The sequence below is a fragment of the Phasianus colchicus genome, chromosome 2 (genome assembly GCF_987193195.1).
Source record: "Phasianus colchicus chromosome 2, bPhaCol1.hap1.1, whole genome shotgun sequence".
NCBI classification, from domain to species: domain Eukaryota; kingdom Metazoa; phylum Chordata; class Aves; order Galliformes; family Phasianidae; genus Phasianus; species Phasianus colchicus.
Window position 1 is genome coordinate 49,629,983 of NC_143437.1, and position 144,179 is coordinate 49,774,161.

General features: G+C 36.8%; 2 long non-coding RNA genes across 3 annotated transcripts; both read right to left on the reverse strand.

The window, feature by feature from the left end:
* Positions 1–26,754: 26,754 nt before the first annotated feature.
* Positions 26,755–46,784, reverse strand: LOC149919014 (uncharacterized). The gene is made up of 4 exons (XR_016464721.1): positions 46,700–46,784; positions 45,586–45,684; positions 27,703–27,828; positions 26,755–26,824 (listed from the first exon to the last, which is right to left on the reverse strand). It is a non-coding gene; the product is annotated as an uncharacterized LOC149919014 (long non-coding RNA).
* Positions 46,785–50,791: 4,007 nt separating this feature from the next.
* On the reverse strand, positions 50,792–113,518 carry LOC116242993 (uncharacterized). Of its 2 annotated transcripts, XR_016464310.1 has the most exons (5): positions 113,459–113,518; positions 62,958–63,103; positions 57,349–57,414; positions 56,997–57,152; positions 50,792–51,079 (listed from the first exon to the last, which is right to left on the reverse strand). It is a non-coding gene; the product is annotated as an uncharacterized LOC116242993 (long non-coding RNA). The 2 variants fall into 2 exon arrangements; XR_004169857.2 differs by lacking the exons at positions 56,997–57,152; positions 57,349–57,414.
* Positions 113,519–144,179: the final 30,661 nt, after the last annotated feature.

Here is a 144,179-nt window from a genome sequence, read left to right on the forward strand (position 1 = left end):
TGTTGGGAACAAAGGTTCTAATAAGGATGATACAACCATAATGAACTGAGCTTAAAACTATTTGAATAAAGAAGTAGTTTGGTGGAAACTTTCAAAAAAAAAAAAAAAAAAAAGGGAATGCACATGACATGTGTAGCTGACTTGAAGAAAAGGGACTGTTACAGAGTCATCAATATCAAACTTGGAAAACTGGCAGCCTTTTCTGCATGTTACTCTACTAAGGAAAATAAACTGCCATTTGAAATTCTCCTTAGAGGATTAGGATGTGTACAGGGACTGACAGCAAGCTTTAGCATTCTATTACATGTATTTGTATTATGTCATTTTTTCTTCAGGGCATCAGGTACAGACAGCTGTTAAATCATAGTTCTGTTCTGCACAGGTGGTATTTTGTATTTGATATTTGATGAATTGTTTTGGACTGTGAAAATGTATGAGACATTTAGAATTTGGATTAACTTCTCATGGGAGCTCCAGTGCTCAGTACTTCCTCAATATGCTGTCCAGGTCTAGAAGAATATGGTATTTTGTAATATTGAAATAGTCTTCTAACATGTTTTCAAAGATCAAGTAATAGTTTCCTCTTTTTGAGCCAAGAATTTTGCTCTGAAAGAAAAGCTTAGTTTTGCTTACCAAATTTTAGATTATACTTTTGCCTGCTTGTCTGCAAATAAAATTTGCTATGAATTGTCTTAAAATAAACAACTTTACGCTGACAACTCATCTTTCCCTGTTTCTCAGGTATTAATTATTAATATCTGCCCCGTCCCTGATCACCTCGTAATTCTGTCCCTGGTCTGCTACTATTCTTCTCCTAATATGTCTCAAATTCCTAATATTTTCTCCTCTTTATCATCCTACTACACTCCCAGTATGTAAATAGCTCACTAACTCACCAAACTCTATACTTAATGCTAAGTGATCTTGTGCTAGAATTAGGGGCTGTATAGACAATCTGTATATGAAGAAAAAATCTTGCAGGAAAGACTGCAAGTTGTGTGTAAATGAAATATACCCAGGAAGCTGAAATGCTGTTTGATGAAGCATAGAATGGAAGTAGACTTGCTCAGGTCTGGATGGTAAGACTTATAGAGGCCAAATGCAAATTATAATTAAAGTTACGAAGTTACCGCATTTTACACATTATCCAGTTACACTGAATCAAAATATATTTAATGTCTTCCTTTATTTATTGTTTGATGTGATTTATTGAGATACACTGTATCTCAATATAACACATGAATGTCTCACATGCCATATGTTTGTTTTTTCTTGTGTATCTGTTTTGGAAGATACTGTTCACATTTTGTTTGTATTTACACTGTTGCACTTATTTTGGTGTTTATTTATGGGCTTGTCTATTAATAACTGAAGCCACCTACTGGAATTTTGTTGCTTTTCTTTAATGTATATTTTAATTTTATGAAGTACTTTAAAAATATTTTTCCTTTATTGAAGTGACAAATCTATTTCCTTCATAGTCTCAATAGAAAAAAATATTAAATTTGGTCAAGAATTTGAAGCAGGATTTGCTAACATGCCAATGGCTGTAATAATCTACACTAATGTCTTGACTTTCTGTGCCTATAAAAGATCTCTGAAGCAGCTGACAAGAAGAGGTGAGTGTAGTGTTGTAAAGTGAGCACTGCTCATCCAGATCTCTCATTATTTTCACACTAAGCAAGGAAATATTTTTTTCCAAGGAACCATCCAAGAGGAAAGCTTGGATGAAACTGCTCAGGCCTAAGGACATCTGCAAAATCAGGACCATGATTTGAAATTGTGGCCTTAGAACACGTTGAAAACAGCCTACCTGAAATGCATGTTTATTGGTTTACATATAGATGTGAAACATCTAAGAAAAAATGGCTAGATACATTTTATTTATTTGGTTGTATTATATTTCTATTTTGTAGAGCGTAACTTCATGGAATAAGAAAAGAAGACATAAGGTGATCCCAAATCTCTTCAAGTCAGATGGAATATTTCCAATGAATTTATTAATCCCAAAAAAAGGCTTTAAAATACCACATGATTTTTAATATCTATGTGTTTACACTCTCTTTACATGTTTAAGTAAATAAAAAAAAATTATAGACATCTAGAAATCATCATATGCTGTTGTTGTCTGTCTATAAATATTTACCATGTGTTTGCTACATTTAACTATATGCAATGCTTAATTACTTAAACAGAAAATATAGTCAGACTTCCCTATTCACCTCTGCTTTATTTGCCAAGTGAATAATATGTCTACTGACAAAACTGGAAAGCCTTCTTTCAAAGTGATTTATGCTCAGCCTATTATCTTTATAAAGAGGAGCTCTGGAATCCAATTAAAAGTTTTGAAACAGAATTTGTTTGTCAGGATCTTTTTTCAAATATAGATTGTCACAATAATTGCTCGTGGCATACATGACTTTGAGTAGAGATGATAGTAGTGATGGGATAACATTGACATTCTCTGAGGAAGTGAATTAAATTTCAAGACTAAGCATGAAACTCCCCTTTCAAATTGGGTTCTTTTAATGTGACTCATATATCAAAAGCTTAACCTTCAATTCAGCAGCTGTATATAGTGGTTTTCTTCCATGCCAGAGCATTGCCTTACCAGAAAATAAAGTTTGTTATGAATTGAAAGAAATTATAACTTAATGTAATGTGTACACAAATATAACATAATGTGTAATGTTAGCTGTTAGTGTTGTTTAAGAATAAACTTGTGCTGAAATTTTAGCTGTTCAAAATAGTCCAGGAATGTCTGAATATCTGCAATATACCCCATGTACTTAGGTGTACCTTTCAGTAGTGTTTTCCTATTTCATAAGAGTGAAATTACTGATGTACTCTATCAACATTACACTTCCACTTGTTACATTTATGTTTTATTGAAAAAGTACTATCTTTTCTCAGAGCATGTTTTTTTTTCCTTTTTTGCTTGTTTTACTGTTTTCTGAAATCTAGTTTCAAGGTCAACAAATTGTATTTCCAGCAATTGTTAGGTAAGTCGAAGTCTCCCATGGGCACAAGGGAACATGAGTGAATTCTGACAGCTGCACACAGAATGGTTCATCTGTCTCTTCATTGTGGTTGGGTGTTCTTCTATGTCATTCTTGTTGGTCTTCCCCCTGATTTTTACCCATAGGGACTCAACCTTATAATTGCCAGCTCCTAGTTCTACAAAATCAAAATGCTTCTTAATGTAGAGAGCTACCTCACTGCCCCTCATTTCTTGCTTATCCCTTCCAAAGAACTTACAGCCCTCCACTGCAGCTCTCCTGTCAAGAAAGTGATTCTACCATGCTTTCATGATGGCAACTAAGTCATGGTTTTCCTGCTGCACAATGGCGTCTTGTTCTAGTGCTCAGTCACCCGCACCATAAATAAGTTTACCCAATGTTCAGATTGAAACTTCTGGGTTCAGTTTTACTCCCACTGACACTAGTCCCACCAGTGGACACCACTAAAATGGGCTTGGCTCTGTTCTCTTTACATTCACTTTTCAGGAATTTATATGTATTGATCAGATCTGTCTTGAGTCTTCCCAAGGTTGAATAGTTTCATCTCTTTAAGCCCTTACTTACAGCAGAGATGCTTCAGTCACCTTTGCAGCCCTTTGTTGGACTGTCTCCAGTAGTTCTGTACTTATCTTGTAATGAGCACACTGCTCCTGATGTGGCCTCGCAGGGCTGAGCAGAGCCATGCCAAGATAGGCTAATCTTTGGTCCTTACAAGAGCTACATTCAAAGTACTTTAGCAATTGTTCTAACCTAAGAAATAAGCTTTAACATTACATGTTCTTTCTTGAAACAATTAAAATAATTCTGCATAATTATATAATTTAAAATAATGACACCCGTTTTCCAAAGCGTTTTAAGCAAAATAACAGTGTTTATTTATTATCTGAATGCTAAAATTCCACTCAAAGCAATTATATTTCCTATCTGTATTTTTTAACAATATTGAAGAGAATAATTTTATTTTATTTTTTCTAAAGATTTAGGTCATAGGTGTGTTAGTAGTTAAGTAGTTGACGAGACCATTCATTTGAACATAAAAACTATTACAGAAGATCCAGATATTTTGCACCAAAGGCTTAGGCCATCACAGGGACTTGAGTAGCTCCTTGGAGAAATGGTTAGTACTCTAGACCCTCAATCCACGGTTTGGAATGTCTAATTTCAAATGTCAGTGGAATTTAAGGATTTTTTATGCTGCCCTCTAGAGGAATCTCAAGACACTGCAGAAATGGGCTGACAGGAACCCATAGCACAATGCAAAGCTTTTTAGGTAGACAATCCGTACCTAGTGGACCTTATGCAAATTTAGCACTGTAAGTGGCTGATTGACTGCTAGTGTGTCTAGCCATTTGTCACAGCACTTTTTCTGGCTAAATCTTTTTAAAAGATGGCTTATCATTAAAATGTCGGTTGTCATTAAAATCCACCTGGAACCGTTTGAAAAGCAGACAGAAGACTGACAATAGACAAATGTCATTAAGGAGATGAAAGATAGGAAGAATATATGTATGATTCTGGTTTCCAAAATGACATTACCTCCCATTATTACAAATATTGACACAAATATTACTCAAAGGAGAGGGAAAAAAGTACACTCTGTTCTGAAAAACATAGTTTTTCAGGGGAATAAAAAAGGAAAATTGCCTTCTGTTTATATCTGACTTCCATGAAGCTTGGTTTTTCTGAACACTCATTAACTCCTGTACTGAATAACCTTGAAACACATGAAAAATCATTTCTGTCAAATTGCTTAAAAATTCTTGACAACCAGTGAGCAGTGCTTTCACTGAACTGCGTGAACAATAATACAACTGTCTCCTCATTCATCTGCTGTTTCCTGTTTTTTGTGTGTGTGTTTTTTTTTTGTTGTTTTTTTTTTTTTTCTCAGAACTGGACTGCAAACTTTGTCCAGAACTGGTGTCTCTAATTTACTATAATAAAATAAAAAATAGAGGAAAATCTTCTGCTTTCCTGTATCAACTGGGAAAAGGAGTCTGACAAACAGAATAAATCAGGAGTAGTGTTATAGAAAAGTGGAAACTCAAACAAGCAGTGTTAAGGCAAAAGTGAAAAACAAAAATGAACAGGCAATCCTGTTTAGAAATAACAAGTATTTCAAACTCATGTTCATAATGAATCCTCTAAATATATATCACTCCTTCCCTCCCTCAGGCAGATTGTCTTCGTCCATGGAATAAGGAACAGAAATACTCATGTAACAAACATTCAGTCTTTATCTCTTTTTCTGACTCAAGAAGGACATATATTTCAAAATCAGAACTTTAAAGCAAGCCCACATTTTGCTCTGAAAGCTAGTCTTTAACCTCACTTTAGAAAGGCATTCTTCTTCCTGTAACCAAAGACATACTGGAACTGAGCCATTATGTTTCCTTTTTCATCCACTAAATACAAATAGAATAAGATAGATTTCATTGCCCTCAGCATGCCCTCATAACACTTCCAGCTTTGCATAAGGACTGTGATTATAATCAGATCTCATTCTTCAGGGCTTCAGATGATCAGCTGTAAGAGTCAGGGCCATAATTTGACTTGTAAATTCTCTTCTTCCTTTACATATTCATCTTTTCTTTTGAAGCAATTGACTGCAGCTGGCTATTGAGTGAGGGGTACCCTTATTTCAAGGTGGTACAGTGCTTGAAGGTGCTTAACTGGTGTGTTTGATTAAGGACTGGAAATCATTCTGACAACATGATTTAGGATCAGGAAGGAATTATCCAAAGAAACAAGACCTCCAAAAGGAACTATTTATTCAAGTCTGATCAAATAGACTTTTTTGACAGATGAGAATTGGACAAATGGAGACATAACTGATATGATGTTAAGGCAGTTGTGGAGAAAGTGGGGATTTCTGGGTTAGCTTTGAACTCTTCTCCTGTTCTTCTGTTTTTATTTTAAGTAACTTTGAAAAAAGCAAAAATATTTGCTTTGGTAAACAATGAGATTGTTGAACTGCTTACATCTCTCAAGCACTGTATGATGAGACTACCTATCATAGGTTATTACACTGTGCTTTGTGAGATCTACGCACTCTTTTATCAGATTAAGTATACCAATACACTCCTCCTCCAGTGTTCTGAAATGCTGAAACTATTCCGGGGCTGCAGTTATGATCTCTCTTTTAAAGCATATATACAGATAGACTTTTGAGTCAAGGACAAATTAATCACATAACAAAGGGCATTTTAATAATGCAATATACAATTCTGAGTGAGTGGTAACATACTTCTTACTATTTGTCCCACATGTCCAACACTGCAATTTCAAAAACACGTAACAGCTCGATTTTTTTATGAGATTGTAGCAATCAGAAAGAACTAAAATTGAAAAGAAAAAAATAGAAAAAGAGAAGGGAAAAGAAATTCCTATAATTTAATTATCAGATTTCCACAAAGAGAGAGTCTTAGAAAGGATATACTAGAGCAGAAATCTTAAAATCACTGATTTAGCAGTGATTTTTTTCATCATTATTTAACAAATCTTTATCAGTGTATCTAAAGCCTAAGAGGAAGAGAAGGCAGTTGTACTTAACGTTGGAACTTAGGTATGAGAAGTAAAAAAGCCTCTAGACTTCCTAAAGGGAAGTTGAGAATATCCAGAAATGACGGTGAACATTTTTGGTCCTGTTAGAAAGTCACAAATGGATGTTGAAAATGGAGCAGCATTCAGAGTTAAAATGAAGTCAGGAAATAGGAAAGAACAAGTTCTGTAGAAATGCTGTGAGACAGTAGGTGAGGAGTGACATACGGCTTCATGGAGGAGCCCCACAACTAGTTGAAAACAGTAAATGTGGAGATGAAAGTGATGCATGCACAGAAGTTATGCCCACGCTTAGAGCTTGAACTTGTATGTTCTAATCCTGTAAGGTGTCTAGATCTCTTTGAAGATGTGGTTGTCTGCCAGTGTTATTTACCTCAGATCACTTGGATAAGGAAGAACGAATTCTCGACCGATTTCAAGTACAACAAAATAAAAATCCTTAAGCAACAGAAATGTTAGAATCCTAATTAAAGGTGACATTAGACAGATTGGTCCTTTTCTTATTGTTAGATAAAAAGCTCCAGTGGAATCTGTGGAAGGCAGAGACAGCTGTTCCAAGATAAGAAAACATAGAAAATCTCTGCAGATAATTAGGTTGAAAGGGTATTGTTGGTGATTCATAAGAACATCAATAGAAATCAAACTAAATAAGACTTTTCCACCAAAAGAATGTTTGGAATACCAGAATACTAACTACAGTATTCAGAGAAGTTTATAATGTCAGCAGTTAATGGCATGCAAAAACAATGATAAGTTTAGATGGAATAAAGAATGCAAAATGTATGTTTAATACAAGCAGGCTTATTGAGGACCTTTATTTATTTATTTTCCATGGGATTTCTTACTGAACTATTCTCAGAGTAGTTTTATTGTACTGACAACACTGACAATAGTAACTTATAGTTATTTCAAAATTTTAAAATGGCTGTTCTGTTCTAAAAGGTAATTTTATTACACTATGTGCCTTCTAGTCCAGAGTTGTGGTCCTTTTATGCAAGCAGTTGCATCTTTTTAGCTTTCCAAAATCTATCTCTATTATATTCATCTTTTTTTCCATTATTTTTAACTCTTGGTATGCCTCCTAAATCTTCAGATAAAAGTCTCAAGGAAAGCTTAATTTACTGGTCATACCCACAGCAGACAATTACCTCAAGAGCATCCACTGAATCCCACATAGAGCTTGCATACCAAGAAACTGAGACATTGGATGACCACAGTAGATTAATTTTGTTGTACTGATTTAATAACACTGGAAAATACTTCAGAGTTTTAAAAGCTTGTTATTCATATTGGTTATCTAAATGTGCTATATGTTAACACATCCTTCAGAAATTCCTCAGATTCTGTCTGCTTGTACTGACATGCAAACTTGGGTCCATGCCTCAGATTTTTCTACTGTAAAAGTTAAATGAGGAAAATATTCCATGCTTAGCAATGGCTTAAGTAAGCAAAGTCTTCAGAGAGATGTATTTAGGAATGATACTCTGGATTTACTGTCCTATGCTCATAAATAAAGATACTGGTGTGAGAAATGTCAATCTGTTTCTGAGGTGTAAACCTTGTTTTCACACTGCAGCCTCTACGGCTCTGAATTCTAGTGAGGTCTTCTGGTACATTTTACAAACTGTGTTTTCATCCTTTTACAGCAGACTTAGCTCCCTCATGATCTAGTCTTCAAGAAAATATTACAGTTTATAGAAAGAGATTTGGAGATTACTTTCCCTATGGTTTTTCTTATAAAATTTGCTAGGAATATGTTCAGGTAAATAAACAGTGCTCTGGGCTTTCTGTGTTTCCTCCTCAGTGGGTGAGTGCATCTGGCTGCTAGATGGGAGGGAGAACATTCAAACCTGTCTTGGGACAGGGAACTTCTCTAGCTTCATGCATATTTTGCAGGTTCAATGGAAAAAATCAGGACTGCCTTGCTCCAAGATCTAATCTGGTGCTTGTGACCTGATTTTAAGTACATGGCTCTTCCCTTGTTTCTTTTCCGCATAATGTTACACCGCACATTCTAACTGTGAAGCCTCCTATCCCAAAAAGGAACAAAAAATATACTCTCTACACTTTTAATTTTGGAAGTATAGTCTTTAAAATTCACTAAATTAGGCATTGCTCCTACTACGTATGTTGCTGCAATGCAACATATTTGGGTGATGTTATTACACTTACGTGATTTATTTCTTTCTTTTAGAAAATGTTTCACATCTTTTCCATGAACTATTAATCTGAGGCTGCACATTTTAGATTAATTGGTCAGCTTGTTTTCCAAGTGTTTTAACTTAGTTCCTAACATCCTCTAACTTGGATTCGTTATCTCATTTTTCAGAATTCAGAAATTCTTGTCAAAATGGAATACCAGAGTAACAAGCTACTAATAGAATTCACAAAATGCCTCTAAGAAAACATTATTTCAGAAGTCAGAAGTATAATGTTTATTTACTTGAAGACTTGTAAATAACAAATATTGCATTTAGCAAGCAAATCAATAAACACCATTTCTTTTGAGCTAATCCCTAAATAAAAAATCACAGCCAAAACCAATCTTAATCTCATAATGCACTGGAGCACACTGCCCTGAAAGCACTGTTTGCAATTCCTCCAGATAAAGAGTAGGTAAGAGGAATGTGTGTTTTTACTGGTGCTTATGAAATACTATTATCAGGAACTAGCAAAATATATCTTATTGCACACATAAAATTATTATGATTTGATAATATAAGGTTAACCATTAAAATCCAGCTAGTCTTAGTGACCTTTATATCTTGTTCCAAGTAAAATACTTAGCAGTAATAATTCAAGTATAAGCAACACCCTCCATTACTTAAATACAGTACATATGGCACTGCTTAGGAAGTCAATAGCTATTTCTTCAGCAGATGTGTTATTGCATCGCCTGATGGCCATGAATGTCAGTAAACAACAGGAAGAGATGTAAAATGTGCCGTTCATCTTACTAACCTTCAGCTAGGAAATGGCAAAATGGAAACTTTCATTTATTTTCTTATTGTCTGAATGTCTGGTTATGCTAATTCAGTGCTTGGTACTTTAGGTACAACCTAGAAACTATTTATTTTCAGTATTGTTTTGACAATCACATGAGCTCTAAAAATTTCCTTAAAATGAGTGAAGGCTTACTCAAATGGCTGCCTGCAGTAGTCTCCCAGGGAGTGCCTGGGATCCTATATTACCCAAGTAAACAGCTTATGATGAGCTCCAAGCTCCCACACTGCCTACACAGTGTTTCCCATCTTGTCTTGTCTGCAATTGGAGATTCTGGTGAATGAAAAGCTGGACATGAGCCAGCAGTATGTGTCTGTAACCTGGAAGGCCAACAGTATCTCAGGTTGCATCAAAAGAGGGATGGCCAGCAAGGAGAGAAGGGTGATTGTTCCCTTCTGCTCTACCCTCATGAGGCCCCATCCAGGCCTCAGACCCCTAGCACAAAAAAGATGTGGAGCTGTTGGAGCAGCCCCAGAGGAGGGTCATCAAGATGATCAAAGCACCTCTCCTAAGAAGAAGGGCTGAAAATAGAAGGATTTACAAGACCTCATTTTGGCATTCCAGTACTTGCAGAGGGTTTATAACTGAGAGGGAGATTGACTTTTAACACAGTCTGATAGTGATAAAACAAGGGGAAATGGCTTTAAACTAACAGAGGGGAGATTTAGGTTAGATGTTAGGAGGAAATTTTTTACTCAGAGGTTGGTGAGGCACTGGCACAGGCTGTGCAGAGAAGCTGTGAATGCCCCATCCCTGGAAGTGTTCGATGGCAGGTGAAATTAGACCCGTGGCAGTCCAGATCCAGTGGTTGGTAACATTGCCCATAGTAGGGGTATGGGTAAGAGGTAATCTTTAAACATTTTAATCTTTAAACATCCAACTCAAAACATTTTATGATTCTATGAATCTACGAAATGTTTCAGTTTCTTTTGTCGCCATGGAAAATGAAATACAGAAGGCAACCAGCATCAGACTCATTCTTATAGACAGTATTGATGCAGAAGCTCTAGTCCTGATCAGAATGAACTGAACTAATCCCTGAGGTCTTAGGAGATATGAGAGCTGTGAGCTGCCTATGTTACCCTTGACTGCTTGCCTTACTGCACCATGTAGAAGCTTCAGTCATTAATTGTGTCTGCTTAAGCAGCTGCAAGCCAGACTTCCATCTCTAGCAGAACTCCCCAGGAACAGTGGCTGTTCAGAGGAAAGTCTCCAAAAAATATCTCACCCTCATTTGGTGACTTTGGAACGTTCTCTCCTACACGTGATGTTTCTATGAAACTGTTCTTGGTGCACATCACCCCTCATGCTGGAGAGCTGGGTTGAGATAGATTCCTCCAACCAGACCCAGGAGGGATAGACTCTCCTCGATTAGCGAAGGAGAAGCCTTCTAAACACCCTCTTCCTCCTCAGCTCTTGGATGGCCATAACTTCTGAGATTTTTTTCTGCTTGCCTTTCTCCTGTTGCCCAGGAACAGACTTACAGACAAGGACAGGTTGCTAAGCTATATCATCAGATGCAAACAGGACTGCGTGCCCTTAGAAGACAGTCTTTCCTCACAGCTCACAAGCATGTAATAAGAGCAGTCTGATCAGAACCTGTGAAGTTTAATACTGTCCTGGTTTTATACCAATCTATTTTCGTGTAGTCAAGAGACATGCCATACAGAAAAAGCAAAAAATGCTCTGTGAACTCCAGCCTTGATTTTGCAGCTGCTACTAACAAGCATAATGATGTGTGCTCACATTAAAATAAGAAAGTATTTTTGGGTGAAAATCATGCACAGTTGTTTCATAGATGGCAAGACATCCACTGGCATGAAAATTAACAATGGCACAAATTTTTCCAAACAAGCTCAATATAAATCTCCCTTTAAATTATAGTGAAAGCTTTACAATGTACAATATTCTGGATAAGAGAAACAGCCTGGGAGAAGACAGGCTTATCCCTGCCTCTAGTTTTTCAGTTCCAGTGTGCTCTGAAGCAGGTCTTGATGTTTTAACCAGGATTAATGTTATCCTGATAAAACTGGTGGGAGTTTTCCCACTGATTTCAGACACAATGAAAAAAAAAGAGAAATTCCAGACTCTCAGGCATATGCTTCTTTATAGAAGGGAAAATAGCATGGAGATGTAAAATGACAACAACAAAGCAATCACTATGAATATGCCAAAGGGATGGATGTGTGAAGTTACTGATTTGCATTCCCCATAAGACATGGAATAATCCAAAATTAGCAAATCACTTCTACTCTTCTAGTCCTGATGCAGAAAGACTCATCACATTCACTATAGAGTAAATCTCTGGAATAAATGGAGTGCAAGGAAAAGTCTTATTAGGCTGAAATATTTTATGGCAGAATATAGCTTCAGTATAGTGATTATCATTTAGTGCTGATTACTTTAATTTCAATCAATATCTTTCAGGCATTTCCGAGAAGGAAAGAGTGGAAAGAATCTCCATCTTAAAATATTTGCTGACATGTTTTTTTGTTTGTTTTCTTATTTATTGAAATTGCTTTGGTTTATTTATAGGGTTTCTTTTCGCTTGTTTGTTTATTTTGTTGTTGTTGTTGTCTGAACACAATACCACTCTGGGCAGAAATTGAAGTTACACAGCAAAACTTATGCTTTGAATTAAATGACCTGTGCAGATTTAATGACTTAATGGAATTAGGATAAACATAAGATATCTCTTAAAACCTGTAGTTTAGATTAATGGCTTTGAACAGTTCTATGTTGCTGTACAATATGAATAAGCAAAAACCTTTCCAATGAGGGCACTGTTTTCACCACAGTTCTTCTGACAATGACTAGATGAAGAACTCAGGAGGTCAGGAATGAATGCTGATGCATAGAAGTAGCACATCTAATGGCTTTCACACACTAGAGTGTAAATAAACAAGCATAATTTTTAAAGGAAAACATAAAGTGGGATGAAGTGGAAGCTGAACAATAGCAAATGTAGCTTCTCATTTACTTTTAATGTGAAGCATGAGTTGAAAGCTTACATGGGATCATGAGGTTTAATAAATCCAATTGCAAGACCTTGCACTTGGATTGTGACAAAGTCCACTGTTAGTACAAGCTGGAGGATGTAGGGATGGAGCGCAGCCCTGCCAAAAGGACATGGGGTTACTGGTGCATGGGAAGCTGGACATGAGCCAGCAATGTGCCCTTGCAGCCCAGAAAGCCAACTGTATCCTGGGCTGCATCAAAAGGAGCATGGCCAGCAGGGTGAGGGAGGTGATCCTGCCCCTCTGCTCTGGTGCTGGTGAGACCTCACCTGGAGTACTGTATCCAAATATGGAGTCCTCAGTACAGGAGAGACATAGACCTGTTGGAGGGCATCCAGAAGAGGGCCACAAAATGATCCAAGGAATAGAACACCTCTTCGAGGACAGGCTGAGGGAGCTGGATTGTTCAGCATGAAGAAGAGAAGGCTCCGGAGAGATCTGAGAGTGGCCTTTCAGAATCTAAAGGGAGCTAGAAAGAGGAAGGGGACAGATTCTTTAGCAGAGTCTATTGTGATAGCAGAAGGGAAAATGTTTTCAAAATTAAAGAAGAGAGATTAAATAGGACACAAGAAAATTTTACCATTTTACAATAAGGCACAGGAATGGGTTGCCTGGAGGTGACAGATGCACCATCCTTGGACATACTCAAGGTCAGGCTGGAAAGGACTCTAAGCAACGTGATCTAGTTGTAGGTGTCCCTGTTCATTGCAGAGGATTTGGACTAGATGACTTTTAAAGGTCCCTTCCAACTCAAATGATTCTATGATTATCACAAAGATTACTGTCACAAATTTTTATTTAGTTCCATTATATTGTTTTCCTAATGTGGATCTCAAAGTAATCTGCAGACATTAATTAAGCAAACCTTACATATGACAATTTGTCTGTTACAATATGCTACAAGGACAGGTTTATCAGGTCACCATAAGCCCTTCAAATGTATGACTGTAACCTTGCCACTAGACAGCAGTATTGCTTATTCCTCTAGTATATTTCTGTCTACATTCTGTGTTCTCCAAGTCTTTCTTTTCACAAAGTAACTTAACTTGGCTCCCTGATCATTATATCACTTCATGTTGTCTGTTTAATTTATATAAAAGGCAGATGAAGAGGCAGACAGTGACCAAAGTCACCTGGTTTTATTTTTTTTGTAGATCATCTTTTATGTAGTACCTCCTAATTATTTAATTATATTTAATTATTACACTATTACACTAAGACCTGGATGAATCTCAAGGCTTTCGAAACTCAGATACATCCCTGAATCAACACAGCGCCAGGAGAGCAAATCACCATGCCTTCAAACACTCAGATACTCAGATCACTTTACAGATTACTGCTGTTTTGGGCATAGCTTTATCTGTTCTTTTGCTATATCTTTTTTTTTTTTTTTTTTTAATGTTGAGATTCCATCTCTATGAAAACAACTATATAGAGACTTTTCTAAAATACAGTTCCAAAATATCAACAAATTTACACAAATTGAGGGCGCAGATTTACAAATTAATGTTAATATTGCAGAAAAATGTCACATGGATCAGGTCCCCACATCACTCAATCACATAATCCAAAAAACTTCAGCAAATACTGCTTTTAAGTTAAGTAGCAATGACTTGACTGTATTTTTTTCATTTGGACTGAGCATATGACTCACAGCAATCAACTTGACAAACAACATCACGTTTTCTAGGCATGAATAATTAGTGATTAAGTTTTGATTATAGATTTGTCTATCACCTGTGATTCAAAGTGTGGTTTATATCTGAGATTTTGTCACATGGTACATCTCACATATACGTAAGAGTGTGTTAAGTAATTTGTTATTCATGCTGTGTGGTAGCTATTTTACTTACACTATATTATTTTTGTTCTACAAAACTCTTTATCTTTAAAAAAGATTAAAATTCAGTACACAAATATTAATGTGAACTGAGGTTTAACCAAATATTTGTGACATTTTCATTTATAATAAATACTCTCCTGATCAAAAATTGTGAGTCATGTTGTCACCAAGATAGTCATTAAATTTACTAGAAAAAATGTTTTTCTTTTTTCACAGACATTCACAAGCAGTTTCTCTCTATTTTTTTAAACTGATTTTTGGTTCAAAAAAAAATTTTTAAGAACTTTTTTTTTTTTACAGAACATGTAATTCTTACTTCAAGATTATTTTAAAATGTAAGAGTAAATTTTCTTTTTTTTTCCCATATAAAGCACAGTATCTTCTATTTTTTACTCATCACTGTTTTCAGGACATACCATTGAAATCTGAATATTTCTCTACTATCACTTGAAATTAGCTTTTCTCAGTTATTAGTTCACAGTTTTAATGAGGTGATAATGCTTCTTTGTATAATTCAAGAACCAGCTGCATTCTTCTTGTCCTTGTTGCAGTAGTTTGATGTTAATTCAGTCATTTCTTTTGATGTGAGAAGAGCTTTATTTGAAATTTGCTAATTTATTGTACATTACTTGTCTGTTGTGACATAGCGAATTTGGATGACTGCTACTTCAAAATGAATGCAGTACACTCTCACATCTTTTGTCCCATCTAAATTTCCTCTTACCAAATCTCATTTAAATGATCATAGTGATTTATCTTCCATTACACACACACATACTTACAGAGAGAGAGAGCAAGGGAGATTAACTATTTGTTTTCTTTCTTTCTCTCAGTCTTAGGAAATTCCAAACTATTAAAGGCAGAAGCCAGGAAGGTATGCAAACAAAATTCATAATAACTGTAATTTTGATTAAATGAAAGAATCATGTGTAGCAGAGATAGAAGAATTAAAATACAAGGCGTAAAGGAGAATAATAATGCTTCCTCTTGTCAGGGTAATCAAGCATATTGTCTCCTGAAGGGATACAAAATGGAGTTAATAACATACAGTGGGTTTTCCCTTAGTTTTATGTCTTTTCTAACAGCCTATTTTACCTCCTTGTCTCAAAGTGAGTTAGGTTGTAATCCGCTGGTAATTCAGTGTCCAGCTGACAGTGTCTCTGAAATGAAGAACTTTTCAGTGTAATGAAAAGTAGTAAATCAGATATCTAGTGAGGAGATAACATAATAAATTCTTTGTACTTCACTCTTGTCTGATACATGTGTTTGAGTATGGTTTAGAGGTGGGATTTCTGAAAGCTCTGCTCTATTATTAACTATTATTTTCCAGACTGTGGTTCGAATTGATTTTATGAATTGGCCAGAAGAAGAATAAAGGGACATGTCTGAACTGTGAGGTTTGAAGGAATATGAAAATTTACCAAGACTTCTTGAATTTAAATTCTTTTCTCTTTCTTTTCCTTTTCCTTTTCCTTTTCCTTTTCCTTTTCCTTTTCCTTTTCCTTTTCCTTTTCCTTTTCTTTTACTTGTATTTCTCTTCCTTCCAGCTTCTTAAAAAATAAAAAGAAAAAGAAAATGACACACATCATGAAAAAATGAACAGCATTTAAAAAAAAAAAATCTTAAATTTTATTTTTAATGTTAAATTTAAATTATTTAGAAAAGTGAATATTTGTAAATATTAATATTTTTTTAGTGTTCAGTTACAAAAATTACTTTCACATTATGTTGAAATGTTAATTTTTGTAGATTAGAAAAATGCAAATGAACTTATCTACAGTACATTCTGCCTTTTGAGTGTAGCTGGATTAGAAAAGGAGGCATAAATTTGGGATTATGTTTTACATATCCTGGTTTTCAGCATGTGATCATATCTGAGTGTTAGGGGTATTAGGTTTAATGTTCAATGATTGTGAGAAGAGTTCATGTGGGTTGAGTCTTGTCCATGTATACAGGTTATTGGGTCTACCTCAGGCCCATGCACTATCTGAGAGTGATACTGTACATAGCCCAAAAATGTGACAGTTTGGATAAGCAGCAAGCAATGCTTGAGTTTGCTCTCTGTCCCTGTTTAATTCAGAAGTACTCACAGAAACAGAGAGCATTTCTAAAATGAGATTCATCTCAAGATCTATGAGAAGGTGATAGATAAAGAATTCTCATTTCAGGTAGCACAAAATACAGTGGTGAATGCATGTATTAGTGATTTGTAGGGCAGTGCCAAAGCATGCTTCCATTTAAAAAATCAGCATCTTTGGCAGCTAAGCTATGTGTCTGCAATGTGTCTGCACACCCAAGTACCCATGGCTAGCAGTGTTGTGTACTTCAGACATCTGAGCTTTGTTTCATTTGCAACAACACTGTTTCATTTGCAGCAGCACCGTTTCCGCATACAAACTGGGTAGGGCCTTTAAGTAGAATTTGAACCTTTTATCATTTGGGACTGAGTACATACTGAAGATCTGTTTACTCAAGAGGTCAAAATAGATGTGAGTTTGTTTGTTATTTTTGTTGTTGTTGTTGTTTGTTTGTTTAGGTGCCACTAATAAGATAATTTTAACATATTTTGATAATTTGTTTTAGGATTTAAGTAGCTCAGAAAAAATGTTTTAATTTACTTTTTTTTTTTTTTTTTTTTTTTGAGGTTATTACGATCATATCTTATCTCTCTTTCAATATTGGTTTTTTTTGTTTTTTTTTGTTTTTTACCTAACACATTTTTTTCCCCCAAATTACCAACCAGCATGTGCCTCTGAGACACATCTTTACAATCAGAAAGGTTTCATTCTCTTACCACGGCAATTATGTTGATTATTTCTATGTGTAGACAGACTCAGTCATGCTAATGCATTTAATTACTTCTGTCGCATTAAAATGGTTGGGAGGGATTTGCCTAGGCACTGGTTGTGCCATTTGTCACAGCTGCCTGTAGGATATGAATTATTGGACAGTCTGATTAGTATGATGATTAATGCCTAGAAGAATACTCTGCCAGGCGCCAGAAAGCCTTTGTATTTTATTTATTTATTTATTAAAATATTCAGAGAAAATTGAAAATGCTAGCATACTTGCTTTAGAAAACAATTCAAGTGCTCTCCAAGATGTCTTGAAAACAGGTGGGCACTCAACAGGAGAGCTATCCATTTGTCAGAAACTGTGTACCTTAGAATGGTAAAAAAGCTGCTAAAGGAACTGTAGAATAGATTTAATCATACTTTGACCTAAAAACTGGATAGAAGAGAGATTTTCAAAGAGAGAAGTAAAAAATTAATAGAGTTAAATGAAAGATTGCACTGTAGGATGAAGATCTTGATGATGTCAAGAGTAGCATTGGATGATTCTGTTGGAGAGATTGTTGGAAGAACTACTGCATCTGGTTTTAGTTACAGGAGCACCAGATCACACCTATCCTCTTCTGGGATAACTCTCCAAGAGAAGGCAGTGCCAAATCCAGTTGTAATGTAGGTAGAATGCAAGAGGAATCCAGTTCCAAACTGTCTTTGGGAAAATATGCACAGAAACTAAAAAGGAACAGTCTAGAGTCTACACGAGAAACAATTCAGAAAGCTTAAAATAATTCAGAAAGCAAACCATGATTATTGAAATGAGAATTCAAGCATAGAGGAAAGTCTGGAGCAAATAATTAGTCTAGAGAAAGAAAAAGGAAAAAAAAAAAAAAAAGAAGAAGAAGAAGAGAGAGGGTGGCTGAATTTTGTGTCTGTGAAGTTTTTTACTTGTGACACTTTCCACAAAAATGTATGCAAAATTTAACAGAAATAACATTATTTGAAATTGTATTTTGGAAGACTAAAAGATATCAGGCTTCTTGTGTCACTCTTACAACATTAAAATTTAATAGAGTTGACTCACCCCATCTAGAGTACTGATATTAAAGATGAATAAATAAATAAAAATGAATGTCAGGAAGAAGAATCATGACAGCCTAGAAGAATACGGCTGATAAACTGACAATTTAGAAGAAAAAAAAGTGCCCAGAATGCTCTAGAAAGCGTAATCTCTCCATCTGCCAAATTATACAGGCAAAAATAAGAGCCATTAAAAATTTGTCTCACACACCCATCTAGCTGGAGCAGAGACAGGTAGTGCTGTATTCTTCATGTGTTTTGGGATACAGAACTGCAAAGACCAGTTGGCTTTTCTGGGGAGCTGAGGCACAAGAAAGCATGCAATGTGAAGAGCAGGCTCTGACCAGCACTTTGGCTGCTGCCTTCCAAGATGGGTGAGGACAGTCCCACCTAAACTGGGCTCATCCATGCCCTCCATCCTGTTGAAGCTCAGGATTCATGTTGCAAAAGGGAAAAGGCTAAAGAAGTTTCATGAAAATTTGCTGGAGAACTCTGTCTTTCAACAGCAGGTAGGAATGTATGGAGATGTGCATTTTACATGTAGAGTAATATTTCTGATGATAACTCAAGGAAATCCAAAATAAACATGCTATCTGACAGTACCAACTGTTTTACTTGGCTGATGCTCCCATTTTTGTCTCTAAGTGACTCTTACGGACATACTTTATGGAGGACCAGCTATACAGAACAGACTGCCAGGTGATGAAGCATGAATATCCACAGCATAATGGAACCCTCATTTTCTGCATGTAGGCGGACCCTTCCCATCCTACTTTCACTGCTTTTCTTACCTTTTCATCTCTGGGAAGCAGGTATACAAAGAGCGAGGTCTGAATCTGGTTTTTAATTTATTTTAGTTGCGCTGCCTGTCTGTCAAGATTTTGATTTGCCTGTAAAGAAAGAAACTGTGTATTCCAGTACAAGGATAGCTATTTATTTAGCAAAGTACCTCACTGGGATGAAATACTGTCTCCTGCAGATGGAGTGCTGTCACAGATGCAACGCCAGAATCTGACTGACAGAAGATCTGCCAGTCTGTGTAGTAGGCGTGGCGAGGAGACGGTGTGTGACGGGGTCAGGTTCCCTATGCTCAGGGCTTGCCAGGTGCTGTCCCATAATAGGACAGCGTGTATGCAAGGGGTGTAGACAAAGCGGGACGAGAATATTTAAGTGCCTGCTACATTTTAATAAACGCCATTTTGCTTCACCTATACTTGGGGTCTGTGTGAGCATTTGGCCCCGACCTGGTATGGGGTCGGTTTCGCTGGCAAAGCAGCATCTTATGGGGTGGAAAACGAATGTTGCAGAGAGAGCGGCAACAAGTGGTGACCCCGACGTGATCTGCCCTGTGAGTAGTAGCTGCCCGGCGTGCCCGTAAGGCGGTGGAACCTGTGAGGTGGCGGCAGGTCGCCTACGGAAGACACACTGCGGTGGAACCTGTGAGGTGGCGGCAGGTCGCGTGTGTAACTAAAATTAAGGTATTTTTACATTTCTGTAAAAGTTATTGCGGTAAGACCGTTCCTTCTAAGAAGGAGATCGCGGCCGTGTTATCGCGGCTAGAAAAGGAGGGTGAGCTGGACTCCCCTCAACAGGTGCTCGATTCAAATAAGTGGGACTCACTTACTTCAGCGCTGTGCCAGCGCGCCATGTCCGACCAAAAAGCCTCAGAGCTTAAAACGTGGGGCTTGATACTTGGGGCTCTCAAAGCGGCAAAGGCAGAAGGAGGGTTCGGGGAGGATCGGAGCGTGACGGGGGCTGCCGGGAGCGGGTCTTTGCTTTCTCATAGATCCAGCGAGGCAAAGATGGCTGCGACGGCGGAGAGCGGAGGCGGAGAGATGGAGAAGAAGGAGTCGCCGAGTCAGTCCTGTGAGCCAACAGCCCCGCCCTCGCCTTACCCTGCTCCGTCTTTATGCCCTTCTTTGGACAAAACGTCTCAGCCAGAACCGCCCCTTGAAGAACGCGATAGGGCGGTGGGCGGAGCGGGGCGGGGGAGCCCGCGCCGGGGGGGGAGTCCGCGCCGGCGGGGGAGCCTGGTTACTGACTGGGCTAAAGTTAAAGAGAAAGCGAAAGAAAAGGGCCTAGCGAATCCAGCTGCGTTTATAGTTAACCCTACAAACACGGGCGCTTTCTCTATCGCATTGGGTTATTGCGGAATCCGATTGGCCCTCTACATGGCCTACAGGGGCGGCACAGATGATAGCGGGAGTGGGAGGAACAACGCCCACCCGGAGGTCCGCCCAGATGGTTGAGATTATCGTAATCAGCAGGGATGGTTCCCTGGAAAGGCCTGTTCTGCTTACCCCGTTAGTGGCGCAGGTGCCGGGAACCCTCTTGGGGAGGAACTTTCTGCGGAGTGTGGCAGCAGGCATAACAATTTATAGTGGGGGCCACGATCTGCCAATTGTCGGCGCAGTATGCGATCCCACTGCGCTGGAGACAGGAAGTGCGACCTGTCTGGGTGGATCAGTGGTCCTTACCGACAGAATAGCTTGTAGCGCTTCACGCATTAGTACAGCAAGAGCTTCGCTTAGGTCATATAGAACCCTCTCTTAGTCAATAGAACACTCCTGTATTTGTGATAAAGAAGCGGTCAGGATCCTATCGCTTGCTGCACGACTTGCGCGCAGTTAACGCTCAGTTAGTGCCTTTTGGTGTAGTTCAGCAGGGTGCGCCCGTACTATCCGCCGTGCCTGCAGGCTGGGGGGTTGTTGTTATCGATTTGAAGGATTGCTTTTTCTCCATACCCCTGGCTGAGCAAGACAGGGAGGCTTTTGCCTTTACGGTTCCTGTCCGTAATAACCAAGGCCCGGCTCGTCGGTATCACTGGCGAGTGCTCCCACAAGGGATGGCGTGCTCTCCCACGATCTGTCAGATAGTGATTGACAGAGTTCTGAGTCCGGTCCGACAGTCCCCTAGGCAGTTCCTCCTGCTGCACTATATGGATGATCTGCTGCTATCATCCCCGACCCCATCGGGGCTCCAGTCATTAGAAGCCCAAGTGGTGACGCTCCTGACATCAGCCGGCTTCACTATTTCTGCTGAAAAGATCCAGAGAGGATCGGGGGTCCAGTTTTTAGGATATCGGCTGGGAGACAAAACTGTCCACCCAGTCGGGGTTGACATCAAACCCCGGATACGCACGCTATGGGATGTGCAGAAGCTAGTAGGAGCCCTACAATGGATTCGAGGGGCACTGGGGATCCCTCCTCGCCTCATGCAGCCATTTTATGAGCAGCTTAAGGGCTCGGATCCGAACGAGGCGCGTTCCATCACGCCCGAAATGGCAGAGGCATGGAAGGAAATAACAGAATTCTGTTGTCATTCGGCTCTGTCTCGATATGATCCTGGAAGGGAGCTGGAAGTGGCTGCCTGTAAATGCGAGAGTGGGGCGGCTGCTGTTATAGGCCATGACTTGGGAGCCAAACCGCAACCATTGTGGTGGCATTTTTCCGTTCAGCCCACGCGTGCGTACTCCTCCTGGCTGGAAATATTGGCTAGGCTTCTTCGTAAGTGCCGTCATACAGCTGTCAGAACCTTCGGACAAGAACCTTCTATTATCTATCTCCCTACATCATTTCGTGATTCTTTACCGCTCCCAGAGCCCATCTTGCTTGCTTTGGAAGGGACGTCAGCTTCCCTCACATTTGCGGACTCGCCCCCTATTTTCGAACTGGCGAGACCATTGCAGCTGTCGTTACGGTGCAGGGTGCAAGACTCGCCCGTGGAAGGGCCTACCCTGTTTACCGATGCATCATCATCAACGGGGCAAGGGGCAGTAGTGTGGGAAACAAATGGTCGCTGGGATTCCATAATCTTCACAGATCCGGGCGCTAGCGTTCAGATGCTCGAGGTCAGGGCTGTTGCGATGGCGATTGTTTATTGGCCCTCCCTTCCCTGTAACATAGTCACAGATTCTGCTTTTGCAGCTAAGCTCGCTTTGAAAATGGGCCAAGAAGGCATCCCTAGTACGGAAGCAGCGCTTATCTTAGAAGATGCTTTGTGCACCCGAGTAGAGCCTATAGCAATTTTACATGTAAGAAGTCATTCGGATGTACCAGGATTCTTTTCAGAGGGCAACGCAGCCGCAGATGTGGCTGCAGGGTCCCGTGTCCTGACGATCCGGAAGGCCAGAGACCTCCACTCCACGCTTCACATAGGCGCCCGGGCACTCGCTCGAGCCTGTGGTATTTCCATTACAGCTGCAAGGGATGTGGTGCAGGCCTGCCCTCACTGTAATTCAGCTCCTGCTATTGGGGCGGGGGTCAACCCCCGCGGCTTAGGGCTGCTGCAAATATGGCAGACGGACTTTACGTGGGAGCCGCGAATGTCACCTTGGTCGTGGTTGGCAGTTACTGTTGACACAGCCTCCACGATGATCGTGGCTACCCAACACGGAAAAGCTAATTCTACCTCGGCCCAGGCCCACTGGGCTGTGGCTATTGCGGTCCTCGGCTTGCCAGTGCAAATTAAAACGGACAACGGCTCATGTTTTACATCACGGTCTACCAAGAATTGGTTAGAGGCCTGGGGAATTCAGCATACTACGGGTATTCCGGGAAACTCACAAGGACAGGCCATTGTTGAAAAGGCCAACCGCCTCCTCAAAGAAAAGATCTATGTTCTTGGGGAGGGGGAGGGATATAACGACAGAATCCCAATAGCAAGACAAGGAGAGATACTGGCCAAAGCTCAGTTTGCCTTAAATCACTATGAAAGAGGGGATGCCAGCAGGGCACCAATAGAAAAGCACTGGCGACCCAGAATTCTAGAGGAAGGCCCTCTAGTCAAAATAAGAACGGAGGCAGGAATATGGGAGCCAGGATGGAGGATTCTAGTGTGGGGTAGAGGGTATGCTGCTGTAAAACATGTCAATACGGGAAGTGTCATGTGGATCCCGGCGAGAAAGGTCAAACCAGATCTGATGAAAGTGAACAGTAACGAGGGACTCTGAGTTTTGCAGGTATGGCTCCTGTGAACGCCGAAGAAGGAGACAGCCCAGGAACCCCAAAAGAAGGCCGGGAGAAGCATGGAGGAAACTCAACCGTTGCTGCCAACGAGAAAACGCGTTTCTAACAGGCAAATGCTATGTTTAGTGTGTGTGGTGGTTATTGCTTTATCACAGGGAGCGAGGGAATTCACCTTTTGTCACTGTCAGGGAATTTATGGGTTACTTAGGTAAATAAGACGAGCCAAAACGACTTTTGCTTTAGCTTGCAATCGGCAACCTCACTCTTTTGCACTTGCCTAATGGGCATCCCTCAATACACGTTAGAAGCCTTTGCGAGGTACACTACAAACCATTCCAGCTGCCGTAACAACACCAATCTAGCTAGCCAAACGGCATGTTTGATAAAATCTCTGAACGACCCTGGGGTTGCTGCAGCACAGAGTTTGGCTCAGATAGAACGCCTAGCATGTTGGTCAGTTAAGCAGGCGAATTTAACAACATTAGTATTGAATGCGATGCTAGAGGACACAAACAGCATTCGGCATGCGGTGCTGCAAAACAAAGCAGCCATCTACTTCTTGCTCCTGGCACAGGGGCATGAATGTGAAGACCTAGAAGGAATGTGTTGCTTCAATCTTAGCGACCACAGCGTATCCATCCATAAAGCGCTGAAAGCCCTGCGAGACCATACGGAGAGGATCCAGGTGGACGACGACCCCATCGGAGACTGGTTCAAGAAGACGTTTGGCAACTTCGGGAGTTGGATTGCGAAGATCGTTAAGGGCATAGTATTAGCACTCTTAGTAATTGTGTGTATTGCCGCTATTCTGCCGTGTGTGATTATGTGCTTTCAGAATTGCTTGCTAAGGATTATGTAGCAGCTTATGGACCAATGCATAGAGTATAGAGTATCACAGGTATCGGGAACAATTGTAGCGTTTGCGTTCGCGCTGTTACGGGATATTACTGAGCATAGGGAGGGGGAGATGTAGTAGGCGTGGCGAGGAGACGGTGTGTGACGGGGTCAGGTTCCCTATGCTCAGGGCTTGCCAGGTGCTGTCCCATAATAGGACAGCGTGTATGCAAGGGGTGTAGACAAAGCGGGACGAGAATATTTAAGTGCCTGCTACATTTTAATAAACGCCATTTTGCTTCACCTATACTTGGGGTCTGTGTGAGCATTTGGCCCCGACCTGGTATGGGGTCGGTTTCGCTGGCAAAGCAGCATCTTATGGGGTGGAAAACGAATGTTGCAGAGAGAGCGGCAACAGTCTGTAGGCCTAGAGGCACCTACAAGGTGCTGAGAGACTGCCATCCATAGAAAAAAGAGCAAACTGAAAGAGAACGTAATGTATATAAGAGGATGTTTTATCCTCCAAAGCTAAGTGAAGGACAAGTCCCAGCTCCGACTGTTGCAGAGTCTATATAGAAGCACTGAAGTTGTGAAGCTTACCTGATGTACAAGAGCTATCAGGAGCAGAGAATGAGGCAGAAGTCTTTCACCATCTGCTACCTGCAACAGCTACTCCTACAGTACATTCTGATTGCTCAGGGCCCCATCCAATGTGGCCTTAAACACCTCCAGGGATGGGACATCCACAGGTTTTCATCAACCAGAACTCCTAAGACCTTCTCAGTATGGCTGCATTCAAGGAGTTTTCCCAGTCTGTACACATTCATTAAAATAACAGCATAAATATTTTACTACTAGGTTAATTCATCTTTACTTTCAAACAACAGTTTCAGTCTCTTTTCTTTTAAGAGAAAGTTTTAAAAGAGTGAGGCGTGTCTAACAGCAGATGAAAACAGAAATATTCTTCCATTTGTCTCTATGTTTCACTATCTAGATTCAGAGCATTGAAACCAAGCAAAAAAAAAAGTTTATCGTGTCATTTTTTAGAGGTGTCAAAAAAGATGTGAAAAGCAAGCTGTCAAAAGCAGTAGAAATCTGCTGGTTGGAAATATTTCTCTTTCTTTTCCGTGGAAATACTTAAAAAACTGAGCAAGAATCTAGACTTACTAAATGAGGGAGGAGGGAGGAACTAAAGATATTTGGGGATATGGACAAAAGCAGAAGGAAACATCTCTATTGTGTCATTCTAATTCTTCATCCAATTTTATTCCTTAACAGGGAAGATTTCAAAGATTTGCTCCTAAACTCAGAGCCATAGGTATGATTACACTGAGCTAGTTTGTGTAGCTTCTGGACCATGAACAACAGAGACGTGCATAGAAATACCTTCTTTAGTACCAAACCCACAGCTACATAGCTAAAGGTATTTTTCTGGGGAAGTACATGTACTCACTAGTCTAGAAATGCTACCCATGGTGAGATGCTATTACTTTGTTCTTCATGCCCTTTACATATCACTGAAGGAAGTCACAGAATCACAGAATCACAGAATCACAGAATTGCCAGGGTTGGAAGGGACCTCAAGGATCATGAATCTCCAACCGCCCTGCCACATGCAGGGCCACCAACCATCCCTAATGCTAGACCAGGCTGCCCAGGGCACCATCCAATCCGGCCTTGAACACCTCCAGGGACAGGGCATCCACAACCTCTCTGGGCAGCCTGTTCCAGTACCTCACCACTCTCTCTGTAAAGAATTTCCCTCTGACGTCCAACCTAAATCCCCCTTCCCTCAACCTAAAACCATTTCCCCTTGTCCTGCTGTCACTCACCCTTTCAAAGAGTTGATTCCCCTCCTCTTTGTAGGCTCCCTTTAGGTACTGAAAGGCTGCAATGAGGTCACCCCACAGCCTTCTTTTCTCCAGGCTGAACAAGCCCAGCTCCTTCAGCCTGTCCTCATAGGGGAGGTGCTCCAGTCCCCTGATCATCTTTGTGGCCCTCCTCTGGACCCTCTCCAACAGCTCCCTGTCTTTCTTGTACTGGGGGCTCCAGACTTGGACGCGGTATTCCAGATGGGGCCTCACAAGAGCAGAGTAGATGATTGTCAAAAGACAAAATTCTGCACATGAACTTGATAAAATCTGCAATCAGAGCTCAGAAGCTCTTATTCTTATTGAGTTGTACCACATTTTCTGCAATCCAAATCAAATTCCTCTCATAAGATGTAGGTGTTGACAACATAAGGAATTGGACTACACTTCCACAGTGTTACAGAGACAAGAACCTTAATGTGTTGGCCTTTAACTTATTTATATTACCTGAAGAATTTGGAGAAAAAAACCCCATATATCTACTTGAAGAAAAGCTGTCCAGTACAAACAAATCAAAATACTTCTTATTTTTCCCCACTGGGAACAAACTCTCATTATCTTAAATGTTTTCCTCGCTGAAGAATTTCCGGATGTCACTAACTGTAGAAAACAACATAACATTGTCTTCTGACTTCTAAATAATCCTTTTTATCCCTCTAAGTTACACAATTCAAATTTCTGCCAATTCATTAAGTAACTATTGCAGAAAAAGAAAAAATAAAGAAAAAAAAAAAAGGTCTTGTGACAGACTACAAATAAAAGAATTCCAAGACCAGTTCTACTGAAAAAGTTTATTCTTCAGACAGGAACAACCATGGCATAATTTAGCCCCAGGAGTCTAGATCCTGTCAAACATTAGAAAACAAAACAAGAAATAGCTTTTACAATAATTTTCACCAAATGTTTTATGGAAATATTTCAAAATTAGAAACATTTTGAAAATCTCTTTCTCTAAATTATCTGAAGTACTTTAATTTTATAGGGTGAGAATGAAATGACAGTTACTGCTCATTCCATGCTTCTGATAGTACCCAGCTGTTCCACAACAGCAGGGAATATGACTTATGGCATCTGATTGTGACCAAGTGATTTTTTGCAAATTGAAATCTTTTTCACCAGAAAAGAAAATAGAGGTGGTAGCTGGGCTCCTGGAGTGAATATTGGCACATGCTGACATGCTTTATCACTTAATTTTTTTTCTGCCAATTTTCAAAGGCTTCCAGCTATAGTTCATGTTGCTTTTTTTAATTTTTCAGTCTTCAAATTGCAGCAACTACTTGAAATATGGATCACAAGAAGACTATTCTGTTCATTCTATACCTCTGAAGAAAAATAAATGTGCTCTGGAAAAGAAGACTTTGCTTTAAGTATAATCTTCACATTTTGTGTCTAAGAGCAAAGTAACACCAGCACTATTTTTTCTTCATTTGGAATTTGTCAAGGTCTTTCCTTTAGTTATGTTATTTCCTAAATATTTTGCTCTGCAATAATATCTCAATTACAGAGAAGAAAAAAGAAAATATAAAAGAAAAAGCTGTTCTGATAAGAAAACTTCACTGCAATGTTTGCCAGCAAATCAGAAGTTTTCTCTGGAACTGACAAACACAGGAACATCCAACTTCTGATGTAACTTCAAATGTTTGAATCTTCCCAGAAAGACCATTTACATATAGTGTACAACTGATCAATAAGACATTATGATCTCATCGATGGATCCACTCACATGGACATGTGGGTCCATTCAGGAGTACAGAAGATGCTACTAAGTGTAGAAGGCTCCAGAGGAACCATCAAGGATGAACTTCATAGAACTACTCCATGACTGTGTTGTCAGCCTTGACAACTGCAGCTGTCAAGAGAATAAAAGTTATATGTTGAAAATAGATGCTATTATTTCTAAAAAATCTATTCTTGTAAAAAGTTTGCATATTCATTAATCCAGAATTTTTCATAATCACAAATGTTTGCTGCTCTTTATCTCTCTCAGAATATCTCTTGACTCTAGGGCAATTTAATGCTGTGTAGAGCATTTACTTGTTTTCGTGTATGAAAAAGTTACCTATAAAACAAAAAGATCATTTCCATTTAATACAGAGAGCTCTTTTTCTTCACCAAATAATGTAGATTACTGTTGCAACAGAAACAAACAGGGGAATGACAAGGCACTAACTTCATTGTTAGTCATTTCTGTAGGAGACTGGATTTATACCAAGCAGAACCGAGAACAGAAACATTTGATATTTTTGAAGTTCAATCCATCTGCTCACAAAGACAAAAAAAACATGTGGTAAAAACAATTATCTTAACTAATAATTCATTCTCAGAATCAAAAAGCCTGTTTCTCACAGTGATCGAGGCAGCCTGCCATGCAGAGAAAATAAATACTTGAACACACAAATAACTGAAAACTAAGTATGAAAAACAATATGTGAGGAGTTATCTTTCCTATGGAGAATGTAGAGTTTTTCTTATTCATTTCTCACAAAGAAACTTTACTCCACTAGGAGAAACAGTACCTGTAGAAAGAGACTTTCTTTAAGATATGTCCTTTCTTATGAATGAATTAACAAAAAAAAAAAAAAAAAGCTGAATATAATGTATCCAAGAGCTTCAAAACCCTGGATGAAGCATACTTACCTGACTCTTCCCCAAGTACCTCTAAACTTTTAAATAGAAGAGACAAAATGTTTCTTCTTAGGGCAGCTCGAATATGTGAGTTCCTTCCTTACTAAAATATTATTCCTTAATAATTAAAATATTCCTTATTCCTTATAGAATCATAGAATCGCTCAGGTTGGAACAGACCTTAAAGATCATTGAGTCAAACCATGACCTAACCATACTACCCTAAGGAACTTTTAGACTATATTTGAAGTAAAAGTAAGAATCAGAAAGGAAGTGATATAGAAAATTCTGGGATAAATGTGATACAAATATCACAAGTTTCAGACTGCTGTGCTCAGAACTAACAATTCTACAGATACTAATGAAAAGAGAGATTATTTATTTGGTAGACTTCTTCAAAATGAAGTAACAAAAATATCTGGACAATAACATCAAGTGATCATTATTTTATTAATAGTATTAGCATGTAAATACTTAGTTACAGCTAGAAGAGGATAACCACTGACATCCATACTTCTTCTGTTCTATCAACAGATATGAAAAAGGAGCAAGAATTGCCCAAGTCATATATATAATTCAATTCTATAAGCAACTTAAGACTTTTAAACAGTTGAATACTTAATGTTGTCTCAGTATTTCTGGACTGGTCTCAGCTGGGACATGTTTTTTCCTTCATAGTGTCTGTTATGTTTTGGTTTTGGAAGAAAAACATTGTTGACAACATGCCGATGTTTAGCTGTTGCTGAGCAATAGAGCCAAGGACGCTTCAACTTCTTGTACTGTCCTGTCAGTGAGAGGGGCTGAGGAGGCACAAAGAGCTGTGAGGAGACAGAATCAGGACAGATGACCTAAACTAGCCAAAGGAATATTACATATCATATGGCATCATGTGAAAAAACAAAAATGGGGGAAGTTGGCTTGTGAACTAGCTGCTGCTCAGGGATTGTCTAAATGTTGTTTGGCAGGTGATGAGCAATTACTTGTGCATCATTTGTTTTGTAAATATATATTATATTATTGTCATTACTTCATGTTCTCTTCCCTTTTTTAAAAAAAAAATCTCAACCCACAAGTTCCACATTATTGTTGTTTTTTTGATTTTCTCCCTCATCCCACTGGGAAGGAGGAGTGAGTGAATGTCTGCAAGATGCTTAGCTGCCTGCTGGGTTAAGCTACAACATTTTCCCAATACTCACAATCTGCTTTTTTTTAATCCCTTTTATTAAGCTGTAAATTCTTTGTACTGAAGATAATCTTCGCAATTTTACTTATTTATTTGTGTTTTTTGTTTATTATGTTGTTGAATCTGTCAACAGCAAAAATCCAGAATTCCAGCTCTTAAAATGCAATGATGGTGATGATGATTACACACACAGCAATAGCCATCTCAACTGAGACTAAATCTAGGGCAAAACAATTCTGTGTATTTTGTCAGGAATCAATTATAAAGAAAATCAATGTCTAGACATAGTTCCGTAATCATTTCCTTCTCTAAAAGCATTGAACATTTGCTTTTGGAATAGCATATTGATTGGTATCTCTATCCTTGTATTGGTTTTGCACAGCAATAAAGTCATCTCACATGTAGGCAACATGTGTTGTCCTTCTCAAATACAAAAACCAATGAAAAAAAGTGAATGAAGGATTATTATTTATTTTTTTCCTTCTGACATTCAAATTAACTAAGATCATCTATTTAAGAAAAGCTAAACTGTACAGTTTGCTATAATAGTAGATCACTTTGGATGGATTAGCACTGTGTCTCAGTGAGATATCAGTTGTCTTTACATCTGGCCAACTTTTTTTAAAATATTTTTTACAGGTTATTTTATAAGATCATGTGTTGCTTTTTCCCCCTCATTAAAACTCAACTCAGTTCCATTTCTTTGCTACTTAATCCATCACCAAAGTTGATATTTTTCTATTTACCATCAGCAACAAGTTGAGAGCTATCTGAGTGTAACTGAGCACCGTTTTATTTGATGAAGACTATGTTTTTTGCAATTTTCACTGTAATTTTCACTTTGCTTTCTAGTCTTCATTTTGGATTTAGAACATCCTACTTATTTTCTGTCTGGGTAACCACAAATGAACAGCCTTTTAAAGAACTTTATTTCTAATATATTTATATTTAGTGCATTAAAATGTACTTGTCAGAGAAATTTGATAGCACGTAAAATATCAGAAATTATGCGCAGAATTTCTGTTGCTGTTTTGCTAGTCAGTTTCCTTCTGTAAGATTTCTAATTCTTTATGGCTTTAAAAAAAAATAACCTGTAATTTAGAAATTCCTATTTGAAATCTACCTGCTTTTTTTTGCTGAAGGAGTTAACATACACTGTAAACCTGAGACGAGAATCCTTCACGGAGCACAGGTAATAACTGTCACCTTGGAGAAGCCAGGGCTACAGATGGCCAAGTCCATAAGTAGTCTAACTTCTTTAGAACTAAGAATTACCTTTTATTTTGTGTGTAGCTACATGCAGCAGAGTGCACATAAACTAGCAGCAGTGCAAGTTTGTGCTCAGACATATCACTAGGCTACACATTCCTCATAGCATAAAGGGTGATCAAAAAACATATCTACAGATGTTTAATATGCCTCCTCTCTTGCCTTTCATGTCCAATCCACCTGCATTCATTTTTCCTTAAAACTTCTCATATATGTAGGTGACAACACAATGAGCATAGCAGAGGAAAATCAGGACTAACAGTGTCAACAAACTTTGGAGATGAGAACAGAATGAGAAAGAGAAGTGAGGAAAGGGATATCCCCTTTCCCATACCCCCACCCCCTTTTTTTTCTCAGTCATAAGCATCAGAACTATTTCTGTCTTTTTATACTGAATTAATGTAAATCAAGTACACTACTATACAGAACTAGACGGAAGTGGCATAACTATAGGCATTCTTCTTGACCATTAGAATTATTTTTTAATAATGAAAAGTAATAAAAACTGAAGCCTTTGTTTACTTTCTGTGCACAAGGCTAATATAAATTATATGTCTCAGTCTGCATTATAGCTATTTAAACAGAACGATCTGAGTTGCATAGAGTGTCAAAGGTCTGAACGTGATACATTTCATAACTGTGTTCAGTGAGCAGAGCAAGATGAAAATGTCGCTTGAATTCAGCAAGTTCAATAATTGCCCAAGTCTCCAATTTTATGCAGTGCATTTTGATAGTTGAAATTACCAGGAAAAGTAAACACACTCATACCTGAAAGAGACATCTGGAGAGCAATGATTTTAAAGGGAAAATTATCAATCGTAAAAGTAGCACAGATCTTTTTTTATTTACAATTTTGAATTATCAGAATGAACTACATAATGATTCCTTTCATATAATCTTGATGCGGAAATCACAGGAATTAGTTCTGAATAGCACTGACTGCAGTTATAACATAGGTTTGCTTTGAAACTAAGCTTTGTAATTCCATAGCTGGATAACCGTTCGTAGGGTTTCACTGCTGTTCTTTTTGCTTTTCCAAGTATTTGGAGAATACTTGCTTCTATCCATGCAGGGAAAATGGCAACAACATTTCCTACCCTTTTACATTTTTCTTTTTAAGACTACATAATGCCAACATTTCAGTATTTAAAAATACTTTAAAATAGCTTGCTGCTTTCAGTGTTAATGAATGTGTACGTCAAGAGATTCATGTATTCTTTCTGCATATTGTTCAGATCAACTCTGTTGGAGGTTTATGTAGTTCAAATGAAAAAAGAACAAGACTTTAGAAAGATCACTGGTTCTGGTCACAGTTATTCAGAATGATTCCTGGGGAAAGTCGTGCACAGGGTTATTTATGATTTTGACTATTATCTAATCTGGTATTTTCGCCTTAGGAATAAGGAATTGTGCAGTGTGAGTCAGTCTGATGACATGTTGTTACACTGAGTTTTGCTGAGTAAATATATTTTTGGTCAGCACGGTGCAGGAAAAACTGTGACTGATATTTCTACAGATATAGAAAAGTAGCAACTGTATCTCTCTTGGTTTCCAAGCTCAACATTATGTCAGACATTATGTTTGATTCTTAATAGTCTTGCACATTTTTATAAATTTTCTACTTTATTCTGAATCAGTAATATTTTTCAGCCAGTTTAACGAAGTACAAGTAACCCCCACAGGGCTGTTGGAAATCAGGCTCTTTTTATGCACAGTGTGCAGTTCATCTTACAGATTTCAAGAGAAAGACATTCTATCTCATTAAATCCAAGAAAACTGTGAGTAATCATGAAAATATAGGCAAAAAATATTTCTTATTATGGAGCAATGGAAGAAACTAACATGAAACAGAGAAGTTAAAGGTAGCACAATGGAATAAAAATAGCTTTGAGAATAGGTCTATTATATACATTCTTTTCTGAAAGTTTTACTCACACCTTGCAAAAGTTCTCTCTTTGATTTTCTGGTCATTGGTAATTTAAGTTGTTGATGTTTGCCTCTTTGAGCTACTAACAGGTATAGTCAGAGTTTTTAGTTCTAGCAGCAGTTTTCACATTTGACAAGTATTCTCAAAAGATAGTATACAGTTCCAGCTCTTTTGCATTCAGTCTCTGTGCACAATTACATTAATTTTAAGAATAGAGGCAGCATAAGCATTATGGTAGTTAATATTTTTCTTTTTTCTTTCTTTCTTTTTTTTTTTTTTTTCTTAGATTAGATTTCATAAAATGGCTTGCATTGGAAGGGACCTAATAAATCATGTCCTATGTAAACTTCTAACCCCAATATGTTGTAGCTGCTGTGACTTACAAGTAGTCTGTAGTTCTAGGTTTAAGACAACTTGTTTCAGTTTTAATGGATGAGTCAGCTAGGAAATTCTTTAATCTTTAGGCCTTTTTGACATCATTGTAATTTCTAATTTCATGAGTATTAAGCCTAAACACATATTAAATCTACAACCAGCTTTAGAAAACAACTGAGCTGCCTTCTATGTAATTAGATTAATTTTATTCTCATTTAATCCATCTCCCCTCTTATTTTACCTCTGAATTCATGTCTATTTCTCTGCGACTTGCTTGAGATAGAATGGAACTATCCCTTGTGGTAGAGAAGATAAGCATGCTACTCCATGTTTCAACACAAAATATTTTCTTATTTGCTTCCTTCATTTAAAAATGTAAAAGATTAAGTATTCCATAGTGTTGAAGGATATCCCTCTGAGACACTCACAACAAAAAAAGATCTCCTAGAATTCAATAAATAAAAGACGTTTAAGTCAACTAAGGTTATCACTGGTAACCACAGAAGAAGTCGTGGATGGCAGACTTTTGCCGAGCCAGACTCAGGTGTGTGTGGGAAACCGTAAGGATATAAGCTTCTAAATACAGTATGATTCAGTTTTCTGTTTCTGCTGCCTACTCCATCTCATTCATTTTTTTCTCTATAACATTCTGTTGCAAGAGATTCCTCTCATCCTGATGCTCCGTCAGTGCCTGTTTTCAGGCAGGAGAAGAGATGCATTCATCTCTAAATTGCCTACAGCCTTCTAGTGTTCCTATCAGAGTAAGCTTGAAGAGCTATAAGCCACTGTGTCTCCTTCCTTAACACCATCACTCAGTATATAGTGATTTTTTAAAAATACATTATTATTGGTATCTCCAGTAAAAACTCCTCACGTGAAACTCAGCTCCTCAGTCTGAAACTATCTAACTTATCTGAGAATATATGAAGACTAATCCAAATATCTCACATTTTTCAGCTGTTTTTAAGTTGTTGATTTTTTCTTTTGTTTTTTTGTTGTTTTTTTTTTTACTCTAGGAAAATAGATATATCCACCATCTAAAAACCTGTCATTTCAGAATGTCCAGAACCTGCAGGCTGTTTTCTCATGTCACTACTAAAGTTCTGCTCTTTCTCCATTTTCATGTAGGTGCTTCAATTCCTGTGCAGAAATATGAATTCCTTGCTTTTACTTTCAGAAACCTAATATATTTTTCTCTTCTCTTTGGTTCCTTTCTGATTCCTCAGTTCACTCCTTTTCCTCTTTTAACTGAATATTCATTGGAAGCAGATATCTGAATTCTAAAGGACGGGACTTAAAAGTCTGTTTAACAATGCAGATTTCTATTCAGCACCAGTGAAATACTTTCTTTTTAGTAACAAAGGGCTGCAGAATGGTACTGGAGATTTTTTTCACTGGTGGAAGTAAACTGGGATCTAACTCCCACAACTTTTCTTTCTTGAAGGAATAGTTAAGTCAAATTTAGGGAGGAGCTACCATCAGGCAGGGAGGTTTGAGGTATTTAAAACAAGCCCATACTTCAATTATTGCACTGAAAGTACAACTTCACAACAGGACAAATTAATGCCATTTGCAGCACAACACTTTGAAGATTCTTTTTTAAAAGACTTAAAAAATAATAGGCTGTGAACATCTAAATTGCTAGTGCCACAGTTTTAAGTGACTCAGAGAAAAGAAACACATATTAATGATTTTGACATTACTTGGGATATCACTGTTTTGAGTCCTAACGCCTAGCTGCATTAGTGAAGACAATAAGACACTTTTTCCTGACAGGACAGACTTTGATTCGGACACTATTCTTCCAGCAGTATGGGTGATAAAATGTCTTACAATAGTTTTTCTTTCATTTTAGGTAGGGTTTAAGGTTGTGTAGTTTTGTTGTTGTTTTTTGTTTTTTGGAATTTTGTTGTTGTTGTTGTTTTTAATGTGAATAGCCAGGGATGAGAAATGTCTTCTGGAGATATATAGTGAAAAACTACAAAGAATACATCTTAAGAAGCATTTCAAATTCATTCAGAGACCTGGCATTAAAATGTACCAAATGGAAATGTCATGTCAGGTACATATCTTCATTAAATAGACTTAAATAGACCATGGAGGCTGATATACAGAGGTGTCTCAATAATCCTTCTGATCTCACAGCAAACAGTAAAATTCCAGTGACAAAGAAGAAAAAGATTATATTACATTTTCTCTTTTAAGTTTCTAAATACTAGAAAATCAGTGCTTTCCTTAGTTCATGAAAATTCTGAGATGGAACCTTATCTCAACAAGTTTTTTGTTTCACAGCATTCTTGACAGGATAGATACCTCTCAATATTTTTCTATAAGAGAAATAACCTTCTCTGTTCTGAACAATGCCATTCACGGAATAAACAATCTGTACTGTAAGTTTGAACTGAGTTATGTGGAACAGTTTGGGGATTACCTGTCTGTTTTACTTATCCTTTCAATGTGTTAATTCTCTCAAGACTTACTTGCCTCTACCCTCCTTGTTGCTTCATCATCTTGTACATCACAGATGTAAAGTCAGAAGAAGAAAGTTATTCAGGTTGTTCTTTGAAGGTACTTCAAGCAGGGCTCAGAAGGCTCCTCTGACAGAACTACAGCAGCCAGGAAGCCTGGTACAGTGTCTCAGGAGCTACTGCAATTCAAAGATATCTCAGTTATGACTGAGAGATGCAATATGACCACATAGTCTAGCAGATCGGAAACACCTTTTTCATTCTGTTCCTCCACAAGCGGCCAATTTTAAATCTTCAGAGTTTCACTCACATACAGCTATGATGCTGTGAGTCTGTGACTCTCTTAGAAGCTACCGTAACATGGCACTTCTTTACCAGTAGTAGAAATTCTGCCTTGATGTTTTTGTACTTCAATAATATTAATCTTATAAACTACGTTTATTTTTTATGTCAGCGTTATTCATATAGTGGAAGTGATATGTGCTCCTTGCCAAACTTTCATCCACCAGGAAACAGAGTACATGCTGGGAAACAATTCACAAAAGAATGTGATTGTCTCAATGCCAATGAAGCAATGAAAGAGAATTAAAGACATCTTTGAACCTGTTGTGCGCCTGAAGGAGTAAGAACAGAACAGGAAAAGACAGTTGGATTGCTTTTGTTTAAAGCAACACATTTAAGTTAGGATTTACAGTTGCATGGGAATTCTGATCCATTGGACAAAGAGAAGTCAAGCTGAAAAATAAATATCTTGTATGGAATCAAAATAAATCTTTGAAAAATGACAGGTGGTAGAAAAGAACAGAAAAACTAAGGGAGCAATATGCAACATTTGTACATGAATTTTCTTAAAGACATGTTTTAGAGCATACCTTGTTCTATGCTACTTTTTTAGTGTTAACTGAGAAATAAAAATTCAAAGCAAGTGTTGATATAGTGTTTTATCATTCTTTATAATCTTGATTATTAATTAAAATAAAAACATATTCTTACTCTTATGTTGACTGATATCTTAAAATCTTATTAATTTATAAGTCTTCTTTCAGTTAGATCTTTATTTTCAGGTTTTAAAAATATTTTCAGGCTTTGTCATAGAATCATAGAATCACCAAGGTTGGAAAAGACCTAAAAGATCATCCAGTCCAACTGTTCACCTATTACCAATAGCTCCCACTAAACCATGTCCCTCAACACCACATCCAGTCTTTCCTTGAACACCCCCAGGGTCGGTGACTCCACCACCTCCCTGGGCAGTCCATTCCAGTGCCTGACCACCCTTTCTGAAAAGTAATACTTCCTAAAATCCTATTATCCACACATCAATTGATACTGGAGATCTTTTAAGTCCTGCTTATTATGTGTTTTGGTTTTATGACTATGGAGAACAAGTAAGCATTCATTATTTTTCATAGTGCTACTTTAAAGCGCACAAATCTCTCCAATCCAGACACACTGAAGTTAATAAAAGGCTTTCTGTTATCTCGAGTGAGAATTGGTCTGAGCCCTTACAAAGGAAATGAAATTGGCTGAATTCATGCTGAGATGGACTCCCCTTGCTACAGGACCTTCTGGTGCAATGCTAATCTCAGTGGTGTTGCAGGTTTGTGAGAAGTGCTGTGCTGTCAAGGCTCATGGCTACAGTTTAGGATCTCTCACTGATTGTCTGGGGTTCCTTTCAACTTATGTAGTCACGTACTTTGGCCAAGCCTTGTCTAACACTGGAAAAGAATTACTTCTTACCCCAGGGCTGGTCCCAGTTCCCCCCTGCTTTCACAGAATCACAGAATCGTAGGGGTTGGAAGGGACCTCCAGAGATCATCGAGTCCAACCCCCCTGCCAAAGCAGGATCCCTACACCAGGCTTTGCTTATATAAATCTGTTTCTCAATTGGTATTAGACAGGAACAATGATTTTCATGGTATCATAGGAATTGCTTCTCAGAAATTATAGTTTCTACATTATAAGTATCCGTTTATGTAATATTTTTTTCTACTTTACTAATGTCTGTAATATAACATATTTCTCTTTTATGTGAGGAATTCAGGATGTGACTAATCTCAGATTGCTGTTAACCTTAATTTTTTATTTTTATCTTTCAAAAGACAACAATGGTCGAATGTTTGAGCTACATTTCAAATTTGATTGTTTATAAAGCATCTGTTTTATTAAAGTTGTGTGCTTAGAGAATGACAGCACAAAAGCTAATATTTCTTTCCTCTCTTATTTCCCCAGTGGAAGGAATACGTTTTTCCATTTCAATTAGTTTCCCATCTCCCTTCTGCAATATGATCAAAATGTTTCACGCTGGCCAGATTATTAGCGACAACTAGATGACATACAAAGAGAAGTATCTAAAATTTGATTTAGCAAACTAACTGAGTCCTAAACACAGAACACACTGACTTTCAATAGACCAGATCAAATCCATTTAGAATATTATGGGAAAACTTGTTCCACTATTTTTTAAATTACTATTGACAGGATATTTAAAACTCTATTTTTTTCCTCGCTTCTTAACACCTTTCCTAGCTAAGTCTTCCCATTGCCTATTGTCAAACTTGTTGTAACAAACAGTAGGCTAGTAAAAGTTCCCATTCTCATTAGCCAAGTCCAATTATTTTCCTAACTAGTGGGCTTCAATCTCTTGGTCACATAGAAATATGCACCTTTACTTTCTGTACAACTTCTCTGAGTAGCTGTCCTGGCAGTTCCAGCAAGAACTTCTACAGATGCTTGACACTGAAGGTAAATCTGGGCTAAGACAGGGACAGAATTGTTCAGAGACAACAGCTGCAGCCTTACAAAATGTTAAATTATGTGCTACTTGCTGGAGAATGGATCTTTGGATTCCAGTTCTGAGTGTTTTTATCTAGTAAAAATAACTGGTTAAGATATGTACTATAATATCACAGTTCAGATTTACTGGGTAATGGAACAGAAAATTAGGTTATGATGAAATTAAGGCAACTGCACAGCAGAAATATAAGTACTGAGTAATTGAGGCTACACTTTTTCTATGATGCTGTATATGGTAGGAATAGATCACAGCTGTAGGGTTGAATTGTACCTGAGATAGAGACTAAAAGAGAAATACAGCCCTGTCGTGGTTGCTGATGTAAGAAAAACAACTGGCACTAAACTGTCATTTTCTCTGTTCTGCAGTACCAGAATCCAAAGAGGTCCTAGGTGCTACACGTAGCCTAAGAGGCTACAAAAGATCTTTGCACAAATTTGCACATCCCCAAACTCTTTGAATTAAATAAAATAAATGCAAAGCTGATGAACAGAACTGTTGAACATTCCAATTTTTCAAGATGGAAAACAGTTGATTTCCAACTGCTACGTCCTTCTAGACAGTTAAGTGATACACTAGCAATGTCTTCTGCTGGTTCTTACAGTGACATCAAACAAGAAAGACTCCAATGAGACAATAAACCATTTCTGATTTAACTGCAGAAAGAACTACAAAGTATTCGGTATACCAAGCTTTCCTACACATTGTTCTAGGTTCTATACAACACATGCTGTCGGAGATCAGCATGCGTTGATCTCACATCCCCTCGAGTATTAAGCCCAATGCAACTTTGAGAGACACATTCAGAAACATCTATTACTCCATTCAGCTGGAGTTTCGGATAAAATTATAAATAGGCGGATCTTCCACACTCAGCTACCAAAGGCATTAGAAAGAAAACTGATCTATTCTCTCTCTGGGATTAGGTGTACAAATCATTATGCTTTGAACAGTTTTCCTGGTGAAGAAAGAGTTGACAAAGGATCCCTTTTTTCTTTGGCGCCACCGAACTGTGCGATTGCACTTTGGTCCTCAGTGCCTAGAATCTTGCCTCAGAGGGAAATCAAATCAGAGATGCAAAGGAGTAAGCAGATTACTGGTCTGACTTTATGATGTTTACTGAAGATTATAAAAAGATTATATAAGGCATACCCTCATTTTCTTCAATTTTGTCTTGACCCAGTAAATCATTTTATGTACGGTTGCCTTGGATTCTCACCAAAGAACAACTCTTTTAAATGGAAATCTTTAGTTTGTACTTCACATAGACATCTTCCTTTGAGAGTAAGAAATGACTATCATAAAAGTACACTTTTACTTACAAAGAAAAAACGTAGCAAGGATTTCACTCCAATTTCTTATGTAATTATCATTTTTAAAATCACATTAAATTCATTATTCTTTTGAAAGAGTTCTCTGAATGCTTATGCTAATTCATTTGATAGAAACCATTTATCTTTATCTACTTATTCTTAGAATTCTGATTCTGAGTCAAAACCAAACTAAATGAAATTTGAATGAAAATGAAGTTGTATCAAAAAAAAAAAAAAAAAAAAAAAAAGGAATTTTCCTGGCAATTTCAAAGCATGTTTTCAATTTTTATTTTTAAATATCTCCATTACAATTAAATATAAAAAAAATTAAATAAGTTTACATTTAAATAAAATATATTTTCTTGAAAGACAAGACAGATTGTAAAGAAGGTGAAAGTTGTGAAAATATTAATGTGAAAAGTATGTTGAAAATGATTTTTTTTCTTATTAGAAGTTCTGGCTTTAACAAAGTGCTATTTTCTGATGAAATGAATGTTTTCCCCTGAAAAGATCCTGCTAGGTCTAATTTCTTCTGAAATTACTTCTGCTATATAAATCTGTGGGCCAACTTCAATTAAATTAACTTTTTATTGTCTCCCACAAATCAGGATATGGATGATATTACCATTGTCTCTGTGGAGACAAGTTTCAGACATTGTAGCTATTTTATTTAAAAAATAGTAATTAATTTCATTATGAAATTTACCAAAATTCAATTAAATAATTATTATCCTGAGCTATCAAATAAAAAGTTGTGCATAAACTATAATTTTAAAAAAAAACAAAAACAAAACAAAACTCTGTTTTGTTCATAAGATTGGAGAAAAAATATGATGTTAAACTATGCATTTGGAAAGAATCCAGAACCATAATAATAAAGTTATTGACCAAGCACAGAAGACATTCATGGGACATAAACCAGCAAAATTGAAAGTTAGAATAGTTCAAATAGAATTTCTATATTTAAGTCAAGCAGTAAAATGTAGTTTATGTTTGGATTATCAGCTTTTTAAGCACACAGCTTACTGTAGAATTAAACTCCATATTTTTTACAGATACTAAGTAATCAGAACATAAAAATCTATGTATATACATATGTATATAATTGATTATTAAAAAAAAACACAAAACAAGGCAGAATATGAGTTTGGACTTAAGTTTACTAATTGCCAGAATTATTATACATTATATATATATAAAATAATATATTATTATTATGGAACAATTTCATTGCAGTTATGAAACTACCAATTGTCCTCTGTGCTTTAACTAGGAGCAACTACTATTGCAGTGATCTCTTCATATCTTGGCATGTGAAGACCAGAAATGAGTGAGTTGCAGCCGAGGGGATGTGTTTTAATTCTGACATCTGAACAAGCACACAGTTCACTGCACAATCTCTGAAGAACAAACTAAAATCAATCGTATCTCTTCTTGGCACAAGATTTTAGCCAGGCTGGATGATAGGACTAGCATGAGCTATTATGACTGCCACAGATGTGCCTTCTAATAATGAACTGGTCCAGATGTGCATAAAAAGCAGCAACATACAGCTATCACCTATGTGCAATCACCACAAATCTATGAGAGCTGCTCTGAAGCTAATGCCACATATTTTATTACACTGGCCCACAATGTCAGAGGCAAACATTGGTGACATGGCAGTAGAGGTTGAACCTTCCTGCCAATATTCTATTACATTTTGCTGCTGTGTGACAGATGGCAGCAGAGGAGCAATCTGACAGATGGCATCTGACATGGAAGCACATATGAATCATAGAATCGCAAGGCTGGAAAGGACCTACAAGATCATCTAGTCCAACCGTCCTCGGATTACCATTGCTACCACTATTTCTAATGCAGGGCATTGGCCCTCTTGGCCACCTAGGCACACTGTCAACTCATGTTCAGCCGAGCATCAACCAAAAGCAAAGATGCCAGTAGATTCTTCTATGTAGAAAAAATGACACCTATTGACATTCATTGACACTGCTTGATGCATGTTGATGGAAACCAAACAGCAGATATGAGTACAGTGACGTGGTGGGCAGTGTGTTTCAGCAGTGGCAAAGAGCAGCAGTGGGTCACTTCTGCTGGTGCAGGTTTTTGCAAGTACAGCTTGCAGGCTTTTTGTCATTGCCAGCAAAAATGCACAGGTGATGATGGTGATTATGTTGAAAAAGTGTTCTGTAGCTGAGAATTTGCTCTATCAAATAATCTTATTGTGCTCTTTGTATCTACCGTAACTTCCATGGAAATAAAGAGGAGGCATTACTTTCAGTATAAACTATGCATTTACTCCTTCTTCAGCAAAACTTCTTTTAAAGATTGATTTTGCTCCTCTGTCTATTCATCATTTTAGGAGCTCCCTTGGAATCATATTGATTCCACCTTCATTTCTTATTAAAGCAAAAAGGGGAAAAAATAAAAGGAGGAGAGGAGCTCTGAAAACAGTAGTACAAATTTATTTTATTATGTGAATGGCAGAAACTGCAAGGAGTAGATGCATTTGAAGAAAGCTGGTTGAGAGTTGAATTGAGGCAAGCTGGCATGAGTGGTGTGCTCAGCAACACATGGAAGGACTGAAAAGAGTTAGCAGGCATCTCTGTCAGCAAAACTTTGTGTCCTGATTAAGAAGAATCTCAGATTTTCAGATTTCCCTTTTTAAATCAAAACATTTAGCATTTTTCTTTAGCACGCAGTCATGGGAGACATGATGGTCCCCTGCAACCTTCACACCACATTCTGATTCTTTTGCCCAAGCCTTTATGCACTTTCTAGTTTTATCTAGTTTTATATGTGCTATTTTGAGGACTTCAGTTCCAGGAGTCATGTAATAATATCTGAGCATTCATCTTGATTCTGAGCAAAACAATTAGAAGACGTGACTAGGACACATATAGGGGCCTCTGCAATTTTTACATCTGGAGATTATTAAAATGTAGGGTGTTCTTGCTTACTGCTTAGCAAAAGCTACTCATATGTTGCCAGTTCAGATTTTATTTTCCTGTTACAGTAGTGGTTCTGTGGCAAGAACATAAAGAAACGTCAACATTTATTTTTACATGCCCTCTCCAGATTACTGCAATTTTCTCTGCTAGACAAAACACATGGTCCTATTGAAGACTGAACTGGCTGTTGCTCTACATATAGTTGTGATAAGCTAGAAAGACTTCCTCTAAACATTGATCATGTATATTGCCTTCAGGTATTTAATTATGAAAAATATTTTTTCAGTCTGAAAAACTGAGTGGGGTGTAAGGATTTAAATGTCTCTCTGTCTGTCTCCAAGGAGAGATAGATTAAGTCTATCAACTAAGATACTTGGAATACTCCTTCCTTTAGCTGTAGATGAAACATAGCAAATTTGAAAATGGTATGAGAACTGCTCCAGCATCCACGTTCTCAAAAGACAGCTGAAGATCTTGATGAAAAGATGGGCAGAGGGAGTATGCATAAACAGTCAGGAAGTGCCACTAGGCAGGTTGTTATTGATCTCTGAAAAATGCCTTCTCATATTACTAGTGTTCCATGTGTTATTAGTGTTACAGCAGTCACTGGTATGGCAGGGAGATAGTAATCTGGTAAACAGCTACTATCTGGTTCAGAAAATGTCAGAAAATTCAGTGTGAATGAACAATCTTTCAGCACATCTAGGGCAGCAAAACTAGTGCACAGCTACAAGATCCTTTTATTCTCAGCTTCCTGGATATAAATATGCCAGTCAAGCATATTTCTGTTAACTGCAGACCTTCAAACCTGTGTATTAGCACAGACGATTGCCTAGTTTATTGCTCAGTACTTCTCACACTTGCATGTCTCTCAACTCTATGAATAGTATATATAGCTATAAGATTTCAGTATTCTCTGCCATATCTTCACTGCTTTGTCTAATGAACCTGATTCTCAGTGTAGGAACATTAGATAGAAGGAAGCTTAATTACTTAGAGAACAGCCATAATTAAGGCTTAAATATGCATTTAATCAGCTAAAAACTTCTTAGTGTTGCTTAAAACCCTCTGAATGTTCATCTTGAAATTACTGAGGCATGTAAAAATTAAGGGAAAATTTTGCTGAAGGTGAAAGTACTAGCAAGTGATTGTCTCGAGACACAGGTCAGAAAAAATGAAGATATGCTGTTGATCCCTGGAGCTTAGACTAAAAGCCCTTGTAACTTTCCTGACTTTTTAAATCAAGATGAGAAGGGTACAAGCAACTGAATCTAAAAATTATCCCTAAATCCTGAAATGAAGAAGATATAAATGGGTACCTTCTAATGAAAGAAAGATTTAATCTGTGGAAAGAGCTAGTAACTGGATACTCAAAGAACACAAGGAATCTGTCTGCATGAATTTAAAGGCTGAAATATAATCTGGTTTTACATATCTTTTTTTCTCCTCTTAGGCAGCCATCAGATAAAGAGAAGAGAGAAAAACTGAAAATTACATAGAATTATAAAGGCTTCATAGAGGACTTTTTCAGGAAATTCTGTTACAGCTGAAATTCTGCAAGAGCCCTATGTTTTCCACAAAGTTATTCAAAAAAAGATCAAAGATTCAAATGAAGCCTGAAGAATTATTTGCCTTGATTAGAAGAAACATCAAGCACATCAGTGGGCTAAGCTTTTATTTCACCTCCTGCCAGTTCCTTACTGTGTCATGATATGTTATGGGCTGATAGATAATACATTCTGCTTCAGAAAAGCCTGAAGGAATGGAGATTTCACAGATTCAGTTCAATGAGGAATAAATTCTTACAAAGCCAAGAGAATTTTTGGTTCAGCTTTCATTGTAAGAGGCAGAGAAGAACAGTGCTACAAGCATGGAATTGTACCATACTGAGACAGTTTTCCTCTCTAAATATTCCTCTGGACTGTGAATGTGAAAAAGTAAATATTTCTCACTTGTTTTCAGGCTGAAGCAAAGGACTCACTGATTCAGATTAATCCAATGCTATTTCTTGCTAGCAAGTCCACCTTGCATCATTTATCCAGAAGAACTAAGAAATCAAAGCTACTGAGAGAAACAAAATAAGTTTGTTATCTAGAACAGACAGCAGAACTTAATTATAAAAATTCACCCCTCTTTATTAAAGAAATTATGAAGGTGTTGAAAAATGAATGATCATACAGGTAACAAACCCAGTGTTATAAAAGTAATATGTAAAATCTATTCTTAATGAATATTCTGCATTTAGTTCATACATTTACCTCCTCAGAAATTTGCTATTGGGACTTTAAAAATTAAATAGACAGACATACAGACAAACAGATATACAGAAAAATAGATGAGTAAATGGAAGAAGGTGTAACTGTCCTGAAAAACTGAAAATTGTTTGCAGAATATTAGTCTTCCTTTGAAATTATTGTTTCACCATTAAAAAAAGTCTTTCAAACAATGTTTGGCTGCAAGGGACCAGACAGACAGCAGGTATACATGCCAATTTGTATCACTTGTCTTCTCACGTAAAATCTTAATGCCTAAACAGGAAGGATCTGTAAAGAATCTAAAGAATCACGTGCCCTGGACTGCTGATCCCATGTAAATCAAGCTCAGTTACGTGCCCTGATCATCAAGTGACTCTTTTGTTCTCTGTTTCCTTTTTAGGCCATTCAAATAATTGATTAGGGAGAAAGAATGAGATAATACATACCTGGGTGCCATCCCAACACAGAAGCAGAGTGAAATTTCAGAAACACTTCTGGACCTCCGAAATCAAACAACCTCTGTGCTGGAAAGATTAGGTAAATATCTGTGGGAATCAATTTTATTGAGGTATTAAGTTAGTTCTCATAAAAAATTCACTGGAGATTTTCACAACAAATTTATTGTAACTGAAGCAAATTTATGTTTCATCCATTTAACTGAAATATCCCAAGATCATGGAAACAAAGTCCATACTAGTCCAGGAATGGATGGTTCATACCATCTGAAGCTAATCAGCCTCGTAATTTCTGTGACTGAAGAGCATTTGTCAATTCCCTTGGGAAATGCACAGAAACTGTTGTACACATTAGACAGCCCTTAACATGGCGTACCCTCCAGCTTCTGAAAAATATCATTCTGAAAATTTCTCAGTTAAAATTGCATATGCTTCATCAATAAAAGTGGCTGATTTTAACCCATTAAAAAATAGTAATCCAGTACTTGCATGTAAGACTTAGATATGCTGGAAAAAAAATATTTCATTTTCGGTTGCTGTAACAGCCATCGAACTGATGGAGAATGCAGAGGAGTGCAGAAGAGAGAAGTGATCATTTAGAAACAGTACTTTACACCAGAAGAATATCATTTACATTATCACACAACACACAAGCCTCCCTGAAGACATGACAGTGATCCAAAGTGTGTGGGTTGATATAATGTATGTATAGTATACCCTTCTTGAGATACATGACTTAGAAAATTTGTGGTCTTTGAAGTTAAATAGATGGACAAGCTTTATGCTCAGAGGGAACGGAAGAATTAAGGAGTAAAATAAAAGTGGTGATTTAAAGATCTCTGAAAGGAATGTACTAAATCTTGGGTTCCCTCTGCACTACATTTCTGGCAATTCAATTGGGAAAAAAAAAAAAAAAGGAGCAGGGTTAAAACCAGTCTTCAAACATTAGATATAAATTAGAACATGCTGCACAAAAGAACTGAAGGGAGTTGAAGGGAGTATGGGAATGACTAACAAAGCAATGAGGTGCAGCACAAGGCAGAGAAAGGAGGAGATCACAGCACAAAAAGCAGCTGATCTGAAAGCGTTTGCAAAGGTGAGATACCTGCATATTGGAGGAGTAGCTTCCCAGGTTGGCTGCAGGCAGGAACTACAGCACTGCCAAACAGTGATAATGCAGTGAAGAATAGATCTAAAAGAAAATGTGAAAAAGAAACTGATTTAAGCTCTGTGAGAATCCTTCCTTGTTTTTTGACTCAAAGCTTGCTTTCTGAGATATTTCTTGTAATAAGACTGACTTGTCTAGGAGATGAGTGATGGGTGTTGCTGTGTGGACAATTCTAGCTGTTTGCCTCCAGAAGATAGTGCTCAGGAGTGTTTACTGGCGGAAGATCTGGCCTGAACTCCAGCTTGCTATGGGAAACTGGGGGATGATGGCATTGTGTCCTGTGAAGGCAAGATACAAGTTGGCATCTCCCTGCTCCCTCTTATCTGCTGGCAAGGCCAGGAAGATAGGAGCAAAGGAGTTTCCGCTAAGATCCCAGAGCCAGAAGCTGCCACTCCAAGGAGAGCTGACTCAACCACTTTGGATTTGATCTGTCACTCCAAAGACAGCTGACTCGACCACTTTGAAAGCATTGAAAAGGGGCCATCATCACCATGGTCGCTGCCATCATCGCTGTCAACAGAACAACAACACCTGATGACCCACCACTATTGAAGATCAAAGGCTGAACTATGAACCTCGCTGGATCCATGGTGGTGACTATGTCCCTCTTGCTTCCTATAAAGACTCCTTGCTTCTTCTTTCTTACCTTTTCTATTGCCCTCCTTCCCTTCCCCATTACCCTAATTCATAACAGCGTCCGTCCTCCCCTTCACCATCTCACTAATTAACATCTGTAATAAACTGGTCGGACCAACATTTGAACCGTTGTTTCTTAATCTCACGCCGGGGATACAGATATTAAAAGAACCTCCTCTCCCTCCTGTAAATCGGAGCGAGACAAGCTCTTGTCAGACAGAGATGTTATTATTCAGACTATTAAGATAATCATTACAGAGAGGTAGATACGAGAAGAATCAATCCATGTTTCTATGGATTTCTAAGATTTGGATTAAGTGTAGTTAGATATCAGACATGTACAGAGACAGTTCAGGAAATATCATTTTTTCTGCATCATATTTCTCTGTTCATATTTCCAGAGGACTGAGACCAGGGCACACCACCCCTGGAATTCATTTGCAATGCACCGCTTGTGTAGCAAAGGAAGCAGCTTTTCTGCACACCAGAGCCACGAACTCAATCATGCACTCTGTCATAGACAGACAGAGAAAAGTGGCTTTTCATCCACACTCTATAATTTATATATAGCTGCTTAAATTCCAGCACATTTCTTCACATAAAATGTCATGTTCCCATCCAAAAAGAGACTTTGATGAGCTCAAGATTAAATATATCACACTCAACAGGAGATGACTGACTCTGACTTCATAAAATCTTTTAATCCCAGTCATCACCTTCTATCATTTCTTCTATTCTGTACCTGGCAGGAGAATGGTGGAATAACTCTTACTAAACCATAGAGCTGATCAATGATTTGGACTGAATAATCCCGAAGAACAAGCCTGGCAAAAACAAACAAGGTTAATGATTTCTTACAGTCATTTCACTGTCTCCAACTTGCATTTTTTTAAGCAACCAAACTTGTGTGATGAGATGCAAGGTTGGTAGCTTTGTTCATAGTTAAGAGTTAAGCTATTATATATTTACATTCCCTTTCTGGAGATACAGTTCTCAATCACCTTTTAATTTTGGCATTCTTGTGATATATATTACTGTTTCCAGTTGCAATTGTATTCAAGACCACAATGATAGAAATAAAGTTGGTTGTTGGTTAGGTGTGCTTTATCCACATTAAAAATCAAAGAAACTCAACAAGTCCTTTGGCAGTGGAGCTGTGTTTCAGAACTTGTCAGATATGTCCTTGGTACCAGGAATGGGCCTCTTGTCATATTGCTATACTGCCTCTTGCCATCTGGCTAATCTTTGGGAAAAACACTCCCTTTCACAGTGAATGAATGAAGATGCAACTTCTGGGCAAAGAGTTAGAATGAGATAGGAAAGATTTTATTTCAGTCCTCAGCCTGTGTGAGGTTTCTTAAATGTGAAAAGCTATACATGAAGTACATAAATGAGTGAGTAGGATGAACAGCCTTCAGTGAACTAGAGGCCATCAAAAAAGATAGTAGGAGTTGGGTTGAAAATAAGAAGCAGGATTTCTCCAAAGCATCTTATTTATAAAAAAAAATCATGCTTGCGTAGCAAAGTACAAGAATTGACGTTGATTGTTTTGTTTTCATTTCATTTGATTTGTTTCCTAGAATAACGAATGAGAAACTAGTAGGCACTATAGCGTGGTAGTTACTTGAGGAGAAGGACTGTGAGAAATTCCTTCCTCAGTCCTTTACAAACCATCTCTTTGTCCCCAGCATTACAAAGTGATTTGTTCATTAAAATCATAGAATATGTTTGGAAGAGACTTAGAGAAATAATGTCACCCATCAACTTTGAAGATCTCTTATCAAAACTACATAGTTATAACACCCTTAACTACACAATACATACTTCACTCTGCTTTTCTACTGCAAAATACAGGTCTATCTCCAAAAAAAAAAAAAAAAAAAAAAAAAAAAAAAAAAAAAAAAAAGAAAGAAAAGATAGATACTTACAGACACTTCTCCAAAATACATTTGGCTAGAAATTATGCTACAAATGCAATTGTAAGCATACGCTTTCCATAGGACTGATTTATGTTTTAGTCACAATGAGAAATGCTGTCTTTAGACATTCATTTTTGTAATAATGCATGTACAGAGAACTAAGTGTCTGGAGCTGAAATAAGTGTAAGTTTAAAAGGTAACTGAAATGTTGGCCAAATATTTCAGTGAAAGTTTTTATTTGAATGAATGTTAAACAAAACCTCGCTACTCAATATTTGATCTGTGAGAGCTTAGAAGTGTTAGAGTTCGGAGAATCAACAGTGCTATATTTGAATGATTAAAAATATAAGAAGCTGCTTAAAGGTGAAAATAACAGGAGCTTGCAGTAAAAAAAGACGAAAGCAAATTGGTTCAACTATGAATGGATAGTTCTGACCTTTTGATCTGACAAAACAATCACTGCAAAGGTGTTGATTTTAAAACTGCAAAGAAGATGGGAAAACTCAAGTAAAATGTGAGAGAATGCTTTAAATGGCATGCATTATTACATTTCCTATCAGTTCAGCCACAGCTGTGCTTTGTTAAGGATGAAAATTATTTACTCTGAATAATAAGAAAGTCAATTTTATGGCCAGTCCTGGCTTGAAGAATAGGATAAAAAGGCAATTACCTAATGCTGTAAGCTGAAGCAACAACCTGCATACCTTCCAGTGCTTGAAGAGATTACAGGAATTCTTCCAAAATGAAGTTTCACACTCAGTTCCTGTTTCTGTTGCAGCTGAGCAAAGTACTGAACTATGTAGGAGCATCTGCTGCACGGAAGGGAAAGAACTGACTTCCTCTCTGCAGAGAGGAATACCAGTTAACTTTCTCAGAGAAAATCAGATAAAGTTATCTTCATTCCTATTCCCAGTAGCATAAAAAGAGAGAGAGCTGCTCACCTTTATCCATACTTCTCTGTCCACTTCCATTCCTTAGAAAGGCAGAAAATGCTACTGAGCCTGTCTGTTACCTGTCTGCTTCTCCTCAGAAGGCCATGGAAATGTAAAAAAGGGCAAAGAATGCTTATTTTATGAAAAACTGATAGGGATAGTACAGTGAGTCTAATAGCCCCAAAGAAGTTTATAAACCTTTTTGTTTCATGTAAGTTCCCTTTCCCACCCATCTTTCAACTTGCAGCAGCAGTGTCCACCCTGGGACTCTGAGAACTCAGTCTAAAGAAAAACTAAGATTACTGAAGGGATTATTTTACTATCTCTTACCAAAGCCTGTTAAAATACCCTTTTTTTTTTCCTCCTCTTTCTTCTGTACCATTTAATCTACCTTTGCTAATCTCTTTTTTTACTTCATATTACACAATTACAGGGGGACTGAGGAGTTTCAAAGATATGTGTGTCCTGAGCCATAAATAATATTTCTGTTTGAAAATAATCTAGTAATGCCAGCACTCAATAATGTAAGCCTGTAACTTTTGTTGAGAGCCCAAGAAATAGAGAAATCAGTATCAGAGAAACTCAAATTTGGGGCTTTTTATTTTTTACTTTTGTGTTAACAATCGCAAGTCTCAACTGAACTGTAATTTTTCTTATTGTGATGCACCATCATAGCGTTCCCATGTCAAGCAATAAACTCAGTTAAACTCAGTCACAAATGTCCTTTGTTCTTTGGGTGTCAACAGCCTGGATGCTGCAGAACACGCTTACTATCTCAATGAAAATAACATCTCCACAGTTAACCAAATCTCAGCTCCTCCAGATTGGATCTACAAAGCAAGAAAAACCAAAGCACAATAGGGTTATTAAGCGTTCAATTTTGCACCACCTACCTCTATTTGCTCAGCCTCAGGCAAAATGAAATAGTGAAAAAACTAATCAAACAGATATTTCCACCACTACCTACTGTACAAGATAGCCATTTTTTTAAATCCAGTTGCAGCTAGTGTATTAGTGCATGTGACAAGTTCTCAACAAATGTATAAGCTGGCCTTAAATCAACTCTCAACTCTTCATAGTGACTTCTATCTGTAAACCACCAAAACCTATCTCTGCTTAATATATGTCAATAACCATAACCCTTAGAGCTTTTACCTTTTATTTGTTTCCACCACTTCTGCAATCGCCTTCATAGCAAACAAAATCCTGTGCTTTCATCTTGTTTAACACAGCTTGAATACTTTCATTTCTGTAGCAACTAGCATGTTCACCACATCTTTGAAAGGTCTCTATTTTTAACCAGGCACAAACACAGCTAAGGTTGTGTAGCATCCTTTCACAGAGGCAGAAGGTCCAGTTGTGGCAATCAACATACTGATTTACCTCTCCTTTTGTGTCTCTAGTCTGGCTGCTGCCTTGCACAAGCTTTGCTTGCTTTGTCTTGCATTTTGAAAAGAGAATTTTGATAAGAATTATCTTCACTTGTTCCCCGGAGTCCTTTTCTATTATGGAGAATATCATATTTGTTTCACTTATTCCTCCGGTCTTTTTGCTTGCCTGTTTAGATTTTTTTTGCTTGTTTGTCACTTTTTCCAGCTTTTAAGAAAAAGCCTTAAGAAAAGCTAATTTGTTCCTACCCTTGAGTGATTTTCTCATTCCATCACAAAACAGTCCTGTATACTGCAATTAATACTGACAAGCTAATAAATCTTAGGTGAGTTTTTTTAGTTTGTAGCTTTTTTGTTGATATGATTTTGTTTTCTTTCATACATATTTCATATAGGGAGTCCAAAGCCTCTGTGAAAGTTCACCTCAGAAATGATTTTGAAGATTTTCAGCAAGACAATGAGAAACTCGAATGTTTCACAAAACTAATTGTTTTACTATCAGATTTTTTTTGTTGTTTTTCCACAATTAGTAAATAACTTTGGATGGGATTTCACCTATGTAATATTAAAATAGGAACTTCAGAACAGATGAAATTGATTGTTTCACATGGCCTACATTTTACATAACTTTCCATGCTTTACATTTGAATCTTGAAATCAACCTAGTTTTGAAGTATTTGGTATTTTACTACTTCTACTTGTTCCTTTTAAGAAATACACATTTTCAAAATTCAATTTAAAAATACTGAATGTAAATCTATGTTTAAAAAAAAAATATGTTTTATTAGGGAAGATTCTCTACTTTATGGGAGGAAAAAAAAGATTTGCTGAGGAAATGTATATACCATACAATTCAGCTTTGTCATACTTTGCCAGAAAAGGAAGTAGATATTTCCTGAGTTAATTCAAGATAAAATGGTATTTTTAAACGTTTTGTAAACAGTTTATGGTGAATATTTAAAAGCTACTGCTGCTTTGATTCTGCCTGGAAGACCACCTTATATGGAGGAGCTGGTGGTACACTCAACAGTTAACCTGAGCGCACTCAGAACTGCTCTGTGCTGCACATGCAATGTGGCTTTCACTGCTGTACTACTGTGCAGCCATGTCTCGGCTGCATGATCAGCCTCACTGTCACACCGTAATAGTAGGGCCTGCAGCCAGCTGAGCACTAGCAAATGCAACACCTATTTGTCCTTGCGTTCAGCTAAAAGTGCAGCAAGAACCTCTCATGTGAACATCCATTTTATGTGACAGAAGAAATGATGAACAGGTTTGTTATCTTGTAAGATAATTCTCAGGAAGCTCAAATGACAAAAATTGTGTCACCCTTTCCAAAGCCAGGGTCTGCATGGCTTACTGCACATGTTCTGAGGCTCGTTCTAAGCCATAATGTTCTAAGCTGGGAGTTCCCAGTATCTATAGTGATGCAAGATTATCTTTACTACTCTTTCTTTCTTTACAGTGATATCTCTAAAAAATAGTATTTTAAAGGGTACTTTAAAGAGCCCAAGTGCCCTTCTTACTAAGATCATAACAGACAACCATCTTCTAGTGCAAAACAAGTACTTAGTTAAAACAATTATTTGGAAACAGCAGGACTATCTAAACTGCAAATGAAAATCAGTTTTTCTCATAACAGGCTAATTTCTATTTTCCTCTTCTACGTTTAGTGAAAATACAAGTACCACTGTTTGAATAAGGGGTTGATGCCCAGCATGTGTGCAGTTACTGATGAAGTTCTGATTGGCTCTAAAATGTATTTTCCCTGTCCTCTCCCCAGGAGCACTTTCAAGATGCATTCAGAAAATTGGCTTAAACAACCTGATAACTCCAGCTTTAAGAACCATTTTTGATGTAGTCAAATACATGCAAATTACTCACAAAAATATTCTTCTTTAATCTTATACATTCCAGACATTTAGCGCAAACTGCTGCTGTAGCAATTACATGTACCTATTATAGTATGTGATGTTATCCTTATGTCATCTCAGTGCAAACTCAAGAGCTCAAATTGACAACACTGATGTAAAGCTGAAATGATTTTCTGACTACTCAATTAACTGACCATAAGATGAGCAAGTGTTTGGACTTAGTTGTTTTTTCTTTGGCAGTTGTTTATACACATTCCCATTATTATAAACATGCAACCAACCTCATGTTTACTACAGAGAAAATATGCCATCTGCTACTGCAGAGACGGTAATTGCTGCTGGAATAATAGAATCACAGAAAGGTATGGGTTATAAGGGATCTTAAAGGTCTTCTAGTTCCAACCCACCTCCTGTGGGCAGGCACAACTCCCACTAGATCCAGTTGTCCAAAGCCCCATCCAATCCAACATCCATTGAACATCTCTAGGGACAGGACATCCACAGCTTCTCAGGGTTTTCTGTTCCTGTGTCTCACCACCCTCATACTGAAAAATCTCTTTCTAATACCTAAACTAACCTTACTTACTTTCAGTTTAAATCATTATGCCTTTTCTATCACTACACTTAATATTTACTGGAATGCTGCACTGATGTCTCTCTGGAACATTTTCTCCATGGTGAACAATGCAACTCTCAAAGCTTGTCTTCATAGACAGCAGGATATTCAATTCAGCTAAGAACATCTCTACAGATAGAGACTCCACACCTTCTCTGGATAACATGTTTTAGTGTTCAACTACCATCCCAGTAAATAAATATTTCTTTATGTTTGTGTTTCAGATAAGGTATTCATGCACATTGATAAGATCCTCCTGAACCTGCTCTTCTCCTCTACAGGTTGAACACTCCTAGATCTCTCAGCATCTCCTCACATACAATCATTTGACCATCTCTGTGGTTCTTTTCTGGATTCCAGAATGTCCATATCTCCCTCATACTGAGGAACTCAGAACTGGACCTAGCACACCAGATGTGTCTCATCAGTGTTGAGCAGAGAAAGAGTCACCTCCCTTTACCTGATAACAAACCTTTCTTAACATAGTAAAGAAGGCCAACAGCAATCTGTTCTGCAAGGACATATTGTTGACTCGTGATCAGCTTCATGTTTGCAGGATCCCAAGGGCTTTCTCTGCCAAGCTGCTTTCCCATCAATTGGTCATTTGATTCTTCTTCATCACTATGCAGTTTGTAGCAGATACAGATACCCATCACAATATCACTTAAGTTTCTGGTCCATAAATTCTCATCTGGCCTATAATCTGTCCCAAGACATTGCTCTGTGCATTTGCACTGCTTTCTCACAATAAGAGTGGCTCCTTTCCTTGCCATTCCAGATGGTATTTCCTAAACAGTTCCAAGCACTGCATCCCACCATGCTCTATAACGCCAGCAAGATCATGGGGCTGTAACTGTTTGTGTGTATTAGTGGACAGACACTTCAGAGGCATCCAGGTGTGCCAACATACCCGAATACTATGCAAATGTCTCATGTGTCCCAGCTAGAGAGGAGAACACTTGCAATTATATTTCCACTACTGAGAAATTACCTGATAAGTCTTCTTGACAAACTCATCAGGTAATCACGCTTGAGGTGACAGATTCTATTTAGTATCATGTGTTAGAGGATATGACTCAATACACAGAGTTGGACAATAACACATAGCCTGATTGCATTGGCTTTGTTACATATATAATTAACCAAAATAAAGAATTCTTGAACTGTGCAGAGTAGTGTATTTCTCTCATTAAACAGCATTTTGTCAGGCAATGAAAAGGGCAGTTCAATAAAAACACAGGACAAAATACATGAAAATCTATAATTTTGGCTCAGCAACCTATGGAGAAAAACTATACACAGCAATAGAGCACATGGAAATGCTAGCTGTAAGAGAATGATGCAGGCCATCTAAGCCAGTTTCAAACTCAAAATAGAAGTATTTCCAATACTGCCTAGTCAGCCCAGGTTTTGTCTAGCCAAATCTTTAAATATTTCAAATACAGAGGATATACAACCTCTAAACTTGCAGGTTGTAGCTTATGTCCTTCGGCACTGAACAAGCTACCTGAGGAGGCTGGGTAGTCTTCTTTTTTGGAGATACTCAAAGCCTTCCTGGATGGTTTCCTATGCAACCTACTTTAGGGAACCTGCTTTAGTAGAGGGGGTTGGACTAGAATTCTGTGATTCTGTGAAATAGTTTTAAGTTCAAGTTTTCTCTGGCCCTACAATAAAACTTTTGAAGTCTTGTTCTGTAAGAGTGAATATGTGAGCAACTGAAGAAGTAGAATTTGCTTTAAGCAGAAGCAAATAATAATAACATAATATAGTCACCTGTCAGCAGATCAAATTTTAAAGGAAGAAAATGAGTCTCAGAGAAGATCATAGTGCAACAGAGAATGAAAATCTTTCAAAAGTAGCTGAGATACTATAACTCTGAAAAAGATAATGAAATTTCTGAAGGAGAAAGGAAAGTACATGACCTAATTATAAAGCAATGAACAAACCTGAAAAATTGTGTGAAAGCACTTGAATATGATAAAATGCTCATGAAGAATACAGCTTGCATATTTATAACTGGAGTGGTTTACACAAAGGAAAATGCTCAAATGTAAATACATCAAATATAAATGGGCTTAGGAGTACCAAGAGCATCACCATCTATCACTGTCTCAGTAAATAAAATTCAAAAGAAATTAGGAGTTGTAAATCTGAGTTTGCTTCATGAAAGGCTGTACAATAACTGCCTCCTCACTGACCCACTGTGGCCTTCTATGTCAGGATGCTTAAACTTGGTGTTAAACTTTCATGCTAAAGAATACATGCATACATACCCTTAAAGAGAAGAAGACTGTAGCATTCATCAGTAGTCTACACACAACTCATTTTTCACAATAATATATCTTCTGATTGACATAAAAGGAATTATTTTTGCTCCATTCTCATTTTAACATTTTATTATTGTAAGTATATTAGTATGTTCTTGCATCTATAAAGCTGATTTATCAAAATGTCTCTATTCAATTTAAAAAAAGAGAGAGAGAGCAGGCAGCAGGTTTCATGTAGTCAGCAGGATTTATAGCATAAACTGTATTTTCTCAAAAACAAGTAGTAAGAAGGTGATTTACCCCTTCTGAAGGAAGTGCCTCCCCAGATGTGATTTGTGAGACTATATTGCTAGTGAGAATATTTTAAAGATTTAGGTCTCAGATAATGCATAGACTCATCTATCTAAAACTGTAAGCACAACAAGAAGTAATTTTAGTAGCCTGTTTCTTATTATGGAATCCCCAAGCCTAAAGCAATAATTGATTGAGTCGAGTTAGGAGTGCTAAGAAATCATCTGGGAGGCTAATAAGACACCCTGGATTCTAAACTTTCTTTTACAAACTTTATGGATTACAAATTCTATCCAGAACATTTTACTTACGTATATTTGGAGTAACAAGCATCCAGTCAACATTACTAGCCTGGAAAGTAGCAACTTATTAATTTTTTTCCATCACTCAGTAATCTTTTGCAATCTTCTTCCCCAAATATAAATATTTCAACTGGAAGGGTAGTTTTTTTCTTTGTTTGTTATTGCCTGAAAATAAAATGCTTTCATTTTGACCTGAAAATTCATAGTGTTCAAATTTTGGGGGAAAAAAAAAAAAGAAATCAAATATAAATAGAGTTAGAAAAAACCTCTCCAAGACCCATCATCCCTGGAAAATTCCTAAGGGATTCTTTAACCTATAAAAAGAAAATGCATCAAGTCAATGATGCTGTGATTTACAGACCTGAGGGAAAAGTAGAGGATAACATCTTGATTAATGTTCCTTCTCTTCAGTCATGTTACTTGAAACCTGAAGAGATGATATATAAGAAAATGTCTTATACGGATGGCATGATCCACTTTCAGCCCAGAGACAGGATTTGCAGTTTTTCCTGCACTTACTCTTAGTTCTGGAGGAAAGATTTCACAGAAAATGAAGAGCTTCAAAGTACAGAGTGAGGGGGCAGAAAGTTGCTACTGATAGAAGAAAATTATAAAATCTATAAATTCTTGCTTTCAGAAGCTTCAGATGCAAAGTCTGTATTAGGATGATGGGACATGAAATTACATTGACTAGTAATAACACTATTTCCATAACAGCAACTGTTAGTCAAAGACTTTGTAATTATCTCTATGTCCTAAAGGACCAGAATTATAAGGGAGTGATTCCACTGCCTAAATACAAACATTTCTTGTTATTTAGATGAGCTAGCTATCCAAGATAGCTGCAAGTACTGTTATAAAAAAAAGCTTTGTAAGAAACTCCTGCAGAGGCAATGGAAGCCAGGTAGGTGCTTGTGTTTCTAAAATAACACCTGGTTCTTCTGCTTAGGCAGCAAAATTCACTCTACTCTTTTCCCCCACTCCTCCCTAGCCTCAAGGAGTGTCTTTCAGTATTTCCTTAAAGCTGAATCCACTGGAAAATGTATCCTTTGTCTTAACTTAGACTGCACTTTCATAGCAGCTATCAAAAGGAATGAAGTTCGTATAATCACTTTTTCAGTGTGTTTTCATATGAACACATACATCATTGTCCGTACACGTTTTCTATTTAACAACTTTTGAGCAATTTCAGCCAATTTGACAGCTGAACACTGGCTTCAGAGTCATTAACAATCTACAAGGGTCATGAAAGTAAGCTAGATAAATGACTCTATTAGTTCCCTGACAAGAAAAAGTGTGGTATCAATTTTATTACAGACACTGAAGAGCCACATAACAGAGAACTAATAGAAGCACTCCAGCAAGAAAAACTTCATCTAGAATTAGATACTCCACAAACACATCAAAGCCCACCCATGTGAACATAGGCTTCATCAGTTTCACAGCTCACAGATTTATCCCAGCTTTTATCACACTTCCACAGCCATTTTTAATAGCATATGCCACTCAAGCAGCATGGAAGTTGGACGTGTGTAAGAAACTAGAAAGTTTAAAGACCATAAACCAAACACAAAAGCAAGGGTACGCAGGGGTAGAGAATACCTTACGTTTTCATTCTAACATATATTCAGAGAGCAAATCTGAAATATCAATAATGAAAGAAAATGTGAGAAAACACATGGCATAATGTTTCTATCTGAACTGAGAGAAATTTTCACAAGAAATCATATATATCCTACAAAAATAACACTAAGTAGCTCAGTTTTGACTCATCTAACAGCTTGTGAAGGCAATTCTGGTTCATTCAACTTTTTTTCCATGCTTGTTTTAATGGCTACTACCAATCTTTTCCTTGGTTAACAGAATAACTTGACACTCTAAATTAATTTTGTATGTGGCTTGTTTTATGCTACATAATTGTATGGGAACTGTTAGGTTACAGACTGAACCAGTGATTGGACACCAAGTGAAGGGGGCATAGCCAGATTTGGAAGCAGAGGTGGGAGCAATTCAGCTGTGTGGCAGGAAGGGATGGACTCAGGGCCCATTCCTCCCTAACCTCATTGAAGAGCTGACAGCCACAAAGGAAGTAGCTCTACCTGGAGATTTGGCTCTACTTGGAGATTGCTTCCTATGGAATGTTTGACAAGCCCTGATCCTTGGGAAGGAGTAAGCAATTCCTTCTTTCTTTCTGGATTGTGACTGCTACCTTTCTTGAGTGATCTGAAATTGGTTTAAAGCAGCTATATCTGCTGCCTCCTATCCTTGCAATAACATATCCAAGTGTCCATACACATGATGAAGTACCTGCATGTTGTCTACATTTTGCAAATGGAACAGGTATCCCAATGAGACTGCTGCTTACGGGTCTAGAGGAATAAGCAACCAAACACTTCTTAAAGATTAATTTCTAAGATAATCCATACAGAAGTTAGAAAATGTCAGAATTAGCCTGTTAAATTTTATGTCAATGTATTATGGCACTGTATTTAATGTCGTGCTGTCACATCTCATATTATTCCCAGGGAACTCATCTTGTGCACTCACTAACATTGGCACACTTTCAGAAAGCCATAGAGCTACAGTTTATTTTGTATCAGCAATATAAGGAATTTTTCAAATTTTTCAAATTACCATTTTAATAGGATTTAACTGACCCTAAACAAAGAGATGACCAGTCCCTATGCCTAAAAGGCTGAGATATTTATGTAAGCCTTCTTTTAATATGGGTTGCTTCGAGTATCACAGTAACTGTTTCCTGAATTTTGAGCCAACATAATTTCATACTTTTGCGTACAGCAGAATTTAAGGGGGTAACAGAACAAAAGATTTGAACTGGATCTCATAAAATTGATGTAAAGTTCAGATAGTAGTAGCAATATCTAATACAAACATTTCCTTCAGAACTGTACTATGTGCAACAGTTCTACTTTAAACATGGCATTCATAGGACCAGATACAATTAGTGGAACACAGTAACTCCTATGGATAAATAAGATTAACTTAGAACCAGAATATATAAATTGTAACAATAGAATGATACATTGAGGAAACAGAATGCAACAAGCAGAAGAAAGGGTGGGGATGTGAAACACGTGTAAAGATTTTCATTACAAAGCATTACAAAGCTATTTGTTATTTCTTTATACTGGAATACTTTATTTGATCTTCTACCCCTGTTCTTAGTTGGTTTGTGAAAGGGAGAAAAACATGCTGAAGAGCTCATTCTTCTCTGATATGCTGGCTGTTTAGTCTCCCACATACTGGTCTCTTAGTAGAAACACTCATCAAAATAACTCAGAATTTGAATGGATAGAAGCCTAAAGACATCCTATATGATTTTATTTATCTAAGCATATATGTGGTAATGAACTTCGATCTTCTACTACCCAGATATTTTAAAAATCAGAAAAATAGAAATGCAACACATTTTACCTTAATTTGCTATTTCAAGCAGACAGATTTCACTTGAACTCTTATTCATGTACAAAGAAATCCTCTGGAACAACTATAAATTCCTTATCATGAAAGGATACTATCCTATATACCATATAGGATACTAGAAGCAAAGGTCATCACCTTTCTTCATCCTATTGTCCCCTTACTGTAACACAGTGCAAGTAAAAAGAGGAGATAACCTTCGATATAGTTAAATTCAAAGTGCTAGAAAGCAAGAAATGAAACGAAATCCCAGCAACATGCCATTAGAAGGGCCTGCTTAGTTAGCCAGGAGACAAAGGTAACCTGGTCAAAGGTAGCTTTTTGGTGAAGAATTTAGATGATCTGGTGAAAATCTTAGCTGATAAAAGACTCAAGTAGATGTTCACGTTGATTTTCCTTTGGGAAAGGCTAAGTTTTCCTGATGTTCCTGTCAGGGCATTTATATATTTATATATTTATGTTGAACTGATCAGAGCATAAGCATTATCTAGTACCAAAAGCTTGATGGGATTCTTAATTGTTCTACTCTTGCATAGCAAAATCCACAGTGAATTTCAATAATTAGACTGACAATGTAAGCATAGCTAGCTTGCTCTTAGTCATCTCTTGAAAAAGAAATTGCTGCATCTCATGTGGTTGCCTTGGCAATCCACAATTTAACTTATTTTTTAAACACAAGTTTGCCACAGAGATGCATGCTCTGCATTACCTTCCAATGGCTCCAATAGACCACTAACAGAAGTTACATTGTTACTGATGCAGAGTAGACAATGCATGTGTAAAACAATATTTAAACGTCCTTAGCATTCAGCAAAGTGGTTTATAAAATTTACAAGGACTTGCATGCATTTCTTTGATGCTTCTTAGATTCCTTCTGTCCCAGTATCTTTTTTTTTTTCTTTCCCAACAATAATCATTCTACATCAAATCTCACATAATGAAGCTGAACGGAGTGGCATTTTCTTTGACACAAGTAACTGTTCATATGCTGCCCCTGTGTAATGAGGCATTATAAACAAAATGATGTGTTAATAAGTTAGCACAGCTGGTATTTGGGGTTGGATCCTGGCTAAATAAGGTCAGCATAGAGAAGCATTCCACGAATTATGATCACAGAATCACAGAATCACAGAATCACTAAGGTTGGAAAAGACCTATAAGATCATCCAGTCCAACCATCCACCTGTCACCAATGGTTCTCAATGATGTTTCAGTTCCCAAAATATCTCTATTAGGAAGGAGATTCTCCAATGCAACTTTATCATCTTCTATCTCCCTCATATAGACGAAATTGGTGGCTGGGCACTCCTAAAATCTAGTGTTTCACGTACTTATCTAATTGACATACTGATTTTAGCCAGTTTGTGGACTCAACTGTGAAACTAATTGCTGCTTTGCTCCAGCTGCTGTTGCTACTAAAAATACATATACATTCTATTCTGTACAATAAATTAACAAAATGTAATGACATAAAGAAACAGAAGATTTTGTACTATGGAAATAGATTATCTGCAAAAGTTAATGTTGCAAACTATGCTGTGTATTGGTAACATAATATTTGAAGGAGATGGGAAAATAATTACAATTGATCACATTGGAAGGATATTTTCTGAAGCCTAGACATAGAGAATCTTTATTTTCTACTTGAAAGATAACAACAAAACTGACCTGTAACATGGGAAACAGGAAGAACAAAGTAGTGATGCAGTCAAGAATTCTATTTTTGCAGGCAGACATATTCTGGTTATTAAACACCAAGAAACAGTATCATGGTGAACAGAATTCAGCAGGAAAAGATGTTTTCAGGATTCTGTAGACCATAAGTACATGGAGTTCATGACAAATAGGAATACCTTTTCTGTGTGATGGATCATGTATGCTTATGCCAGCTGGAAAATTTGTTTTCTTAACAGCCTACAACAGAGCACTATCACTTTCTACATAATAATAAGACACACACGAATAGCTATATCTAATAGGGATTTTCAGACAAGGCATGACATCAGGGAGAATTGTGAGCAGCAGTATATACTCAGTGCTCATTAAATCTCGTAACTATCCCCAAACCATCAAGAACTGCGTGGCTGACTCAGTCAAACCTCGGTGTCTCCAAAGCTGTCTCAGTATAATACAAAGGCCTTCTGTGCTCTCTGCAGTCCATACAAAACCACAAACCATCTTTCAGCTCAGAATACACTCATGTAGGTAGTACTGTGTGGAGCCAGGAATTGGACTTGATGATCCTTGTGGATGTCTTCCAAATCAGATTTTATATAATTTTTACAATCTACCCTACAAAACATAGCTGCAGGTAATGTGGTCAAGATCATAGTACTCAATGCTAAATCAGCAATCAGCACTACATCATTACATTTCTTTTCTGTCTCGACCATGTCTGCTTGTTAAGATATTGCCCCACATCCAGACTTCAGGTAGTCCCTACGGCTTAGTGCAAGTGAGAATTTCCTATCTGTTTTTATTTAAAGATTCCTTATTGTGAAAACATTTACTGTTTCTGTATCAACATACCTCCTGCACACGTGCTGATCTGGGTGTTGCTCCAAAAATGTTTTCAGAATGGAATTTGGGGTCTACCTCTCTTCCTTCCTGATATTCCCATGTTTGAGATGTATTCCTTCCTTTCTGGCAGAGCCACTGTGCTTACTCCTGAGAACCTGCCCATGTGCAGAAGAAGGAAGATAGAAAGAAACTGTCACTTACGGAAATGGACAGAGACATTTTGTAGAATACAGTAAAAATCTTTCATGACCTGAAAATGAGGAGACACAGGGCAACGGGATGAGAGGAAAAAAATGAGAATCAGGTGACCACATTTGCAGAGAATATCACAAATCTTAATCTACTGCTTTTTGATTTTTAAGCCCAGATTCCGTCTGCTCAAATCTCAATGAAGTATTTGTTTTGCAATGGCATTTTGAAAGACTGTAAGATCAGCATTCTTTACTTGTAAATACAAGCCTAGTATATGGGTTTTCATACATTTTTACAACACTCATTGCTTTTCTTTTGATTGTGCCTGTAAATTACATCAACTACTCAACGATAAACCCTACCATACGCTAGCATATATTTTCAATACTTCATATAAAACATCTGTGTAAGTCAGAAGCATCTAGACATATATTTGTATATACATGTGCTTGCATTTATACTATATATTAATATTTGTACATATAGCACCATTTTCTAGAATATACTGATGATTAGATGTGAACAAATCTGATGATTTCTGTGCTTGCTTTTCTTTGGATTTTCTGTTTCTTAGTTGTTTTTAGGCTGACCAAAAAACATAGATATATTAATGCCATAATGTAAGAGCTTAGGATTGATTTGTAAACAACTTCATACTGTTAAGCAAATCACTCTGTTTACATCCTTTAATCCATATATAACAGAATACAATCTACTAGCACAAATACTGAAATGTATTTGGTATCAGTCTTGGATCTACACAGAACCTGCATAAGACTGATAAATGACAGAAGTGTATACAGGAAATTTGTTTCACTATAAAGCTCATCTTCATTCTCCAGAAAATTCATAATCTCTTCTACCTGAGAATTGTAGACTGTGTGGTTTGCTGTATGTTGCCTCTGGTTATATTCAGGGAATTATCATATTTTATCATCAAACTTGACAGTGTGTACCTTGCTAAAGCACTATTTCTGAATAACACTAAAGAAATGTCTTCTGGTTGTGGGTTCTGGCAATGTAACAGCATACTTCCATACATTAGCCACCTTTGAGAACAAATAATAAGCTGATTAAAACATCATATAATTCATTTACATAGCCAATCTTACGCAATATACATTGTGAGTCTTGCTAAAATCCTTTATTCTATCTCTTCAATGTTCTGCTTCTGTGCATTTTGTAGCTTCTAGGTCAGTAGTAAGAAAAGTATCCTGATCAGTAAATGTGTTTTCTTTTCATGTCTTTAATTATTAAAGCATCTATGTTTGTTCTGGCAGAGTCTTTTTTTTTTTTTTTTAATAAGACTAGCACGAATGCAACCACGCAGTTGCGAACATGCATATCTATGCAGTTACAGCAAACTTTACTACCTTATTCTCATGTTTTCACATTGCATATATATGGCAATGTTCATATTGCTGTACTCCCAAAGGACAACACATCAAGTTTGTGAAATATCATATTGCAATATTGATGAAGTCTGGTTTTGATTTTTTTTTTTTTATACTTCATGGCACATAAGGGAAGGATCACCACTTCCTCAGGGAAGATCATCGCTTCTTTAAAGACACTATGGTTTGCCCATCTGAAATAAAGCCAACCCATCTGTGCTGTTTTCAAATGGATATATTTAGATTTATTTCAGAATTTCTTCTGTAAAGCCCTGTGATTCAACTGTAATAGCTGGAAGTATTCATGGAGAACACCATCATGATCACATGAGCTAAAAAAAAGCATTAAAATTCTAAAATATCCCTTATTTTATATTAATCACTGCATTCAAGATTACCAGTTTTTTTCTGACCATGATCTAATACATTTGCCACTGACATTTGTAGTGAGGTTTTTTGCTTCCTAACAACTGATTAACAATACGTTTCCTCCTGTTTAAGAGGTGCTTAACCAATATTATCATCAGACACTAGAAACAGTTACAACACCATCACAGAAAGAGACCCTTACTGCTCTTACAAGCAAGACATTTTTATGACTAAAGAAAATATTTTGAAAAGACAGATAATATCTATGCACATACATATATACACACACCCTTCTTAACTCTAAAATTACACTCTTTTCCTCTCATGATGCCTCTTTTAGCACTGCTGCAAGTTCTACAGAAACTGTACATGGTACAGCAGAAGATCAGCCCAGAGGGAAGAGAGTTTATCTGATTTGCAACCTGCTGCAGGGAACATGCTAAAGCAGGGGGTTGAACTCAATGATCACCAGAGGTCTTTTCCAGCCCCAATGATTCTGTGACTGAAGGCCCTGCCACATGTGCTCTAACAGAAGCAAAGCTTTCCTTCAAAAACACAAATCATTGAAATATATCTACTTGTCAGTGGAGTAACTCTGTCTGGTAAATGTAATAAATAATCATATGTTAACAGCTGCAGGGAAAGATTCCAGTGGGAAAACATCTCAGAGGTATAATGCCAAATTCCTTGTGCATAGTTCTTTGCCTTCTACCTCTGTAGCAGTTTGCCTTTGTGTGGTTACTGCAACAAGACCTTTTTCATAGGAAAGAAAGAAGCAATTACAATTACTTACGTAGCTCTTACATAACATTTCATCAGCAGCTTTCTAGAAAAATTATGACCAGAAGTAGACAGCAGAGAAGTAGTCAATCATCTGAATTTGAACCTCATCTCCAGTCTATATAGATGTTTCTAGCTAATACAGCTTGCAAGTGAGTTTTCAAATTCAGCAGGGACTTCAACATTAAGAAAGAAAAAAATTAAGGAGAGAGGAGAAAGCTACCTGATATTTGTTGATTTTCATGTAAACAAAACATTTCATCTTACTCCAGGAGTATAGAACAGCAGGAGCAATGTAACTCTCAGAGTCCCAAAAACTAATACAAAGAATCAATATAAAGAGATATATAACATTATTTCTGCATTAGTTAGAGATAAATTAGATAGGACTGGTTTTACTGTAAGGACAAACAAGAAAAAAAGACATTTGCTTATTTACCAGAATAAATAAAGCTGGTCCCTTCTCAACAGGGAGATAAAAATGTTTTGTGCTTATAATAGTTAAATATAAACAATTTTAAAAGAGTATTTTGAAACTATTCCTCACAGCTAGAACATCAGCACAGAATCAAGATAACAGTGATTGATAACAAAATTGGGACTCCATGCTATGTATGTAACGTTTGTGTACATTCATATGTATGAAGAGATCACTGTAGAGTGCTTCATGATATTTGTGTTTTTTGTCATTGCACTTCATCAGCCATTTTATCAGATATAGTCTTGAAAATAATTTGTGTTTCTTCATTGTCTGCTTTAGATAGACTATCAGAAAAATATATATAATCTACAAAGCTCCCTTTCATTTTTCAAGACAATTCAAGAGCATGTTTATAACTATACTTAATGCAATTTTTAAGGTTTCCTGCCAATGCAGGTTTCCTTCCCTCTGCTCTGAAAACTAGCAGCATTTCTATACTGAAGTGGCTAGAAGATAGTCTGATGTTGACTTCAGTTTTCACCTAAATTACACAGGCTTTGAATACAGTTTTGTACTATCATAAAAGAACCAGGGTATGTCATGAATATGAAACACACATACAATAGGGCCTCACTAAAGGAAGGTGGGCCCCTTCTGCTGGACCCCTTTTGCTATCTTTAAGCTAGCCTACCTTGTTCAAAGGATGCACAGCATCCTTTGAGAGTATGGTTCAGTGGTATTTTAAGTGAGTTATGAAAGCTTCCTTAATTATATATTAAGGAATAACAAAATCTTCAAGGAAAAATGGTTACAGACTAGTTACCCCCTTTTGTCCTTAGCTTTTGATAGGAGTTATTCTAGGAATCTCAGTGCAAAACAAGGCAAATAAAGTGTTCTAATCACATCATTATTGTTGTGCATTGAAAGCTCATACAAAGAGAAGAGAAAAATCGATATTTAATAATATATGCCCAGAAATTACAAAAGAAAAAAATGATAGTGGAGGGAGTTGCATGCTGTCAGAATGACTGATGAGAACTAGATGACTTCACAGAGCTGCTGAACTTCATCATGACACTCACTTGACCTCGAAGGCACTTGAATCAACACTGCCAAGCCCAGAAGACATTCTATCCTTGCAGATCAGCAAATCAAATGCTTCAACACAGAAATAAAAATATCTAATGACAGATATTTGTTTTTATTTTGTTTTACTGCCTTTTTATGGTCTGGCCAATCTAACCATTACCCCAGCTACCTGTTAATACACAAATCCAACTGGTAAATTTGTAGAAAACTTGGATTAGGTGAAACAAGTTTATAACACCTCATAGCAAAGTCATCCTTTTGAACAAAAAGCAATGGGAAAGATGAAGCAGATGCTGCTTTTGGAACACCTCCATGCTCTTAAAAAGGTAGATTTAGATCTGATCTATCTCAATGCACCAGCTTCACCATTTGCTGATTTAAAAATCAGGCAAGAAAAGATGAAAACATCTTCAAAATGAGTTTTGATAGTTTTGTCTAGCTAAAAACTAGACGGACTCCACAGCAGCTGTCACTCAAAAGCCACGTCTTCCCACAGCAAACACTCTCTTGAAATTAGTTTCATCCTGTGAATAAATTTTAACACCTCTTAGAGCAAAAACTTTGTTCTTTTTCTTCACAGCACAGCAACTATTAAAAGGCCAATAATTAGCCTTAATCTGCCTTAATATGTTTGAAGAGTAACAGAAAATCTAAGGTGAACATTTTAAAACAATTTTTCTCTCTTGCGTCTATCATTCCCAACTTCTCTTTGCTACTCATTCTCAGCTGCCATCCTTTTGAGCACAGTTCTGCTGGCCATAACATCCTGCTTTGGTTTAAACATACATGTTACTCGGTAATTTATAGACTCATAGATTCCCTTAATTGGTTTGCATTGTACCTGTGGTGAACATTTTCTTATCTATCACTCAAGAGACATTTTGTACCTGCCCTGCAGATGTCCTGAACAAAGTGACTCTTAAGGACATAACGTGCCTTGTACTCATGGATCTTCTTTGACACGGAAAAAGATATTGAATTAGAAAGTATTCCTAAGATACTTATTCCTCATTAAATCTATTAAAAAAAAAAAGGATTAATAAGGTTCAATAGCAGCAGTTACCTTCTGCATGTGTACAGAATCCAATTCACTGGTGCCCTTTCCATCCTTTCTCCCTCAAATGAGATATAAATGTATGCTAATCTTCTTACTTACTGCACCACATTTCTTTCTGATTAACTACCACACTAATTATAGAAACTGCAACTCGGTCCCCATATCATTCTTTATTAGTTTTATATAAAGGTGTTAAATGATGTGTATTTATTTCACTCAGAAATAGGTTTCTATTACTAACTTACCAGTTACAAGTAGTAAAACAAGGTAGTGAAGACAATTATAGATCCCAGTATAATGCTTAATATTGAGAAAAACATTTTGTTAGTTGCTCTTCCTATTGAGGTAAAATTAGGCTTCACTGATTCCTGAAAGATGATTAACTTTAACACAAATACTTTAAAGAACCAAAACTTAAAGCGATTTTTATACTGTTTTGCTGCCTTGCTTCATTTATTTTTGCATTACAGTTGGCACAGCTTCTCCTGAACCAAAATGCATTTTATTTGGCAGCCACTTATCAAACACTGGCTCTGTTATTAGACAGGATGCTCTGAGACAGTGGCAAATAGTTTTTGGATGATTAGTCAGTGTCAACAAGATAAGAATAAAATTAAGAAACAATAAGCACAACATTAACACCCTTAGGCATAGAGAGAAAGAAAAACGTACAGATCTTGGAAGCAAATAGCACTGTTTTTGAACAGACAGCTGCAGAAATAATCAGTTCATAGACAGCTAAGGTATTTTTGGTTTAAGGATGTTTTTCAATGTATCCTCTTGTATTTACTTCCTAGTAAATACATTCTCTCCTTAGTTTCACTTAGAAGTGTTAAGTAGTTAAAAATGGTGGTCATTATCTTGTCTACTGACTATTTGACATTCTAGGCTGATTCTAGAATTAAAATGGTTCAAGCCTATACCTGACCAAAGAGAACATAGTAAACTAGGGCTTTCTTCTTATTTCAAGTCCAAATTATGCTACAAAATCCATATGACAGTATCATAGTGATTTTATGATACTAACCATACTAAAAAGCCTGAATTCATGACAAGTATACCAAACTTCCCAAAGGCATTACTATTGATACTGATCTAACATTATTAAAAGAGAGAGATTTTATATTGCTCATAAAAGTTTTATAGGAGGATCAATAAGATAGATTTGACAAAATTCTTAAGATCTGTAGATACTTGGAAATGTATAGAAAGCAAAGATAGAAAGGCTGAGTTAAAAATTGTTTGATTTGCATAGCAGCAACTTTAAACATTATTTATCTCTTTCACTCTAAAATATCATCTCCCACAGCAAATGGGAAAGGCTGTAAGGGAGAAAACATAACAAGAATAGGTCTCTGTTCAAGTAGAGAATGTAGGAAGTATTGGAGTAATGAGAATGCATGAAAAAGGCATAAGCACTGTGATGGCTGTATCTACAAACTTAAACAGGAATTTTCTTTAATAACCAGAAGAATCATCCCACAAAGAGAACATATCAGTGAAAAAGATTAACTATACCTGCAGAGCCAGATGTAATATGTCCCTCAAGGTCCTAGGATAACTTTTGACACAGAGATGAAGAGATGTAATAGATTATTTGCAATTCATCTGATATTCCATACTGAAGCCTTGTTACAATGTACAGCATGAAAATTAAAGTAATTTTAACAGGAGGGACTAAAATAAAGTCAGAGATCCTACTCCTTACAAAGAGAACAGAACATTTATTATAAAATAATTGGCAATAAGCTCAGGGAATTGCTAGACATGTTTAATGACAGAAGTTTTTAAGGAAAGTTGGCATTTCCTCCACAGAAAAAAAGCCAGGAATTAGAGAGAAATTAAAGAATTGGGATGTGCAGCCAGTTTTAGGTCTGGATATCCTACTCCATGTTTTTAACTCTAGATAGCATACAGAAAGAGGAAAGATTACATAAAAACTATAGATAAATGCTGTATGTATATAGAGAGAAATCAGGCCAGGATACAGACTGAAGGACATATCACAGGTGACACCTAGGATATCAAAAAATAGTTACATAAATTAAAGGTTACCCAACACAGAAGAAAAGCTATCAAAAATAATTTGATGCAAATTGGAGTCTTTTTTAGATTTTAACTTATGGCAAGGGGAACTGCAGAATTACAGATAGTCAATGTATTTAAGCTCATGGAAATATAAAAAAAAAAAAATGAAATAGATGGATTGCAACTAACAAGAAAACTTGAAAGCTAATAATCAAGGTAAAACTGAAAGGCAAATCACCTCAGACAAATCTGTTTTTTGTTTTGTTTTTTTTTTTAAATCAATAGAAAAACAACTTTTGTAAGAGAACTAATGGGAAAAATGTGTATTTTGCCTTTAATACCTCTGACACAGTCTTTCTTAACTTTCTTATAACAAGTTAATTGGCACTGACTTACATAACAACAGCAAGCTTAATAAACACATTGGAAATACTGTCATACATAGTTCTTCACTAAAATGGAAGGTCAGATCATATCAGTGTGTATGGGGTTATGCAAGCTCCAGAAACTTCAAGATTTTCATAACTATTGTGAAGGATAGAATAAACAGGGGTTATTGAGTTGGAAGATCTAGAACACACTAGATCTATACTAGAAGATAACTTATTCATAAGAAATTGGAAAAAATAGCCTAAGTAAAATGCAGTTCAACAGGTACACAAAGTGTTTTTGGAGGTATAGTCAGCCACATCAATAAAAGATGAAAAATAAATAATGAAACAAGCAATTCAAAAGAAAAAATTGTAATATCAGACCATAAGTTAAATATATCAATAATGACATAGTAGAAAAGGCAAATGTCATCTTAGAGTGCGAACAGAAGTGTCATTTACATTACATGAAGTAATATCCATTCACTAGGTGCAGTATCAACATGGTCTCTACTTGAGAAATGTGTTTAGTTTTTGCTGTTGCTCTTTAAGAAGGACAGGCACTAACCGGAGATGGCCCAGAAGAGAGCAAATAGAGTGATCAGAAGCTTAAAAACCATGACCGCTGGGAAAACACTGCAACCAAGGAGTAGGCAAATCTAAGCAAGTGTAGATGTTCAAATGAATACAAAATGCAAGTCTTAAAAAGGCTAAAGTAACCTGCTTCAAAAACAGGAAGAAAATTATCTGTTCTCACTTTGCAGTGTGATTATGAATAGAAATAGCCTTCAATGGCAGAAAGAAACATCAGAAAACCTTTCTAATAGTGCTAGGGACAGAGCATTTGAGTAAATAAGCTATGGGTGATGCAGAGCTGTAAGCACTAAAAAAAATTTAAAAGCAGCTTAGGCAAGTACCTTACATTAATGGTTCTGTAACTGGAGAAGAACATAGAAATAATTAATTTTCCTTCCAGTTGTATGATTTCATTAATATGTAATGAAAATGTAATACTACGTAGAGACCTAATCTCTCTCACATAGCAGATATTGAAATGATTGTTTATTATCCATGTCTTGATTCTCTTGATCTATTCAATATATTAAAATTTATGGCTAAAAGTAAGGGTTTGAATTGTTTGGTTTTTTTCTGTCACGTGGAACATAGATGATCTTTAACAACTACAATACTGTCTGAGTCTTAAGTGTGTACATTTAAACCTTCAGCCAAATGTTTCACTTCCGTAGCTCAACATATCAAATCTCTAGCTAAAAAATTGCTTCTGTGCTCACCCAAGCATGTAAAATTCAAACCAATTCTTCCAGCCTTTAAAGTAAACTGAGGGTGTGACAGTAACATTACTCAGAGAAGATGAACTACCACTATCATTAAGTGTAACATTTTGATACCTGTTGAGCTAAGTTACTGACGAGAAAATGAACCTGTGGTGTTCACTATATCACAAGGATATAAAAAGACGTAAGATAAGTGGAAGTTTTAGGCTGTAAAAGCAATACTAAGAATGGTTTTTACAGACGTAAATAACTTACATGCTCATTGAGCTGCTGCAGAAACAGCTCAATGCTGTGTGCTATCCTGTATGTCCTTTGAAGTCAAAACAGATTATATGACTGACAGCTTTCAAGAAGGAAGGAAAGCTGGCTGGAAATAAGGAAAACATTTGCAAATTAAATTAAAATATGACCAGTGAGCTTTGCTGGCTCAGTTTTTCAGGTACACAATTTGAAACAGAATCACAAAATGGCCAGGGTTGGAAGGGACCTCAAGGAACATGAATCTCCAATCCCCCTGCCACATGCAGGGCCACCAACCTCCACATTTAGTACTAGACCAGGGCACCATCCAATCTGACCTTGAACATCTCCAGGGACGAGACATCCACAACCTCTCTGGGCAGCCTGTTCCAGTACCTCACCACTCTCTCTGTAAAGAACTTCCCCCTGACATCCAACCTAAATCTTCCCTCCCTCAACTTAAAACCATTTCCCCTTGTCCTGCTGTCACTCACCCTTTCAAAGAGTTGATTCCCCTCCTCTTTGTAGGCTCCCTTTAGGTACTGAAAGGCTGCAATGAGGTCACCCCACAGCCTTCTTTTCTCCAGGCTGAACAAGCCCAGCTCCTTCAGCCTGTCCTCATAGGGGAGGTGCTCCAGTCCCCTGATCATCTTTGTGACTCTCCTCTGGACCTCCTCCAACAGCTCCCTGTCTTTCTTGTACTGGGGGTTCCAGACCTGGACACAGTACTCTAGATGGAGCCTCACAGGAGCAGAGTAGAAACCTCAGAAGAGTCTCACTATACTGCAAAATATTGATCATTTCCCATCCAATACCAGATTACATTTGGAGTACTGAGAATATATTGGTTTACTCCAGCAGGCAGCTCAGCACCACCCAGCCACTTACTCACTCTCCACAGATTGGATGAGGCTGGAAAGGTAAAAGTATGAGAACAAAAGCTACATGAGCCAGAAAGTAATTCATTCATTGCCTTCCATCAGCAGGCAGATGTTAAGTCAAGGCTCATCTTGTGTAATAGTTCCTTGGGAAGATAAGCACTATTATTCCAAACACCATTCCCCCAGTATGACACCATATCAGATAACACGATCTCCCTTCAGTCAGTTTGGGTCACTTGTCCTGGTTCTGTCCCTCCCCAGCTCCTTGTGCACTCCCAGACTCCCCACTGGCATGGCATTACAAGTAGAGAAGTCTTTAACTCTGCATAAGCACTGCTCTGCAAAAACTAAAGCATTGGTGAGTGATCAACACTATTCTCATCCCCAATTTGAAACACAGTACCATACTAGCCACTAAGAAGAAAGTTAACTCTGTTCCATACGAAATAAGAGAGCTCTGTTTTGAATTTCTTTTATGAAAAGAGCACCACAACCTATTGCAAAAGTAGAATCAAGGAAAAGTTTACGCTAAAGACACCATGCAAAGCATCTCTCCTGTCCTCTTCACTGTGAGGAGTATGAAAATTGACATCAAGGATTTATTAACCCATAGTAAAGAAGAGTAACAAATTATTATACGGGAACTAATTCCCTTTTGTAGACATTTTCCTTAGATAATGTTGGCAAAAACATTAGATGTTGTGTAAAGTATAATTACCTTCTGTTGAAATACAAACAGAGATTTTGCCAAGTGTCTATTACTAAGATCTTAATTGCATAGAAAATATACAGATTACACACAGGATAGGACAGAAAATTATAATTGTATTCTATCTAAACAATTAAAATGAGTAACAAAAAACAACATATGAAAAAGATGGAAGAACCAGATTCTGAATTTTTTTTCAACATTATCTGCAGACATTTAGTGGTCGGAAAAAGTTTTCTGTAAATTTTAAAGCCATATCCAAGATTTTAGTAGATAGCATCCTCCCATGCTTAATAACTTTACAGAGATCTTCAAACATTTTAAAGAGAGATTATAATGGTCAACTACAATTTTAAAAAATGAAGTCTGAGAAACATCATTGAGAAATTTTCTAATAAGTACCTGTAATAACTATCTAACAATATGAAATGAACTACGAAGTAAAGATGATAAACTGTGTTATAAAAATTACATACTCATGAAGTCCTGAGATTCACACCATGCCAAGTAATCAATGATAGTGCAAAGAAGCATGGTCCAATTCTTTTTGAATTCACAAGGCTAACAAGAAGCACTTTATTTCCCCTAACTCCCACACTCCTCTCTCTTTGGCATTAAAAGTCAAGGTTTTTTTCCTGAACAGATTTTAATACAGTAGATCTCAGTAAATAACCTGACAGTCTCTGAAGATACCACTTTACAGTTGCTCTGAAGTTGTTACATGCTCTTTAACATTTGAGATATAGACATCACAAGAAGAGTAAATAATTATACTGCTGATGAAAGAAAATTGCCCATGTCAGGAAAATAGATGTTAACTACATTTTACTTCCTTTTTACAATGAATGTGGTTTAACAGAAGCATATGCAAACAGTAATTTTACGTCTTTTGAGATATGTACACATGTAACACTGCACTGGAAATATTACTGTCAAAATGTATTACAAAACAACAACGTATATATTAGAAGAGGTATACAATATTCAGAGTCTTTCTTCTAGGTCTAAGAGCAGTCAGCACTGCAGAGGGCACACAGAGCTTTAGTAGGGGCTTATGAAATCCCTACTAAATTGAAGAATTTGAAGAACAGTGACAGCTTCTAAGGAAAGCCTCACAGAATAGGTGTTTAAATTTTCATTCAAAGAATCAGAAACCATTCTGATCCAGAAACTCCTATGGGAAGTCATATGCCTAAAATGTGCTTTAGTGAATTAGATCAGTTACACAATCTGAATCCAAATGACACTACAGAATGAAATCTCATTCATACAAATCTCCACCAGTAAGAAACAAAGAAGAGATGACATTTTCAGATGAAAAGATATCTTGTTATTGAAACGCAGCTCAAAACACTGTGCTGGCCAACAAATACATAGGTCAGTCTGAAAGGAATAATTCCAATTTATTTTCATGGAAATCAAAATAGATAAAGAGCACAATAACACTTTGACAATAAACAAATTCTCTATTTTTTAACCACCACCACCATTATTCATGCATTTTCACTTGCAATGAACAAGTATCTGCATGCTGTGCTTGTAAAAATCTTCATGGCCATTCAGAACATGGCTTGTCTTTCATTTCATTGTCACCACTGCTGAGATGTACCAACCATTGCCTCACTGTGTTCACATACACTGTTTGGCCTCCATCAGCATTCAGCAAGTATCAATGAATATCTCCAGGTACCATATTTTTCTGCACAGGGAAATTCAACAGCACACCTTTGCTTCAGACAGACTTCCATGTCAGACACCATTCTGTCAGACTAAGTCTGTCCTTCTGCTGCCATCTGTAACACAATATTGGTGGGAAGGTTCAGCCTCTACCATCACACCACAAATATCTACCTCTGACACTGGGGACCAGTGTAATAAAATAGGAGGTATTACTTTCAGAGCAGCCCTTGTAGATTTTAAACACACGTTCCAAGTTGCTTTTAGACAGATTATAAAACCTCTAATCAAATTGTTCCCATAAATTATCACACTCTACCTGTGATTCTATACAACAAAAGCAGTTCAAAGGATCTGACTTAATTGAAGACCAAAGGATAAACTGATTTGGGAGAACAAAAAGAAAACAGTTTCACTGGAAAAGCTGTTGCAGCAATTTGACAGAATGCATACATGAAGTCATGGACACGATGGGAGACAACAGGAGAGGTAGAGAAAGAAAGGACACAAATGAAAATTTGTGGTAGTGCAGGCTCGGAGAAGGGAAAGAGGATGTCATTTTTAGAAGAGATGATGATTCTTGCATGCATTTTTTTGTGTGCACGAGTGGAATTTGACACAAATTTGGAAAACTCTGTACAAAAATATTTTTTAGGCTTAAGGAGGAAGTATTACACAGTGATATCAGTGATCTTCAACTTTTCTTTCCTTCACATGCCATAATATATACCAAATATAAATATCATAGCTTCTAGGAAAATGAAGTACATTTTCTCAACCAAACCTGGAACAGGGAACAAAAGGAAAAAAAGGAATATAAATTAAATTTTGTACTTTTATTCTTTACTTGATACCTCCCTTTACTACAGATAAAGAAAATACTTTATCTTCTATTCTATTTATTGTCATATCTCTAAGTATTTTTATTTTGTTTGTCTTTTTTTAAACAAGAATAAAACAGAAAATATTTGTTTATTGTGTAGTCATATCATGCTTTGCATCAAGAATTCAGAATGTGAATGTAATTGTGCCATCTCTGTTCAGTAAAGCATTACACTTAATTATCAGCTTTGAAAACATTCTATAATGGAAATAATAGAAATTATAAGTATATTCTTTCATGTTTCTGACAGATTTAAAAAGTCAACTTAGGAGAAAGTTGAAAGTTCTCATAGAAATACTTAATTCCTCGCAATGCACAAAGTAGTCCATGTATGTGAATGTATTTGTAATATAATTTCAGGTATTTCATAGCCTGGCTGTCTAAAATAACACTGAGGATCTTAATAGAAACTCATTCAAAGCCATTCTCAAATTGCAAGTTTTACATTTTTCAGATATCTAAGTGTTTGTTTTCAGGTATTTGTTATAATTTACTATCCTCCACATATATGAATATGGCAGAATTTTAGTTCTCTGTTGTCTAGTACAATATGCTGAACTCACAGTAACTTTAAATAAGAAATTTGTATTCTGAGGATATAGTTTTCGGTTTCTTTACTTATTTTGACTTCCTAATCGTGCCCCAAACTGTGCAGTACACAGCCTTGCTGAATTTTTAAATTTCTTCAGATAAATGAACATACAGTTACATTACAACATAGTCAAATATTAATGAAAAAATAATTAAATATCTTAAAAAGTATCATTTCAAAACTGCCATAGGGCAGAGTTTGGAAAAAAGTTATTTCACTTTGTGTATCTTCCATGCCTTGGAGATCGAAATTGGAAAAATCACTTAACTATATTGACATACAGCTCTAGCTAAAATTCTTGACTTAGGGGATTTGATGAATTTGGAAGTTAAATACAAATATACTCCTAATCTACATGTCCTGTATGTTATGGAAACTGATTACTACTGGAGAGAAATCTCAGAGTAAGTACACTTCTTTTTGTTCCCAAACAAACACAAATTCTTTGCAGCTTAACCATCACCTGAGCAGATCAGCTTCAATTACCTGTACGCCAAAACATAAATATTCAGACCACAAAGTTTTTTTAGAGACACATGCAGTTGACTGTTCTGGTGATTTGGGATTATGACTGTATAAAACAGTAGGCATTCAGCAGCACTTTACTAGGAAAAAATGAAATGCATAGAGAAATGAGTACATACCATTAAGTGAAGCACTCTCATGTTTCACAGGTATTGTTCTGCACATCTTGTTTCTGGCTGCTGAGAGTGAATATGCTAGGACCTAGCAGGGAAATAGGTAGACAAAGTAGCTGCAGCCTTAGTCAAAAATGGTCAGTGAATGCAGACTATGAAACTGCTTCTTTCATAGAACAAATGACAGAAAAGTTTCAAAAAACATGAGTAACTTAAAAGAATTCCAGAATAGACTCAGGATAGCACATTGTAAACAAGTCTACAATTTCTCCTTTTTTTTTTTTTATTGAGTCAGGTATATGACTACCTGATTAACTCTTGGCATATGTGAGCTCAGCCCTAGAGAGAAGGATTTGGGGCATTGACAGCTGAAAAGCTCAACATGAGTCAGAAGTGCACTTGCAACCTTTAAAGCCAGTAATATCTGTTCTGAATCAAAAGAAGCATGACCAGTGGATCAAGGGAGGTGATTATCTCCATTTATTACATTTTTGTGAGACCCCACTTGCAGTACTGTATTCACTCTAGGGCCCTCAATATATGAGGACATACTGTTGGAGAAAGTCCTGCGAAGGGCTACAAGGATGAACAGAGAGCTCAGGAGTATTTCCTATGAAGAGAGACTAAGAGCTGGGGTTGTTCGACCCAGAGAAGATAAGGGTCCAGGAAGACTTTATTACAGCCTTACTTAAAATGAGAATGGGGGTGGATGTTTAATCAGTGAGAGTAGTGAAAGAAAGTAGTTTGAACTAGAGAGGGTAGAAATAGATGAGATATATGGAAGGGATTCTTTCCTGTGTGAAGAGTGAGGCACTGGAATGGGTTGCTCAGAGAAGCTGTGGATATCCCATCTGTGGAAGCGTTCAAGACCCTGGTGAATTTGATGTTGTTGAAGTTTTCACTGCCCTTGGAGGATGGGTTTGGAACTAGATGGTCTTTAAGGTTTCTTCCATCTCAAACTATTTTAAGATTCTAAGATATTTTCACCTCTTACTGAAGTAAACAAGACGTGAATATAAGGATATTACTGAAGAGGAACTGAATACTAAATTTGATCAGAATAGTGTAGGATGCCTCCCATATGGCAGGACATTTTTGTGCAGTTCATTGGTAAGCTGGAGGCTCTTTAGTGATATCAATAGAAAAGAAGGGAAAAAAATGAATCCAAGACATATAGAAATGAGATTGTATAAATGCTAAGTTGAAAAAGCTATAACATGATCTACAAATGACAATGAAGTAAACAAAATAGTATGTTAACAGTGGAAGAGATAATCCCCTGAAGCAGCAAGGATGGAAAACTACTTTGGTGGGCCAAAGTACTCAAGGCATGTTTCTATCTGTCTAGTAGATAGAGAAGTAGCACAATTTAGAGGACTAGAACAATCTAGTATGAGCAAAGGCATTAAATCTCATGGTGCAATTGGAAAAGATGTCAAGGGAAATTTGAAAAAAACAATTTATATTAAATTGCTGAGGCCAGAAAACTTTCTGAAAAAGAAAAGGAAAGAAGAAAAATGGTAGTAAGTAGTAAGGATCTGTGAAAAAATAAATTGTCTTAAAAAGACTGATTTAGTTCTATTGTGGGGCAGCACGATTTGTGAATAGAAAGAAACAGTAACTGTCATTTATCATGAATTTTAATGCTATTCTAAACAACAATCAATAAAGTGAAATATGGCCTAACTATAAAGTGACTGAATATTCTTACTAAAGAAAATATTAGTCAATCATACTATTTAAAGTAAAAGGATAATGAAGTCTTCTCTTGGGGAGTCTATTCTGGATGCAGTTTTGTTCACTACTTTCATTAAAATCAAGATGAAGAAGTAGACCACATATATATAGATTGCAGATCACAAGAAACTAAAGAGTATGGTAAATTTACTGAAGAATTAAAAAATAGCAAACTAATTCCTGGAAAAAATATGCAATTCAGTAGAAGCTTAGGAAAATTAGTGTCGTTGATTTAATTTAGAAATTGGACAGAATTAAATTATCCAAATACAGGAATAATGAAAATTAAGCAGTAAAAAAATCTGATAATTGAGATGAATTTTAAAGTATATAGAAGAATATAATTATACAGATATATAAAGGTAAAACTCATTCCCGGAAGAAAAAGTAAAAGTACACTAAAGACAAATGAAATAATTCTTCTAATTCATGGCACTGGAAAGCCTCAGCTGCAGTTTCACTATCTAGTTAAGTTACTGGATTCTTTAGCAAAATATAGGACAACCAAGACAGTAAAGAGGAAAGCAATAGAAAAAGAGGTGCACATCAAGGAGAATTTGGATCAGTTAAGGTCACTTAGCCTAAAGAAGAAAATTTTAGGAGCAAAATATGACATAAAACTGATATTCTAAAACATAAAAGGCTGTTACAAAGAAAGAAGGAATAATCTGTTCTCAATGAGATAACAAGAATGAATTGCAGTCAAGAATATTACTGTAATTTTTTGATAAAGATTTGAGAAGCATCAGAATTGATCATGTGGGAAGTTGTGAAGGTTCCATCAGTGGCTGCAGCTAAAACTAGATTAGAGAAAGATCCCTCATGATTAAAAAATGTCCTTGATTCCTATTCAGAGTCACTAGGCCTGTAAGGTAACCTCTTTAGTTTTTTCCAAGAATACATACAATTCCAAATTCCTCTCTATTTTGCCAAAAATCCCCCACACCTGCAGATATCTAGTTTTAGAATCTTGATTAGCCACCTCTTTGTCTCCAATTTAAAGTTATTTGAAAAGGTGATAACATCCAGCAGCATTTTCCCAATAGTTGCAGGAAATGAAAGAATTAAAATCCCGGAGCAAGCAATTGAGATATTTAGAGTTACACGGATGCATAAGTAATCCTGCCAGATAGCACAGCAAACATCCACATGGAACGTCCAGACATCCTTATTAACAAATCTGCCCTTCAGATGTTCTCCATCATTCCTCCATCAGTGCCTCTGGGAATACACATGTTTAAAGCAGCTACTTAATGACTGTCTCACCAATGACATCCTAATGCCTTTCACGTGTCTCAAATGCATGCTGGCAGTTTTACAGCATAGACCACATGAATACAATTCAGATAGTTTCCTTCTCCTTTCTTTCAGTTTCCTTTGACATTTTTTCTTTCCCAAGTTCTCTTCATCTTCATTTCCTTTTCCTTCATTTGTTTCAACTAATCCTTTCTCATTTAGTATACACAAAAGAAAAGAACTGTATTCCAGCTTTTAACTCTTATTTTTAAGATTTCCCATGATTCTTATGTATATAACATCCAGATGCTGAAAACTGAATAAGCAGTAACAACCAAATATCAAATAGTTAGAAACTCATTTTTCTTTTAGATTCACCTCACATTACTGGTACACAAATGCTGGAGAAATCTGCCACTGGACAGCACAAATATTTTACTCAATTCAGGGTAGGAAAGTGGTAAACCAAAGTTTTGTAACAGCACTTCTGTTCCCATTTTAGTGTTATCAAAATAAAATAGTTCTTGTTTTGAAAAAAATGTTTTTAATTTTCATATCTTAATTCCGTTATCAACCAAAACATATTCCAAATCTACATTGAAATAAAATATTACAAATAACTTACTCTGAATTTTGTAGTCCAAATGCTAAAGAAATGTTGATTTGTTTGAAAAGAGCTACCTTACTAACCCTAATTCACTACTGACCATCTCCTTAAAAGCAAGCATACAGACTTCAGCAAAGAGGTAGGCCTGCTGCAGACCAGTCCCTGAAAATACTTAGGGATGTGCAAAAGCCAGGGTTTGAGCTAAAGTCTGTCAAAAATCAGAGACACTAACTTCCCCCTTCCTATGATATATTTTACTCTTTTGATTTATAATATATAGGACATAATATACAATAATTAATATATAGAAATATACGTACTGCATAATATGCAATATGCAATGGATGGTATGTAATATGTAACATATAATACTAGAGTGTTGCATATAATATGTAATATGCAATTTCTGATATATAATATGGAGGGATTTTTCTGATATATAACATGGAGGGATTTAAGGGGCAAATTCACAGGAATATTTGTCATGATTTCTCAAAGCAATAACGTCCCCCAAGGACTACCACATGAAAGAGTCAGCCATGAAAACATTTTAGAAATATTCTTTAAATAGTCTCTTGCTTTTCTCTGTCAAGTAACAACTGACATGCTGGAAGAACTTTTGCTTATTAAAACAAATGGTGAATGGTTGGGGTGGTTACTATCCCTGGTCAAATAGTAGAGATGAGATGCATCCCACTAACCCTTAACTGATTCTCACTTCACAGCCACTGGCTTTCCACTTTGCTACTACTTTGATTTTTGTGAAACTTACAATTTAAATGGTGAGTGGCATTTACCAACATTGCTATGAAAGCCAGATCAAATCAGGTTCCTACAAAGCACTTTTGAGAGCACCCTGATGTACATCTCCATGGGTGCTATGTCTTGTAGGGATTGCTCCAGCACCAACTTGCTGCTGAAAACAAGCCATCCTCTCGTTATCTCTGTCAGTCAAATTTATTAGTGCAAGAACAGGGTTAAAAAGCAACAAGGCTAGATGCTATAGGGAAAATATTTTTAAATGTTCTTGAGAAAAACAAGAGACTGAGTCATCCCAGAACTGCTTGTAAGGACTTCATCTAACTTTATTTCATTTTTAAATCCTTGACGTTTTCTGTCTACTGTACATCCAGGCACTGCTAAGTATCTACATTGTAAACTTGATTTTTCTTACAGCTGAAATTTTCCTGTTTAGAAGTGAGAAATCAGTAATCTTTTCCAACTTCTTTCTGAGTCAGTATTATAACAAAAAACCTTCACTTCCTTGATCACTGCATTCACAATATATTCTCTGCTTGAAGAACATACTCTCCAAACAATACATGAATAAAAATGAATCTTCTCCCTCTGAACTGACACTGTTAAAAACATAAAGGCAATGCAATAAAATGCAACCTTGATTTTAATTTAGATTCTAAACATTACTCATTTTACCTCAGTCAGCATATATAGACTGCCTATTGTTGTGTATAAAAATCACACGCAGATCAAGTTAATGTGATTTGTTAAAACAATACAAGTCCACAACATTTTTCACTGCTGCCAGTCTCATTTTAACATTTACATTTGCATTTCAGGTTCTTTTTTTTATTAGAGCTGTTGACAACAGCCTTTTAATACCTGCTGAGAGATTTTCATACAATGATTTGCATTAATGAAATTTAATAATACTGACAGGACTACACTTAATGTGATCAGATCAAATCACAATTCTTCCAATAATAAGGAAATAAAAAAATTACTTGGGTGTTTATCTAATGCACCATTTAGTTAACCCCTTTAGGAAGATCATGATATTTCCAAGGCTTTTATTTTGTGGATTTCCCCACCAAGTTTAGCAGATGGAATGAATAAAAATAGGATTTGTCTGAAAGAGAAGGAAAATTTGGAATTTTCCACCTAATATGACACATTTTTGAAACAAAGATGCAGGTCTACATTGTGTATGCCTATGGTAATTTCCATGTTACTGAGATTTCAATTTGTAATTTTTTCTAGGGAAGAGAGGAAGAAAACTAAACAGAAGAGATCATAAGATTTCTTATCTAATGATAAGACATACAGAGTTAGTGTTTTACTTCTTACCAGTCCCTTTATAAGCATCTAATAAAAATCCTACCTGAGTGCAATGAAAAGAAACCAATTAACTTCAGAAAGTCAAACAAGATGCCAATAGTGATTATGCTATTGGTTTACAGTACATAAAAAAGAGCATCTCAGAATCTGACACGGGAAACAAAATCCAATCTGTTAAGAGAACTACTTTTTAAAACTGGAAAAATGTTTTTATGTGAAGTTCTTCCTATACATTAACATTCAAGAAACAATATCTACTAAAACGTAAATATATCCACAGGATAGATGCAGTGATCACACAGTCCTACCAAATCTGGGTGACAGTTTGATAATGATCTAATTTTGACCCTAGTGTTTGAAACTGTAAGGCTGAAGAAGAAACTGATAATTCTTTTTAAGTGGCTTATTCTTCTCACTTCAACATACAGGTAATTAATGTAGCCTCCACAGGTTTGTTGGTTTGGTTTTTTTAATAAGACAAAATTTGATGGGACACTTCTTTAGCAAAGATAAATAACAGAATAAAAAAAAAAGAAGGGTGTGACAGCAGTCATTTACAATAGAGAAAACGTTATTCTTTTAAGGACTTCAAGATTTTGCATTTTAATACAAATATCAAACATTTAGAAGTCTAAAGTAATTAAATACCTCGTATGCGAATAGCAGGTGCCATCTGTATGGTTCTGCTTTTGTACAGATATCCTATAGAATGCAAAAGAGATGAAGCCAAGAGTTGTTTTTTTTTTTTAAATATACACACACACACACACACACAGGAATTTGAAGAAACATCTTAAAGAATCAAATTCTTTGAATCTTGGAACCATCCAAATATTTGGATATGAATTCTCAGTGAGATGCTGTAGCTGTACAAGGGTAAATTTCTCCATGAATTAATGACTTAATTTTATAGTTCAGGACTTTCTGGTCTATAATCTTATATCATTTACCAGCAGATATAATTTCCAGGAGCCACAGATACCCCAAGCTGTGCTGACACAGCTCATATTTGGCAGGAGTGTTTGATGAGTTCATTCCACATGAGATATGGAAAAACACCTTGTCATTTCACACAGGTGTTTCTTATACAAAGACTTCTCAGGATGTGATAGCATACAGTCATCCAGAAATGGTAATGGTGGGCTTAATCAATTTAAGAAATGCTCACCATGTGCATCAGCAAAATAAATGCATCTTATCTTTGCTCCAGTGAAACCCGCTATAATCCACGTTTAAGTCATTTTCAAGCCTAGAAATTTGGATTTCTTATTTAACAAATGTCTTGGAAGCATGATTTCTTGTTTAAATGATGGTGAACAGTAGTAAATTATAATACTGAGCAGTAAGCAACTGAAGTGACTATTGAAATTCTTGGTAGCCAATCCTGAGGAAAAGATTTCAGGATTTCAGTTTGCCATTATTTAGTTTTGTGCTCATGAACAGTAGTGGAAGTATGAACGAAAAAGAAATTATAAGTAGAGAAGCTAATCTGGAAACTACAAAAAATACGTCATAAATAAAGCTATTTGTCCTCTGCAGTACATTCTTCCACTACTTCAGCCATGAGTCCCTTTAAACTTTAGTGTTTGGAGTAAGTTCTTCCCTTCAAAAATCCAGAGGTATCTGAAACCAGATTTTTGTCTAGCACAGATAAACTCATGAATGGCACAGAAACAGAATACATCTTTTTATAAACCTTTCTTGTTGCACAGTGAGATACTGAGAAAGAGAAAGCTAGTAAATTTTGGCTAAATGGGTTATGACAGCTAGAACCACACTTCTTTGGGGCTTTGTTTTCTGGATTTTGCCCACTTTGACTGTCTTTTCTTTCCCAGTGAAGAACACATTCATGAAAATGACATTAAATTCTGACAAATAGCAAAAAAGAGTTCTGGAGATTTATTACGAGAGAGAGAGAAGAGGGGAGATAAAGTACAGGTTGTAGAAGTAAAAGAAGAAAATGTCTGAAAACTTAATTGCTTCATTTTCACTACTGAAATTCCTGCCAAAATATCTCTGAGCTAAAACTCCTTCTTTGGTCTTGTTTCACTTTAAGTTCCCAACTTTATTACTACAATCATTATGACAACAGTATCTACGTTCTGTTATACTCATACTTTGAGGCTCCAGAAGAAGCTATGAACTTTGCTACCTGGTTTTCAGACACAGAAAAGATCAGAGTCAAGCAGGTTTGCATCTATTAAAGATGTATCACATTTTTAAGATTGTTTGATGAAGACATTTTCTATCAAAAATGAAAAATGTTGAGAAATTTCACTGGAAGATAAATGGTATATGTGCACTACAATTGTTTGCTTTGGACACAAAATAATCAAAACAATTCTGGAGGATCTGAACCAGCAAACAAAGCAAAACATACCCTTCTCTTTTGTTTAGTTTTTTTCCTCTCTTCCCTAGAAAGAATTACAAGTTGAAATCTCAGTAATATGGAAATTACCATAGGTATACACAACGTAGACCTGCATCTTTGTTTCAAAAATGTGTCATATTAGGTCGAAAATTCCAAATCATAAATGGAATATCAATAGAATTTTGTAAAATATGCTTGCTTACTACAGCTCAGCAGGTGTAGAGCTACAAGACTAAAGGAATACTTAATATTTACTTGAACTAAGCTGCAAACTGTTCCAAAGTTCCTGGCTTTGCATTAGTGGTTAGAAGTAGTGCACAGGTCATCCCAGCACACATAATGAAAGTCATCATGAAGATAGATGACTGGATCAGAAGAAAAAAAGGTAATAATACATATAAGTTTGGGATAAAATTAAGAGATTTCCCCATATTACAATTCTTATAAATGTTATATTTACAAACACATGGAAAAAGATATGTTATTTTAAACAATTAAAAGCCTAAGAATGACAGACCAAGGGCATTTGAAGTATAAAAAGTCCCTTGCAGAGAAAGATTAGAACTACTATAATCAACTCCTCTGCATGCTTGCTCGCCTCTCCTTTTAAAATTCAAGTGGATTCAATGTTTTCACCAAATTAACAGTAAAAAACACACACAGATGTCTAGATGTTCTGTAGTATAACATGCAACTATTTAGAAAAGACTGACATTCCTGGATGCCTTGAGAAGAAACTGTCAGAAGATTTAAAATCCCTCTAGAATTGTATCCAGAAAGAAGCTAAAGCACTTTTGACTAATAATTAACTCATAACAGATGAGATACTCCTCAGATCAGATATCTTATTGACTGTACTTAGATAAAATTAAAAAAAAAAAACTATTAGCAAAAAATAATTCTGAGTTAAACATGAAGGGTTATGGAAGTTTTAATTTGGACAGGGGGGAAGAAAATATCCTGTAGGGGAAAACACAATTCACTCAGTAATGCAGAATAAAGAGTTGAACTTATTGGGAAAAAAAGACAGGTGACAGACAGCATTAACTTTCAAAGATAACAGTCTTCAGAGAAGAGAGACACTAATGGAATACAATGAACAGATGCTAGATATCACATGCTGCAGATACCTACAGGGATATATCCTTCACTCAAGGCTCTGTTTGAAATCAAAGAGAAACAAGAAGAGAGAATCCCAGTGGTTATACCTATGAACGAATCAAGCGTGGACTCATGATTCATATACCATCTGTGGTTTTGTATGTACAACAATTTCAAATTCACTACATTGAAAATTAATATAATAAAAATACTAGGACTATCACACTGCTTTCCTATTTCTTAAAATATACAGCATACACATGAACATCTGTTAATAGAAGCAATTTTAAATGCTTCTGAACTGTATGGTCAATTACAGTTTCAACAGCTGCTTCACTATGACAACATTTGTTGCAATTAATATGAAATAATAAATTTAGGAATAGAAATATATCAAGAATGTGTGAAACACTTTCCCCATCCAAAAAGCACACAAATTTTAAAAGCTGATTTTCTAACAGCTCTCTATGATGAGCCAAAGCCAAGTAAAGAATTAATTTCACCCTGTCAACCTTTAATTACACTTCTAATCAGGCCAATTTTAGGCATATCTTATTATCTAAAAGTCTAGAAGTACATTTGGATTTTCTGGATAACAATCCCGTATCTACTCAAGTACACTTTCTGTGTACGAAAGTCAAAGTGCTAGCACACATTCATATTGTTATTTACAAAATATTTGTCTAAACCCAACTCACTTGACTGACATGATATTTTCGAGGTAGAAATTACAGCTGAAAATCTGTCACTGCCTTGTATCCCTACAATATAAATTATTACATTTTTCATTAAAGTTAGTGAGCTCAGAGCAGTTCCAAGTCTCTGAAAAGAGCAATGAAAGAAATCTGTGACACAAGCTCATGAAATCACAGACAGTTTGGAGAAGGTGAATAGAAAATACCTCTTCAGCTTCCAAGCACAGACATTAGGAGCCTTCAGTGATCAACAATCAGTAGAAGACAAGCAAAAGACATTTTTTTCCACATCATGGGGTTGTAAATTTTGTAACAGATTGACATAGGTTGCACAGATGCACAGAAGTTAATGTCTTAAAAGCAATGACGATGTGACAGAAAAATGTATGGCCAATTAAATGCATAGATATCAGCTTATGTTCGAACAAACAAATTTTTAAAGACAAACTGCAGGTCTCTTGCTACTTGAAGTTGATGGGTAGGAACACTAGTGAAATGCTTGCCCCAGCCTTTCACTCCTCTCTGAGAACTGGCTGCAAGTCACTAACTAAAACAGGAAAAATCCATCTCCTTTGAGCAACATTCCCTGGATCTTTGAAATCTGTGTTAGCTAGCCATGTATGCTAATTTATCCAAATCTTATGGTAATAATAGCCACTTTCAGGAAGCCAATCTTTCCTGCTGCTTCTCAGAAGCAATGATTACATCATATGTTATTATTTTAATGGAATGAGTACTATTTGGCAGAAATGTATTTGGGAGAAATATGTGAGCAAGCTTAAAATACAGATATTAACCAGGTTTGAGAGTAGGGAGTTAAAGAAGCATGAAATTAAGTTATGCTAAGAGGTGATTTTTAAAATAGCTGATTTCCACCAGAGCACTACTGTGTTCATGTCAAGTACTCTGTGCTCTCAAATGCATAACAAACTCATTGCAGGTTCCAGAATCAGCAGAAAAAATTAATAATATGGAAATGCTGAATGTGTGGAGATGAATATAATTTTGATTAAAAGACCAACTATCCTGAAAAGGTCAGGTCATCCAAGTCTTAAATGTATAAAATAAAGTGACATTAGTATTAAGAGATTATAAATTGATCATCGTGTCAAGAACCAGAGATCTGGCAACACCAAGCATGAAGATGTTTAGACATTCTTAGCCAAGTAAAAGGTAATCTCATTTTTTCTGGTTTTTTTTTTTTTTTTTTTTTTAAACATACTGTTTTCCCATCTTCTGTACCACAGGGTATTCCTTGCTTTATGACATCAATTTACAGAAAGAATCAACATTTAGATGGTTATGCAAAGCTAGATAACAGAAATCACTGCTGTACTTCCAAGATCATAAGATGATTTAGACCACAAGGAACCTCAGGGGCTCACGTAGATCATTATCTACTTAAATCTTCCACAGACACTAATGGATTTCCTAGCATCGCTGCTACATTTCCCATGCCCATATTTGCATCTCCCTAATGGTCTTTCTGCAAAATGGCCATGATCAAGTTTCTCAAACAACACTGGCTTTTTTTTTTTCTTCTAATGTTCTCCATTTCCATCTTTGCCTGCATGCTCAAGCTATGTTTGCTGTTCTAGATGCTGGCAGCAGCTCCAGCAGGCAGATAGTGCAACAGAGTTGCACTTACGATGAAAGAAGTCCAAACACAGGCACTTCGACAGTTTCTACACCTGAGGAAAACCAACTGCAGTCTCTTGGGGGCATTGTGTCAGCACTGACACCATCCAATGCATTCAAAAAATGTGATCAGTGAGCTGACAGAGCTTACTTAGGGGACCAAGACTATGCAGAGTAGTGACAATGAAACCTGACTGCAAAGATTCTTTGAATCTTGTGTTTTGAGCATTGTGATGTCATACAACAATGACAAAACAACTTTATGTAAACCTAAGCAGCAGTGAGCTCTGTATTAACTGCAACTTACAGAAAGACATCTTGCACAGTTAAAGCTGTTTCCTGAAAGCATCAGCATTGAGTAAACTGTTACTAGACCAACAAACAGCTTTCTAGGTTGCTCTGAAAATAATGCCTCCTGTTTATTTCCATGGAAACTACAACAGATACAAAGAAGGCAACAACATTATTTGATAGAGCAAGTTCTCAGCTACAAAGTGCTCTTTTTCAACATAGTCACCACTCTTAACTACATATTTTTCCTGCTACAAACAAGAGCCTGCATGCCATGCTTGTAAGCACGGGCACCAGTGGAACAGACCCACTGTCACCACTACTACTGCTCAAACATATCACCCACTGCCTCATTGCGCTCGCATCCACTGTTTGGTGCCAATCAACATTCAGAAAGCACCAGTAACATCCAAAGGGTGAATTTTCTCTACATGGGGGATTTAATGACACACTTTTGCTTCACTCACTCTTCCACAATAGATGCAGATTTGTCAGGCTGCTCCTCTGCTGCCCCTGTTACACAGCAACAAAATGTAGCAGTATGGTCAGTAAGGTTCAGCCTCTAATGCCACACCACCAATATCCACCTCTGATGTTGTGGGCCAACATAATAAAATAGGAGGCGTTACCTTCTGAGCAGTCCTTATTAAATTTATTAGGAAAGGAAGAAAGATTGTGTTTAGTACCTTTATAGATTATGACATACCATTTTCTGCATATCAGGGAAAAAAAACAGAGGTACTACTCAAAAGTTTAGTAATTGAAGACAGCTTCCATAGCCTACAGAATTGAGGAAACTGCTGAAGAGCCTGGCAGACAGCTATAAGAATATGGATTACATGGAGATAAAGCATAAATCCAGGTTATTCAGATTTTCATGCTCCAAGGCAAAAAGACATGCAGTAAAAAAGGCAGTCACCATAACTAATCTATAAAGGAATACGTATTATTTTGTACCACATCTACTTGAATTCTGATTTTTTCTTATTTTCTTTAAAAAAAATCATAAGACTTCTGACTCTAAGGCTAAATTCACTAAGTCCATCTCCAGGTTTGAGTGAGGCCTTATTTTCAATATGGATAATGCATGATAGCTCTTCAGGCCACTGCAGAATACACAAGTGGCTGCTTTGTCATTGCAAAGTATTCCTGAATGGCACTTGTCAAACCACCAAACATTGAATATGATCCCCCCCAAAAAGGTCACTTCTCCTGCTATGACCTGTTTCAGGGTTTAACCAAAACTTTTTGGTACAAACATTTTTTCCATCTGCAACATCAACCCTAAGTTCAATTTTTGCTGTTTTACTTAATTCTAAGTGCCCAACAGAAAACTATCTAACCACACAAAAGAAAAGGCAACGAGTTTTTCTCATCTTGCCATATGGTTGTCTCCCCAATCATTTCATTATTCTATCTTCCATTGCAATGCCTTTTAAAGAGTACTTAAGTTTGTACTTAGTACAGAGATAGTCAGCACTGAACAGTCATGTTGTAAATCCAGAGTAATTCTGTTTTTACCTGTGAATACTTAAAGCCTAGAACTTGGTCATAATAGATGTTCCCAAAAAATTCCCAAAACTTTTCAAGTGCTGAAGTTTGTGCTTTTCAAAGTACCCCGTTTTTATCTATGTCATTTCAATCCACGTATAAAAACATATTATAGAAGAATGAGAAACTTCAGAAGCTCTAGAATTAGCTTATGTTTTAATTTTTATTTCTTGAATCATGGCATTATGAACACTGCATAATTAGGAGTGGCAGTCTTCCAGTCCAGGGGACTGCTGAAATACTTTCTGGCACGGTAGAAAGGCTGAGGGTTTTAAGCAGGATTAACCACACAAATCTCATTGCAATTTCATCATAAGCAAGGCACAGAATACTTTCAGAAGAGATGCCAAGTGTATGAACAATTCCATTACAAGAACAATGAAGTTTAGATGTAAATATTCTACAGAACTGGTAATTTTGAATAGTCCTTTGCATGTGAAAAAGTCTCAGCTAGTTTTTGAAAATTATGTAATTTTTAATATAAATAATTTAGTTTCACGATTCCTCCATTTCAAAATATCCTATCAACAGTTTAGAGAGACATTTTTCTTGTGAAGCTCAGCAATGAGTGCAAGGGTATATAATCAAATAATAAAATTCAAAATACTTAACCTCCTTGACACTGCTCAAATTAGGTTATCACTTTCCAGTTTCATTCTTTGAGCAAGGCTACAAACTGAATTAAGTGGTGGAAACATTTCAAGAAATAAAAAAGAAACAAATCTTCACAGATAAACTGTGTTGATCAGAGAAGCAGAGAAGGATTAAACTGAGATAAAACAAAAAAGTTATCCAGATACAAATAAAAAGAGAATATGAAGCATATAGTGCTGGCCTTCATTAAAGATGGATTAAGTAACCCAGCATGTGCCCTCACACACTAAGGTGAGATCAAAACATGGTTTCATACATTCAAATATTAAATACAATAAGAAAAAGATACACAACTCCATAAATCAAATTCACAAAATTGCAGTAAATGCTTGAACTCTCCATAAATCAAAAGATGGAGACCTGGATGTGGTTCTGAGCTCCAGAATGCTAAGTTGTTGGATGCCTTTATTAATCAATAGAAAATGATGAATGGAAGAATGCATGCATCTGAAATTCACCCCTCAAACCTCCTATCCATTTAGCTGCCTATTTCCAGATGCTGTTAAAAGTTGTTAAGAGAAAAATAACATTCTACAAACATAATTAGGCATAACATGATCACGTTTTCAAAAACACATGGATGATTTAATGAAAAAACCTTTTAAAAACTAAGATCCGTTAATCAGCTAAAGGTGTATGTAAAGGTTTGTGTAATCCCAGCCAGTTCTACAAAAGAACAGTGTCTAAATGGGTGTTTAGTCTCTCAAAAATTATATATTAATTTTTGCATCAAATGGCAAAAGTGGCATAGTGTTTTTCATGTCTGAACAGCAACAATTCATCTGCTGAAAAAAAATGTACCACATTGAATGCAAATTGATGTAGTCTTTTCATGTTTCAATTTTTAAACTAATGCAATTGACCTGTAGGTTACATGTAACCAACTTCAGACTAATCATCAAACACCAGAAGGTAGTAAAGGAGGTCCTTCATTGATTATGAAGAGTCTCACCATATGCATTTACAGACAGTAGAAGAAATAGTACTTCAGATATTTGTATTAAAAATTCTCATTATTTTCATGATAACTCAGCACATGTTATCTAGGAAACCATGGACCTCTCAGGCAAAGCATCTCCTACTGTGCTCTTGTTCAAGAAGAATTCTCTTCGGTCTCATTTTACCTGGGATTAGACCACTATGCCCGAACTTAACCATCAAATATACATGCACATTCATTCATGTCATGGGTTATCATTCAGTTAAAGGCTTTCCATGTCTCACATAAAGGATCCATATACAACAACCACGTATCACGAGCAACTAAATCTACTTAAACACTTCAGGAAAGTAAATTTTGTATAATGATATATAGCAAAACAAAGAAGAGTGAAAACATGGCTCTGCTGATGAAGTAGGTGGGTGCCTTGGTAATGGAGAATACTGAGAAGGAGGAGCTTGCCTTTTTTGCTTCAGTTTTTACTGCAGGAACTGCCTATCAGGAACCCCAGACCATGGAGATAAGGAGTCTGAAGAAAATAAGTCTTCTCATTAGCTGCAGAGGATCTGTCAAGTTTTGTTCAGTTGTATATACAACTTATTTAAAGTTAGTAAAGGAGTACAATATAAACAACTTTGCAGAACTCTATCATCCCAGCGTTACTCTTCCTTTTGAAACTTCCTCCATTTATAACTTATCATTTGAAAATTTAATGAGGTACAGAAATGCTCTGCCCAGATGAGTCACTGTAGCTCTGGAATACGGAGCAGGGTGAGCGGGTGCCTCCTCTCTGCCCCATCTCCTAGCATCACTAGGTACACAGTCATGCTTTTGGGATGTATCTATGTTTTCATACAGCACTGTGACGTGCTCTGTACATGCACCTGTGCTCTCAGAGTTCTTTGCACTTTGGTCCCCAGTTGCAAAGGACAGAGGTGAACATGCAACACTCTGGAGGGAGTTACACATCTCCCTGTGGGCTGTCAGCCTTTCTGGTCACAGCAAAACGAAAGTCCAAACACAGCTGACCTTGAGCTCTAATCTCTCTCTCTCTCTCTCTTCCCCCACAGCTCTGCTGATATGACCAGTTAGTGCTTCTTACAGCCAGAAATATTGTGCTGTATTAAATCGATTTAGCAGTATCTCCTGGGTATATGTGCCTGAGAGAATAAAAGAGTAAATGGCAAAGCTATGATTACACCCAAGAGCACAGGCAATATTGAAGTTTTACCAAAATTTTTAATGTTTGAACTCACATACCAGTGATTACCAAGCATTAATATGCCAAATTGCTTCCTTCTACTTGTTTGGGTTTTTTCCCCCAGAGTGGAACTGAATTACTTTGTGTAACACAGGTCCTCTTTATACCATATCCATTAGTAAAGGTGAAAATAGTCCACAATCTACAATTCATGACACTCAGATTAAAAGCTGTTGACTGTCAAACTAAGGAAGATTTCTGAAAAAAGCACTGTATAAAGCTGATTATGTTGATTTACGTAGCCTCAAGCCTATAACAGTAATTTCCTTAAAGAGTAAATTCTGCAAGAAAACTCAATTATTTGCTGTTATTTGGTAAAATAGTCAGTGAAGAAGTGTTTGTTATAATTCAATTAGGACAGGCTGAAGATCAGGATGGAGTAATAAAAGCACACTTTCCCAGCACTACTCTCCATGATGGCTCTAAGGAAGGATCAATACACTAACAGCTTAAGAAAAAATGAGGACATTTTCTTTTGCCCCTGGAAGCTTTATTACCAAGAAGGCAAAATGCAACGCCTAAAAAGAAAAAAAAGTATGGAAGTTGTAGATCATCATGTCACTCAAGAAAGATCAAAAGTCTGATTGTACAGAAGTGCAATTGTAATTGTACTGCAAGTCAATTAATTTCTGTGAACAGCCAAAAAGTATTTTTCACTTCTACAGTTTTTTTCTAATTTATACTTACAGATATGACATCTGTTATGCATACCATGAACACATTCACTCCTATACTTGAACTTTCTTACCTGAATATTAAGACTATTTTCCAAATTTCCATCAAACAACACAATATCACTTGAATTCCAAGTATCACACCTTTCTGCTTTTCAGTTAATTATGACTTCATATTCTCACCTTTTCATATGCAAGTGCATATTAAAACAGCAGTCACTCCTTGCAACCATCATAGTACAAACTGCAGACCAGTTTTCAAGTATAAGGTTCACGTTAACTTCACTCATGCACACAAGTTACTGTTTGCTGAACATAATACTTGCATATCATTTAACACTTACATCACAAATACACAGCACAAATCCTGCTACAGTATAGAAACTTTCTGTAAGTAAATTGAAGTAACATGAGAAGATCTTCAGAAATTTCTGAAAGTAATTAATGATTTTTCCGCAAGTACAATGATGTTGCTTTTCTCCCAAAGGAAATGGTAGAATTAATATGAATTGGTCTACAAACTTACAAAAGTTATTCCCACTGAAAAAAAAAATCTCACTTAACATACCTCATGATTCTGGATCTTCCAAATTTATCTAAATCTGCATACTTATGAATTAGTTTTCCCTCTAAGATGGAAGACATTAAAACACTGTAAGTTATAGAAAATTACTATGAAAATGAAACTACTGGTAATATAAAATTTGTACCTCATAACAAGAAAGTTATTTCTGCATACATGATCAATATTTTTTGCAGTTAATAAAAGAGCCATAAACAGCTAAGCTGTAGAAGATCACTTCCATTTTCTAATTAGCAGCCACCTTACTGCCACTATAAATTGTTTAGTGAATGAATTCAGCTACAGAAATTAAAATATTTAAAGCTTTGTTACAAAATTCTTTAACCATAAGAAATATAAACAAGGCAATACATCTTCTATTAAAAATAATTATCTTGACCTTAAAAATTCATGTAGTTATTATTCATGAATAAAGGAAACAGCACTCACAAAATAAAACTCTCACTACTTATTAATTGATTTTAATCAAAGAAAAAATCATAAACTTATTAAAAATTCAGAGTTTTCAGTATAAGAATGTGATTTGATTTAATCACCAGTTAATTTTGCTCTTTATATAAGCTTTATATAACCTTACAACACCTTTAAAATTACATTGTGCGGATTTAGAGACCTTCCCTTCACTTTGTTTTCACTCCTGCATTGTGCTGAGTAAGAAAGGTAAGTTAGTGATGCGAGTAACAATCTGGGAGGAGATGACTATATTTACCTTGCTTTATTATTCATATTGCAGTAGAATTTTGAGGTACGCAGGAAAATCAGAGTTTTACTACATTTAAAATTATATAATATGCCAAAGTGGAGTATTAGACCTAAGAATCTTTTGATGTTCCTTGTATATCTGTGGCTTGTGCAATGAAGCTTTCAATTTGGATTCAGTTCTGCAATCTCACTTATTGGTAATTTATAGAATTTTTTTGTTCTTTATGATAGAGTGAAAATCTCAGTCTTCAAGTTTAAATTTAAAGCTACCTTATCCAGTAATATTTGTCAAACTTTACTTGGTTATCCATTTTCTTAAATGGTAACTCAAATCTCTCCATAGTGTTCACCTAACCATCATTTCTGGATGAGCTGTATTTAACAGCAGGATCTTCACTCTGTCCTTTCAGTGGACATTGCAAGGGGGCAAGTATTGTTTGTTTCAAGACTAGAACAGTGAATTTGTGGCATCATCTAAACTAGTAACATTACCTGTGCCTCCTGTCCACATAGCCTATTATTCCTGCTGTCAAGACCTTCACCAATGCTCACTAAGTTTATTTACCTCCATCTCTTTTCTCATCTCCACAGAAAAAAACTGTTTTAGTTGATCTGATGCTCAAAACAAGTTGTAGCAAGCATTACATCCTGCATGGAAGACAGCAAGACTTGTAATTCTAATAGTCTCTGGGGGTAAAATCCTAGCTCAGAAGTCAGCAGAGCTATGCCCTTTCTGATCTCAATCACTGTTACACTGCTTGCATTTTCAGTAGTATAGTCAGAAAAATAAGAAAGCAACAGTAGTTTAAGCAAGCTAGAATACTGGGACACAAAACACAAGAGTGGAAAATGGGAAAGGAGTGCTCTTCTTTCTCACCTTCCATATCCTTACCCAGGGAGATTTAGTCTCAGAGGTTTCATTTTCTATGGTTATAAAAGGTGGCAGTTCAAGAGATCGGTAACTGGAAACTTAAATTTTCATTTCTGTAAATATGTGAAAAAAGTAGAAGTTCCAAATAAGCAGTATTATATTCACTTCTCAAACTAGAAGTAAGCAGCAGATAGACAAAAGGAACAAAAGTCAATATAAAAAAATTGAGTAGCTTTTTTCTCCTCTAGGAGATGGAGGATGAGAAAGTGGGAAGCAGAACAGTGAATAGCATCTTATCTCTAGAAACCAAGTTGACCTTTCTGTACCTTGAGAACCTGACAGAGCACAAATAACTAAATCAAAAAGTCAAGTTCAGCAGCCTAAACAAAACACCCACTTGCAATTAATGTACATTTTAGACAACAAATACTGAAAACTCAATTGACTCAGAGGTAGCTTCGCATCCAAGGCTCTGGAGCAGTCTTACGAGCTCAGTTAGGTCCTGATGCATGATTCACCCCTAAGGCACACACACTAGTCTCACGGTTCTCTCCTTCAATAGGGGGCAGCCTTACCTACTTCGCTCCCCAAAAAGCAGATATTCAAAAAAGCTACACTGGTCTTTTTAAATGGGATAAGGTCAAGTAGGTACCACAGAAGGTAAGAGTCCATTAGGGAAAAGCGATGACAAGAAGAAAATCTAACTCCTTGAGATTTCTCTGAGAACATCTTAATGACTTTTTCTTTCCATATTCCACTGTTCCGAGGAATAGACTGAATATTTTCATCTATAATCAGATGATGAAAAACTCAATGAAAACAAAATCTTTAAAGAATGGTACTTTGGTAAGATTTAAGTTTTATTTTTACTGTGATGGGAAGTAACTTAAGATTTCTCTATTTTGTCAGCAAGGGAGTAATGAATTATTCTTAGAGCTGTTATGTGCACATTATAAGAATTGTCTTTTCATCTTTCTTTCCTCTTTGGAAGAATGCCTAGGCTCTTCATCTCGTCTTCTGAAAAAAATTGGCATAAAGTTATCAATCAAAATTATCCATCTATCAATGGAACGTTATGTTTAATACAAATATAACTATTACTTGAGTACAGAAGACTATTTGAATGTAACTTTCAGTATTTTAGATAAATCCAAGAGCACAGCTGCTCACTATCTTTGAGATATGTAAATCTTACTTTTTTTTTTCTTTTTAATGTGCTGTGAATCATGAGTAGAATGAGTTTTTGCTTTTTCATTTCATAGGAAAAAGATGTGAATTTTCACTGCATTAAAAAAAACATGATCAAATTTGCTCTCCTCTCCTTACAGTAACTCCTCTCTTTTATTCTCTTATTCCATCTCACCAACTTCCACCTCCATGGTGTTTGCTCACCACCCTGAGCATCTGTGTAATCCACCAGTGGTATCCCGTACTCATCAGCTCCCTTCTTTTTTTTTCCAGCATTTCATCTGTAAAATGGGGAAACATTTCTTATGAAGATAATGAAATGACTGTTTTAATTTCCCCTACTTTTTTGTGAAGGTGAATGCCTCAGAACAGAGGTGCATCAGATTCAGAAACAATACATAGCAGCACTACATTATTAATAGATTTTCCAGACTGTTCAAAGAAATACTGCATTTCTTCTACAGAAAAGCATTCACAACCTACAGTACACTCATTACTAAGATGAGAATTGCATCTTTCCCATTCTGTTTGAATGTTTGTGCATTTAACACAACACATAATCAAACAGCAGTGCCTAATGCACTGCAGCATCTTTTCTTTTTGTTCTCAAGGATGTGATCCAACAGATTGATTTATTCTCTTTTTTAATAGTTTACTCAAAAAGTTGACTGAAGCTTCATAATTTGAAGCATTTGACATTGACTTCAACAAGATACCCCTGCAAAACTTAATATCCTTTAGGATATTTTCCAGGAAAATGACAACATATAATATAGTAAGTTATCATCAGTTGCAAATGAGAAAATGGATATGAATCCAGGGTTTAATTTCTTATTTAATGTACCTATGTATTTTCCCTGAATTGACTTCTATTTTATTGAAATCACTCAGGAGCACTCTTAACAGCTCTTAAGATCTTCAGTAGGCCTATTAATCAGAGCTTATCAATAAAATCAGAATTTAGTGTTTTCAATAAATGCTTGGATGCACATACAGATTGAGACTGCATTAAATTAAAAAAAATACACTGTATTAATTATATAGGGTGGAAGAGAGCCAGTGATTAAATTTTCACACATTTGAATCAGTCTGGAATACTACGGGACAATATTCTGATATTGACAAGCATATAAATGCAGAAAAATGCACATTTTAAAGTCTCAAGAAAAACAGATATTAAACAAGAATTGGTTTGCTGTCTTGGGACTTTTTTCCCCCCAATAATTTGTTTATTGGTGCTCTATCTTTCAACAAAAGAATAAAAGTCATTCCAGAGTAGTGGTGACATCTAAACTCCTGATCTTTGATCAGCTTACCCATGAACTGAGAAACAAGAGCACAAAGCTAGTAACTGAGCTTGCTTGCGCAGCCAACCCTATGAAGGGACAAATATTTGGCAATTTGTGAGTGAAAAGAAAAAAAATCAGCATGCTTGGGCTGCTGTCTAGACCTTTATTTTGGGTAAACTTTAAAGGAGATCAGCACTATCCTGTCAACATTGCCTGAGCAGAATATTTTCAAACAGATTATCCTTTATTTAATACAAAAAAATCTATCACAAAGATATCAATAAAACGCTGTTACCCCAGTGGGAAGTATCAGTAACTCTGAGGACCTCTATAAATCTAGATTGCATTTGACGAAGATCTTAAAGAAAACATTCACTAAATCAGATTAGGAACAAGTAAATTCAATGTTAGACATGAATTCTTTGTTGTTAAAGAGGATTCTCTTACATCTATTGCCCTTCTCTTTTTTTTAAATACACTTTTATTGCTGGAGGTGACTACATTACATATTTTAATTACTTATTCATGCTAGATAAAGGTCATTTGATATTCTTAAGAACTGAATAAATGGAATACACCAGGATAAAAAGAAGTTTCTCTCTGCTGGAGCACAAAGCTAGAGCAGAACCTCCTTACACTTTTGTTATGAGACTTCCCTGAAATGGAGTCACAAGGACAATTATTGTTTTATAGATGTTTTTGAAAGTGCTGAGCATGAAAAATGAGGCAGTCATTCATGCCTGAAAGAATTCACAATTGAAATAGCTAGCAGAAATTGATAGTTAACAGATGATGGCCAGAGGATGCAATATATCAAAAATTGAAGTACTTGAGCCAATAAGATTAGCATGCACCATATTAGTTCCACCAGTTGGTATTCATCCATCTCCTGAGCTCTTCAGTTTCTGAAAGATTAGAACTTCATATAGACATCTTTATAAATAATGTTGGGAGAACAGCAGGACTGAAATTTTCCAGCAAAACAATTTTATTTAAAACACCATCACCTTAGCAGCCTTTGATGAACACAAACAATTTAGAAGAAACTTTGCAAATTCCGTGAAGTCTTGAATGCACTGTGTGGAGTGAGGGGTCTGAAAATAACTATGCTGCACACTATGAAAAAACATCATCCAGATCTTTGAACTCACAAGTACTGTGTCCTGGTTGACATGGAATGATATGGAATAGTGGTCCAGAGGACACCTACCCTGATAAAACACTGACTGCAACTAACAAGCTCATCTACACAATTTCCAAAAAGGAATTTCCTGTCTATTGATGCCTCTTCTTGCAATTAGGAGTTGATTTTCCAATCGACTAGGAAAAACTCCCATCTCTGCAAGGTTGTTAGGACTTGGCTACAGGATCAAGCTTTGCAAATAGTGCTTGCTTGAGCAAGTGGCTTCTTTGATAGTGTTGGCACCCATCCAAAAGCAGAAGTTATATCAGCAGTTGCTTATATTTCTGCAATATCTGTCATTTTAGTTTCAAAAAATTAAACATAATGAAATCCTAATGTAATAGGGGCACTGTCAACTCATTTCATGACTAACCAATAAACACCTACCAACGTGCAAGAAATTTTAGGAAGTACTGACCTGAATCATATTTAAATTAGTGACCTAGAAGCAAACAGCTGAGTCTCACTATTGCCGCCCTCATCCATTTTGTCTGATGGTACTTCCTAGTAGAGCTTGTGCCAACAAGAGTAATTACATCTCCTTTCCTCTGAAGAAAACCACATGCTTCTGCAGAATGAAAAAAGTATGAGGGCAAACTTCATTATTTCCCAAAATACATGCTTTTTAATCAAACATCCAATCAAAAGAATGAGATAGCATGATCACGTTTGTGTGTATTGTATTATTACGGAACTAATTCTAGGTTGCTGTAAGTGAAAAGAACATCAGAAAGCTCATATTTATTCCAGCAGTCTTAATGTTTCACATTTTTCACTTACTGCAGAATGTGTAATGGATCAATAGATTTGGCATGCCCTTTGCTTACAAAACCCACCAATAGTTTTAGCTGTTTACATTCATTATGTAGGGACTAATAGAGAAAACCAAACTGAAGTCCCATTCTTTTATTATGGCTGCTACAAAAAAAAACTATGTTTAGGAAAAACCATCTGTTGTAGCAAGTAAATGGAGGAGAAAAGAGAAAAGAAGATTTAGACTTTCACTAGGACATTCAAAAAGGCATTTTGTTTCTAAGCATAATGTGTAATTTTGTTTACTTTTGATTTTTCATTCCATCTCAAGGTGGAATTCTAGCTCTGATGATTTATTTTGTCATGACAAAACATTCATTTTGTTTATAGAGAAGTCTGATGCTGTAGAGCAAAGATCACCACTGTGAAACCAGCAAACAGGATTCAGCAGTTCCTCAGAGATGACTCAGATTTTAATAACAGAGGAACTCTTTCAGTGAGAGATCTGGGAAGTTCATAGGCTTGGGGAAAACCTTATATCAAGCTTCAGAAAAATACAACTGTTCTAGTATTGGCAGTTGATGACTGCTAGGGAATGTCTGCTTATATCAGCCTTTCTTTGCTGAGTAGACAGCAATACCACTCCACAGCTTGGTCATCACCTTTCCCAAGATATCATAAAGAATAATTTAAAACAGCTTAGTCTGGAATAAAGACTACTAAGAGATAAGGCAAAACTGAGATCTTCACATTGACAAGTAAAGGAAAGGTAAATAGTTCCCTGCCTCCATCAGTACTACCAAAACTAGAGGCATTAAGTGAAATCTCAGAAACCACATTCAAAACAGATCAAGAGGAAGTGATTCTTCAAAGACTTTGCAATAGGCTATGAGCATCTCACTCTAGGAAACAGTCAGTGTTAAAATTTTGCATGGGTTCAGAAAGTAACTGAATGCATGTAAGGAAGAACTCCTCAGGCAATGCTTTTGAATTAACTGAACTGTAAACCAATACTCTCCCAGCCTCCAGCAAGCAGTTGTGATCTTCTCATATTTTGAGATTTATCACGTTTAGCATGACAATGCCAACTGCCAGTCTCATTACAGTGATTCTCAGATTCTTCAGATAGAAGAACAAATGTTATAAGTTCTGTTCCTTGTCACAGGGAACTGTCAGTGTCCTCCATGACACAGGAAAGTTCCACAGTAAAGCAATTCATGACTTGGTACTTCTAAAAGAAAGTTTAACGTAAAGATGACTTTTTCAGTTAGAGTATTTAAAGAGGCAGCTCCATCACTAGATTCAGGTAAACAAACAAGAACAAGACTGAGGTATTCAACAAATTTTGCTTCAGTCTTCACTAACAACTACTCTTCATGTACCCCTTGAGCAGATGGGTTAGAAAGTAGGAAGATGGAGATCAAGGAAGCTATGTCCCTTCTGCTGTGAGCCTGATCTTTGCTTACAACTACCTGAGGAAACCTTTTGTCTATAAGTTTATAGGTTCTGATAAGATGCATCCCAGACAGCTGAGATAGTTGGCTGATGCAGTCACTAAGTCACCCCAGTGACATTTGAAAGATCAGGTGAAAAACATCAGGAAAAAAGGAAAAAAGGCAATGTCACACTGATTTTTTTAAGGAAGGTAAAAAGGATGACCCAGGGAACTACCAACTAATCAGCCCCACCTTTGTGCCAGAAAAAAAAATTAACCATTCCTAGGAATTCCTTAAATTATATTCTGTTGCTTTATATAATAAATTTTTATTTGAAGGTTTCTAGTGAAAGAGGACTTACACAACTCTTATAAAAGAGATTAATATCTCTCTTTCAGAAACGCGCACCCTAATTCCCATCTAAATTTTTTGCATTCAGACAATGCATCTTTGTTATAGTTTCCTCTTAAAAATGAAGGTCATTTCACACTAATTGTTCTAGTACAATGTTTCTCCTTCTAAACTGCAGACTACTTACCAGGTCACTCCTGCACTCTTCCCTCCCTTTCTATTCCCCAGCAAGTACAGGACAACTGGAACGATATCCCACAATCCATTTCTTCCTCTTTTGATGTGAACTAGGATCTTTAAGATAAACCCTGAAATTTTTTAGCCAGTATTGATGGCACTGCTGCCCATGAGCTCTTTCCTGACTTGACTTGGAAGTCAAGTTGTTAACCAGATTTATCTTAGTTTTGATATTACTGAACAACTGCTTGTTTGCTTTGTGCCTCTTAATTTTTTCCTGTTCTTGATGCAAAATCCTGCATCAAGGAGATAAGAGGGGGTGCTCATCCAGACATTTTCAATCAACAAGTAGTAGTGTTATATACTGCTTGCTTGTCTACCAGTTTTGCTCCCAAACAAGGTAAAATTGCAAATAGGAATTTTCCTTCTTTTCTGGAAGTGTGAGATTCTTCTTGAAATGAGTTTTAATTAGCTATATATATAAACTGTCATTACCACCACAACTCAAGGACAGGAAAGATTACTGACTTTTTTTTCTGAAGGAATATGAATGGACATTGGAAACAAGCCTATTACACTCTGCCAACCACCTCATTCCCATGAACTTTTGCTAATGACAGTATAAACAGCTTTGACAACTCAGCTTGATTTCCTTTGTTTACATTTTCTTCCTTTTCCCAAAGTCATGTATTTGTGTCCTGACAAATAAAACGCAGTGAGGAGACATAACAGACAACAAGCATTCTGGGCTGCTGAATATAGCACAGTGCAAAACTGCATATATTTAAGTTTTCATTTTCCATGGTAAGAGAGAGATAGCAGTAAGTTGCCAAGAACAAACTTTACAATGAGCAAACTTCAGCAAGTACTAGTATTTATAGGAAGCTAAAACTGCACAGAGGAGTCAGAGCAACATTTTCAACAACTACAGAAAACAAGCATGTGGCTTGTCATTAGCTTGGAAGCATGCATAGCTTCTTCAGACATGGCACAGGTTTACAGAAAGTTCACTGCTACTGACCTCTGGAAATATTCCTCAGCCTTTATGTTACCACAATTGCACTCAAAGACAATGTGATGTGACAGCCTTTACCAATAACTACACTAGACAGTGCTACAGAAGGATCAGCTGTAGGATAAATGAGCCCTTTTATTCAACACAGCCGGAGGCTCAGCTTTTGAACTCTCCACTGCCCTCGTATAACAGGAGGGAAAATCTCTGCCAACACTATCAAACTTCAACTGCTTGACTGCCTATGATGGAAGCATATTGAAAGCCCTGAAACTGAGGGCTTTCACCGAACACTCAACTGTATGCTTATCTGCAGCACAGACTATAAAAGGGAAACAGGGCAGGCAAGGAGGACTGCATCATCACAGTCACAGAACAGCAGCTTCGAACATCTACATGAAAATATAGATGGAGCCTGCGGGTCACAACAGATCAGAACAAGCTGTCACTTCAGACAGCTGTCATTAGATAAGTTGAGTACTAAAGTGCACTGGCATTTTCATTCTCTTAAAAATTAAGGTTTTAAAATTAACTGCAGAGCATCACAGCTAAAGCCCTCTGATCCTCCTTCATCTCCACCTGTTACAATTGGGCACCTTCCAACTTCAGCCCTGGCTGCACTTTCACCCACTACATATATAATAGTTCTCTCCTGCACCCTAATATTCACAGGAAGAAGAAAGCTAAACCATGGTCCCACAGCTCTGCAGTCTATACACTGAGGACTGTAACAAAAAATATATTTGAAAGTCAGCCTCAGTTTTTAGCAACTATCATTACTCAAAACTGCCCATGCCTTTGTTGTATTGGGGCTGACTCTCACCAGTCTGCTGCTTAGTCTGCATGCTAGGTTAGAGCAATCACTCTGACACAAGCACACACAGATTGGATTCATGTACTTATGTGTTCTCCCTCTGGGTACCAGAATGTAGACTGATTCGAAACTATGTAGTTAACTATAAAGTAAGAAGAAAAGCATGAGTAAAAGCTATTGCTTTTAATCTTAAAAAAAAAAAAAACACAGAAGAGAAATTTTAGTCATTACCTAAAGACAGAAATTTTAATAACAGTAGGGACTAACACCCAGAAATCTACTGCCTCAGGGAAGAGGCAATTCAGAGTCTTCCCTCAACGTTCCCTCAGGACACAACAATATCATGCTCTCAAAAAAACTCTGAAAGGAAAATAAAATTCTGTCCTCATCAATGCCAGCAGATAGGCTACTCTCCTGTGTGTAAGAGAAAAAGTTTGACTTGTTCATTGGAAGACATATTTAGCGTCATCTTCTGTTTCATGGGAGATGTTCCTGAGCAGTGTAGGAAACAGGTATAGGAAACAATGTCATTCTTAACAGAAAGGCTGCCTTTGGAGGTTTACCCAGGCTCCATATCCCATAGATACATACCTATATATGCAGATTGTAGGAACACAAGGGAACTCTTCCATGCACACTCAACACAAACAGGTGTACCACCCACATATCACAGTTATTCCATATTTCTGCAACAAAATGTGAACATGACAACGCATGATCTTTCAATATAGAGTCAGAGCAAGAAATCAAGATGTGCACTCGTGCTGTAAAGTAGTGAGCACTACCTCTTTCTCATTCTGAATCAATCATTTGCAGCTGGGACAAGTACTGTGTTTCCTGGTTCCTCTGGACTGCCCCACTTCATATTCTGTATTTCAGCATACAGGCTCTGCATTGTTGAAGAAAGCCTCAACTGAACTGAGGCTAATGGAGACCTCAGGTATGTTAACAGTTTACATCAATGTATTCTTGAATTCCTGTTAAGATATTCAAGAAATTCCAAACAAAGCAGAAGCCTTAATAGATATGAAAATAGTCTTTTTTTAATTCAAGAACGGGCCACAAGCCACCAGATAATAGAAAAAGTGAGTAGAAGTAAGGCAGAAATGCTGAAGAAACAGCACAAAAGAGCTATTTATAACCACAAACAGAAGAAAATGTTTTTTTAGCTATAGATGAAAAATGAAAAGCAAGAAATCTCAAAGCCATCAATAAGATAAAGGGTCAACTCAAGGTAAGACAGAAGGAATATCACGGGGAAAAATAAAGCCAGTTGGAACAATGCCTTTGAGATGCAAAAATACATACCTAAGACAATTCAGTCTGCAAGACTGAAGGAGATAAGCCAACAAAGTGGCTTTCCACAAAATAAATTCTTCAGATAAGAAAACAGGCCTTCTAATTGCTTAGTAATTGTTCTGTCATTTAACTGCACACTCTCATTCTGTATGGCTATCCTCCCTGTAATGCATATACTTCTCTGTCTTTGAAATCCTATCCAAGAAAGTTGATCTTCCAGATAAAAGCTAAAAGTGTGTACACTTCCTGGATCCTGCTGTGAATGGGTTCTCTACAGCTACAGCTTACCTATTTGCTAATAGTGTAGGGAAAGTAGAACATTGTATACATTTCATCACATATTATTGGATTGCATATATTCTGCTTCCATTGAACATAAGTGTTAACATCAGCTTTGATTAATAGTGATGGTAGTAGGAGAATCCTACAGAATAAACACTGATTAAATGGTTCTGCATCCATCACTTATCCTTATTAATACAAATTGTTTTCATCAATTCTTAATATAATTGAGGTCTGTGTTTTGGAGGGTCTTTATTATATAAGCAGGTGCTGTTGGAATTAAAACAATAGAAACATTTTCCACACTGCCACTCACACAAAAATGCACAAATAGAGCTTTAAATTGCTGATCATCATCAAGTTATTGGAACAAAAAATTATCTTTCAAGTCCTATTACTGTTACAAAAGGAGCAGCTCAATGTTTTTGGGCTTCAGAAAAGCTGGAAACAGGTTTTTTTGTATGAAGTCTGAATACTTGCATTTAACACTAGGTGGCTTATAATAATTTCTGTAGGAAAACTGAAGTACTGGATGCAATAGCCTCTACAGACTTCAATGAGATCCATCCTTCACTCACACAAACAAGCAACTTCTACTTTAGTTGTACTGTGTTCATGCCCATTTCTAAACACTGTGCTCTTTTGACCCCCTGTTCTCATTCTGGAGAGGGGAAGGGCTATTTCCTCAGCACTTGTGAAGAGCATTCCTCATCAGCTCTTGGAGGACAAGAGGTACCAACTCATATCTTCCTAATCATATAACACATACTTTTCTTGTACAAACCTATCCATTTAGGGAAGGTAATAATGATGAAGGGGGAAATTCTGATCTGAGAAACAAAAGGAAAACCACCATTGTACAGGACAGTCCTGCCCTTCCCTTTTAATAATGCACAGTCATGATTCAAGAAAAATATAGAACAGAAACAGAGCAACACATACTACAACCTGATAGGTAACAAAACAGTTGTGTTCAGAATTATTTTTAAATAAACTTTCAAAAGAGTAGTGACATAAGAGAAGCAAATTAAGCAGAAATCACACAATCTCCAAAATGATCATTACTTAAGCAAATGAGACAAACATGAAAAATAAATAAAGATATTGACAATGATCTGCTCCTGCAAAACTGTAATATTTTCAAAATGTGGAACAATTTTCCATTACTTATTTATAATGTATCACTCTAGACATAAGGAAGTTGTTTACAAGTACACATTGCAAAGTTTACTTAGCTCCCCCAGTAACTGTGAACGAATGAACTGGGAAATGGTTATTTCTGTGCTTTAATGTCAGATCAGGACAGTTGTGAATAAGAACAAGTTGATCAACTGGACAAATGCTGCAGTATTTTTTTGCTTTGATCTCTCAAGACTGCTGAGTTACTAGTACAGTTTATACATAGTGTTTTATTTGGGGCTAAGTTCAAGTATTTCTCTTAAAGTGATCTAACCTAAACTTTATTTTTGCTCAGTGTTGTTAACTTCAAGTTGAACCCCAGTTGAATTAATTCAGCTTCCCCATAAGAATTTAAACTGCCAGAGCTACTTTCATTTTAGGAAAATGGCTCCAGCTGAAGGAGGACCTTTACTCATAACAAATCAGTTGTCAGAAGTAGAACCAAACCAGGTGTTCTTTCCAATTAAATGCAAAAGCATCCTCCTGGAGAAGTCAAATAAGGTTAAGCTTCAACCCAGAGATCCTTTTGGATCATCTTTGTCTAATGAGACAAAGTCAGACTGTAGGCAAATGCCAGCCAGAAGGTAATACAAAAAGATGCAGAGTCTTCAAAGACTAGGAGCCTTACAAAAAAAGAAAAAAAAGATCTTGCTGCCATTTCCTCACCTCCCACCTCCACTAATCAGTAAATGGGTTTCAGCCTTAAAACAAGTGTACAATCTCATATGGGTGGAGTTCAGGGCATGAAAATTGAGGAACTGTAGTTTTACAGGTTATTTCTTCAGAAATGGATGAAATAAAGAACGTCACAAGTGTTTTGCATAGAATTTCTGAGAACTGTTATACTCAAGAGAGACAATAAAATTTAATAGTGAAACAGATGATAAACACACCTTAGTCCCTTCTACCTGCATATTTTCCAGACCAAGACCACCTGCAGCCTCTCCCCAAGCTCTGCTTCTTCCCTCTAGGTATCCCAGAGCAGAGGCTTCCTTAAGCAAGGGTGGAGCTCTTTTATAACCTCAGCAGATGATTTGTTAGTCAGTTTCATCAAGTGATCTAGGGCTACTCACTAAGCAAAGACAGCTATGCTAGCTGTCAGATCCTGATTGACTTTTTGCTGGCGAATAATTTTCTTTGCTCTACTTATTTATGAAAGCTAAATGAGTTAGGGTGTTACCCTATAGTTCAGCATCAGATGTGGGTTACAGCCAGTTTTCATTTAAACTGAATTTGACATGCTTAATATACAGTGCTGAAGAAAATCCTGCTTCACTTCTTAAGTGAAATAGTGTATTTGTTTGACTGGGCTCACTGTGAAAGTCACATAGGTCTTTCTATCTTGAAAAGTAAGAAACATGCTAATTACTTTTTTATGATATCTTCATATAAAAGAGCACTTTACACCAATTAAGCTCTGGTAGTGCTTGATTGCAGGGCACAGTACTTTTCACTCCCTTTTTATGTATCTGGTACTTAATTTCTCCATCTACGTATACAACTGCCTATGAGAGTCATTAAAGGGAGCCTTACTGTGTAGATAAGCTATATCAGTTGGCAGGAGCCTTACATTTACAACTGACTTAATTTGCTGTTGTCAAAAATACAATAAAAATGACTAGACAATAGAAGCACCAATAATTTTTCCCTAAAAATATTTCAGAATATTAACACTAATGTTGGAAAGAAAACAAAGCTCAAAGTTTGTGTACCCTATTATTTAACAGAATTTAAAAGCCTCAGGTTTGTTTTTTTATATTTCAGTAAGAATCATTTTCTCTATTCTGCTGACTGGAAATGAGCAGACATTTGTGCTCCAAGCAATTTGCATTGGACCCCTGTTGTAGCCAAAATCAACCAACAGTTAATTTTCCCTCCTGCAGGTGGGGAGAAAGTTGGCAGCTAAAAGTGCAGTGCAGCTTGATCCACATTCTACCACTCTTCCCATATTAGCCTTGAAACATCTGCTCCACTGAGCCTGATAGTGCAGTATTCCTAAGGACAAAGACAGCTCCCATATTCACCTGGGAACTGCACAAGCCTAAAGCCTGCTGTTGTGAAAGTCCAAGGAATAACACATTTGTTCCCTTTCTAGGATGTTGGATTCTGTGTCAGAGAAGTTTACTATTGAAAGCATCTTATTCCTTATTCAGTCCTGAAAGATGAACCATAGTACGTTGCTGTGGAAAAGGATATAGTTTCATTTCCAGAAGTATTTATTTTACTATTTAGCTCACAAATCTGAGCTATCTCCCATCCTCGCTCTTATGAAACACAGCTGAAAGACCAGCTCTGGTTCTTCTATAAAGATGATACATGACAAGGGATTTTTAAAGATAACCTTGCTACAAAAACCTAGTTCTTGGCAACCAGATACATTTCAGAATGAAGAAAAAAGGATAATGGAGGCTATCAGCATGCGAATGCATGCAGAGTTTTTAGGATAATAATATAGTTAATCCACTTGACTAGGAATAAGAATTAGCCTAGCAGCTGTAGAGAATTCACACACACTGAGGGCAAGCGGGGCTAAGGAGACTAATAAAACTTATGTTTCAGAAAAACAAAAGAAATTCGCAATGTTAATAGTGGAGAAGGAAATTATAGAAGAGCCAGATTAACAGAAGTAGTCTTTCGTATTTTTGTTTTGCATTTGACAAAAATCCTAGGATGCAATGACAGCAATTTAATAGTAACTCAGTAAGAGACAAAAGTAATGACTAAACTGGGCAAAAAGTCCATAAGTAGCTTTGAACTAATAGCCAGTGAGGTTTCTGAGCCAGGAATAGGAACTTTCAGTAGATCTCTGAATCTTCAGGAAAAAAACTAAAACTGGAGTAGTGTGGCATTCAGGGCATCCATTTTAAAGTCTGCTAGGCTATGTAGGAGACTGTAAATCTTTCAGATACTATCACTCAAGTCTGACCAAAGCAAATGTAACTGCTGAATCTGACCAGAAAAATTCAAAGAAAAGTAACAGTTGAAGACTTGCACAAGCTGAGAAAGGTTATAATCAAACTAATTTAATCAGTTCTGAAATCAAGGGTTTCTTGATAAAGAATGCCATGCAGTCCTGTAGACTACTTGGTACACTGGCACCAACAAAATGGATCACTAAAGTGAAAATGCATGTATTCAAACAGCAAATAGACGTTGCACATCCAGAACAAGCATTGCTACTTGAAAACAAAGGTCTAAAGGATTTGGGAAGGTAGAACCACACACAGGTACATACAAACAACCTGTCCCTTTGTTTTCTTCAGTCAGTTACAATACTTGCAGTCGTTGCTGCAGACATCTCAGCTATAACCCCAATCCTAGTCTCAGTACTATCTCCAATATCATTTAGGCTGCATCTAAATCCTCAGAAAGAAGATTAGCTGTCTTCATGTATAGAAATTGGGGAATGTTGAATAGAAACTTCATGAGATTTTCATCTTTACCTATTACCAGTTTATCATGCCCATTTGAAGAAGAGTATTAACAAAAACTGAGGCAGAATGAAAGAGAGAATAAGGGAGTCATGAAATAGTTTTAAAATCTTGCCTTATAATGACACTTGGAAAGCTTCAACTATTTTTCTTATTACAGAAATTACTTCATCTAAGCCTAAGCACCCAAGAGACAGAAATTTGACAGAGGGCTCTTCAATCTGCTAGTAAGAGCTTTGAGCTAAGTTTGAAGTTGTACCAATTTAGACTGAAATAGATACAAAATTGAGGGTAATACACATCTGAAAAAAAATGGAAAGAGTTTCGTTGCCACTTCTACTATAAACTTTTAAAATAGAGATAAGGTATTTTTCTCATAAGGTATTCAACAACGAATTCATTTAAGAAAAATACAATTTATAGTAAAGAGGGTATATCACATTATCAAACTATACCTCTCAGTTTTATAGTCACTTAGCTGGATATGTACAAGATGTTACATTTACAGCTTTCACATAAAAAGTTTAAGATGTTTGGTAATTTTCTCTGGCTTTGTTTCTTTCTAGACTTTTCCTATGTACTTTCCCTAGACTTGATTTCAACCCACCAACTCTGTTTGGACCTCTTCCTTCTCTTGCTAAAGAACTAATCTTGTCTTTCTTTTGCTTCTTGTCTTTTTCTTCAGTTTTAGCTTTCCTTCAGCCCTTCCATTCTTCTCCCCTTTACATTCCCTCATTTGCATTGCCTTCATATTCTCAACCTTCCTCTTCTTTATCCTTTTTATTGTTCCAATCATTTTGTGACCACATATGGAACAAGTTTTTCAAGGAATATAAAAATTAATTATGAACAGCTCTCAGATAATAAGCAAATTTTGTGTTATACTAAGCCAAGATGTTTTAAAAAATGGGTCACAACATCAACTCCCTGCAAAACATATGGAAATGAGTTATAATCATGCTGAAAAGCAGTATTTCAGCTAATTGTTCTTAATTCTGACTTTGATAACTTCACTGATAGGGAATTTTTAAAGATTTTTTAAGATACAAAAGCAGAAACATTGAAACCAATTTAAAGAGTCAGCTGAAAATATATGTATACCTTCCTCCATAAAGCTAGGAGAGGTCTCATTGTTTTAGAAATTCTGACAGGTGTACCTGAAAGGCATTATCTTCTTACGGGCTCCTAATATCCTTACTGAGATATGTTGATGTGTTCAATTAAATTCCTGGTGTGCAGCCCCAGATTATAACAATTATTTATTCTCCCACAGATCCAGCAGGGTTTCCAGCCCTTCTGTCTCATTCCTTCAGGATCTGACAGTCCAAGCTTGGTAAAACTAACTCTGTGTCCACTGACTGAAACTAATCACTGTTTAGCAGTTTAGCTCCAGGCAGAAAAAGTTTCTTGATTTCTAATTGAGAACTTTATGCAGAAGTCTGGCATATTTAATTCACTTGACACTCTCCTACAAATCTCCCCATGAATTCTCCAAAACATCTTACATTTCCCCATGTAAAATTGGTATATGGATTAGATAATCAAGAATTAAGGAAATGCTCATCACAGCCAAATTTCTTCTGAACCTATCCAGAGCACTTCCTTTTCACTCCAGTCCTGCACATAGTTTTTTTACTACTATTCCTGTAAATAAATACATTCACTAAGGCTGATCAGTATCCAGGATTCATCTAGTTAGATGTTAAACTTACCACTTCAGACATTGCTTTCCCATGAAAGGCAATCTATTCTAACTGACTTTCAATGAAACTTACACATAACTGCTCCTGAAGAGAGAGAATTTGGCTTTTGAACAGCTGCTCAGAAGTAATAGACTACAAAAAAAAAAGCATTCTTCCTATGTATTGCAGCATTCACTTCAAAAGCCCAACAGCACCTAAGAGATGCTAAGAAATTAGAATTCAAATGTTAATTGAAAATGAATAAAATATTCATGAATAGCGAGATTGTCCCAGAAAAAAATATTGTACATACAAAGTATAGCCTAAAAGCCTTGATTCTTCTACTTTTTATTTTTCTTAATAAATATATTTATTCTCTTACTTACATGTTAACTTTCTTCAAAAAGTAATGAGGAGGTTTAAGGCAGAAACAGCAGATGGAAAAGTAAACTAATTAGACAAATATTTGAAAAACTGTATTAGAGATCACAGGCAGGGCAATGGGATCATAAATCACTGAATTCCTCACCCAGAGTTCAAATAGAAACACACAAGGAGAGACAAAAGGTAATTTATTAGCTGATAAGAAATTCATCAGAATTAATGGTATTCAGTGTGTTTTGTATGCATTTGAAGTAGCTACACCTAAAGGACCCTAGGAGCCAGCAGTTTCCTCCCACTCCAGCCCCCATATGTTTGGCTGCTGAATGTCCCTGACCCTGGGTACAGGCAGTAGCAAGGCTGAGCACATCCTCCTGATGTGTATGATGTGATGAGTATCAATAATCATACATGCAAAAAAAAAAAATAAATAAATAAAAATTACTCACCTGACTGGTAGTAAGGGTCTCTGACAAGAGAGCATTCCCCCCAGAAAGCAGTCTTCATCCAAAAAATCCTGCCTTTGAGACTTGTCCTTAAATGAGCCCAGAGAGGGGAAGACCCAGAGTCCATCCCTTCCAGTCACGTGGGAATTACAAGGGAATTGCTTGCACCTGTGCCTCCTGGGCCAGCCATACCCTTCAGCAGGTGCTCAATCATCAGTTCAGGCCGTAACCTAACAGTTCCTCTACAACTATGATAGCCCTTTAATAGATGAGCAGCCTGCAGCAAGAATAAGTGGCATGAATAACAGAGAGAGTAAAAGCCAGACAAGTTGTTCATCTGGGGCCAATGAAAGAAAAGATCATAAAGAACCATAAGAACCACTGATCTCAAATAAAAATAGGTATTAATAGAGGTTGCATCAAAGTGTCAAATAAAATGATAAAAGAAGCATAGGTACAGGTGTATGTTTGCAGAAAAAGGAGACATTACATCTTGGACTACCTCAAGAATAAGGTAGGACATACACCCCAAATCACTGTTTCCACCAGGAATCTGACTACACACTAACCAAAGTATGCGTTAATCGCTCTTCCCTTTCCCCATGTGAATCTGCCTCCTGTAAAAGTCTCAAAGGAACTGCAGAGAAATGTGCCATATGCCAGTGCAGTTGGCTTTTGAGGACAGAGATGAGAGCAGAGAAGTAACATGAACATTTCTCATGTGTTGGACAGCCAGGGCTGCTGTACTGCTGTACTGATTATTTGACCACATGTATCGTTGAGTTGGCAGCTCATTTCCAACTGCTGCAGCATAGGACACACTTCTACTGAAAAGGAAATTAAACAATGTCTGTTTACTTTTTCCCTACGTGTCATCTTCGCTATCTGCCAGTCATACATGTGCTATTTACAAAAAGACTTTAAAAGCGTTTGTAACTGTTTTCCATCCAAAAGCAGCTATTGCCTGCTAGTTCTACTTGCAGCAATGTAATCTGATACTTCTAATGGTGAGGATGGCATTTGGCCAAACTGAGATTTGGAATTTGTTTACCCTCCCAACAGAAACATTTCCATCATTTCAAAAATTTTCTACACATTTCTAAAGATATAAAGGCATTGAAACTGAATTTCTGTCCTAAAAATATTGGAGTTTCAATCAATCTGCATTTTCCCATGAGAGTGAGTTGGGGAGAGAAAAGCCTTCTCAACCATGCTGCTCTTGACTGTTTCTTGCATGCCCACCAGCTCTGTGCCACAAGACAAATAGATGCAAAGAGTTGTCCTCCCTACATAGAGGAGTTTACTGTCCAAGTGGTGTGAATAAAGTTATAGAATTTGTTGAACATTCACTGGCCAGATGATCCAAACCAGTGCTTTAGAAATTTTAAAACATTTGTTTGGAAGAAAGGGAACATGAAAGCAAAAGGCACAAATCTGGAAACATGCAGATGTTCTTCCTACTCTTTTTTTTTTTTTTTTTTTTTTTAAAGGAGAATTTAAATGAATTCAAAAATGTTTTCTGAACAGCTAAAAACATCTCTCAAACTTAGAAACTTGAAAAACTGAAATTCTATCTTGTTCAAGGCTCATGCTACAGAAACTGCTTTATGCTGTGACTTATTAATGATGCTGAAATCATTTCAGAGAAAGAAAACATAATGGATATATAGGTGAATGCTTCCTATTTTCAGTCATGCTGGAGATGCAACAGTTGTTACATTGCTTCCAACACATCAGTCCAGAGAAAGAAAAGTGGTCAACAAGAAAAACATATGAGTTGCAGTGAAGTATTGTGAATTGCTGAACTGGCAGCGGTTATGAACCTTGCTCCCTTTTCAGATGTTGCTCTGCATTTTATTGTACACTGCAAACGTAAGCAGGACACAACTTGTAAAATAGCTTGTTAAAAGACATTCGGAAGTGCTCAAAATCTAAGAAAGTGCATCATGTTTTACCTGGAAACTAGCCTAAGAGGTAGAGAAATGAGAAAACTTTTTGTAATGGTCATAACTTTGCAGGGAAGGTGCTACTGCTTCAACAGTTGTGAGAACAAAAAAGTTTTGTGGTTTTCTTGGTGGGAGTGGAAGAATGGTACCCCAAGGTCAGAAGCAAAGACTAGTGAGTACTTGTGGTGTCAGTCCAAACTAGACTCTCCTATAAAAGGTCTCAAGAAGCAGGTCTGTGCTAGTACCTGGAGCCAAGTAGTTGCCTGTTTCTCATATGTTGGCCATCACACTTAGCGGCCTGCCTCACTCTGTCACAAGCTGTCTGTAGCAGCAGGGTGCAGGAGATGGCCCAGGCTGTGGTGGGAGGAGTGAGGCGGTGCTCAGTGGCCATTTGTAGAGTAGTGAATACTTCTGGGTGGTTGTGATGGAGCACACTGAGCAGTCAGGGCACTCTGAGCTGGAGACAGGGACACAGTAGTCTGTCCACATGGACAGAGATAGTCTGTTCCACCAAACCATGTCACCACAGAAATAGCCACACTGAGCACACTCAAAGAGCTCAAATCAATATTTAAATGCTTCTCAGGCAGCTTCCTTAATGCATCACTGTACAGTCAGATGAAGTCTTGATGATTCTTGTCAGAGCAGGACCTTGGCCTTTCGGAATAGACAAGGACAAGCTCCGTACTGAACTTGCCAGGAGATTCAGAGAAAGATGTGACAGCTTTAGACACATAATTCAGCTCTCCTTCATGCTTAGTTTTGTTTTCTTTGTTGGTTTTGTTGTTGTTGTTTTTGTTTGTTTGTTGGTTTGTTTTTTGTCTGAAAGAACTCTGACTCTAAAGAGCAGGGTCTGCACAGACACTATGTTTAGATGAAACAGCTGTGGCGATAAATGAAAGGCTTGGTGACTCTAGGGTTTTGTGACTATCATGATGCTTTGATTTTAATGGTTTTAATGGTTTTAATCTGATGCTTTGCATCCTTCTCTGTGAAATCTGCAGCTAGCTTGAAGGCTGTCTGTGGGAATGAGGATTTCATTGAACGATGGAAATAAAGATGGAGGTTATTTTGTTAAACTTAATTGGAGAAAAATGAATCCCACCTATTCTTGCAAATGTCTGATCAAAAGGCCTGCATTTTCAACATAAGGTTTCTTCTTAATATTTTTTCTCATTTTCAATATGTGCCTCTGTAGTGAAATCACAAATCCAGCACTACAGCCTGTTTGCAAGCAGGTTAGAATTATTTCATGCATGCAGTAGGAAAGCATGAGAGTATGTACCAGTGCAAACTGCAGTGAGGACATGGTTATGCTTGCAAGCTGACAGGTTCCTATTTCAACTTAGTTCCTTCGTTCTTGGAAGTATAAAAATAATGATGTAGGAGAAGCAAGATTTGTAAAAAGAGATATTTTGATAGGTCTACTGATAAAACTGAACCTGTGTTTTCTAATTTTCAAATATGCAAACCTTCAAAATTTAAACTTTGACATTTAAAACAGAAGGAACACATTTATTTTTTCCTTGAGTCAAATACAAAAAGAAGATTACAGGGAAGATTTGGAGGAATGGGAGTCTCTGGCCACTTCTTATGTTAGAATGATGTAAAAGCAGCAGTCTGACCCTTTCCATATAAAATCTGGCAGTTATCAGTTTTCTTTCATGATAATACTGCCAAGGTTGTTGTTGTTTTTGCTGTAATCTAAAATAAAAAATGAGAATTCTGTGTGTGTGAACAAAAAAGAGCAGCTCTCTGCTGGTTAACTCTATTGCTGACCTGGGTAACTGATTAATAAATACTAGTACTGCACACAGGGTTTGTCATAACTCAGCCATAACCCCCACTGCCCCAAAGACAATGCTTTACAAAGAAAAACAAAAGGATGGAGGACATATGTCATGCATATGAAAGGAATTAAGAGACAATATTAAATATAAACATTAAATATAAGCATTTCTCCGTCTCAAATATACTTTTTTTGCTGAAGAAAAATATAATCTTTTTTAAAGAAAACTACAGATCTTAACAAACAAGAACACTGAAGTATCACAGTGGGAATATCTCAGCACTAAAATGGTAAGTTAGAGAGAGCACTTCTACTATGTTAAAATACATAGCAAAAATAAATCTAGTAAACTTTCAATAAAAACATAAGGCATTTTTATTAATAGAATATTATTCGATAATACTTATCCATAAATATTACAAAATGAATCCACAAATGTTCCCTTCTCAGTCACAAATCCCATTCCATTTGCTGTCATTATATCCTCACAGTATCAGCATAACTTTTGAATGATTATATTTTGTTGTGGTTTTCCCCTATTGAAGGGAGACCTGATTGCTCTGTTCCAATATCTGAAAGGTGCTTACATCAAGAGTGGAGTTGGTGACAGGTGACAGGACTAGGGGAAATGGCCTCAAGTTGAGCCAGGGTAAGTTTAGGTTGTATATCAGAAAACTTCTTTAAAGAAAGAGTTGTTAAGCACTGGAATAGATTCCCCAGGGAGGTGATTGAGTTACCATCCCTGGATGTGTTTAAAATCCATTTAGGTGTGGTGCTCAGGGACATGATTTAGCAGAGGGCTGTTAGAGTTAGGATAGTATGGTTAGGTTGTTGTTGGACTCAATGAAGATCTTTAAGGTCTTTTCCAACCTGAGCGATTCTATGAATCTATGATCTGTGATTCATTATTCTAAGGGTCATGCAACATTTTCAAAAAAATTATAAACACTTCATATCTTATTGTTTATTGTTTGGAATTTGTGAAGAGTGGGAGGGATGATGAATGTACAGAATGACTGATGTTAAGAGAGCTGCCTACCTATTTATGTCATTAATATTATCATTCGTATTTAAAAATTTGAAATTGTAATGACAAAAAAAAAACGTTTAAAAACAACAATTGTTTGTAGTGTTAGTAGTAGTAGCAGCAGCAGCAGTAGTAGCAATAGTAGTAGCAATAGTAGTAGTTGTTCTTGTACTTCCCCAGCAGGTAGATGCTGAAAGAACAATAGGATATACAGTTCTCTGCCACCTTATGGAAAACCAGTGGAACACATATCCAGTTGTTTTAATTCTCAAAGTAATTTCTCGGAATTTATAACTAGATTAAGTTTTCCTCAACCCTTCTGAGATTTGGTATTTCAAGATTTTCCCCTAAATCACCACCATGTACAAACACGTGATTAGGTTAGCTTCCATGCGCTGATAGAAGTAAGTGAGAGCAGTTATAAGTTACATAAATATAATTATGTTTCTTCCACATTCACATTCAGTGAGTCTAGGGCTTGGTAAAAATGATTTCTGAATATTCAAGACCTAACATATGCTATCAAAACATTATATTGCACTATTTAATTTCAGGTGGATACAATTTGAAATGTCACACTACATGACTTATATTCCACTTGGGAGTTAAAATCCTTTAGGGATTTTTTGGCTTGCTGGGCCACAATGAGTAAAGAGGAATTTTCTTGGGCTGCATATAAAATAGATAATATAGTTAATGTATATAAGTAACAAAACTTATTTTTAACATGTTTTTTATTAAAGCATAAAAAAACAGAGAGAAACAAAAACATAAATAGTGAGTTATTTGGTCTTGTTTTTGTGAAACTAATGCATCAATGTCTGGTTCAATGAAAGTGATTGCAATTCTTAGTGCATTCTCAAGGCATTCATCACAGACTTTTGATTAAATATTACTCTTTTTGTGGTTCATCCCTGAAAGCAGTTGTTCACAAGTAAGTGTACATACTGCCAAAAAGCAATGCTATGAATAAGATGGGAATATTAAGGATATTTTCTCTATTTAAGGTAGGTCTTATTAAAGACTAGTAAAGATACAAAATCATTTTTTTTCTTAGAGTTGAATGTCTGATTGCAACTCTATACATTCCATTTGAAAATACAATGCATATTTTATATTTTATATATGTAGGAATACCTACACAGGTGAGGTATTTATGTCAAATGGAAGTGGAGTAACAAATATAGCAAAAAAATCGATGATGTTTTTCAGAAATCTTGAAATCTATTCTAAAATTTCCTTTATCAAAACTGAAAGTAAGGCTGCGTATTTTTCACTATTTACAGGACTGCATTTATCCAATGCATCAAAATGCATGAAGTTATTTGCCATAACTTGAGCTTGCCATAATTTAAGTTTCATTTTGAATGCTTTTATTGTCCAATCATATTCTATGATATGATTCTATTGTTTGAAACATAGCACAGATAAGTTGACCCTCACCTTGGAGATGCATGTTTAACTCATTTAAATGAGTAGTCAAATTTACAAAAAAATGCTAAATCTGTGAGCTATTTTTCTTCTTCAAGTTCTGGCACAAGTTTTCCTTTTGATTCCATAAATGATTTGATTTCATTTCTCAATTCACAAAATCTTTTTAGCATTTTACCCCAACTGAGGCACCTGCCTTCAGAAAAGTAAACTATGACCCCATAGTCAATCAACACCCACGTTTTTAAGAAACTCCTGGAACTGTCAATGATTCAGTCCATATTATTAGTCTTTACAACAGAGTGCTCATCTATCCATTTTTCGTTGAGCATTCTTTTTACACCTGTGGTTTTTATTTTGCTGGGTTCTTTTTTTTTTTTTTTCTGAGAGACCATGACGTAGGTTGAAATATTAGTATCTGCAATCTCTGGTTTTCTCACCAAGTAGCACAAGCATGTGTCATGTATAATACACATGGGGTTCAGTGCAATTTAAAGTGTATGACAGGTACAAGAGGCAGAGTCAGCACTGTACCGTGCCCTTCCCTTCCTCTGGTTCCAGCCCAGCCAGTGCCTATTGCACACTGATTTGATTATTTGGTTTGATTATTGCCAAGCAAAGACTGCGCACTCAGGGCAGAGTAATGACAGCATAGGGCAGGGGGCAGCCACAGTGCAAGCTGAGCTGGATTGGACATGTTTGCTTTATAAAATAGCACTTGGAGATGTTCTGCTCCTTGCAGTATTTACAGGAATACTTTGTGGAGAGTTTTCTTTTGAAATTCTTCAGTAAATTTCTCTTAACATCCTCTTAGAATCAGTCAGTAGTCTCTTAAAAATAATCAAGCTTGACGTGAGATATAGAACTTCATCCTCCCTGGTCTTTTTCTGCAGAACATCACCTAGACAACCAGAGAGCGTCTTTTTGAGATGCTGACATACGTATATGTCTGAGAGCAACACATTTCAAACTCTTACATGATACCATTGTGCACTTTCCTCTCAAGTCTTTCATCTTCAAAGATTTTGTCCAACTTCCTTTAAAGTTCTTTTGAAAATCACTATACAGGTACTTATTTACATAAAAATATTATGTAATGAAACTCAGATAGTATTGCATTCAGTACCTATCATTGCAGTGACCCATGTACTTTCATTGACGTATAAGAGTGGCTATCCAACTTCAAATAGCTGAGCCATGAAAGTATCGTGACTGGACACAGTTCATAACTGCTAAACTGGTATTCTAATGAAATTATTTTATCAAACAGGAGAAAACCTTCTGGAAAACTGAAGACCCTTCAGATCCAGTTTCCAGGAATAATATGATTTTTTGAGGACATTATTGCCTCATGAGGTATTTGCTCAGATTACTTTTTCAAAGTAATTTGGGTATTTTCAAAGCCAATCATGAAAATACTCACAGATATTATCTACATGATGCATAACAAATAGATGTGCTGACAGTGACTAAGTGTCTACCTTCCATTTCAAAAGTTCATAACTTCAAAAGTTGAAGGCACAAAGAATCCAAGGTCTTTGCTTTAGACTAAGAAAACAAGAGGTCAGCACTTGCAGAGATTTATTCATTTATAAAAAAAAAAAAAAGGGAAAAAAAAAGAAAAAGAAAGAAAAAAGCAATTGTAAGGTCCATACTCTAAAGAGTTCTTGAAATACTCTTAAATGTTAACATATGTTAAGGCATAAAATACCTTTATAAATTGCCCCTGTTTGGGAGACTCTCAGAACAGAGAAACAAAGGATTGAAACTGGCCTTGGTGTGACATCAACGGTATATTTTTTTAGGCCTGTGCACTCTGTGGGCCATTTTACAACCTCCCTTTCAGATAATTAATTATACTTCTTAGGAAGTTGAGCCCATGTTGAACTACACTTGACGTCCTGCACTGAGTAAGATTTCAGAGAGGAATAAAACCTATGGTCAATGGAATCAACGGCAATGCAGAGGATGGCCAGCGGTGCTGGGAGGTATTCTATCCTAGGTCCATAGGAATGTGTGAGCACTTTCCCAGTATGATCACTCTACTGTCAGGTATTCCAGCTTAGTCCCTTCAGTTTTTATAGTCCTTATCAGAGACAGGATGATTGCAGGGCTTACTTTGGCAAAGCAGCAAATTACAGCTTCTCAGTACAAATGCACAATGACAAGTAGCAGTTCCTCCATCTTTTTGACTCATGGACACTTGAATGACTTTTAATTTTGTCCAAGTATATTGCTTTTTGTAATGTTAACAGAGGGGAAAGTAATTTATTGTTAACTGCCATATGGATCTGCTCTGATCTGCAGCAGTTTTCCATCTAGTTAATGTTCTTTCATCATTGCTAGATGAGCTTCTGTTCTGCTACCAAACTGTCCCTGATACAAAGGTAGCATAACAAAAGTTAATACTTAAATCCTAACATTTTTTTCCTTTTGAATTCTGTAAAATTCTGATTGACGCTCTGCAATGGGAATGTTTTATAGGTTGCAGATTGCTTGTAATAAAATACATAGTGTCATTAATATTTGGTTTGTTAAGATAATAGTGATTAAATTATAACGATCAGTGAATCAGTTTGCCTTAAGGACAATATTCCTATGAGAAATTTAGAGACAGAAGTTTTTATTTCAAAGTCAATATGGTCTTTGACTTTGAAAAGCATGGATCCTAAATTTCTCTACAGTCATTCTCCTTTTACTTATCTTAAATATTGTGCTTGAAATTGTTCTCCAGCTATCTAATAGCTTTCCTCAGAAACTGTATTGCATATCAGCATGTCTCTAGCATTTTCCTTGGTATTTTGCTTTAGCTACTGAAGATTATCACAGTCAAAAAAGTTTTTATCCTTTCTGCTTTTGAGCTGCTTGGGCTGTCAACTCTAGTCATGATTTCATGGTGTGTCTTTGTAGGCCATAGTGAGTAGTCTTCTTAGTCTGCTCATTTACTCTTAATGAAAATATTTATTCACCCCCAGGCACTGTAACCCCCTGTCATGGTCTTTCATCTTTTTCAGATTTAAGAATCTCTAGAAGAAAAGTTTTCAAACTGATTTTAGTATACTATAATATAGTGTGATACTGCAACAATAATATTTAACAATGGTATACAGGGTCTAGTATTTGCTTGTGTCTGTAAAATGGATAAACGAACTGTTGCCCAATTTCACTGCATCTGTATTACTCGAGTTGATTTTCTAATAACCTTCCAGGCAAACATTGGTTAGCAAAATCACTGACTTTCCAGTTAATGACTATAAAAGAAGTATTCGAGAGTATTACATGAAAGAAAGCTCTGAGATTTTAATATATGTGTTAGTGTTATTTATGTCTTTGAAAAAGCTGAATTATTGAATATATACTTTATGACCTTAATTACTAACACAACGAATTACTTAGCACAGATAAGATTATGAACATCAAGTAATCAAAATAGATTGAGAATGACTTGATGACAAAAATCTAGAAAATAATTTTCACTTAGTCATTATTTTCAATAGACTGCAGACAAGATATTGAATTTGTGGAATAAATTACCCACTCGACTTCTAAAAATGCTTCAGCCTTTCATATATATCAAAACAGGTGTTAACTTAGTTAAATAGCTTAGCTTGAGAGGTAGTAAGTTCCATGGTTCTATCTCTGTGTCTGCCAGGGGTTTGGTCAAGTTTCAAATATAGAGAATATCTGCATTGATTCTACATTTGCATACTGCCTCTTTGCCCATCAGATCTATGGGAGATGTACATAATATTTTCTATGTCTATCCTGTGAGCACAGCTACCAGTGAAGTCCATAAATAAAGTAGCCAATGAATCAGACCCAATATGTCCTGAGTTCTCTTCAATAAAAAGAGAAATACCACACAAGCAACCTACCTACCCATAATACTTATTGACAGGATATAGATGTTATACTGGGTAAGCCATAAATGCTGTACATTAAAATTTGGACTTATCATTTGGCATGACACTCCTTTCTTTCCTATAGAAAATTTCCACGGGTTCTGTAACCAATGTGCTTATGTCCTCCCTTTTAACAGCTGTACTGAAAATAACCATCTACCCTGTAGCAAGCATATCCAACTGGCGTGAGCATATGTTTACAGTCTTGCTGCACTTCTGAACATCCTCTGTGCTTCACCACCATAATTGAGCAGCAGAGGCCAAAGCTCACTGTTCCATTCTGCTGAGCTGTGTATGCTGCAGTGTTTCACCAGTGTTTGCAGAAAGCTTTCATCAGCAGAAGTGCAACATATATTTATTATATTCTGCCAAATTTGGTTTGTAATTGTAGGCTCTCTACCTCAGAGTCACATTAAACCAAAGAAGAAAAGTTTTCAATCATAAAACTTGAATGCTTAATAGCTTAAAAATAGGATGGCCATGCTTTGGAAAGAACATTTCACCCATGCACTTGGCTCTCTAGACATTTGTTCTAGGCTTGCTTATTTTCTTTAAAATAACCATGATTTTCTGAGAAAGAAAGGATTTAGCAGTAGTCATTCAAGGGTTAGAGTTGAAGAAAAACTCAGAGAATCTCAGTCTGGAGCTAATGTCTTTTACTGCAATAGGACATTTCACCACCAGTAGGATTTTTTGCAAAGTTTTATTAAAATAGAGTACTTATTGAAAGTTCATATGAGAGTAGCTAGCACAATTACAGCCACTTGTGATTCAGACTCTCTCTGCTCCTTCTTTCTGGGCATTCATGTGTAAGTGATGATGTGGAATTATTCCTAATAGTTATTTACTGACCCAAGTGATGACAACATTACAGAATCACAGAATCCTAGGGGTTGGAAGGGACCTCTGGAGATCATCAAATCCAACCCCCTGATAAAGCAGGCTCCCTGCAACAGGTCACAGAGGTAGGCATCCAGATGGGTTTTGAATATCTCCAGAGGAGTATCCACAGCCTCTCTGGGCAACCTGTTTGAGTGCTCCACCATCCTCAAAGTAAATAAGTTCTTTCTCATGTTCATATGGAACATCCTGTGTTCCAGTTTGTGCCCACTGCAATTTGTTCTGTCACTGAGCACCACTGAAGAGATTCTGGCACCATCCTCTTGACTCCCACCCATTTGATTATTATAAACATTGATAAGGTATTGAGATTTTCATGTTAATTTTGTTCACATAACAAATTTTATGATTCTATTGTGGTTAAAGACTTGAAGAGAAACATTTCATAAGCAATAAAAATTCATTCATCTTTCCAGCAATGTAAGCAATGATTTACATGTAAATGCAATTTCCTTCTACCTGCAGAGATCCCAGTAGTGTGTGCTGCAGAAAGAATCCTGAAAAATGAGCTTATACATGCAAACTGCATCAGTGTGCTTGCTGTATCTGATGCCTGGTAATTCCATTTCTCTTCCAGCAGCCTTAAGCAGACTCACTGTGGGACAGGTTAGTTCATTGCATCATTCCTCTCTTCATCCTGCATGGCCCTGCAGCAATCAGTGTTTCAGTAAATTACTGGCTCTACTGCCCAACCTCCAGGACTTGGTCATTAACTTCTGCCACAGCTCCCTGCTGCCTGAAGTAACTCTGTCCTAAGGAATGCCTCAACATCCACCAGTTGGAGAAAAAGTGAAACAGACAAAGACAGAGCTGATCCCTGAAAGGTCAGTCTATGCTATCAGAATCTATTATCAGTCATACAAGGACAGAATGTTTGTAAGGTGCCGGAGTGTATAAAGATCCTCTGTCAGTGAGTAAAAACATCCATATTACTTCATACAGCCAATACAAATAGTATTTCTTGTCCCACACATTTCAAAATCAGATTTTAGTGGCTATGCTCACTATGCCCATGAGGGAACCACCTTCAGAACAGCTTGAGAGTACTCCTCACTGCCTCTGGTGACAGTGCCCTTCTCCTGACACCAAAATGCCTTCCAGCAGGTTTTCACTAATTCACTCCTTGCATTTGGTGTCTGGGCACCTCCTTCTCTGTCTTTGCTTTGCCTCCTCCAGATCCTCTGCCTGGTCTTCATAGCTGACAAGGTCTGTTTTTGAGTAAGACAAGAAAATTGTAGAGGCTATAAAAAAGTTTGAAATAATACAATGGATGATGATTACATTTGGATTTTGTCTTTTTAGTTCACATTAATTGCCAGTTGTTTCACTACACAGTGCAAGATATGGCCTTAAAATTACCATCTCCTTTTTTGTTTGTTTCACTTTTTTTTCTTAAAGAAATGTCTGAGCATTACATCAAAAACTCCTACAATATATATGTCAGAGAAATAGTCTTTAGGCAAGTAAAACTTCTGAAACAGCTTTACTGAGGACATAGCAGAATTTCTTAATACACAGCAAAACTAGATGAGTTTGCAAAGAACCGGAAAAAAAATGGAATGTTAAGGATGCAGAAGTGATAAGAAAATATGCCTGTAGTTATTGTTCATGCAGCAAAAAAAAATGTACCTGAAAATGATGAAACACAGAATTTACAAAATTCTTATTATCCAAGTAGCAAGAAAAACTTTTTGTAAGAAGGAGGTCACTGATTTTGTAGAAGTCATCAGCAACCACAACAAAAAATAATACTGAAGACTGACTCTCTGAGAGATAACAAATCTCTTGGAAGCTGGAAATGTGTGCTTTGCTGAGTTTTCATATATTACCCTTTGTTCCAGAAAAATTACTGAATTTAATCAGGGTGTGTTTTCTGCTCAAAGACTCTGGATAGAACCTGTGAGATGCTTGGCATACTGCTCCTTCCTGTCCCATGCCACAAGGAAATAAGTCCTGCTAGCCAAACTTCTACCTTCATATAAACCCTTAAAATGCAACTAGCTTTATTTCTGAAAATAAGAATGGAAGTTGGACAAGGGAAATATGGGTGTATTGCCATAGCAACTGCAGCTTGAGAGCTTGTACCTTCCCGGGCTACACCTTTGTCCAGAGAGACAGCCATATAATTTGATTCACAAAGACATGTACAATATGCAGATAAACCTCAGGCAGTAGCCCATGTATCTGTGCCCTCCCAGTTCATGTGCACTTGCTGGCAGGACTGGAAAGAGGGAAGTTTCTTCCTCCCAGGAGGTTTCACATGGCAAGACAGCATCCTGAAGGGACAGCACCATTGCTTGCATGGGACAAATGTGGTGCCAAGCACAGTCTAGGCTGGGAAGCTCCAGCCAGCTGAGAAAAAGAAATACTATTGTCCAGATAAAGAGCTCTTAAGAAATAAATGTCAACCAGTTATAACTCCAAAAATAATACACAAGTTTTAGATTTTACCTCAGAATGCAGATACTGGGCGTCCTCATCTCACCCTTTTTATTTTAAAAAATCATATTGGACACATCATAATTCCAAGCTTTCCTTCTCAAGATTCTGTTCTCAAAGACTGAACATTTATAGCATAGCATACACTGGTATACTAATAACAAAATATATTTTTCCAAGAGGGAAAAGAAAAGGGTACCGATTAGTTTTGAATATTCAAGCAGGAATTTGGTCTATTATACAGAGCATCAAAGAAAGAAAAAATAGTTTTTCACCCAAATCTACTTATTTCAAGTGTGAAAAAGTGTGAAAAGTGTTAATATCCTTTCTTAGACCAGCCGTTGTTGCTGGAGAAAAACAGCTAAGCTGTCAGTCAGGCAAGCTCTACTTCAGAACTGAACCAGAAGCAGAAGCCTTCAAATATAAATGTTAGTTAAGAAGAAATTCCCTATATTTTAATGAAAATTTGAATCAGCTGGACAATCCTCGACAAAATGTGGCTGGTATTTTTGGAGTAAAAGAAGGTGCTTGGTAGTCATTAGTTCCAACAGGAAATAGATGAACATAATTATCTTAACTCATCTGTAATGACCCAGCTTTTCTTTGCATTTCTTGTTTTAATCTTTTAACTGCACAGTATAACATAACATGAACTTTCTGGGAACTGGTTCATGGGCAGAAGAAAATAAAACAGCTTTCTAATTTCTTCTTTATTTTCCAAATAATTGTATTTTAATTCTACTGTTAAACATGTTTGTTTGTTTTTTTAATTTAAATAGAAAACAATTTTTTTCTTTCAGCTTCTGTGTGGCTAATACACTTTTAAAAAATGATGCTGCTCTGCATGAAATGCCATTATTTCTCCTCCAGATTGAAATGCTGTTTTCCAACAATTTTGCTCAAAAGCTATTTAAAAGCTATGAAAAGAAATCTTATGGAGACAAATGTCCTGGAAGACAAGTGAGGAATTATTACTGCTTTGTTTTGGAGGCAGGATAGCAATACCTGTGGAAGCCAATGCTGCTTGGACTTCATATCCTGAGATTACATAGTAATGGAGTTTAATAATATTTTTGTTACAGTTACCTAACTGAAGGAAAAAAAAAAAATCTTTAACAAACAAACCCTATTGCTCCAATTCTGTGCACATAAAATTGTTTGCATCTATTTTTTCTGGAAGTAATCAAATTCAGATCTATTACAGGTGCCCTCAGGCACATACAGACAAATTGTCAAGTGTAAACAAGGGGCTGAAATTACAGCATGACTACTACAGCTTAACTGCTCCTGTGCCTGCTCTGGCACGGTGGTAAAGCCGAGTTAGTGGTCCTCCTGGATGTGGTTAACTAGTAGAAGCTGCAAGCATGAGCAGGGCAGTTTCTCATCACAGTCAGCATGGCTGTGCATTAGCACCCTGCCTTGCTTCCTGAAACCTCTTCACAGAAACATGCTGTTCTCTTACAGCACGTAGGGCTAAATCACTCCCTGGTAATGAGAGTTGAAACTGTATTGGCTTTCCCTATTAAATCAAGCAAAAGCCAAAGAAAAAATCTCTCCTAAAAATTTATCCAGCCACCTCAGTTCTGAATTCTTTTAGCAGCAATAAAAAAGCAGGCAGTCTAGCACATCTGCATCTCACCTGTCATCAGAGTGAGAAAAAGATTTTTTCTACCATACTTTCATTGCCTTTTGGAAACATTTGTGTGAACAAGCCTGTAGGTACACCACAGGCTCTCAGACATACAAGCATGCCACAGTTTTGCTAGCTTTTTTCAGATTATGCAGAGAGAAAAGGTTTAGCTAGCAAGGGTGCTGATCCACTGCATGCTGATAAGCTGGAATGGTCCTGGCAGGTTTCATAGAATCATTTGAGTTGAGTTAAATGCCATCTTGTCCAACTCCTCTGCAATGAACAGGAACAGCCAGATCATGGTGCTCAGAGCCTTGTACAGCCAGCCTTGAATGTCTCGAAGGACAGAACATTTATCACCTCTCCGGGCAGCCTGTTCCAGTGACTTAATACCCTTATTGTAGAAACGTATTCCTTACTCCCAACCTAAACCTCCCCTCTTTTAGTTTGAAACCATTTCCCCTTGCCATATCACAAGAGACCCTGCTAAAGAATGTCTCCTTTCTTCTTACAGACCCCCATTAGGTACTAAAAGGCCACTCTCTAGTCTCCACAGAGCCTTCTCTACTTTAGGCTGAACAGCTCCAGCTCTCTTGTAGGAGAGGTGTTCCATTTGGATAATTTTTGTGGCACTTCTCTGGACGCGCTTCAACAGGTCTATGTCTCTTCTGTACTGAGGATTCAACTTTCCCTGCACTGTGACCAGCTAGAAGTGGGTGCATAAGTAACATTCAAAATAGAGAGAGGACAGGGCAAAATACAAGCCTCAAACTAAAAATACAATCCCCACATTTTCCTTCTCATATTTAGTTAAAGAAAAAAAATATTTCCTATTTTCAAATGAAAAAAAGAAAGAAAAAAATTGGCACGTTAATAAGGCTGATGGCTGCTGTATGGGAAAGTACCCCATATGTTGGAGATTGCTGAGGAAAATTCTCCATGCTGATAAAAGGCCAGAGATCAACAGGATAAGCAATCCAGAAAAAACATATCAGAGAAGATCTGCCAGGATATGTTGTTATCAACAAACTAACAGTAGGTCTGCCCGGCTCATCACAAAGAATTTCAGTGGAGTAATTAAATTTTTACAATGCTTCAGAAAGGCAGGTGAAACAGGACACCATTACACTGTCTGCAGCATTTCCCAGCATATCTCTAACACTGAAAACAGTGAATTACAGGGACTCCTACTCTGGAAGCTCTTAAAACAAGCTTGTAATTCAAATTCTAAGACAGCTGGAAGGTCTTTCTAACTATTATCTGAATGCAGTGGAGCACTGAATATATTAATTCATAGTTATATTCCATCTGTATCCTCATCTATCTCACACATGTCTAAATAACATGACTGATTCATGCATTATTTATCTGGTGCCTGAGACTTTGCTTGTCAAGGAATGCAAACTGGAATTTAAAATGTGTCAAGATATATCTGGCAAAGCAGGAAATGATTTGGATTACTCACTAGCATCAAAAAACCTTCCATGTTGTGCCCACAAAACAGGACTCTCTAGCTCATAATTACCCCCTGCTAACTCATTATTTGTGTGTACATGGTGTGCAGGACAAAGCACACAACAAAGAGAGTCATCAGATCCAACACTTTATTATCATGCTGCTCCACTCTTCTGCCCAGTTTTGATTCACTTTGTGAAGCGAAGTATATGATTCAGAAAATAAACAAAGACCTTTGTTCTCTGTTTATCTTCAACAGATGAATGGATACAACATTTTTCATTTAATGAGCCCCCCCTCATGGGGATTTCTGAATTAGTATAGATCTTATTTTTCTTCAAGTTCTGCAGTTTTATGAAATAATGTATATGGGCAGGGTGGTGGAAGGAGTCTTTCCTTTTATAGGTTCTGAAAATTTTAAATTTGTCCATTTCCAAAAGCAAAAGGTGGGTACAAAATGTAGAAACTAGTTACACAATTTGATCATATCAAGCCTGCTCCATTAATTAGGAAAATGGTTTACAAATAATTTCACTGGCAAAATCTACTTTCTTTTAAGAAAAACAAATGTTTTGAACAACTAAAGAGTTAACTTTTTACATTTTTATATTGTTCATTTTTACTAACCTTGTTTCAAATATTGGCCAATACTTAGCCAGCAGTTAAGAATAGGTAGCTAAGTTGAGCATCTTTTTTTTCCCCATTTTCTATCTTTTCTTTTTTGCTTGCTCGTGAAGTAAGCTGAGGATCATGTGTGAATGATAGTACTACCTGTATACTGAGTTCATAAAAAACATATTGTACTAAGATTTTCTGAATCAGTTCTTCCACAGTACGTGTACAATTGTTACCAGGTTCAGAATATCACCATTTAAGCAGCACAGGAAATAGTGTACCACAGGAGATGTCAATGACTGCCTCCGTAAACAAGGTCTCAGCAGTTTTGATCATTAACATATCAGCCACAATAGCTGAGGTCAACACAGTTTGCTACTGATACGGCCATAAACTGTATAGACAGTGATCTCCTAAGAAATTCTGCTCCCAGATACCCATTCTACTCCCAGATACCTATCTCATTTTATAAAGGCTTCAACAAATCACAGAAAACTGCCCAAATTCCTCAAAAAAATATCTTGGAAGACAGAGAGAAAAAAAATTTCTTCAATTTCTGACCGCAATATTTCTTTAGTCCCTTGATATTCGTAGTTGAACTTCTGATTCAATGGAAGTCTACATCCTTTAGTTAGAAAAAAATTACCACTGTGGTTCAAGACTCAAAGCACTGAATGTTCCTAAACATGTGATGCAGGAGGATCCTTGCAGAAGGCCAGCAGATCTGGCCATGGGATGGCAGGAGAGGAAAATGAATGAACTTTGATGTTATACTGAATAAGAAGGAAACAATACACACTTGCAAAGAACAACTTTTAGTGAGATCCTCTTCTTTACAGGAAAAGGTAAACTGAGGAAAAACAATCATGGCTCCAGAGAAACAACTAGATACATATCTAGGATTATAGAAAGGTTTAAAAAAAAATTCTGAAGCCTAGTGAATAATTTTAAAAGAAGTTCATACTCCACTAAGATAAAAAGAGGTACTATGTAAAATAAAAGGTGGGAATGTACAAGGTTCTGCTTAGGCTGTGTCTTCTCCATGGGAATGAACTGCACACCAAGGCTCTCCCAGGGCTAAACTCATATGCATATAGCTCTCTCTCTGCACCAGTTTCCATGGGAAATGGGCTGAGACCCAGGCCAGAGGGCACCTCTGCCCACTCAGATTCTATATCTGGACAGTTAGAGCACCACAGCCTGTGGTTCTCCAAGTTTATTTTCCTGATCCTGGAGCCATCCAGGAGTAGCAATGAATAGTCTGGGCGGGGGGGACAAGATTTTCTCAATCTATTTGGAATGCCCTCCAGCTGCACACAGGTAACATGCTCCTGTTACTAACAAATGAGATCAGTATCACAGGTCCAGGGTCAGAAGGGCTTGATTCAGAAGCAAGCATAGGGAGAAAAAAAATGAAGAAAATAAAAGTTGTGAAAGGGATTTTTGACTGGTTGTGTTTGTTCTTTATGCTGATATCTTGGCAATACTTACAAGAATCAGAAAAGACATCAGTGCAACAAAGTGAATGGAAAGAAGGAGCTGGCAAAGACCAGTGTACAATGCAAATCACACAAACTTACCAGACTAATCTCAGAAAGCCTCACACATCCTCACTCTAGTGAGGCCTGGAACTGGGTAAAATAAAGCTGATTTTAGATAATGCAACTCCTCATATGTCTTAAGTTTCATGATATTACACATATTTCCATGCTAGAATAAAAGACATATATGAAATCATAGAGCAATTTAAAAATGACAGTAAGATATGAGGTGCAACCCACAGATGCTACTAGCTTATTTCCATTGCCAGTACCTATCTGATGAAGACTAGATGAATTCAATCCCAAAAAATTGCTTTTATTTCCCTGAGCAGGAAAATATCAACAAATATGCCAAACAAATAAATCTTCTTCCCAGTACTACAACTTCCCAACTCTTTTATCATTTTTAATAATAATTTTATTTGTTGTTGTTTGGCTAAGAATTACAAGTACTGTAATTTTACATTTTCTCTAAGTCATAAGCCATAGCAACTGACTATAGTTCTGATTAATGTTCCAAATTAACTCTGTTGAAGTTCCCACTGCAATTCAGTTTGCAGTACCTGAGCATTCAGCACCATCTCTGGCCAGATGCATAAAGTACAAGCTTAAATTCAAATAAATGAAAATGCCCAGAATGAAATTCACAGGACTCAGGAGAGATTAAGTTGTCATGAAGATTTATAGGCAAAAAGACCCTTGTTCATTCGGAACATGTGAAGCATCCAGAAATGAAAAAAAGTGAAATCTGATTTAACTGGCTAAAAAACATTTCTATAAAATTCTGTATGATGCATTACACTTCCCAGTTTGTAAGTTTGTTCCTCTTTTATTAAAGAAAAACATTAAAATCCTGTTCTGTTTTACACGTATCTTCCTTTTGAAGGGTGGCAATACTTTCTACCTTTAGATTAATCTCATTATTTAACAGATACAGTATTATAGACTAGATGTGGAGAAGCTGTGAGGAAGAAATTGTCACTGAAATTTGAATCTACATTTCTTGCACAATTCCTTACCATAAGGTAAGCCAAACTGAAACCACAGCTCTAAAGACACATTATTACAGAGGAAAATACAGGATTTGAGCTTATGCATCTGAGTAAAAAAACAAAAAAAAATGCCTCCCCTAGTCTTCCTCACATTTGTATTTTTATTCCTATGTTCCAATTTGCGTCCATTGTCCCTTCTTCTGTCATTCCTGGGCACTGTTGAAAAGAGCCTGGCCCCATCCATGTCACTCTCACCTTTTAGATATTTACAAGCATTGATAAGATTTCCATTCAGTGTTCTCTTCTCTGGGCTGAACAGACTCAGGTCTCCCAGCCTTTCCTCATAAGGGAAATGCTCCTGGCCATTTAACAGCTTTGTGCGCATCTATGGACATCTACTGAGCTCTCTCTAGATGATCCCCATCTTTTTTGAAATGAGGATTCCAGATGTGGGCACAGTCACAGTGATCACCTCCCTTGACCTTGGCTCTTTTTAATTCACTCCAGGATACCATTGGTGTTCTTGGCCACAAAGGCACACTGCTGGCTCATGGCCAATATGTTGTCCATTAAGAACATGTATGTTCTTCTCTGCTGAGCTCCTCTACAGCAGGTCAGCCCCAAACCTGGAGGACTGTAGTCTTGCCAGTGTTAAACCAAATCAAGTTCCTCTCTACCCAATTCTCCATCCTGCCCCAGTTTGACTGAATGGCAGCACAGCCTTCTGGTGTGATAGCCACTTCTCCCAGCTTTCTATCATCAACAAACTTGGTGAGGGTGGACTCTATCCCTTCATTCAGGTCATTGACAAAGATGTTGCTTGTGTTCAGACCCAGCCAGCACCAACCCTTGGGAAACACTGCTAGTTTCAGGTCTCCAACCACACTCTGTACTCCTGATGACAACCCTCTGAGCTCTGCCAGTCAGACAGTTCTCAATCCATGAACAAAAATATTACAACAATCTAAATCATAAAGAGTTCCACATCAGAAAATCTATTTCTCACCTATTTGAATGTAAATGCATCATTATCATGTTAAGCATCTAGGCATGAAATGCCAGTGAATCAATCCACTGCATTTTCCCAGACATCCCAAAGACCCGAAAAATAGATCTGAGTTTTCTTTCTAATATTCTCTTACTCCCTTCAAACACAGAAAATACTTTATTTAAGAACCACAAGCACATACAATGCCATATATTCACCAAGTTTTGTTCTGATTTTTATCTTAACTACTTCCTGTGTTTTCCCATTCCTTGCATGCTCTCTTAAGATAAAATGCAACTGACTTTGAATAGAATTACTTGATTGTAGAAAGCAAATTTACATATGCATCCTTGAATACCTGAGGTAAGGGAATTTAAAACTCAGTTTTCAGAACTTGGAATCCTGACTAGTCAGCTAGTTTTCATGCCATCCACCACTGCAATGGTCAGATGTCACTTGTGACCCAGCCCCTAGATAGTGACATTCTCCTCTTTCTGAAAGCTGAGGAATTGTTATATGACCATGAGCTCATTCTTTCCTCTCTTTTTATCCCCTCAGCTCCCTGATGGGATGTCATCCATCACCTTCTTACTGTTTCTAATTCACTAAAGGGGTTCTGTGAAGCTTTTACTCATTCTCCTCCACAACAGCTTACCTTCATTTGTGTCATCCCACTCCCATTTTACACACTACCAAAAATAAGGTCTTCATTCCCCATTTCTCTTTACCACTGCTCCCATCTCGTGCCAGGACTTCTGTGCAACCTTATATTCACATGGTTATTTTTATGGATCTTCAAGATAAACAAAAATTTTCCCTTTATATTTCCCTACTCCTAGACCTTGTGCACCTTCCCTGGGAGGGAGCAAGGAGGATAGAGGCTGGGGGAACTCTCATACAACTACACCTGAGGTAGTTATATCAGGGGAATTTGAGGTAGGTGGGGAGGGTAACTGCTGTCAGTGTATGTGTCATGTCTTCCTTCAAGTGGTTTTTTTTTGCATCTTTTCTGTCTTACAGTTTTCATAATCTTAAGTCCCCGGAGGGCTAGGGATGGTAGGAGACATCATATCAGAGTTCTGGCTCAATAATAACTCTATGGGAAATGTATGAACTGTATATCATTCCCTTAGGGTATTTCCTAATTACAAGATCAAAAGAAAACAGCACAGTATATGTTGTCCTTCTCATCAGCTCCTCAGTACTGCTTAGAGACAGAAAGGCTACACGTTGCTTAAAAGATCAGTTAGTAAATCCTTACTACTGCATCACAGTGACAGCTACCAAGCTGGTATTACTGTCCTAAGTTCAGCGACTTCACTAAGAGATCATCTGGCCCATATTTCCTTACAGCTGGGTTCTCTCTTAATTGGCTTTGGATATTTTATAACAGTGAGCATTCCTCTTAGAAATCAGTCTTTCAACGTGGAATTGATTACTAATGGTGAGACTAACTCTACCTTCATTAACATTGGTACAAATCCAGACTAAATTTGACTCTGTACTTCAGCTGTGTACAAGTGCTTGCAGATGAGACTGGTCTTTGGCTGTTGCTTGGAAAAACAACACAAACAGACAGAAATTTTACCTCTAATGATAATAGCAGAAAGACAGAATTCATTTTTGGCATTTTCAGTTTTTATCTTTTCTTACCAGTTGTTCAGTGCATATGAGAGTAAGCACAACAAAAACAGAATTTAAATGCCCTAATCCTGAAGAAGTCATGTGTAGCCCCTACTAACGTCTCCTACTTCTGTCACACAGAATATATATTCCACTAGCATTTCATGGGATCATGTGCTAGGATTGAAAAGAGAGACCAGTCAGCTTTGCAATCAGTATAAGTCATCGAAGCTCCACTGGATGTAATACTTTTGCAGCTGAGTGAAAAAGGCCTTCACCTTCAGAGAAGACAATTTGTAGCTGTTATTTATGAAATCTTGTATAAAAACTTAATATTAAATCATGAAACAATGGCAAGACACTATCAACCAGGCAGCAAGAGTAAGACCTGAAAGGAGAGCATGACAAAGCATGGACAAACATGTACAACAGATATAAATGTTTCAGAGCTAAAAAAGCACGTGCTACTTCCCTAACATTTTTTTTTTTTCTGTCAAAATATAATTACAGTATAGCAAAAAATGTGTTTAAGTAATGCATATAATTATGTCTCTAGCTGTAGACATTTGCTTGAAGTGATAAAAATAAAGACATTCCCAAGTGCTAATGTTGACTAATCTATCTGCCCTTAACAGGTAAAATACGTTGATCAGAAAGAAAGGAAAAGGGCATTTTCCCAAATCAGACAGTGCATCTGTCAATGCAGTCATGAGAAATGAGGACCACAAGAGTATTAGTTGTATACCACAGACCCTGAATTAATGTGAATTACTAGAATTAAAAATATATTTACACCTGCAAAGGTTAATATATCTCCAGCTGCAGAAAGATAATACTTTTGACCACATATCTTGAAAAGCCTGTGTCATATCGTTTGCATGCTTCAGTAGGGAGAAATTACAAGCCTTAACACACATACCTGTTTCTTGATTCTTCTTTGGAGAGACATTTGCAGCTGTTCCTCGCCAATCTGCTCCTTCAAAACATGTACTTTCTCAAACCTGTGAAGACTCCAGAAGATTTAATGAACAGAACATGCACTTTCACCTAAGCTACCTGAAGATATATTGTCACTCAAATTGATCTCTCCTTCTCAACACTGGCAGAAGAGTTTGCTTTACCTTTGCATTTCGTTCCCCATACTCTAAATGGAATGCATCCCAGAAGGTGGAATTGAAAAAAAGAGTTTCTAAAGAACAAATAAGTTAAGTGAAAATCACAGCAGATCCTGGCTTGCTATTAACTGTGCATGTTGCTTTACACTGATGGAGGAGACTCCTCCACGATCCTTCCATAAAATATTCTGCTTTCCTTATGCCTCTGCTCTCCATTCTTCTTGAACCAGAAGCTGACGTAGAAAGACATGTATAACATGCCAATTGGGAAAAACCTTGGAAAGTCTAGTTCCCACTCTCAGAATTACTTCTGATCTATTACTTACTATTGGGCACACAGTAGGATATGTGTAGGATCTACATAACTCATATAGACCCTGTTCTGAAAATGCAGTAACATAACAGCAGATGCACTGGAGGGAGTGAAGATCAGAATAAAAGGTACCAAATTAAATAAAGCTATTAACATCAGGATAAAAAAAAAAATGATCACAATATGGGAATTTAAACTCTAAGTCCTGCATTAAATGTCATTCATAATCCTATTCTAAATATAACTACTCCCTTCCTATAGAAATTTCCATCTCATCAGCATGAAGGGAAATCTCCAGTTATTTTGGTGTTTTCCTTGTGATACTCTTTCCCTCCATTAGAAATTTCTAACTGCTCCTTCAATAATTCCAAAGTTAGTTAACTTCATTTATTGTAAACCTGATGAAAGAGCAGTATGAGAACATCAACCTGGCTTGCTGATCAGCCAAGAAGTCCTCATCTCTAAGGAGAAAAATTATGCTAATGGAACAAAAAATTCAGATAATCTGAACTATTTTTGTTATCAAAAGGCAGATAAATAAGGAGACTTCATTAACTCTGTAAACATCACTGATTACTCTTGGGATATTTGATTAGCTCTGTTTTTAATTCACGTACAGATAAAGGGTCACATTTCTATAGTGGTTTATATTACCTATGGAAATACTGTGATTTAATGTTCTTTTCACAGTAAAAATAATGCACAAGGTGTCCTTTAAATGGATCCAGTTCAACTTAGCTCTTAAACAAATATTTACATTAGCGATGCTATGTACAAAACAGCATTCATTTCCTATATTTCCAAAGTGATTGTTGAAATAATTACTTAAACAGGAACATTTCCTGTTTAAGAAAAAATATGCATTACAAAACCAACCCCAACCCAAAGCCCCACAAAAACAAAAAGCTTTGTACTGTTGCCCAGCACACACACGTTCCCTGGACATCATATGGAGTACAAAAAATACCACAACACATCCTACCATGAATCCCATTGAACAACATATCAACAATCAGTGCTGTACCATCCACGTGATGGAAAGTGAGGGGACAGGCACAAAATGTTCTATTGACTTCTACTTGTTTTCAACTAATTCAAAAACATCTTGCTAAATGCCTCAAGGCACGACAAAAGAAATGATGAAATAAATAAATAAATGGTGAAATAAATAAATAAATAGACAAAAGATGTTCAATACCTCTGGGTTTCTTTGTTGCCTATTAATGATACCTGTGGCCAGACAGAGAATGCAAATAATACCTCAACTCTATCAATTTTCCATAGCAGGTAATGCTTCAACACAAAAGCACAAGCAATTAAGAACAGAAAAATGGACTGGGGATTTTTGTTAAACACTTATCCATTTTTGAAAAGGTAAAAAACTAGAAATCCAGGATAGCTTGTTTTCCCATGAGCCAAAGGCATCAGCTCTTGTCTTTCCATGTCATATTGCTATCAATATGCTGTTGCTAGGATGTGAATGTTACCATGGAAATAAGTGAACTCTTCAGCTTCACTAACAGCTCTGTTACCCCCATCCCTTCTCTCTCCTTCCTGTTTATTTTTTCTTACTTCTGGAGCCAATATGGAAATGGAAACAGAACAAGATGGCTATATCCCAGGACAGCCCAAGGACTTTCTTATGACTTCCCACAGTATCACAGATTATAGTCTCAGACATAGTTTTGAGGCTGCTCTGTTCTGTTTCAGATTTCTGGCATGGAGCAGAACGCTGCATCACATTCAGAAAATGGCCTGAAATCTGAAATGGAGCAGTGTGTTAAGTGCCAGCACTGTCCTTCTGCCGGCTTTGCTGGATCTGGAAGAGTTTGGGAGGCAGAAGCTCTCGTGCAGGTGCTCTGCCGAGGCAGGGGCCAGGCTACGATTGCCACCTGTTGGGTGTGGTATTGCAATTGCAGGGCTAGCAATGGGGCTGGAGCCCGGGAAGAGGCATAAATCCGGGCAGTGCGAGAGCACATGCAGTCATCCGTGTCCTCCTGGTCTGCAGGCGCAAGGATAACTGCTATCACAATTATTATAAAATAATATATATGTTAAATATTATTAAAAATATGGGTAATCTATCTCCCTACATTTCAGACCCAGGTCAGGAAAAGGTACAGCCACAAGGCAGCTGGTGTCCCAAACTGGCTGAACAGATTCTGTATCAAAAACCTCCATGCAACTTTCCATGGTTACTTCCTTTCAGAGCTGACCATTTTCCTGCACAGTTTGCTTGGTTCCGGCTGGCTGCCCTCACAGCATCCCCCCCCCCCATGCCTACCCTCTGCATCAACAGCAAACGTGCTTCCTCTCTGGGTGGGGAGGAACTATCTGGGGCACTCACTTATCCAGTATTCAGAGTAACTCATGTTTCAGTTTGGTGGCAGGTGCCAATTTTTGTTTGACAAGCTATTCAAACAAACAAACATTGCATCAATAATAGGTGACAAAAGACAAGCAGTTTCTTTACTTCTCTTCTCTCTATTTTTTAAAGGAGGAAAAAAAAAAATGAGAAGGAAGTTCATATACTGAAAGTCTTGAGGCAACTGACATAAAGGGCCAAAGCTCTCACTTCTGGTTCTCCTCTTGCTCTGTCATTTATAGGATTAAACAGAGGAAGATATAAATGATAAAAGGAAAAACAGAAGTACCCCTTCTTGGCTTACTACTGAGTGTCTTAAGCACACTGGCAGCAGCAGGCAGCACTATAAGTTAGATCTAAACCCTGACCTCATAACTGACGAAACTTCAGAATGATTTGCCCTGATGCTCCGTTCAGAGATTTGCAGCCCATCTAGATGTTCAGTCATTATCTTCATCCTGTCCAACTAGTCACTCTTGGTTCAATTTTGAACATTTTTTAGCTGAAGGATAAAACCAGAAGGCAGATGAAGGTAAAAGCTGACATAAGAGTCCTACAGACACACACACACACACACACACACACACACACAAAAAAAAAAAAAAAAAAAAAAGAAGAAGGAATAAGCTAGAATTTTTTATTTCACATGTAAGGGGTTCTAGATAAAGCAATCAATGAAATCCTGATCTTAGTTCACTTCTTTGCTTGCATTCATCGGGTGACTTGCTAGGAAATAATATATGCCCTTGTGGTCCTCATGCTGGTGGAGTTCAAGGGCGAAGACCAGCCATTCAAGGAGGAAAATCAAGAAACTAAATAAAACACAGATTTCTACTCTAGGATGGATAAATTTGGTCAAAAATGAGAAATGCATTTACTCTTTTTTTTCCCCTCAGTGGAAGGGAAATATATTTTCAGAACCTTCTACCCCCTCCCATACCTTCTGTCTCAGAATAGTTGTGTTAAAAATTGTGCTAGATCATTAAATACACTGATTTTTGGTCTTGTTTTCACTTGTTGATGATGTTTTGTGTTTTTTTGTAGGTGAGTTTTTTGTTTTATTGTTTCTGTATGTTTTATTTTAAGGAATCACATATAAATATTACTGGCACGGAGCACTTTGTTTGACCAGTGGCTTCTGACAGCTCTCCTTGATTATGAGACATTTGTCTTTAAATTACTCCATTTTCTAGACAGCCACCTTAGGCACAGAGTTTCCCACAATAACAAAAAAACATATTTATGAGACTATATTGTTAAAATATTAATGGCCTGTTACTGATGTTGAGAGTTTGGCTGCTGCCTTGCTTTCTGTAGTCACTTCTGCTCAGCTGAGACATTCCAAGTCAGAGGCTCATCACAGACACACAGTCTGATCTCTCCTCGGTGCCAATAAATTTATCTCCTGATAACCACTGCTTTCTCTCACTTTGATAAATCTGCCTTTGCACTGAAGACGTTTTCTAGTGCCACATTGGAAGTTGAAGTGTTTTTCAGTGGTTCATCTCAAGAGGCCAATGCATTAAAAGTCCATCAGATTCAGTTCTCATTTGAAGTGTTTATAACCCTGAAAGTACTGTTGCCCAAGTTGTAAAGTTAGCACAGGTACTGTGACTGTTACCAGTAACAACAACACTGATCTTACCTGGCCACTTGGTAACAGTGATCAATTTCTCATAGGCACTGCCTTGACAGTATTAAGGCTGTCTTTTATGACAAACGTCTCCTGAGAATTCAGATTTATGCCATCTGGTAGTCTAATACTGCATAGCAGATAGGTCACAATGAAGAAAATGTTGGTGAGGTAAGTTATATGAAGGTGAGGTAGCACGTCAGGCATAATCAGGTTGCTAAAAATCTGGAAGTGCAGATGCAAGATAAAAGCAGAACACTCCCAGAATTGCCTTTAGCAGTGCTAAATGATTAAATAGTTAAATGCATTTAAACCCTTTCAACAGCTTAGTAGAATTTTGTCATTTATATGCCTTCAGCCAATCTGATTGGAAAAATGTGGGTCAGTTTAAGACATTATGTAACTTATGCTTACAGGTGGCCATTTGTAGTGCAAACAAACCATAGGCTGGAATCTGCTCTAAAATCCAGACTGGTCATTGGGAATCCTGCAATGGACTTCGGTGACCTTTGGAATTCTCTTTACAGTGGAATCAGCAGTATCGGAGGTAGGAAGAAGCAGCAACTAAGCACTAAATTTTTGAAAGGAATAAAGCAAAGGCTTATATTAAGAGACTAAGCACTAGCTACACATGAAATTCAAATGCAAAAAGCACCAACTTGTCTCTCAAATCTCTTACCTTTCTGTCAGTACCAGTGATTTTCAGGGGGCAATGGATATGGCACAACAGTAAATCAACAATGTGAAAGCCCCTCTGGGTCCTGAACAAACTTCACATCCCAGCACGAGAATGCTACTGGGAAAACAGTTGGGAGAACCCAGAGTTGTCCTCCTAGGCAAAAGATAACAAGTGAATAGCAAAGCAGTTACACTGTGCTGTTCCCGCAATTGCAGTGCTGCTCCAGATCACAAGCAAACTAGTTTCAAGCAAACACGATGAGTGCTTTCAGCTGCTGCTCCACCACAGGGCTTAAAAACACTTTGACTTTCCATTCCAACTTGCAGTTCTCATCTTTCATCTCTGGAACATGGTGCTAAAACATCTCTTCGTGAGCTAGCAGAACATATTCACAAAATTCTCTGAAGGTACAAACAAAATATTTTCCCTTTGGCTCCCCCAGATCTGTGCCATGTTTTCTTATCCTTTTAAAACAATGTCAACAGAGAGAGAGAGAGAGAGGACAAAACTGTATGAGATTTAAAAGTTAGTAGTCTAAATGAATTTAGATCAATAAACGTTAAAATTACCTAAGTACTATTTTGTAGAATTTGCACAATATCACTATGAATAAAATCGAGATTTCTGCTAAAAGTAGTAATTTCAGTGTTGAATAAAGAAGAAGTGGAGGCAATATCTGAACTATTTGAACCTTAATAAGTGAACAGGATTATAATCTTTAAACCAAGCAAGAATTTGGAAAGGTTTTAAAAGGGAATACTAGCACCCCAGCTCAGTTAAATACATGTTCTTATACCTTTTCTAATGTTCAGATTCATGCAACTAACTAAAAAATTCTCTTAGTTTATTACTTATGATTTAGGATTAATTAATTGCAACAGATTTTAAATATTTTTAAATGTATTTCAACTTAAACCATGTTTAAGTTTATGAATGTTTATCAACCTCAGTTCCACTTAAATTAATTTTTTGTCTGTGGATGTCAAAAAAGCTTGAAACTATTCATAATATTCTTATTAAGAGATGGAATAATATTGTTGACATGAATGAAGATAGGTCCAAATAAAAACAAAAAGAAAAAGAAGAATACAAGGTAAATCTACACAGAATATGTTTCTACTTTACATTACTTTCAGCATTAATTTGTCTTTCTTGAGTATTTTACTTCCTGCAGTCAAGCTAGTTTGTGCAAGATAAATCCAATGTTGCTTTACTGCCAAGCAGCCTGATGTTCATTCATTTGTTTTCTATATGTTTACCACTTACCTGTTTTGTTTCCTCATCCAGGCTAGCTACTGCCTAAAAACTCATTTTATCTGTATCTGTGGATATTTATGTCTTGCATACACACAAGACAGTTGACTTTTTACTTTTGTTGCTGCTAATAAGGCTTGTTTTCTTCAACAGCTTTATTCATGAAACATCTTTATTCCACCCATGAGAAATGTAAAGCTATACCTAAATAGGAGGTATAGAATATCAGAAAATCTGGACTGAAGTTTAAATTGAGCAAGAACCAGCACATAACATGATTAATCACATGCTGAATGGAAGATTTCTGTCCTGTCAGAGCCACTGAGCTCTTCCTTACATTTGAAAGCTACGTTATGATATGCATTAATTTCCCAGGAATTCAACCCCATCACTTAACATCGTTTTGGCAGCATTTGAGAGGTGATTGCATACCACGAGGACATAGTATGGAGAGGAGATAGGCTGAGGAAGCTTATTGGTGGTACCAAATTATCAGAAGAAGTTGCCTCCGGGCCAACAAGGCTGGCTGTTGGCCCAACTCTGGCATCGCTTACAAGTGGGAAGGGCTTAGGCAGAGGTGATGTAAGGAGTTCCCACAAGCAACAAGGCAGCATCTAGTGATCATAAATTAAATAATTCCTTTTCCCCAGGTTATGGCCCTGGAAAGGCAGGTTGGCTTATGAGAGAGCTGATAAAGAAGAAAGAGATGGTCATGACATTCTTCTGTTCAACATTCTCTCCAAAAAAGCAGCTCAGCTGCCCCTGTCTTGGCCTTCACCTCATTCTCTACCCTCCATGCATTTTTCATTTTATCTCACAGCTTTCATTTTTTGTGTCTACACAAGCCAAGTTTTTTCATGCCTTCTCATAAAGTGTTTTCTAGAGCAACTCCATAGTGCCTTTTAAAAGGACTGAACATTTTCCATCTTTAATTAATCTGAGACTTTACAGAACGGTCATTGTACTCTGCAGGACATTTTCAATTCATAGTCACTCCATAACTAAGTGGTATAACTGGGTCTTGCTCTGTAATTTTCAAGTGATGAATTCCAAGCTTGTCATGGCAACTCTTTTTATTAGATCCAAA